The 144,179-nt window shown below is 44.1% G+C and overlaps 1 protein-coding gene and 1 long non-coding RNA gene across 4 annotated transcripts; both read right to left on the reverse strand.

Annotated features, from left to right (window-relative positions):
- Positions 1–5,816: 5,816 nt before the first annotated feature.
- On the reverse strand, positions 5,817–87,204 carry DTX2 (deltex E3 ubiquitin ligase 2). Of its 3 annotated transcripts, XM_073665421.1 has the most exons (11): positions 87,053–87,194; positions 85,369–85,534; positions 83,271–83,667; positions 49,805–50,408; positions 48,987–49,045; positions 36,337–36,471; positions 23,167–23,234; positions 16,747–16,905; positions 14,646–14,807; positions 8,513–8,602; positions 5,817–6,771 (listed from the first exon to the last, which is right to left on the reverse strand). In XM_073665421.1, the coding sequence occupies exons 3-11, from the start codon at positions 83,575–83,577 to the stop codon at positions 6,547–6,549; spliced, it is 1,809 nt and encodes a 602-aa protein (XP_073521522.1). In that variant the 5' UTR covers positions 83,578–83,667; positions 85,369–85,534; positions 87,053–87,194; the 3' UTR covers positions 5,817–6,546. The 3 variants fall into 3 exon arrangements, with proteins under 3 accessions (XP_073521522.1, XP_073521521.1, XP_073521523.1); XM_073665420.1 differs by lacking the exon at positions 85,369–85,534 and having other exon boundaries at positions 87,053–87,204; XM_073665422.1 differs by lacking the exons at positions 36,337–36,471; positions 85,369–85,534 and having other exon boundaries at positions 87,053–87,204.
- LOC141214248 (uncharacterized) lies at positions 42,213–48,094 on the reverse strand. The gene is made up of 2 exons (XR_012283521.1): positions 45,418–48,094; positions 42,213–43,343 (listed from the first exon to the last, which is right to left on the reverse strand). It is a non-coding gene; the product is annotated as an uncharacterized lncRNA (long non-coding RNA).
- Positions 87,205–144,179: the final 56,975 nt, after the last annotated feature.

Below are 144,179 nucleotides of genomic sequence, written 5' to 3' on the forward strand. Positions count from 1 at the left end.
ATATTGGATTTTGGCGCTAAAATGTAACAATATATTATACAATAATTTTATTAGCAGTGGGATAATAAAATGAGGTTGTTAGCTACCCAAAAGTGATCAGTACTATTTTTATGATGATGTGTCCCTATAATGCCTTGAAAAAGTATTCATACCACATGAGCTTTTCCATATTTACTAGCTAGACAGAACAGAAATTCATTGTTACATACAACTGAACAGAAAACCGAAATAGACTTATCAGTAACAAATTTCCCTTGGCCCAGCGTAAAACCTTCTTGTCAGGGACTTTACAGGAATCAAGTATCTTAGTCAGACATTCCACAATGTAAAATCAGAAAACACTCAAGCAGACTTCAGACATAGCAAAAATATACATTGTTTTTTTCTAAATTAATAATGATATCTAGATATTAAAAAAATAACCATAACAGTATATCACATAAAATCCCAGTAAAATACATTTGTTTGTGGGTGTAAAGTGAAAAAATGTGGAAAACTTCACCGAGTATGAATACTTTTTCAAGGCATTGTATACAGTAGAATGCTGTTTATATGACAACTGTGATACATATGTACACTAGTGGCCAAAATAGAGGCAACACCTGCAGTTTTTCACCATCACCAATATTTAATGAAAGTTTTCACTGACATACTTACTTGAACACACGCCCTCTTTTGCAATATGTATTCTATGTTTGTTTATAGTGACCTGGGTGTGATTTAAGACCAATATTGTGCCAGCAGTATTAGACCGGAGTGGTCACCTAAGAAGAGAGCCAGAGCTGTTACTTTAAGAGAAGAAGGGTACAGTTACCGGGAAATTGCAGCACAAATTGGAAAAGGGATCTCACCGGCCAGCGTTCTCAAAGTGTGTAAGCCGTTTCAAGAGACTGTATATAGACCCTTTTGAAGCATATTCTTCTCAAGTTGATTTTTAAGTTTTTTTATATGACGTTATCAGCAATTTTTAACTTTGACATTTGATTGTCTACAGTTGCTATGACAATGGAGGCATGAGGAGGAGGAGTAATCTTGCAATTTTTATACAGTGGTCTGAAAAAGTGTTTGCCCCTTCCCTGATTTCTTATTTTGCTTGTTTCAGATCTCAAAACATCTGAAAAAGCGATTGCCTGCCCCCCACCCCCTTTGAAACTTAAACCAAAGTTAATTTCACATCTTTGGAAAGCGGATTTCAATTTCCCAAGCCATACACCAGCCTGATTATTGCTACACCTGTTCTCAATCAATAAGTCACTTAAGTAGGATCTGCCTGACAAATTGAAGTAGACCAAAAAATCCTCAAAAGCTAGATATCATGCTGCGATCCAAAGAAATTCAGGAACAAATGAAAAACAAAGTAATTTAGATCTATCAGTTTGGAAAAGGTTATAAAGCCATTTCTAAAGCTTTGGGACTCCAGTGAACGACAGTGAGAGCCACTATTCACAAATGGCGGAAACATGGAACAGTGGTGAACCTTCCTAGGAGTAGCTGGCAGACCAAGATTACCCCAAGAGCAAAGCGACAACTCATCCAAGAGGTCACAAAAGACCCCACAACAACATCCAAAGAACTGCAGGCCTCACTTGTCTCAGATAAGGTCAGTGTTCATGACTCCACCATAAGAAAGAGACTGGGCAAAAATTACATGCATAACGAAAACCACTGCTGAGCAAAAAGAGCATAAAGGCTGGTCTCTGAAACCATCTTGATGATAGCCAAGACTTTTGGGAGAATACACTGTGGACTGATGAAACAAAAGTTGAACTTTTTGGAAGGTGTATGTCCCATTACATCTGAGGTAGAAGTAACACAGCATTTCAGAAAAGGAACATTATACAACAGTAAAATATGGTGGTGGAAATGTGATGGTCTGGGGCTGTTTTGCTGCATTAGGACTTGGAAGACTTGCTGTGGTAAGTGGAACCATGAATTCTGCTGTCTACCAAATAATCCTGAAGGAGGATGTCTGGCCATCTATTTGTGACCTCAAGAAGAAGCACATTTGGGTTATGCAGCAGGACAATGATCTAAAACACACCAGCAAGTCCACCTTTGAATGGCGTAAGATAAACAAAATTAAGACTTTGGAGTGGCCTAGTCAAAGTCCTGGCCTTAATCTGATTGAGATGCTGTGGCATGACCTTAAAAAGGCAGTTCATGATCGGAAACCCTCCAATATGGCAGAATTACAACAATTTTGCAAAGATGAGTGGGCCAAAATTCCTCCAGAGAGTTGTAAAAGACTCATTGCCAATTATTGCAAACGCTTGATTGCATAGTGCTCCGTACTGTATACACAGTCCCGCATGGTCCTACGTACTGTATACATGGCCCCGCATGGTGCTCCGTACTGTATACACGGCCCCGCATGGTGCTCCGTACTGTATACACGGCCCCGCATGGTCCTCTGTACTGTATACACGACACCACATGGTGCTCCATACTGTATACACGGCCCCGCATAGTTCTCCGTATACACGGCCTCGCATAGTGCTCCGTACTATATACATGGCCCCGCATAGTGCTCCTCACAGTATAATGGTCCCAGATTAAAAAAATAAAATACTCACCTCTGCTATTCCAACACTGATCCCTACCTACCTGTGGGCCCACAGGCCATCCCCTTTCACTAGCGCCGCGGCCACTTTCCTCTGCAAGCACCCTCCCATCAAGCTGCATGCAGACGAGACTGGCTGCAGCAGTATTGAGGCGATGGCTGATGGACAGGCGGCCCAAAACCTCTGCTGGAGGACCTGCCTGGGGGGGGGGGCATTTGCCCCTCTGCCCAGCCATGCTTGGAGGCGTGTTTGGGGTCGTTCTGTTGGAATACCGCCCTGCGGCCCAGTTTCCAATGGGAAGGGATCATGCTCTGCTTCAGCATGTCACAGTATATGTTGCCATCCATGGTTCCCTCAATGAACTGTAGCTCTCTACAGCTGGCGGCACTCATGCAGCCCCACAGCATGACACTCCCATCGCCATGCTTGACTGTAGGCAAGACACACTTGTCTTTGTACTCTTCACCTGGTTGTCGCCACACACGCTTGACACCATCTGAACCAAATAAGTTTATTTTGGTCTAATCAGACCACAGGACATGGTTCCAGTAAGTCAAGTTCTTCGTCTGCTTATATTCAGCAAATTGTTTGCAGGCCTCTCTCCAGCATCTGGATGACGTGCTCTATGATGCTCCGATGGGGCGTGACCTCGGCTTCCCAGGTTTCCTTGGTGATATCCAGGAGCCCTTGCGGATGTAGTCCATACAAGGGCGTGAACGGAGAGAAACCACTGGAGGCTTGAGGAACTTCCCTTACAGAGAAGAGCAGGCACGGAAGCAGATATTGAGAAGGATGGTCTAGACCGGGACTGACATTCTCGAGCATAACCTTTAAGGTCTTATTGAAGCGCTCCACTAGGCCGTATGTCTGCAGATGGTAGACGGAGGTTCGCAACTGGGCAATCTCAAGGACCCTACACAGCTCCTTCATCACCTTGCTCATGAAGGGTGTCCCTTGGTCCATCAATATCTCCTTTGGTTGGCCGGTCCAGAAAAAAAAAATGGACAAGATCTCTGGCTATACACTTGGCGGATGAATTCCTCAGTGGTTCCGCCTCTGGGTAACGGGTCGCATAGTCCATAATCACCAGAATGTTTTGATATCCCACTGCAGAATCAACAAGGGAACCTACTAGTTCCATGGCAATTCTCTCAAATGGGACCTCTATAACAGGTAACAGGACTAGTGGACTTCAGAATTGGGAAGAGGGAGGGGCTATCTGGCAGGTGGGGCAGGATCTACAATAATTTAAGATCTCCTGGTAGCATCCGGGCCAATAGAACCTCCGCATTACCTTCTCATGAGTTTTTTCTACACGCAAATGTCCCGCCAAAACATGTGTATGGGCCATGTCTAAAATTCTCCATCGATAGGGACCTGGAACCAACAGCTGCTGCACGATTTCCCCCCCATCAGTTTTGTCACCAAATACAACAACTCCTCATTAAGTGTGAAGTGTGGAAACCTGGTGTCCGACCACGAATCTTGAGCAACCCCGTTACAGATGGTAACATTATCAAACGCCCCCTTTAAGGTAAGGTCCCTAATTTGAGCAGTCCCAAAGTTCTCTCTGGACAGTCAACTCAGGGCGCTTTGTTCTCCTCGGTCACAGACTCGTCCTCCTCCCTGGCAAGGACACAAAGGGGGAACTCATCCACCTTTGATTTCGACATGGCTTCTTCCCGAGGAGTCCGACTTTTGTCCGAGACAATCGGTACGGTCCCCTTTTTCCATAAGTCCCCCCCAAAAAAAGAAAAATCTCGCCTGACTATGACGGGATGTATCAAGTCCTTGACTACCTCGACCTTATGGGACTTGGTACCACAGTCTGTTCCCATGATTACTCTGGCCACAGGGTAGTACTTGACGTCTCTGTGTACACTGTGAACACCCATAAATTTTTCAGGAATCAACTGGTGGGGAAGTGTAGCACTGATCAGGGTCATCAAACTTCCAAAGTACCATTAGCCCATTAACCAACATGGTACACACCTGTGGCCCCTCACCGGATTGGCAGTCCACACTACAGGCCAGATAGGCATAATAGGAAAAACGCCGCCCTATGTTGCAGTCCATCGGTTCAGGGGACATGTAACACTGGGCAGCTATATATCAAAGATTGTGACATCACCAACAGATTAAGTCCTTAACAGCAGCCTTTGGTGGACCCTCAACGGAATTTGGACGGCACCCATTTGTGGCTCTAGTCTCCCGCCTTGGTGAGCCCGCCCCCTTTTGGGTTATTCCAGTACAGGGAAGTGACGGTGTCCTGTTTCCCTAGAGATTTCTCAACAATCTGGTACCTCTCTACTAGGCCAACCAGGTCATCCGCATTCCGAGGGTCACCCAGGGCAACCCAAGTCTGTACTGGCCTGAGAAGGGAGTGGATGAATCGGTGTATAAACAACTCACTCGACCATCTGGCCTGGGGTGGAGGACTCCAGCTGCAACCACTTCTGTAACAGATGTAGTAGGTCGAACATTTGGGAGCGAGGGGGTTTTTCACAGCAATACACCCAGTGGTGAACCCTTTGAGCTGTAACATTTACTCGTGAGCGTGCCAATATCTCAGTCTTTAATTTGCCATACTCCTGTGCATCCTGTAAGGCCAGGTCATAAGAAGCCTTTTGGGGTTCACCAGTTAAATAGGGGACTAGTACCTCTGCCCCCTCCATCTACATGGGTAAGCAATGCTGGTCATATTTCTGAAGCTGCTCTACATTGGAACCATGTAGGTTTTCTTTGGGAATATTCTATGCATGCTGATGTTTTGAGTTTACCTTCTACTCATTCATTTCAAATTGCACTTGCCACTTTACATTATTTTTCTTTTGGAAGTGAGAGTATCATTTAGACATCATTTGCACATTTTCCAAATTCTGGTGTTAAAATCAACTTTTCTGCTGACATTTACTGGTTTCATAATCCTACTGCAGTTGTCACTATTTGTTTAGGATTTTGAACAGTACTGTATACATGTTGTATATCAAATGGGTTGAAACAATTTTACACCTTAGGATACTTGGGGTCCGATCGGTGAAAACACAGACTTTGAAAACTTGGCTATACAGAGCCTTGTCAGGATGAACCATCCACTCCATTCATTCTATATCAGACTGCTGGAGATAGCAGGCCGCTGTACTCTGACCAATAAGTTAACCCCTATTCTATAGAAAAGTATAAACACTTTAATAATGGCACAATATGTGAATTTAAAAAAAAGTTTGACCTGAAAAAGACACAATTGACAAGATATTAAAGAACTTGTTCATAAAGATTTTTTTCCCCTCCATAAAATTTTTATTAAGTAATTCATAAGTATATATTTTTTTATTATAAAAAGCTGTTGGTAAAGAAACAACTTGCTTCTTATGTGCTGCTGTTAAACTGATATATAGTTAACTTTAACAATAAACATACATTTTTTGTAGGTTTGTATACAGACTTTCAATATAAAATAACTAAATAATATTTTCAGTGAATCAAACAGAATTGCAAGCCAATGGCACACGAGCCAAACAAGTTTTAACTTTGGCTCGGGCTCAGAGGAGGTTAGAAAACCAGCTATCATTTACCCAGTTAAGACTGAATTTTATCATATTCGCCAAGTACCTTGTATAAACATCAACAGAAACCCATGCTAATATTGCATCTGAATTGCCTCTATCTTTGTAGAAAAAAAATCGGCATTCTTCCTTTCATATACACAATGACAATTGAATGATGTTACACATATGCAGGGAATCACATGGTGGAACTTTAATAATGGCTGGTCCCTGTCCAGCAGGGTTGGCACTATGACTTCACATGCCAGTCTCGTACAAAGAGAGCCATGATTTCCCCAGCATTTATTTGTAAACCTTTTTTGAATATGTATTGCTTTACAAAAAATATAATGCTAACTTAAACCAAATCTTTAAGGCATCATTTACAAGAACTGAATGAACACCTCCTGTGACTCATTAGAAGGCAGTCAGGGAGTTATTTATATATTTAAGCAATCTTCTGATACCCCTTGAGCAGCGAGCTCTGCAATAACATTGTCCAGGTAGTTTGGGTCAGGGTAACCATGTCCTGTTATGTTAGAGATCATTTCTGTCTTGTGATGGATTTCATTCCAAACTACAGTGTCCGATTCACCAGTCGTGCTGGAAACACCAATAGTGAAAATCAGCCGCCTGGTCCAAGCCAGTTTTAAGAGCTCCAGGACCTAATGGAAAATAAATACATTGCAAAATAAAGAGAGAAGTTCTTCATATTCTACACATACATTCTATTAATTACTGCTTGTTTAAAGGAAATTGGTCACCCCCTGGCACTTATCTGACCTATAATATGGGCATACAGATGATAGAAATCTAAATCTATACCTACCTGTATGCCTCTCATATTAGAGGTCTTGATGCTGTGAAATTTCTTTTTATTCATTGAAGTTTACGATGCTTGCAGGCCCTGGTCAGGGAAGAAATCCCCGTCTACTGTGGTAATTATAATGTTTACCCCCTCCCCTGAACATCACAGTGCCCTGTGACTTGCAGTCGCCGCGGCCAGATTCCACGCACTTCACTTTTTACAGAAGGCGCAATTGTACTGTGAATTATGCGGTCATAGTACTGCAGGGTTCATGTGCACAGGCGAGTCACTGGGACGTCCCATTCCCCTTCCCAGGGATTTCACATTAAGACAGCTGTCAGCAGAAAACTTGGCCAACAGCAATTTCTCCTGCTCCCATATACACTTTCCCTGATCAGGTGTTGTCAGAGACTTGAGAGAAAGTTAGGTTAAAACCACTTTAGATAGCTGGCTAATCCCGCCAAAATCAGCGGGTCAGGCCAATGTTAAAGGGAACCTTTCAACAGGTTTTTGTGTCATAAACCAAACAAATCTACGTTAGGCCGTTGTAATTCAGATTAAAGCTATACTTTCTATACAATCTTTCCCCGCCCGCCACCATCAGAGAAGATTATCGTGTCTCAGGGAACGTCAGTGTGACCTGTTTCCCCAGTCCGAAAACTTGCGCAGGCACAGCCACTCCCTACTCTGGTTGTCTTCTTAGAAGGGGCGGCGAACGAGCAGATATATAGTCCTAATCCAGTCTCTTACAAAGCGAGCCATGTTTTCTCCAGCATGATTTCAGGAGTTATCTGCATAAGCATCACTGCGATGATGAAGCCTGAGTGAGATTTCAGAATGGGGACGAAGGTCACTCAGATAGGAGTGACCTGACAGTCCGAGAGCTTCAAATGTTGGCAGGTGGGGAAAGATGGAAAGAGAACGGATAGCTATAAGTGCAGGTCCAACCTCCCTGCACTTGTGCCTCAATTGCATAACAACTGGATAAGGGATATCTTTGGAACGGAAGGATTACAATGGCGACCCATGATAACATAACAGGTGTGCCGATAGGCACATAGAATAACGCGGCCCCCATGCCTGCATGTTGTTAAAGTCGTGGTCAGAGTTTGACTTCGACACCCGCGGTTATTAGAGGCAGGTCCTGGCAGTGACACACACCCAATTACCTGCAGAGTATAGGGTGAGCTCACCCTGTGAGCCCACGCCATACACCTGCATCCAACTTCCGCCGTATATGTATGGCGCAGGCTGTGAAGGGTTAAAGGCAGACCTATATGTATATCTAAAAAATGAAACTGTGTAAATATAAATCTTTATTTAGGAATAGAAAAATAAGAAAATAATTCCTTCTATTTTTAGCCATGTTCCCTTGCCTGCATAAATGTATGCAATATTTACAACTGTCCTTTAGATGGCACAGTGATATTATTGTACTTATGAGGCGGTGTAAAACGTGTAGCCAATAACACGTCCGAAAGTCAAACGTATTTATTGTACTAATATTGTAATGAGTTTAGATCTTGTAGTAGTTTTGTGAATGACCAGAGTACTGGAATAAATCAATACAGGTAAACTATAAGTGGTTTAGAGCTTACCAATCTTCCTTTGGGATTGTCTGGGAGATAGCAGTGACGAGGGAATCCTCTTGCTGTATACGGTTTTCCTGGGTTAGGATGTTCAGGTCCCTGGAGGAAAACAAAAACAAACAAAACAAAAACACAACACAGACATTTGTTACTATAATATACACGCGAACAACTGAATAATGAAATTGCAACAAGAAGGAAAAGTGGAATCATGGAAATCACTAGATCGATAAATGTTAAAGAGAAAATATCATGAAAAATTACCGTATATACGCCGAGTTTTTCAGCACATTTTTTATGCTGAAAAATCCCCCCTCGGCTTATACTCGAGTATATACTTACATTTCAGCTGTGGAAGGTGGTGAAGGGGGTTGCAGCAGCGGAGGAGAGGTGCACAGGCAGTAGCTGGCTGCTGCAGCTACCAAGTGTGCCTGCTGCTAAAGAGAATGAATATTCACTGTTCTCCACGCCCAGCATCAGTGGTTTCCTGCAGCGGCTCAGCAATCCTATGTGCCCGCTTTTAGAGTATGCATATTCACTCTTCTCCACTCCCATGGGCGTGAAGAAGAGTGAATATTCATTCCCTTTAGCACACAGGATAATGACACTGCGCGCTATTAAAAGAAAATGAATGTTCACTCCTCTCCACGCCCATAGTCCCGGCGTGGAGAGGAGTGAATATCCCCGCAGCTCACCTCAGCATCTGAGGGCGCATGGCAGTGACGTCATGCGCTGCTCAGATGCTGAGATCAGCTGCTGCAGGCAGAACAGGACACAGCGCTGGAGCAGAGGGGAGGAAGGTGAGTAGAAGTGTTTATTTTTTAATGTGTGCAGGGATGAGGGGGGCCACGCATACCAGGATTGGGGATGAGGGGGGGCCACGCATACCAGGATTGGGGATGAGGGGGGGCCACGCATACCAGGATTGGGGATGATTGGGGCCACGCATACCAGGATTGGGAAATTTACCATTAACTGCTGCATTTCCCACCTTAGGCTTATACTCGAGTCAATGAATTTTCCCAGTTTTTTGTGGCAAAATTAGGTGCCTCGGCTTATATTTGGGTCGGCTTATACTAGAGTATATACAGTACCACTCTTTCATTTTAATTGTAATTAAAAATCATTAGGGAAAGGGATGTTAATACCATGAGAAATGATATAGCAATACGACAATCATTAAAAAAGAGCTGCCATTTCCTGTCATACTTAGAGGCGCTATGACACTCCACAGCACAGAAGTGACGTATCTTCCCTGAGCAGAGTGGTCTAACTATTCAGATACCATGTTCAGTGTTGTGCAGTCAGTGTGCACTGCCCCCGGGGACATACTGCTACTTTATTAAGACTTTTCCCATGCTGTTCTTCAGCTTCACCATCTACCATTGTCACACTGGTCTGTGCTCTGATCGGTGTGGAAACGCTTCAACCAGAAGACAGACCAGTGGCACAGACAAAAAGCTGAAGCCCGAGAGTGAAAACTAATCTACTCACCGCTGGTGGAAGGCAGTGAAGCCGCAGTGAGTGGTCTTCTAATGGAGTGCAGAAATGTGTCTGGTAGTCGAAAGTATAACATTTCCTGTTTTCTCTGAAATAGTGAGTTCTCACAAGTCATGGTGGGATCTCACCGAGGGACAACGCTCCACTTTATTAGAAGACCGCTCACTGCTGCAAGTATATTACAGTTTTCCCTGCAGCTTCAATGTTTAGCCCTATCACACTGGTCTTTGCTCTGATCAGAGCATTTTCACTCCGATCTGAGCACAGCTAAGCCATCCACAAGATTGCAGTGTGCTTCCATTGAAAAATAAGTACATAAAACAAAAGTTTTAAAAGGGGTAGTCCAAGGGGTAAGGTTTTTTTTTGTGGAGAGTGACATGTCAGGTCTGGCACGCCAGTATGAGGAGACTTAAACACCTTGCATGCTCCTCTGGGAAATTAAATATGCAAAGTTACTCTCTGAAGAGAGAGGACTTGAACTCTAGTGCCACCTATAGAAAGTAGCAAGCCTACAAGTCATTATCTAACCTAAAGGCGTGTCTCCTCATACTTGAGTGCCAGACCTGGCATGTCACTCTCCAAAAGGAAACACCTTACCCCTTAGATCGCAGCCTTAGCCTCTCACCCAGCCAAATCAGATCTCATACTTTGTACTGATGAGGGGCAATACCCCAAAACACAGTGTCTGCAAATTGAGATTCTGATTTGGCTTTTATCCTAAGTTATATTTAAAGGGGTGGTCTGAAACAAATACATTTTCATCCTAAATGCCTATTTACTGCCATAATCTAATCTATTTTCTAATATACTTTTTTTTTCCTACTACTTATTTGATGACTTTTTGTTTGAGAATCCCAGTGCATGCAGAGGCTGTGCTTACTGTAGCAACCTCTGCACCCTCCCTGCAACGAAGAGTCATCAGTGACCTCCATTTCAGGGGCTGGGCTAGTCCCTGTTGTGAGCATACGTCTTATTTCAATTCCGACGTATGCTCAGTAGATTCTGTCACTGTGCAATATGCAGTGACACTGCATATTATACCAGCATTCAGAGACGAGCGCCGCCCCCGCAAGTGATGTCAAGAGGATGCCTATTGCTGATTTCATATCAAGCAGAGCTATGCTTGATTTTCTGTACCCTTCAAGACCACACATAAATGTGGACAAAGAAGAACAGCATCACATATTTATATCCCAAATGGTGCATAGACTGAGAAACACATGGAAATACAGGAGATTGGCTGTTATGGGAGATCAGACTCTTCTGCTAAGTGCACATCAACTTGTTATCTGTGTGACCAGTTACATTGTTCTTCAGCCTGTGCATTAAAGATCCATTCAATTAACCCTCATATGGAAGTGTTACCTAACCTGCTATAAGCTCAGCTCAGCCTCTCCTGCTAAGCGTTAATATGAGAGTTCTCAGTGATAGCACAGTGCTTATGAATGCTCTATCATATGATTTAAGAAAGCAGTCAGCAAGATCTAGTACTGCTGACCTTACCGATTGCAGACTACGGCTGTGTGCCCACGATGCGTTTTTTAAGCGTTTCCGCAGCGGCAAAAAAGCTGCAGAAACGCTTAAAAAATGCATGGTAGAAGGCCTGCCATGTTCCTCATTGATAATCTGCATACGCTGTGCACATGCTGCGGAAATTTCCGCTGCGGATTATCATTGCGGGAAAAAAACGCAGCACTACCAATTATTTTGCGGAAGTGCGGAGTTTTCGCCGCCATTGACTTGCATTATAACGCGCCAATTCCGCAAGACTGCATCTGTACAGAATAAAAAAGAATAAAATAAAAAATAAAGGTTATATTCACCTTCCGACGGCCCTAGGACTCCTTCCCTGTGCTTGCCTACAGATCGCGGGCAGATCTGTAGGACCTGCGGTGACGTCACAGTCATGTGACAGCAGGTCCTTCAGTACAGTGTACCGCGATCTGCCGGCAGCCATCACAGGAGCGCAGCAAGACTGCAGGGGCCATCGGAAGTTAAGTATAGGTTTATTTTTTGACATTCTCTCGGGTGACACTATATAAATCCATGCTGTTTGCATGGATTTATATAGTGTGACCGAGTTGTCAAGCACTTTCCAAGTGATGCTAAAATTGCTTGGAAAGCGCTTGACACCAGCATGCGGAAATGCAAGTGAAGAACGCTTCATTTCCGCTTGTCCCTGGCAGGAAAACGCATGTACAATCCGCATGCGTTTTTTTCTGCCAGGGAGATGCAGAAACGCTCAGGAAAAAATCCTGAGCATTTCTACATCGTGGACACATAGCCTGTGACGTATATAAATGTTAGCAAGATGTCATCTTACTAAAAAATGTGTGTCTTATAGTTAGAAAAATATAGTACATAAAATTTTTATGATCGCTTATTCAGATTTTTCGAACACGCAGAGTTAACTCCTTCACGGCCTTTGACGTACTCATACGTCATTATCGGGTAGGGTTTCCTGATCCTTGATGTATGGGTATCGTCATGGCGACCATACGCGGCACAGGAGTTTTGCCCCAGATCTCCACCAGGAGTTCGACTTACGTCAGTCGAGACTCGGCTCTCACAGCAAGGAGCAGTGCCCGCACTGCCTACTGCTGTAAATGGCAAACATGTGGATGCTAGGGCAACACGTTGCCTTATCTCTGTGTTAACTGTTCCCGATTTTATTTTCATTGGGATGAAAGCCTTTTTTTTTTTATGGATGAAGCGAGTGTTAGTCTCTTCCTGTTTTGAGCTTTATTTTTCCGTGCACTAAGCAGGTGAGCTGAATTACTACTTTTTTTTTCTCTTTTCCAAAATGGCGTCACTTGTGGGTTTCCACTGTTTAGGCACATCAGGGGCTCTGCAAACACAACATGGCATCTATCTATTCCAACCAATTTTGCACTCCAAAAGTTGAATGGTGCTCCTTCCCTTCCAAACCCTGCCGTGCGCTTAAACAGTAGTTTCCCACCACATATGGGGTATCTGTGTACTCAGGAGAAACTGCACAACAAATTGCATGGTCCATTTTCTCCAGTTAGTCTTTAGAAAATTCAAAATTTGGGGCTAAAGCAATATTTTTGTAGGAAAAAGTAAAACTTTTCTTTTTCCTTCCACATGGCTTTAAATTCCGGTGAAGCCCCTAAAATGTTAATAAACTTCTTGAATGTGGTTTTGAGCACTTTAAAGGGTGTAGTTTTTAAAATGGTGTCACTTTTGGGTATTTTCTGTCATATAGGCCCCACTCAATGCAACTTCAAATTTGATGTGGTCCCAAAAAAATTAGTTTTGTTAATTATTAGAAAATTAACCATTTTGTATGATATAACACTCTGGTTTAAGGGCATAAAAATTGAAAGTTTGAAAATTGCAACATTTTCAAATTTTTTGTCAAGTTTTCAATTTTTTTCATAAATAACACGCAAATCATATATACCAAAATTTACCACTAACATGAAGTACAATGTGTCACGAAAAAAACAAAAAAATCTCAATCGTTGGGATCTGTTGAATCGTTCCAGAGTTAATTACCTCAAAATGACACTGGTCAGAATCGAAAAAATTGGTCTGGTCAGGAAGGTGAAAACAGGCTGGGGGGGGGGGGGAGGGGTTAACAAAACCCAATAATTCAGGGGTTTTTATTACTCAGTTCACTGTGCAGTGAAACTGATAAGGACAGCTTTGTTCTTCAGGTCAGTATGATTACAGTGATATAAGATTTAGATAACGTAGGTATATTTCAACATTTTTTTTACCTTTTTAACTTAGTCCCACTAAGGGACATGTATATTTTTCACTTTGATCACTGGTCTCCTACACTGCAATAATAGACCACTGTACTGCAAGGCAAATATTAGGCATTGGTTTGCCATCGCAACTAATGAAACCGACCACAGGGTTAAAGAGGGAGCTCTCTACCTATGTTAACCAATTAGATACCACTGTCGCAATCGACAGCCATATCAAAGAGGTCAAGCGACCACAGTATGGGCTAAAAAAGATCATGGCCAATGCAACAGGGTATCCGCTACAATATACAGCTGACCCCTGCTGCATTTACACCTGTCAAGGAAGCCATTACTCCTTAGTGCCGTAGAAAGTCGTATCGATGGTCGTTAAGGGGTTAAACTATGTATGGTTATTGCTGTGACCAGCTCCTGAGGTCCGCTTTTCCACATCACAAAGTAAAGACGTTTTGTCATTTCTGGAGAATTGAGCTTTAAATTCAATGAGTGTGCACTTTTATACAAGCTATAGTGTCCCATCTTTAAAACTTCTTCTCACGACTAAAGAAATGGCATTCTTTTCCTCATAACTAAAATTAGGAGCGATTCCCAACAAGCACACCAATTTTCAGCATTGTCCCCACCTAGTGCCACGCTTTAGGCTTAAATGACTTCTGTTCAGTGCCATTACTTCACTAAAATTCACACATGGCAGATTTTGTTGCAGAAATGTCAGCAACTGTACCTTTCATCTAAATGAAACTTGTAGAAATTCATGCATTTTTTACCAACACAACCCCATTCAGATGAAAGGAACAAGTATTCAATTTCAGAAAGTCTGAAGTCTGGAAAAAGTGGAATGCTGTTCAATGTATGCGTATGGAAAGTGCAAGTAGCCAGACACAGGTGCAAGCATTTCTCTAGAGTACCTGTATTCCAGCATTGATGGTATAAACAATGTGGATTGTAGCACAATCTTGATGACCAGGCAATGACTGAGGGATTGGGAAAATGTCCATTTTTCCACTTGGCTGCGTTCCAGTTTTTTCACCATATATCGTCTTGCAAGCTGGACACTGCAAACTTCCATCCTGTAAAATAAAAATTAGAGGCTAAAGCGTAGACTTAGAATAAAGTACAGTCTGCAATGCAAATTCTATATAATAAAGTATGCACATATTTCTCATTGCAAGCACGCAGTGATGAGTGGGCCTCCATTGGATGTCATCCGTCAAGTTGGATAAAGTGTGAAGATCTAAAATATATGGGAAAGAGTATTTGGACACACTTCTTAATCACTGAATTCTATACATGAGCGAATTGACTGACAGGACCGTGGTCTCCGGATGGGAGCCCTGCAAACCCCCTCCTAGATGTCAGAATTCTGGGAGCCTGTTCTGATTTGTAGGCCTAGCGCATCATCATGGACCAGAGAGAGTCCAGAAATCGACCTGCTCATCTCTATGAAATGGATTTTTTTTTATTCAATCCCTTTAATAATATATATATATATATATATATATATATATATATATATATATATATATATATATATATACACATATATATATATAAAATCCAGCTCCTAGTGGTACAGTCTGCCTTTACTAACATTTGTGAAAGAATGGTTCGTACTAAAGAGCTAAATCTACCATGGTCTTGTAATAGGATGCCACAAGTTATTTTGGAAAATTTCTTTCCCCCTAAATATTCCATGATCAAATGTGAATGCTATTATTGAAAATTGGAAGCGTTTAGATACAGCAGCACCTCAACCATGAAGTGGTAGACAACTTAAAGTTACAGAAGAAGGTTGATGAATAATGAAGCACATGGAGCATAAAGGCCACCAATGCTTTGCTGACACAATAACTGCAGAGCTCCACACCTCCTCTGACAATAAGATAAGCACAAGACTGAGAGCTTCAAGGCTTCTATGGCAAAGCAATGTAAAGGAATGCAAAAGGACGCCACCACTGGAGCAATGAAATCGTGCTTTATGGCGTGAAGAATCACACTCTAGTCTGATGGACTGGTCTGGGTTTGGCGATTTCCAGGAGAATGTCCCTGCCTGAATGCATTGTGAACAAATATAAAGTTTAGTGGAGAAGTGATAATACCACAAGGTTGTTTTTCAGGCCCCTCTTGGGTTGCAGCGCATCAATATTCCGTCAGAGAAGATGAAATAGTAAAGGCTGCAGCTGACAAGCGGCCACTTATTGGCTGCAGCATTCACATGACACAACTAGGTGCGTCACTCTACAGAAAGAGGCATCAACATTGCTGGAATGGCGCTGATGCCAGAGGGCAGTATACACTATTTTTATTTTATATGGAGCCCTGAATTGATTAAGTTAGTGGACAACACTTTTAACATTTTTTTTTAAAACATTCAAACTTCGTAGCATTTTTCCCCATACCTGCCTAAAACTTTTGCACGGTACTGTAGGTGAAAAGTGATTTCTAAAGACTACAAATAGACCTTCACATACTTCATGGCTTTTTTGTAGTCTAAGTTTTGGAACATTTACATTTGAGCCTAATTGGTGTCAGTGAGTAACGAAAATAAATTACTATCCTGCCATTATTCAGAAAACCTATCCATTGACAAGATGCAGCTGATAGTAGAGGATGCCAAACAGATGTATTCACACTGTATTTACCACACAGAGAAAACAATTTCTGCGCCTTGGTCATAATCCAAGTACATCAAAATGGCAGTGCCAACTGAGCACTCTACCATCATTATATATTGAACTAAAGGCCTAGATGTAGTTTGGGAAGGAAAAATAAAATGTTTTTGGCATCTATGAAACCAACTTGATTGAAACTTTACCACTTAATATTCTACAAACACACAAGGCTTAGATGTACAAGAATGGGGTGCTGACTAATGCTCAAGACCCTAATGTATGCACTCTATAAACCGGTTATTCAGGAAATTTAGTTTATACGAGCTCTTCAGAATCACAAAAAAGAAAACAAGGGCTAAGTGACACATAATGGACCAATTGAAACTGGATATTTTACCTTGTTCCCACTGTTATACATTTCAAACATGCAAAGCTGATGGAAAATGTGGCCGCACTTCTTCAGTTTCCCTACAGCTGTGTCCTTGATGTGTTTGCTTATTGAAGAATCACTGTACCCAGATGCAGAAGTCAGCGTCTCCATGCAGATAATGCAGTCCTAAAAATATTAAAAAAAACTTCTTACATTAACTTTGTTTTATATTACAGTAGTAAATGTTTTGTCTCAACAAAGACACATATAAAAGACCCACAGTTTAGGTGGTAAATGTCCCATTGCTAGGAGCCACATAATTGGAACTACCACTGCTAGATAGAACTTAAAGGGGACATCCAATACTTTGAAAAACAAAAAAATGTTCCTAAGCCCTTATCGGTCAGGTAGTTGCTACTTACCTGCCTGTTGTGCCTGGTGCCATCATTCGCCGGTACAGAGCGGTCACAGACCGATTCAGCTGCCTCTGCTGACATCACGTTCACAGAGCGGAGGCATCTTTTCCGCTCTGCTCTGTCAACGGGGTGCGACTTCTGATGTCTTTCTGATTGACAGTCGGCAGCAGGAATCCGCCTGTCAATCAGAATGACGTCGGAAGTCCCGCCCTGTAAACAGAGTGGAGCGGAAGAGAATCCGCCACTCTGCCGACGCGAGATCAGTAGAGGCAGCTGAATCGTTGGCAGGAGCGGGGAAGAACGGCACAACAGGCAGGTAAGTAGCATCTACATGCCTGTTAGTGCTTGGGCTAATGACCCTCATATGGCCACTGTGAGGAAGAGTTTAAATGGTTTAACCACTTCGCGCCAGAGCCTGTTTTTGCCTTCGTGACCGGGCCAATTTTTTCAATTCTGACCACTGTCACTTTATGAGGTAATTACTCTGGAACGCTTCAACGGATCCCCCTGATTCTGAGATTGTTTTTTTGTGACATATTGTACTTCATGATAGTGGTAAAATTTCTTTGATATCACTTGCGTTTGATTGTGAAAAAATCGGAAATTTGGCGAAAATTTTGAAAATTTTGCAATTTTCAAACTTTGAATTTTCATGCCCTTTAATCAGAGAGATATATCACACAAAATAGTTAATAAATAACATTGCCCACATGTCTACTTCACATCAGCACAATTTTGGAACCAAAATTTTTTTTTGTTAGGAAGCTATAAGGGTTAAAAGTTGACCAGCGATTTCTCATTTTTACAACAAAATTTACAAAAACATTTTTTTTAGGGACCACATCTTATTTGAAGTGACTTTGAGGAGCCTTTATGACAGAAAATACCCAAAAGTGATACCATTCTAAAAACTGCACCCCTCAAGGTGCTCAAAACCACATTCAAGAAGTTTATTAACCCTTCAGGTGCTTCACAGGAATTTTTGGAATGTGGAAGAAAACAATGAACATTTAACTTTTTTTCACAAAACTGCTACTTTAACCTCAAATTTTTAATTTTCACAAGGGCAGCCAGAAAAAATGGACCCCAAAATGTGTTGTGTAATTTCTCCTGAGCACGCTGATACCCCATATGTGGTGCAAAGCCACTGTTTGGGTGCACGGCATGGCTTGGAAGGTAAGGAGCGCCATTTGACTTTTGGAATGGAAATTTGACTGGAATGGATAGCGGACGCCATGTTGCATTTGGAGAGCCCCTGAGGTGCCTAAACAGAGGAAACCCCCAACAAGTGACCCCATTTTGGAAACTAGACCCCTCAAGGAACTTATCTAGATGTGTGGTGAGCACCTTGAACCCCCAGGGGCTTCACAGAATTTTATAATGTTGAAGTGTGAAAATAAAAAAAACACATTTTTAACACAAAACTGCTACTTTAGCCTCAAATTTTTAATTTTCACAAGGGCAGCCAGAAAAAATGGACCCCAAAATGTGTTGTGCAATTTCTCCTGAGCACGCTGATACCCCATATGTGGTGCAAAGCCACTGTTTGGGCGCACGGCATGGCTTGGAAGGTAAGGAGCGCCATTTGACTTTTGGAATGGAAATTTGACTGGAATGGATAGTGGACGCCATGTTGCATTTGGAGAGCCCCTGAGGTGCCTAAACAGAGGAAACCCACAACAAGTGACCGAATTTTACAATCTACTCCTCTGTATAAATTAATCTAGTGGTGGGAAAATAAGTAGATAGGTAAATGGTCACTAAACCCATAGATGAATTCCCACAGAGGTGTCATTTCTATAATGGGGTCACTTCAGGGGGGATTATGCTGTTCTGGCACTTTTCAGAGTACCAGAGCTAAAGAATCCCCCCTGAAGTGACCCCATTTTGGAAATGAAACCCCTCTGGGAATTCATCTATGGGTTTAGTGACCATTTTAACTCAATGGATGATTTCCAGAAACAAGCACGCAATGGAAGGTTTAGATTCTGGAGAACCCCCCCTGGAAATTAAGTGAGCTCTACTCGAATGTGTCATTCACTAAATGAACCAAATGTTTGAATGACAAATTGGGATACATTTTTACAGTTTAAAAACGTGGTTCTGTGTGGAAGATTTTAAAGCAGTCAGTGACGCATAAGGCTGGCAATGATGGGCATTGTGGGCAATAGTAGCAGGTATCACGCCTCATTCCTCTCTTAGTACATACACGACATCTTTTCTGGGGGTTCCTTCTGGTTTCCGTTGCTGGAATAAGTGCAATAAAATGTCGCTCAGTGAGTCTTTTCACATCCTCAGATTCTAATGGATGAGCGGGGCTAACACTTTGAAAGACAAGATTTTCAATTACCTTTTCTTGATAATCAAGAAAAGGATCTGAATTTCCTGCTTTTTTGTACAACACAAAAGAATTGTATGTGGCCACCTGAAACAAATAAATAACCAACTTTTTATACCAGGTATAGGACTTTCTTGATACCTGGTATGGCTGTAGAACCTGGTCTGCAAGGTCCACACCCCCCATGTGTTTGTTGTAGTCAATGACTGACACAGGTTTTTGCTTCGGAGTGGTGGATCCTAGTTCTACAGTGGCCCTTGTGGCATCTGTGTGGATCGAGCTGAGGACAAAAATATCCCTCTTATCCCTATATTTCAGGGCAAGCAGCTCTCCGTTGCGTACAGCCCCTGACTGCCCCTTTTGAAACTTTTGGTTGACCAATGGTTGTGGAAACCCCTGACGGTTTTTACAGATGGTCCCACAAGCCCCGATGTTGTGTTCAACCAGACTTTTAAATAGGGGTATGCTGGTGTAATAATTGTCCACATATAGATTGTAGCCTTTTTGAAAAAATGGACTTATCAGCTCCCAAACAATTTTTCCAGATGTCCCCAGATAAGTAGGGCATCCTGGTGGGTTTAGTTGGCTATCTTTCCCCTCATATATGCGAAAAGCGGATGTGTATCCGGTTGAACTTTCGCACATTTTATAGAGCTTTATTCCAAACCTTGCCCTTTTAGATGGGATAAATTGCTTGAGGTGCAGTCTTCCTTTGAATTTTACAAGGTACTCGTCTATAGAAATATTTTGTGCTGGGGTGTAGAGGCTTAAGAATTTTTCTGACAAATTTTCAATGATGGGTCTAATTTTATATAACCTGTCATGTTCTGGGGCATTTCTGGGCAGGCATTGACTATTGTCGTTAAAATGCCAAAACCGCATGAGCATTTCATAACGGGTCCTAGGCAGAATGACTGAAAACATAGGGGTGGCTTGAACAGGGTGGTTGGACCAGTAGGATCGAATGCTCGGTTTTTTAACAAGCCCCATGGCAAATGTAAGTCCTAAAAATTTTTTAATTTCCGGGACATTAGTTGGTGTCCATAAATTTGCCCTAGCATAGTAAGATCGGGGATTCTGGCTTATGAATTGGGACGCGTATAAATTTGTTTGCACGACAATATGCTCTAGCAAGCTGTCTGTAAAAAACAAATTAAAAAAATGAATTGGTCCAAAATCTTCCACCTCCACATTTATACCAGGAATGGCGTTGAAATCAGGGCTGAATGGAGCAGCCGAATCTGAAGCCTCCCATCTGGGAAATGCTAGATCATGTGGCAACGCCCCTTGTACACTGGCGTGCGCCAATTCACTAGTAGCAGGGACAGCGCTTGTACTGGGCAGTGTTCCCTGATTTGGAGACGTTTCTCCAGTAGCGCTATTTGCCCCTATTGCTGTACTGGTCCTTGGGCTTGAGGATGGAACAGAATCACTGCTCATTTCTGGGCTCTCAGTGTCGCCACTACTAAAGCCCTCAAAATCCATATCTCCATCTGAGATTGCGCTGTCATCAGTGTCAGAACACAGCAGGGCATACACCTCCTCTGCGGTATAAGTCTGACGGGCCATTTTATTTTTATATTTTTTGACCGGACTGAAAGGACGGGACCAGACTGGACTGACCGGACTGATCTGACAGGACTGACTGACCGGACTGACTGACCGGACTGATCTGACAGGACTGATCTGACCGGACTGATCTGACCGGACTGATCTGACCGGACTGACTGACTGACAGATCTGACAGGACTGACAGGACTGACAGGACTGACAGGACTGACAGGACTGACAGGACTGACAGGACTGACAGATCTGACAGATCTGACAGGACTGACTGACTGACAGATCTGACAGGACTGACAGGACTGACAGATCTGACAGGACTGACAGGACTGACAGATCTGACAGGACTGACAGATCTGACAGGACTGACAGATCTGACAGGACTGACAGATCTGACAGGACTGACTGACTGACTGACAGATCTGACAGGACTGACTGACAGATCTGACAGGACTGACTGACTGACAGATCTGACAGGACTGACTGACTGATCTGACAGGACTGACTGACTGACAGATCTGACAGGACTGACTGACTGATCTGACAGGACTGACTGACTGACAGGACTGACTGACAGATCTGACAGGACTGACTGACAGATCTGACAGGACTGACTGACAGATCTGACAGGACTGACTGACAGATCTGACAGGACTGACTGACAGATCTGACTGACAGATCTGACAGGACTGACTGACAGATCTGACAGGACTGACTGACAGATCTGACAGGACTGACTGACAGATCTGACAGGACTGACTGACAGATCTGACAGGACTGACTGACAGATCTGACAGGACTGACTGACAGATCTGACAGGACTGACTGACAGATCTGACAGGACTGACTGACTGATCTGACAGGACTGACTGATCTGACAGGACTGACTGATCTGACAGACTCACTAACCCTAACTCTTACTTTCTTTTTTATTTTTATTTTTTTTTACTTTCACAGTGGCAAGGCTGACCGCTCTTGTCACACTGTTTCTCCTCTGCTCTCTCACTGAGATCGGAGGAGAAACTGCATTTATCAGGCAGATCGCCCGGGAAAGTTTGTTGCTAAAACAAACTTCCCTGGTGATCTCTCTGATTGGCTGGTGTGACGCTGACATCATCGAGACCTGAGCCAATCAGGTCTCGATGATGTCAGAGGTCACAGCACCGGGATCCCCGCCGCTGACAGGTATGTGGGGGGTCCCGATCGCCGACCACCGGCTGTCCCTATCTTTTAAATGCCGCGATCGCTATGGATCGCGGCATCTAGAAGATAGGAACAGGTTAACATCATGGGGACCTGATCCAATCAGGTCCCCATGATGCCACATGTCAGAGCTATCGCTCTGAACCGGTACCGCAGCGCTAGCAGGACCCTGTGGGTCCTGAGCGCTGCGGGACCACCCACCGTTTTTAAACGTCGGCGCTGCACAGAGCCCAGGCAGCGCCGACGTTTATGTACAGTGGGCGGTCCTGAACCGGTTAAGCTTGGTCAGGGTCGGGTCTTAACAGTGAGGCTAAATAGGTAAGGAATGTTATACCTGTACAAAAAAAAGCCATGTACCGCACGTCCAAAACTCATACACTGATCTATTACGGCTTAGTAAAAATTTACCAAACTGAACATAAGGTTTTTAATTAACATTATGATCAGAATGTATGAAGCCCACTGCCATGTCACATCAAACCTCTTGGTGGGTCCCTAACTAACGGTGGTGCTGAAGGGGAAGCGACCCAGGTGCCACATAGTATTCATGATGTGAAGCAAAGCCCCTGTATCTATAGGTCACACCACCTCACAGGAACAGTACCACAGCAACAATGGCCACCACAGAGCACCAATACCAAGTTAAAGGATCAAAAGATTTTACATAGTCTTAGTCCAAGAGCTGACAGCAAAATAGGCAGAACTCCTATGAAGGCAGAATCTTTACTGTGACCAATGCTGATAGATCAAACGGTGCCATTGGCTGTCAGTGTCGCAACCTGCAGAAAGCAAAATATGCACAGCACTTGCGTAGCGATGTCATAACCAGTATTTGTTCAGACACTGGTGGCATATTCTAGCTTTATGCTACAAATGCATTTCATGAGATCACCCTTTTACTATAAGACAAGAATTGAGCTACTATACCTCTTCAGGTGGTTTCTGGAGGTTTTCTAGGTACTTTTTCACAACTTGCTCCGGATCTGATGAAATTCCTGTTATAAATGTATAAATACAATTAATTTAGAGTATAGATAGTCATTATATTCAACGTTTAGTTTTAAGGTCACATTCACACATTGGTATTTGGTCAGCATTTTACATCAGTATTTGGGTAAGTGCACACGATCAGTGTTCACTGCGGATTGGATGCAGCACATGGGAGCTGTGTGAAATCCGCAGCGGCCAGATGTTACAGCATAGTGGATGGGATTTATACAAATCCCATGTCCACTATGCGTCTGCTGTACACCCGCGGAAACTGACATGCGGCGTATCTTTCCAGACTGCAGCATGTCAATTTCTCCTGCGGGTCTGCATGCGGGCTAACCTCTATGGGGAAAGTCTGCATGTAAGGGAAAAAAAAAAAAGGAGGCCGGCGCTCATTTCCATAATAATTGGAAGCCGGAGACAGCTTCTCCGCAGCGTCTAGGCCGCAGCCGGCTCCGGATAGTCTGCACATACCCTCAGTAAGCCAAAGCCTGGAGTGGCACAATCAGAGAAGAGGTATAAGGCTACATCCCCACAACGAGTATTTGTGAGTGTTTGCTGTTGAAGAATTTCTGCATCTACTAGGTATTTTAGGTTACACAAATTTCTTTTTAGCTTTTTTTTTTTTTTTTTTTTTTTTTTACATGTGTCATTAATTGCTGTGGCTTGTCGCTTTTTGGTATGTCATGTTTTAAATAAAGCCACTTTGTTTTTGAAACTTCCTGGTACTTGGGCTCTGACAAAACTTTGTTGATGCAGTGATGTGTGGATAATATGAGATTTTAGTTTGTTTCAACAACGGATAGAGAGGACATGAGATTTCTACAATGAGCAGCACAGTAGCTCGTTGGTTAGACCTGCAGCCTTGCAGAGCTGAGATCCTGGGATCAAATCCCACCAAGGACATCATCTGTAAGGAGGTTGTATGTTCTCACCGTGTTTGCGTGGGTTTCCTCCCACACTCCAAAGACATACATCCCTATGGAATTTAGATTGTGAGCCCCAATAGGGATAGCGATGATAATGTATGTAAAGCGCTGCGGAATATGCTGGTGCTATATAAACAAAGATTATTATTATTACTATAAATCCCATCCACTTTGCTGGAACCATAAGACTCTGCGATTTTGGTGCAATGCAAATATGCAACGTCAAAAACTCACCAACAACTAATGGGAACACTTGTAGCCACTTCAGTATTTTTCATCCACTATTGGTTTTGACTTACAAATACTGATTTGAAATACTGACCAAAGTACTGCCATGTGAACATGTTCTTACTATAAAATCCAGCACCAGATTTCACCCCAAACATTTATGATGATAAGTTGAACAGCAACAAACAGAAAGTGGTCACAAAGGTACAGAGTACATAGCATAAAAAAGCTTAGGAAAGGAGTCTTGCATCTTCTATATTAGTAAGGATGATGTTACACGTACACCGCCTAAGTTCAGATAGGGGTGAGACCAGTTACATGAATTCGTAGGAATTCTGGGGGAACTGTTACTCAGAGCGACCATAGGCTGCAGCTTCTCTCAGGCACAGGATAGGTTCAATTGCTGACCAGACAAATTTGACAAGAGTCCTCAAACAGTAGAACAGTAACATTTAATGAGGCATGGCCAGTGCAATTTAAGTGTCTCTTTGAGCAACAGGCTCCAGTAACAACAGTACAATCTCCTTCGCAGCACAGTAGTACGCAGTCCATCCAGTAGCACAGTACAGCACAGTTTTAATGCATACACAGCCACATGCTTTTCCTTCACAAGTACTCAATAGTACACAACATTCTTTATCCTGCATGGAGAGATGGAGGGGGGGGGGTCTGATGAGGGAGATGATCCCTATGACAGGATTCCTTCCAGTTCTTATCTTTCTGCCAGATAATCCTCTGCACTGTTAGCTCAGGGAGTCTATCTGACCTGTGTTTAGCTTCCTTCCTGACCTGAATTCTGTTCCCTTGCCTTCTGTGAGATAAGGATCATAAAGCACCTTTCTCTTCGGCTCTAGCCAGACAGTAAACAACTTCCCCCACAATCCCCCTGGGGCTCAGCTACAACACTCACTGTCTCTTGTGACTGTGTTAACCCCTCTAGTTGCTGGATGCTTCTGGAGCAACAGCACTACTTCTGCATGTCACAATGATCATGTAACACAATTTCTTCATAAGAAAATAAATATAGTGGAGATGTTTAAACACAGTTTGAACTACCTGTGCATTGAATTCCGCTGCAAAACACAGAATCCATCCTATACACCCCAGTCACAAAAAATGCTTCACACAATATAAACACAGAGGCAAAAATATTACTCCCATACATTTAAACATAAGCTATAGTACACAGTCACAAAGAATGTGATAAAGAAAAATATTAAGCTTGTTTACAGGGGCTGAAAATCAACCCTTTTAAAAGCCTTGAGTTATAAAATATATGTATACACAATTAGGTCCAGAAATATTTGGACAGTGACATAGGTTTTGGCATTTTAGCTGTTTACCAAAACATATTAAAGATGAAGCTTCACATTGTGTTCAGGCTCCAGTTCAGCGGCCCCATTGGGCTTACATCCGAAACAGGATTCAGACATATGAGTTGACGGGCCATAGACTATATCGGTGCCGGCATAGCAAAAGTGTGCTCCGACATGTATAGTTTTCGGACGTATACGCCTATTGGTTGGCAGACACTCAGATACAGTCTACTAGAATTACGATAATTTTTTTTCTCCCCGGTGTACCCCTTTAATTTGAGGGTATTCACATCCTAATGAAGAGTTTAGGAATTACACCTCTTTAACCAAAAGTAAAAGCCCTTTAATGGGCTATTCCTTCGTTAATCATTAATTAGGCAGATAAAAGGTCTGGAGATAATTCCAGATGTGGCATTAGCATTTGGAAGCTGTTGCTGTGAACCCAGAACATGCAGTCAAAGGAGCTTTCAATGGAGGTAAAACAAACCCACATTAGGCAACCCCCCAAAAAAAAAAAAAAACCCAACTCCATCAGAAAGATAGCAGAAATGTTAGGGAGTGGCTAAATTAACAGTTTGGTACATTTTTTTTGCATAAAGAGCACACTTGAGCTTGGAACTCCAAAAGGCCTGAACGTCCACGTAAGACAACAGAGGTGGATGATTGCAGAATTCTTCTCATGGTGAAGAAAACCCCCTTCACAACATTCAGCAAAGTGAAGAACACTCTCCAGGAAGTAGGCGTTTCAGTATCTAAGACTATTATAAACAGAAGACTTCATGAGAGCTAATACAGGGGGCTCATCACGAAGGTGCAAACCATTAATCAGCCTTAGAAATAGAAAAACACCAGTTTAGACTTTGCCAGAAAAACATCTAAAGAAGCAGGTCCATTTCTGGAAAAGCATTCTTTGGACAGATGAAACTAAGATCGACCAGTACCAGAATGATGGGAAGAAGAAAATATGGAGAAGGTTTGGAACGGCTCATGATCCTAAGCACAGTACGTCCTCTGTAAAACATGGTGGAGGAAGTGTGATGGCATGGGCATGCATGGCTTCCAATGGCACTGGATCATTTTATTGATGAGACTGGTTACGAAAGCATCCGGATGAATTCTGAAGTCTACAGGGCTATACTTTCTGCTCAAATTCAACCAAGTGCAGCAAAGTTGATTGAAAGGCACCTCACAGTACAGATGGACAATGAGCCAAAACAGACTGAGAAAGCAACCCAGGAGTTTAAGGCAAAGAAGTGGTATATTCTGCAATGGTCGAGACAATCACCAGATCTCAACCCCATAGAGCAGAATTTCACATGGTTAGGACAAAACTCAAGGCAGAAAGACCCACAAACAAGCAACAACTGAAGTCAGCTGCAGTAAAGGCCAGGCAAACCATCACAAAGGAGGAAACCCGGCGTTTTGTGACATCCATGGTTTTCAGAACATCAGAAGTTAATTAGTCCAAATTACTTTTGAGACCCTGAAATGAGGAGGATTTGTAGAAAAATGGTTGCAATTCCTAAACTTTTCACAGGATATTTTTGTTCAACCCCTTTAATTAAACCTGAAAGTCTACACTTCAATTGCATCTCAGTTGTTTCATTTTAAATCCAAAATAATGGCATGCATTGTTCTGTAGCTTAATGATGGTGTCCAAAAAGTTAATTTCAGTACAGGAATAGTTGAGTGTTAGGTTGATGGTGGGATGAAATTGATTAAAGTGTTCATGGAATGTATTTAGCAGTTGCTCAGACTCCATCCAGAGGATTAAAATATTGTCAATGTAACGGTAGTAAGCCAGAGGCCTGATTGGACATGAGAACAAAAAGACTTTCAAACTTGGCCAAAAGATTTGCGTACTGTGGAGCCATTTTACTTCCCATCGCTGTACCAGTCTCCTGTAGATATATGTTGTTATCAAATTCAAAGTAATTGTGGGTGAGGATGAATTTTGTAAGTTTCAGCACAGAATCACCATCAATTCCTGTATTTTCCATGAAGACTTTGCAGGCATTTAAACCATCTTGGTGTGGGATATTAGAGTACAAAGATTCCACATCCATAGTGGCGAGGATGGTTCCTTTTGGCAGAGGACCTATTTAGTTTATTCAGTAGGTCCGTTGTGTCCTGCATGTAGCTGGGTGTATCCCTTTACCAAGGGTTTAAGAATACCTTCTACCCATCCAAAAACTCTCTCAGTAAGGGTGCCCACATATGAAATAATTGGTCTTCCTGGATTTCCAGATTTGTGGATTTTGGGAAGCATATAGAATGTCCCTATTCTTGGACTCTCTGGTATCAGGTCATCGGCTCTTATGGATTTGTCAGGCAGACAAGATACCAACTTGTTTAGTTCCTTGTAATAGTCCTGTGTAGAGTGAGACTCAAGTTTTTTAGTAGTAGAGCGTGTTATCCGTTTGCTTCCTTCTTGAAGTGTTCATCATGATTATTGCACTACCCTTGTCAGCAGGTTTAATGATGATTTCTTTGTTGGTTTTCAAAGATTCACAATGCATTCCTGGCGATGAGGAATGCAATTTTCCTCTCAACCTCTGGCTAGTCTGCAGTGGCTGCTCCCTTTCCTCCGTACACTAATTCAAAGCATTTATGATCACTCCAAGCCCCCGCCTTGTGTGTGCTTTCCTTAATAGCTACACTGTCCTACAGTATAGAACGTGTGAGCAGTACTACCTGAAGACTTCAATCTCATCAACCTCCTTTCACTACCTGCTACTTTCTCTAGGACCAGGTTCAGACAGGTGTATTTTACAGTCCGTATATGGACCACATGCTCGGAATGATCATGGGTCTTCTGATCCAAACTTACAGCCTCAGACAACTGAGAAGATAAGTTCTGGTTGGTGGACAGGCGACAATTCGGGCATTGCAGCCCATGAAATATGTCCGTCTGAACCTGGCCTCAGATGGCCATATTTCAGTTTATATAAAAGCCTCATGTGTATCTGAGGTGTTCACTTGGATCAGTCAAGGCATTGCTGTCTGTACATTGACCATGAAGTACAGCTCTTTGAGCACAACCTAACAATAAAAGAAGAGAAGGGGAGAACAAGCAAGAGTCCTGAATCTATGTCAAATTCAGCATATCAGCCAGCTTTAAGGCAATAAGTTACACAAACGCTACAACAAAATGGAGATGTGATAACCTCATGATCGATCGTGGAACCAACTGCTGGGATACCGTACCAAATCGGCAGAAGGGGGAATTTTTATTTTTTATCCCTGTTACAATTTGGAGTGGCAGACGCTCCATTCACTCTCACTGGGGTTCTTGGAACAAGCAGAGTACAGAAGCCAGCAGCTCCACAGGGAATCAATGGAGCAGCAGTCGATCATGTGCACTGCCGCACTATTCTAAAGGGTCTAAAGTGTTCTGTTCTGCCAGTGTGAAACCAAACAGTCGGACACCCAACGATCAACAAGCTATCACCTATCCAATGGATAAACTTCTGTGAGGAGCCTTAAAAATTTTGTTTTAAATCACAATTGCATTTTTAAAGTGTGGAACTGATGCATTTCTGCACCAAAGAAAAAAAAACTGCAACAAAAAAATGTAATAATCAGTATTGGAGTATTTTGGAGCAAACATCTGCAAGAAACATGTTGAAAAGCAGCAGCATTTATGCTACATAGGAACATGGCCTTATAGGTATTCAATCGTGCTGCACTTGGTTGAATCTGAGCAGAAAGTATCACCCTGTACACTTCATTATTCATCAAGCTGCTTTCGTCTCCAGTCTCATCATCAATAAAGGGAATCTGTCACCAGGTTTTTGCCACCTAATCTAAGAGTAGCAAAATGTTGAGACAAAGACCCTCCAGTGATAAACTTGTGATAAAACAGTGGATTTTATTGAAACTACAAGCAGACTAGGAAGTGACATCGCTGGAATCAGGGTCTCTGCCTTTACATCATAATGTTCTCAGATTAAATCACAAATCCACAATGGCAAATTCCCTTTAACTCGTGAGCTAAATAAGGAACACTATAGCACTTCAGTTGCACTCTTATAAGAATCCATTAAGTGTTATTACAGAAATAATTTTCATATCAAAAATCTTGAAAAGTTGTTAAAGCATGACTGTAATTTCAAGTATCTTAAGAATAAACTGTCCTTCTGCATATAAATGAGGGAAAATAAATCGCTTTAGCCATTATAGAACTTGTATCCTGCATTTTCAACAGTTCTACCATCGGTAAGCTATACCTTTTAATTTGCAATGTAGTCTGAGCTGGTGGGAGGAGACTGGCTGATATGATCTTTCACATACACAGAAAATGATGGGTGGGTTCCTGCTTTTCATTACGTAGGTAGCATGAAGGAAATGACAAAGCACAAGTGAGATGTGTAGATGTGACTCAAGCACTGGGGTGAGGAAAGCTCAGCACGATCTGCGTTTCGCGCTGCCTGTTCTCTTAGGCGGTGTGCACACATTGCAGATTTGGTGTGTTTTTGCCATGCAGATTTGCTAGCAAAACCTGAAGCAATCCCAATGGCAGCAAAGTGAATGAGAAACCTGAAGCGTCATGCACACATTGCTTATTTTTGACTTGCAGATTTGGTACAGAAAATAATCTGCAGCATGTCAATTCTCTGTGCATTTTTGCCTGCGTTTTTCACCATTGACTTTACTCAAATCAGTCAAAACCGCAGGGCGAAAATGCAAATTTTTTGCAGCTACGTTTTTCCTGCCAAGAGATGCAGAAATGGTGCAGACATTTTATTCAATCAGTGAACATAGCCTTACTCTCTTCACGCGTCCTCCTCAGAGAATAAAAGGCTCTTTAACCTAACACATCAGTGAGTTGGTAGCCCTGGAGATATTTTTCAATAGTGAATGATAAGTTCAGGCGGCAGAAGAAGTATTTTCTGATAAGAGGAGATGGAAGAGGATTTCCTTGATGAGATATATTACAAAAGTTTCTTATATTCGCATGTACTGTTGATTTGCAGTGGGGAAAAAAAGTATTTAGTCAGCCACCAATTGTGCAAGTTCTCCCACTTAAAAAGACGAGAGAGGCTGTAATTGACATCATAGGTAGACCTCAACTATGAGAGACACAATGAGTAAACAAATCCTGAAAATCACATTGTTGGATTTGGAAAGAAATGGTTTTCAAATTTTGGTGGAAAATAAGTATTTAGTCACCTACAAAAGTTCATCTCAATACTTGGTTATATATCCTTTGTTGACAATGACAGAAGTCAACCATTTTCTGTAAGTCTTCACAAGGTTGGCACACACTGTTCCTGGTATGTTGGCCCATTTCTTCATGCAGATCTCCTCTAGAGCAGTGATGTTTTGGGGCTGTCGCTGGTTCGTACGGACTTTCAACTCCCTCCAAAGGTTTTCTATGGGGTTACATCTGGAGACTGGCTAGGCCACTCCAGGACCTTGAAATGATTCTTAAAAAGCCACTCCTTCGTTGCCCTGGCGGTGTGCTTGGGATCATTGTCATGCTGAAAGACCCAGCCACGTTTTATCTTCAATGCCCTTGCTGATGGAAGGAGGTGTGCACTCAAAATCTGATGATACATGGCCCCATTCATTCTTTCATGTACACGGATTAGTCGTCCGGGTCCCTTGGCAGAGAAACAGCCTCAAAACATGATGTTGCCACCCCCATGCTTCACAGTAGGAATGATGTTCTTTGGATGCAACTCTGCATTCTTTCTCGTCTAAACACGACGAGTTGTGTTTCTACCAAACAGTTCTACTTTGGTTTCATCTGACCATATGACATTCTCCCAATACTCTTCTGGATCATCCAAATGCTCTCTAGCAAACTTCAGAAGGGCCCGGACACGTAATGGCTTAAGCAGGGGGGACACGTCTGGCACTGCAAGATCTGAGTCCCTGGCGGCGTAGTGTGTTACTGATGGTAGCCTGTGTAACGTTGGCCCTAGCTCTCTGCAGGTCATTCACTAGGTCCCCCCGTGTGGTTCTGGGGTTTTTGCTCACCGTTCTTGAGATCATTTTGACCCCACAGGGTGAGATCTTGTGTGGAGCCGCAGATCGAGGGAGATTATCAGTGGTCTTATATGTCTTCCATTTTCTAATTATCGCTCCCACAGTTGATTTGTTCACACCAAGCTGCTTGCCTATTGCAGATTCAGTCTCCCCAGCCTGGTACAGGGCTACAATTTTGTTTCTGGTGTCCTTCGATAGCTCTTTGGTCTTCACCATAGTGGAGTTTGGAGTGTGACTGTTTGAGGTTGCAGACAGGTGTCTTTTATACTGGTAACAAGTTCAAACAGGTGCCAGTACTACAGGTAATGAGTGGAGGACAGAGGAGCCTCGTAAAGAAGAAGTTACAGGTCTGTAAGAGACAGAAATCTTGCATGTTTGTAGGTGACCAAATACTTATTTTCCACCATTTTTGAAAAAAAATGCTTTCCAAATCAGACAAAGTGATTTTCAGGATTTGTTTTCTCATTTTGTCTCTCATAGTTGATGTCTACCTATGATGTCAATTACAGGCCTCTCTCATCTTTTTATGTGGGAGAACTTGCACAATTGGTGGCTGACTAAATAAATACTTTTTTCCCCCACTGCATGTTACAATTGTTGAATGTATAGTTTCCATGTAACACCAGTTTTAAATTTTACTTACTTTTTGCAATATTTTATGTATATTTTAATAATTCCAAGGTGCTGATAGTCTGTGCTATTTGGGGGAAGGAGGGGCTGGCGGCTCTGGATTTAGTCTCCTAGCAGCTGACAATATAGGTCACTTCTAACATCCCTAGCAAAAGCAGTCTTGTCACCTACACGGGCATGTTGCTGCAAAAGCGATACTACTGCCCTGACAAGCAGGGCACAAAACCCACCTTAAGATATAACTTAAAAGATAATAATAATTCAGGACAAAAATTCAGATAAAAGTATGGGGAAGGAAATGCAATGGGGCAGCACAAAATGGCATGCAGACTTACCCTATAGGCCCTAAGGGAGGAATGCCCTACCTAACAGCGGAGTAATCACCCTAATGTGTCGGTGTGGTGTCCCCGCTCCACGGAGGCTGTCCCTTGCATGGCCCTATACAGACATACAAACATGACAACGGAACAAAAAATAAACCGGTGTCCCAAAATTGGGAGACCTGACAGTCATATCAAAAGTTGATATGCTGTAAGAGTAAAGAACCATGCATCAGTTATGATAAAATGGGTAAGGAGTGTCAACAAGATAACTTATTCTATTGAAATAACCACAAACAATCAATGTCAATGCCCCAAGAAGGTTAGGGCTATAGTTGTAAAAAATAGAATTGACAGAGATCATGTATCCCTATCAATAAATATAGAATTAGAATAGCTTTTTGCGTCTCAGTTAACCCACAAAATGGCCGAAAAAAGGTATCTGCAGACCACTTTAGTAATCATATAATAACAGTGTTAGTCAAATATTCTCATTGAGATAATATAACAGTAGTCAAAAATAGAAAAGAAAAAGACTGCTAGATAACAGAGACATGTGATGCTGAAAAATTCATGGTAATGATGTGCGCTACACTCCCAGTACTTAGTGCAATGTGCTAAATAAATTCACATCACAACCATGCATCAGTTATGATAAGATGGGTAAGGAGTGTCAATAAGATAACTTATTTTTTGTGTCTCAGTTAACCCACATAATGGCCAAAAAAGGTATCTGCAGACCACTTTAATAATCATATAATAACAACAATGTTAGTCAAATGTTCTCATTGAGGTAATATAACAGCAGTCAAAAAAAAGAGACTGCTATATAACAGACATGTGATGCTCAATAATTCATGGTAATGATGTGCGTTACACTCCCAGTACAATCACAGGAGTACACCATAATAGGTAGGGCTGGATGGAGAAGTAAATATATCCCATCAATTGAATCTCCAAGCCAAAAACGTATAGAATTGGTGTTTCCTGCTCTTTCTAAGCGCTGGTGAGACACATCTGCGTTCTACCATGATCGCGCGGCGGAAGTGATGTCATGTGTCTGCCGCGGGCGTAAGTACTGGTGACACGCATATGCGTTCCATTGAGCTCGCGCAGCGGATGTGACTTACATTGCCACATGCGGAAGAAACAAATCGCCGTTGGCACGCACTCAACGTTCCAGCAGTGCCTCATGGTGGTGATTGCTCAACCGCGCTAGATACGGCTGCTAGGTGTTTCCTGTACAAGTATTGCAGGGGGTGTATTTAAGCCTGATAGGTCACTGACTCTTTTGGCTTGGTGATTCAATTGATGGGATATATTTACTTCTCCATCCAGCCCTACCTATTATGGTGTACTCCTGTGATTGTCCCCTGATGAGCCCTGACCTAGGAGGGGGCAAAACGGAACTGGGACTTAATCTTTATATAGTGATAATGAAGCAATCAGCATCAGATAAGTCTGCAATCTAGCAGTTTATTACGTGACGGCTGTGATGTGAATTTATTTAGCACATTGCACTAAGTACTGGGAGTGTAGCGCACATCATTACCATGAATTTTTGAGCATCACATGTCTCTGTTATCTAGCAGTCTTTTTCTTTTCTATTTTTGACTACTGTTATATTACCTCAATGAGAATATTTGACTAACACTGTTATTATATGATTACTAAAGTGGTCTGCAGATACCTTTTTTCGGCCATTTTGTGGGTTAACTGAGACGCAAAAAGCTATTCTAATTCTATATTTATTGATAGGGATACATGATCTCTGTCAATTCTATTTTTTACAACTATAGCCCTAACCTTCTTGGGGCATTGACATTGATTGTTTGTGGTTATTTCAATAGAATAAGTTATCTTGTTGACACTCCTTACCCATCTTACCATAACTGATGCATGGTTCTTTACTCTTACAGCATATCAACTTTTGATATGACTGTCAGGTCTCCCAATTTTGGGACACCGGTTTATTTTTTGTTCCTGTTTTATTGTTGTCATGTTTGTATGTCTGTATAGGGACGTGCAAGGGACAGCCTCCGTGGAGCGGGGATACCACGCCGACACATTAGGGTTATTACTCCGTTAGGTAGGGCATTCCTCCCTTAGGGCCTATAGGGTAAGTCTGCATGCCATTTTGTGCTGCCCCATTGCCTTTTCTTCCCCATACTTTTATCTGAATTTTTTTCCTGAATTATTGCTATCATCTTTTAAAATAACTATTAAAAGTTATATCTTAAGGTGTATACTTTATGTTCTCTGTGGATTTTGCATTTTTTGATACACCTATTTAACACTACTATGTGAGCCTTTGGTTCCTGGTTTTGTTTTTCAAAAACCCACCTCCATAGTCTGCTCTCTAGTGATCAGAGTATCAGTACACAGAGGTCTGGCTATGGGTGACTGACCATGGGGGTGCATCAGCATAAGGCTCATTAGGCAGATGTACACATTACTCTACATTGAACACCAGGTGGCGCCATACAATTAAGTAAATGTCAATTATTCACTAAACTTTTATTTATTTATTTTTAACACCATGCAAAATGGCAAAACATTGTACATTTTCTATGATCGATAATGAATATGATATGTTCAATGATGGGCCTATCCTCTTAGGTATTGTGATAGCACGGTCACAGCCCCCTCTCTGAAATGAAGCATCATCAGTAACACTCTTTTCAGGGGATGTGCTTGTCCCTGCGGTATACCCTCTCCCCCCGCGAGCTGTGAACTGTGCGATCTGCAAACTAAAAGCATCCGTTCTGTTGTCCGCCTAGATCAGTAATAATCAGCCGGCAATAGAGCGGTGTCAGAATACCCGGCATGCAGGAGACTAGCGCCACCCCCGCTAGTTAAGTCACTGGTCATCAACAGTACAGGCGAATATAACAAACCTTTGTAATATATCTCATCAAAGAAATCTGCTTCCTTCTCCACTTATCAGAAAATACTTCTTCTGCCGCCTGAACTTATTCACTACTGAAAAATATCTCCATGTCATCGATGTTAGCTCGTTGCTTTAGCTATAGGAGACATGGTTCAGAATTTCCACAATTCTCATCATGCGACTCCAGCATCCATATGGAGAAAATGTTAAACGGGGCACCGATGACAGAGGGAGCGCAGCATAATGAGGGGCATTAAGATTGGTGATGAGAAGTGTATAGTCAAATTTAATATCCAGAGATGAGGGCTGTGTCACAAAGTTATCCGAAATGTAGTTATTTAAGCCAGAATAGTTGAAAAAAAAAAAGTGGTGTTTTCTTTTGGTTTGATTTTTTATTGGCCAGGTATTAAATATCTTTCATAGTAGATAGAAAACACAAAAATGTAGGCTCCAACTTCAATTTTCCAAGTGCGCTAGCTAACTGGCTCCTGCGATTCACCAAGCCCTGACATACAATAAGGAAATTACACTGGATTTCAACAGGAAAAAAAAGCAATAGTTTGTTTTCAAAAGAAGTGATTACAAGCAAAGGAGTGCTAATAAATGCAAGGAAGGAAGGAACATTGAGAAAATGCTCTTCATTCATAATGGACAGTTTAAAGATCTAAAAATATGTATGTGCGAGGACAACACCGTGAGCAAGAAAAGGATAATATTTGAGGTGGTGCAATATAAACGTTAATACAACTTAAAAATCAAATAAAGATGAAAAAAGGGGTGTGAAAGGGTTGATAAACTACCTTTCTTGGGCATTTTCCTCAATTTCCTAACTGACTGTTTATCACGTTTACTGGCCACATGTGGGTTGGTGGGTGCAGATGCAGAGGTAAGACGCATGGGGAGCCCAGCTGCAGACATCAGAATAGCCGTCATGCCTAGGTTTACATGAAAATTCACATGCAAAAAGGAAACAATGGGGAGGATAAGAAACAAAAATAATAAAATACAAATAAATGCTAAATAAAATAGGCAGGAAATGTCAAATTGAACAAAATGTTAAAAACAAAAACACAAAAAAATGCTATTCATTCTAAATAAATGGGATGAAAAAACGGTGTGTGCTTGTTGATTCAGATTCAATAAATTAAAGGGAATCTGTCAACAGGATTTTGCTATGTAATCTGAGAGCACCAGAATGGAAAAGCAGAGACCCCGAATACAGTGATGTGTCACTACAAACTACAATCAATGCTTAATCAGCAGGAGATTATCACTACAGGACAACTGGACTCATGCCTCCTGGTCCAACCACAACCCCAGGACTGATTAGCAGCTCGCTGTCACTATAAATGTAGGCAGAAGCACGTGGTGTGGGCGGGATATACACAGCTCAACATCTGAGCTCTGCTAGATCTGCAGAAGAGAAAACAGACTATCATAACTGCTGCACCCAGTAAACTAAGTGATACATCGCTGGAATCAGGGTATCTCTCCCTACCTCGTGCTGCGTTGGATTACATAGCAAAGATCTGCTGACAGATTCCTTTAAACTTTAAATTTGACTTCAATGTCCAAGAATTATACTTACTACATGAAAGGTGGATTGCCAATAGGTTTGTTTACTCTTTCACCGCATGCTGTGTACAGCATAAAGTTTATTTTTCGCTAAGCAAATGTTTAAAAGGTTAGATTTTTAAATATACCCCCTTCTCCAGGACAAAAAGACCCTAAATAATTGTAGTAAATAATACTAATAACAATGCAGGTATTATATTCATGTCATTATTAAAAATACAATAGATTTCTTGAACTATTATGATTAAAAGGACACAACAAAATCCTAAACTTTATAGTAAACACAAAGCAAGAAGAAACAGGCAGATCAATACTCAGTTTGCTACTGTTAGCTATACAAGAAGGGTTAGTTACTCTAAAATGGTACAAAACACAGCATTAAAAGAAACAAGTAATATTTTAGTGGCATTCTGAAACTTAAACAAGGTGTTAATTTAAGCCAACCTGCATACTTGCAATAAAAATAAGAAAACTTTTCAATAACCACTATGTAATAAGAACCACGCAGGAGTTAGAGAGGTTATCCACTACTTTTACATTGATGGCCTTTCCTTAGGATAGGTCATCAATGTCTGATTGGGGGTGCCGGGTGTCGGACCCCGGCCAATGGTGAGCTGTAATCGGTGTCGGCGGCCGCCGGCAGGAAGTGATCACTTGCCGAGCTGCTCCGTCTACATGTAGTGGCCGAGGCTTGTAACTGCACATCTTTCTCCTATTGATTTGAATAGTAGGTGAATGTGCAGCCAAAATATGGAGCAGCTTGGCAAATGAGTACTTCCGGCCGGTGGCTGATCAGACATTAAGGACCTAACCCAAGGATAGGCCATCAATGTAAAAATCAGTGGATAACCTCTTTAAAATCAGAAGAGATTCCATTAAAAGGTTGCCTAAAATTAAAACGGGGTTCAGCTACAACACTAGAATCAGCCCATGAACAAAACACACTTTGTTATCACAGACAACACATGGCTATTTTTAATTTTTTACACTTTCATTTTTTTCTTCCTTTCTTTGAAGAGCCATAACATTTATATTTTTCAGTCAACAGCGCTTTTTTTTACGAGAGCTTGGTTTTGTTGGATGAATTGGAGTTTTAAATGATACCATTTATTTTACCATATAATGTACTGAAAAAATATAAAAAAAATTCCAAGCAGAGTGAAATTTCATAATTTTTATTTCAAGGTTTAAGGTAGACTTCAAGGTACAGATCGATAAGTCTGCAGTGACTCTGTGTGACTGGACACGCACTGTGTGCTGCGGGGATTCGCTGCTTTCTGTCCCGGGACTGGAGGGTATGTATGAGTTATACATACTCCCGGCCAGTCGCCGTGAGTGGGCCTCTCTCCACACACTTGTATTAAGCAAGGCTGTGCCCATACAAGTGTATTGAGAGCGAGGCCGCACCCACTGGCCCAGAGTATGTATTACGCATACATACCCTCCAGTCCCGGCGAAAACCAGCGAATCCCTACAGCGCATAGTGCCTGCGCTGTGGGGATTCATAAGTCTGCAGTCACACAGACTGCAGACTTATTGGTTTGGACCGGGTAACCCCTTCAAGTCCTTCGAGTTCAAATGGTGAAAAAAAACGAAAACCTTAATTTTGCCATTGTTCTTTTGGGTTTTATGTTTACTGCATTCAGAGTGCAGTAAAAATGACCTCACAATATGATTCTCCAGACCATTAGGATTATGGCCAATACTAACTTCAGATTTTTTTTTTTTTTTTTTTTTTTAACTTTTTAAAATAGAAAAACCCTTAACTATGTAAACAAAAAAAAAATTTGCATCGCCATGTAACTGTTATATTTTTCCGTTAATGGATCTGCATAAGGGCTTGTTACTTTCACACTAAGCTCTAGTTTTTATTTATACCATAATGGGGTACATATCACATTTTGGTTGCTTTTTTATGCCATTCATTTTTTTTGTGGGGTGATTGGGGGGAGGTGGGAGTATAACTATTTAGTAAAGGCAATTCTTGTGCTTCAAATTTAATTTTTTTGGCATTTCTTATACGGTTTAAATAATTTTATAGATCGGACTTTATGGACAGTACCAAATATGTTTATATTTACACATTTTCGATTTCTGCAGTTTTGATTGGAGGAAAAGGGTGGTGCTTTAAAATTTATATATATAAATTATATACATATACACATATGCATATACACGCAATATATATCTATATGTACATGCACGTATACATATCACACACACAGGTCTATAATACATATACACAGGACTGCCACCAGAAATTTCAGGGCCCATGTTGCCAAGATTTTTGGGCCCCCTTGAGACTCCGCCCAGGCTCCACCCCAGCTCCGCCTACACCCCTCGAACCTTCCACAGTCCCACCGTCCACTCTTGGTAAAACTCCACTTCTGCACCATGTCCTCAACCAATTACACATAACAGCTCCCATCGAACACAATATCCCATACATAGCCATCAGATTTTGTTTTGGCCAAAAGATTTTTTCCCAGCGTGCCACACAGTCTGCCAGGTCGTTTATACAGTTTCTCGCCTGTGCTGCCAAGACAGGAGCAGATAGACGGTTGACAAGTATAAAAGGACTGAAAACTTTAAAATGTAATCAAAGTGTTACACTTAAAAACTGCAAAAAAAAAAAAAAAACGTGAATGTGTGAACCATTAGGTTGAGTGCACAGCAATGATCTCTTTACATTGGGACTGTAAAGCGATTAGATTTATCACGCCAGAATTGAACAGTCCGCTCTTGAAGTTAATGTGTTGGTAAAAGGAAAAAACGCACATCTTTCAGGGTCTGTGTAAAGCGGTAACCTCCCAGGGGAACCGCCCCGACACTTGTTTCACGTTAGCTTTCTTACAGGACACCCCTGTGAGGAAGCTAAAGCAAAACGCAAGTCTGGGCGGTCCCCCTGATAGAAAAAGTGCTCTGTGCAAGTGCACAGTAAACTATGGGTAAGTTCTTCTGACCACTAACCTCATGTATTCATGGTCGTTTTGGGGATATTCTGCCTATGTCTAAGATAACATATCTTTGAAAGTTAAAGGACATGAGTCTTCTGAATTGCATATGCTCTTTATATACAACCTTTTGAAATTGCTGCTAATTCTCATGCCCTATAAAAAACATACTAATTTGCTGTATTCTTAGCCCAGAACTTCTCCCTTGGGGACTTTTTTCGTTCTTCTTTATATCACCTCTCTTTGAAAGTACTTATATATGAAATGTATTGTTGGTCAGCTTTATTTCTTGCTTCAATAAATTGTGTTTTTATTATCATATTTTTGAAGTCAGCACTCCATTGTTTCTGCTTTAATAGTATCGTAGGAGTTTCTTCCTATGTAGTCCAAACTAATTTTGATATTGACAAGATACTGTTATACTTACAGTGGAGAGCAAAAGTTTGGACACACCTCATTTAAAGATTTTTCTGTCTTTTCTTGACTTTGAAAATTGTACATTCGCACTAAAGGCATCAAAACTATGGATTAACACATGTGGAATTATATACTTAACAAAAAAAGTGTGAAACAACTGAAAATATGTCTTATATTCTAGGTTCTTCAAAGTAGCCACCTTTTGATTTGATGACTGCTTTGCACACTCTTGGCATTCTCTTGATGAGCTTCAAGAGGTAGTCACCGGAAATGGTTTGCACTTCACAGGTGTGCCCTGTCAGGTTTAATAAGTGGGATTTCTTGGCTTACAAATGGGGTTGGGACCATCAGTTGTGTTGTGCAGCAGTCAGGTGGATACACGATGATAGTCCTACTGAATAGACTGTTAGAATTTGTATTACAGCAAGAAAAAAGCAGCTAAGTAAAGAAAAATGAGAGGCCATCATTACTTTAAGAAATAAAGGTCAGTCAGTCCGAAAAATTGGGCAAACTTTGAAAGTGTCCCCAAGTGCAGTTGCAAAAACCATCAAGCGCTACAAAAACTGGCTCACACGAGGACCGCCCCAGAAAAGGAAGACCAAACGTCACCTGTGCTTCTGAGGATAAGTTTATCCGAGTCACCAGCCTCAGAAATCGCAGGTTAACAGCAGCTCAGATTAGAGACCTGCTAAGGACAGGCAACAAGCAGAAGAGACTTGTTTGGGCTAAAGAACACAAGGAATGGACATTAGACCAGTGGAAATCTGTGCTTTGGTCTGATGAGTCCAAATTTGAGATCTTTGGTTCCAACCACAGTGTCTTTCTGCGACGCAGAAAAGGTGAACGGATGGACTCTACATGCCTGGTTCCCACCGTGAAGCATGGAGGAGGAGGTGTGATGGTGTGGGGGTGCTTTGCTGGTGACACTGTTGGGGATTTATTTAAAATTGAAGGCATACTGAATCAGCATGGCTACCACAGCATCTTGCAGCGGCATGCTATTCCATCCGGTTTGCGTTTAGTTGGACCATCATTTATTTTTCAACAGGACAATGACCCCAAACACACCTCCAGGCTGTGTAAGGGCTATTTGACCAAGAAGGAGAGTGATGGGGTGCTACGCCAGATGACCTGGCCTCCACAGTCACCAGACCTGAACCCAATCGAGATGGTTTGGGGTGAGCTGGACCGCAGAGTGAAGGCAAAAGGGTCAACAAGTGCTAAGCATCTCTGGGAACTCCTTCAAGATTGTTGGAAGACCATTTCCGGTGACTACCTCTTGAAGCTCATCAAGAGAATGCCAAGAGTGTGCAAAGCAGTCATCAAAGCAAAAGGTGGCTACTTTGAAGAACCTAGAATATAAGACATATTTTCAGCTGTTTCACACTTTTTTGTTAAGTATATAATTCCACATGTGTTAATTCATAGTTTTGATGCCTTCAGTGTGAATGTACAATTTTCATAGTCATGAAAATACAGAAAAATCTTTAAATGAGAAGGTGTGTCCAAACTTTTAGTCTGTATTGTATAATGAAATTATTTTGCACTTGCCATATCATCTTTCCTGTGAAATTGATAATACTTTTAGACCACAAGCTGAACAGATCTGAAGTCAAGATTTTCGAGTTGACACTGTTTATATTGTTTTGTTTTTTTTAATTATGATCCTATTGAGAGCCCAACTTGAATTTTTGTATGGCTGTGGCTAGGAATATAGGAGGCACATGTGATTTTTTTTTTTTTTTTCAAATTTAATATCATATTGATTTCTCAGAATTGCGTTTTGTAATTTTGCGTTTGATTCCGCATGGGTAAAATATTAATAAAGATACTCTTGTGACATATCTGTTGAAAGCATGTACTGTTCTGAGTTGAACGGTGTTTTTCCCATTTCTCTATCTTGCTTCTTGCCAGAGTTATGAGGAGAAACGTAAAAGACATGCAACACAGAAATTCACATTTTTGGCACAACTTTAAAAATGGATTTAAAAACAAAAATCCTTTAAAAACACAGTATTACCAAAGATCAAATTCTCAAAAGAATTAAAAATATAGTGCTAATAATATTTATTCGTTCACTTGACATGGAATGACCGGGAACAGATATTCTATAGGTTGAGGATCCCATACTTTTTTGGGACCAGAGCCGCATCCCATGGACTAGCCCCATCTGAGGACACTAAGGGGAGGTGTATGTGGGCATGACTTGTCTAATAAAAGCAAATTCTGAATTATAATCATTGTTCAGTACTGGGAAATACAGCTCGCTGTAGGAATGTAATGTAATGCCTTCTATTTTTTTTTCTCCTTAAATAAGGTAGTTATGTTAACTATTCGAATTTGGCACAATTCCTCAAACCTTCTTCTCCAATCCACAGCAATTGCAACTTCCTGCACCAACAGGTGGCAGGACTGTATCCGTTTGCAAAATGGCTGACATCAATGTTCGTATTAGACAACGTTCTGTGATTGAATTCTTGCATGCAGAAGGTGAAACGCCCATTCGAATTCATGAGAGACTGAAAAATGTGTACGGTGATGCAACAGTGGATGTCAGTACTGTTAGACGATGGGTTCGTCACTGTAACACAGCTGAAGGGTCATCACCGTTGGCTGACAAAATGCGGAGTGGCAGGCCAGTAACCGCAGTGACTCCAAGCAACATTCAGCGAGTCGATGACATCATTCGTGGTGACCGCCGGGTGACTGCAGATGAATTGTGTGGCATTATCTGCCTCAGTAAAGGCAGTGTGATAAAAATTATTGGACAACTGGGATACAGAAAAGTCTGTGCACGGTGGGTCCCAAGAATGCTTTTTACCATGCTGGAATACATGCCCTTGTTAAACGGTGGTCCAAGACTGTGGAAATGGATGGAGAAAGAAAGAAATGTTTATTAAATGGAAAGAGGGAGGCATATCTAAAGAAGATTATAATGCAGTCTGCAGATCCTGTAGGGCACGTATCAGGTTAGCTAAAGCTGACAATGAATTAAGGCTTGCAAGAGATGTCAAAAGCAATAAAAAAGGATTTTGGGGGTATGTCAAAAGTAAAAGAAAAGTCAAAGATGCTATAGGATTTTTACAGGATGAAAATGGAGAAATGGTAAGAGAGGATGTTGAGAAGGCCGAACTTTTTAATTCCTATTTTGCATCTGTTTTCTCTCAGAAAGAAAATGTAACATCAACTGATCTTCACTGTCCTTTTAAAGGAATAGAGGAATCCAAGTTATCAGTAAACAGAGAGATTGTGAGGGAATATTTAGCTAACATAAATGAGTTCAAGTCTCCAGGTCCAGATGAATTACACCCCAGAGTACTGAAGGAGATTGTAGAAGAAATTTTAGAACCACTCTCCATAATCTTTGAAAATTCTTGGAGAACAGGAGAAGTCCCAGAAGACTGGAGAAGAGCAAATGTTGTTCCTATCTTCAAAAAGGGGAAGAAGGTGGACCCAGGGAACTATAGGCCGGTGAGTCTGACTTCTATACCAGGAAAGATCTTTGAACAAATTATTAAACAACATGTATGCAAGTACATGGATAAGAATGAAGTGATTAACCAGAGTCAGCATGGGTTTGTAACTAACAAGTCATGTCAGACTAACTTAATTTCCTTCTATGACAGAATCACTGACTGGGTGGATCAGGGAAATGCTGTAGATATAGTATATCTTGACTTCAGCAAAGCATTTGACAAAGTATCTCACATCATCCTTATTGAAAAAATGACCAAGTATGCAATGGACCAGGCAACTGTTAGGTGGATTCATAACTGGCTTAGTGATCGGACTCAAAGGGTGGTTGTAAATGGCTTCACATCCAGCTGGATGTATGTCTCAAGTGGGGTACCACAGGGCTCCGTCCTGGGACCTGTATTGTTCAACATCTTTATCAATGATTTAGATGAAGGAATTGAGGGTAAACTGATTAAATTTGCTGATGACACAAAGCTAGGAGGGATAGCTAATACTAGAGAAGAGAGAGAGAGGATTCAAAAAGACCTAAATAAACTGGAGCAGTGGGCAGCAACCAACAGAATGGTTTTTAACAGGGAAAAATGCAAAGTACTACATCTGGGCAATAAAAATGAAAAAAGCATATACAGAATGGGAGGAATAGAGCTAAGCAACAGTACATGTGAAAAAGACTTAGGTATACTAATAGATCATAGACTGAACATGAGTCAACAGTGTGATGCAGCAGCAAAAAAGGCAAATACAATTCTGGGATGTATTAACAGAAGCATACAGTCTAGATCACGTGAAGTCATTATCGGTCTTTACTCCTCTTTGGTCAGACCTCATCTGGAATACTGTGTACAGTTTTGGGCACCACATTTTAAAAAAGACATAGACAAACTGGAGCAAGTTCAGAGAAGAGCGACCAGAATGGTGACTGGTCTGCAAACCATGTCCTATGAGGAACGGTTGCAGGATTTGGGAATGTTTAGCTTGCAAAAAAGAAGACTGAGAGGAGACTTAATAGCTGTCTACAAATATGTCAAGGGCTGTCACATTGTAGAAGGATCATCTTTATTCTCATTTGCACAAGGAAAGACCAGAAGCAATGGGATGAAACTAAATGGGAGGAGACACAGATTAGATATTAGAAAAAACTTTTTGACAGTTAGGGTGATTAATGAGTGGAACAGGCTGCCACGAGAGGTGGTGAGTTCCCCTTCAATGGACATCTTCAAACAGAGGCTGGACAGACATCTGTCTGAGATGATCTAGTGAATCCTGCTTTGAGCAGGGGGTTGGACCAGATGACCCAGGAGGTCCCTTCCAACTCTACCATTCTATGATTCTATGATTCTATGAGATTATATTGAAAAGTGACAAATTAATCGTTAATGTTGTGGTTTTCAACCTATGTAATTGCATTTGAATTTCTTGCCAATTAAAAGGAGAAAAAAAATAGGAGGCATTACTTACGGACTGACCCTCGTATATATTTAATCCGAGAAGTTGGCAGTGTTTATAAAAATATACAAAATTGAATGGCTTTGTTCCTCTTGCTCTATAAATCGCATCCCTGAAGACTCATGAGGTCATGCGTTACCAGCTGTGGGTGTCCAATCAGGCCTGTATAAACGAGAGGCAGCTAGTTTTTCTTGGGTTACTGCGGGGGCTAATGGTGACTTTACCGAAGTGTGTCTGTGTGTAGGTATATATAAAATCTATCCTGTGCGTTAGAATAGGGTGTATATATAACATATGTCCAGTCAATGGGGAGCGGACAATAACCTACCTAGTAGCAAAAGCAGCCATGGCCTCATCTATCAATTGTTAGTCAATAGCATGATTGTTTTGGTGATTGCGGGCAGCCAAATGCTAGTTTGTGACAAAAAAGGAGACCGCGATGGGACCTCTGTGAGATCCCCCAGCTGGTCCCTGGCAAGTTGGCAGCAGCGGTGGAATATCTGCGAGATCCCCTGGCTGTCTCCTGACAGAAAAAAAAAACCAAAAAAAAAACAGTGGTGGGATATCTGCAAGATTCTTTTGCCGTCTGTTGACACCCAGTAACCTAATAAGATTATTATTTTTTTTTTTTACATCATGTAATTTTGGAATACACATGGATGTTATTCCTTCATGGCGATGGCATCACCCAATGGTGGTCTGTCAGCAGAAAAATAGTCCAGAAATAGTTTGAGACACATGGCAAAGAGTTCAAGGTGGTCACTTTGCCTCCAAATCTCAATCCAAATAAGAGGAAGCCCAGAGAAAAGGTGGGGGATAGTATTAGAAAGAGTCAAGGGTCCGGAACATAGATACACATTTATTTTTCCTTATTTTAGCACTGCCATGAGCCCATTTGTAAAACTGTAAAAAGTTTTTAGTTAGCAGATTTTTTAAATGGATTGGTATCTGACACCACAGGACTCTTCAGAAGTCTTTTGGAATACAGCTCTTGCAGATTCAAAGCTGTATGGTGAAATGAGGGAGAAGCATACAAAATTAGGCCAGTGGTTTTAAAATGATGGCTGATTGGTGTATATATACCGTTCAAGTATCTTTTATCTTAGCTGTGTGGCCATTATTATCCGTTCTGTCTAGAGAAGCTTATTTTTGCTGTCAATTCTTTCATACCAAGTCTTGTATCACTTTCTCAAACTGCTAAATGCACTAATTTTTTAGTATTCTATGTATGCAGTGCACATAATGGGGGACAAAAGAATAGGATTATAACCTTATTAAATTCTCAGACTATCATGTAAAAATCCTACTTTGATTCATTTTGTAGATAAATGTACTAAGCCTCTACTACCCACTTCAATGATGCATGTGTTCCCTCCCTGTCACAGCCTAGATGAAGAGCATGTGATTGAAGGATTAGAGGCCAAGGTATAGCTGAGCTTCAAATCCCGCTCACATGCCTGTGATCAAGGCTGTAGCAGGGAAAAGCTGTAAGAAATATGTGCAGTCTGCTGATGGCAGTCTGAAGGGCAGGCTGCACCCTGTCTGGAGGAGATCGAAACTATAAAATGTCATTGCAACACAGGAAGCCTTTACTGTGTAAAAGAATCTAAAACACTATTGATTTTACAGGAACAAATGTCTGAATATTCGCTCTATTCAGCATGCCCTTTAATGAAACCATAAAATAACAGTGCGCTCCCTGTGCAGGTACTGAATGGCATTGAAGAAACACAAAGAGCCTCTGAGGCTGCAGAAGGGCTCACAGGCTTTCTATTAAGTTCAGCTCTGGAGGAGAGCACCGTTTCTAACCCTTTGTTTTAAAGATGGCTGGGGGGTTCTCGGTACAAGACTCGTATGTCTCGCTCACATGCCAAATTGTACTGAAAGTGCACTTGCAAAATGAGTAAAATTGCTTGTAAAAAAATTAACTTTGTAATTAACTAATTAAAAATCCTCACTGTTCTCAAGAATGGAGAGATTTTTAATTTGGTTTACTACCCATTATCTAGGCTACCAGCCACTTCTGCAGTGTATCATTAGTGGCCAATTCCTTAAACAAGGAGCGCACAATACCAGCAAAGTCCAGAGCCCAAATACTCTTCTGATGCTGAAGTTATTGATGCTGCCACTTGAAGAATGGGAGAGCAGACAGTTTGGATCAGAGCACAACCATTCCACTGGTCCGAACTGTCAATCTTCAGGAGCAAGCTGGGGGCTGGGAAGTGGAGTACTCCTGAAAAACAAAGAAATATACAAAGCCATTCATAAAGTACTGGGTGCATAAGATGTGCCTCTGATGGTGTACTGTTCCAGTCAACTGAACGCTGCTATCAATCACAGGTCTCAGCTTTCAGATTCCCAAAGATGTGATGTCATCACTTTCTGTCCCAGTGGAAACCAGTAGTAGCCTTCACAATGGAGCCATGGGGCATAAAGTAGGGGGATATATACATTATTTTATTTATTTTTCTCTTTTTAAAAAGTCGGACAAACCCTTTAATACTCGACCTTGCAGTCTAATTTTAGAATGAATTTACATAATTTGTAACCTATCATGAACTTTGCCAGAGGTGCAGCATCAGAAATCAATGCTGCGTGAGTGACAGTACAACTTACAGCTGTTTGGGTTATTCTGGACCCAACAACACAAAGAGGATGATGCAGGTGCTACATCTTCATATTTGTCATGATCACCGTATGAGGGTATGTGCACATGATCAGGTGCAGCTGCGGTTTTTATGCTGCGTGTTATGCAGCGTCAAACCCGCAGAGACCAGATATTACAGTATAGTGGATGGAATTTCTAGAAATCCCATGTCCACTATGAGTCTGCAGCTCACCCGCGGAAACTGACATGCGGCGCGTCTTTCCAGACCGCAGCATGTCAATTTCTCCGGCAGGTCCGCATGCGGGCTTTCCTAATAGACCTAACCTCTATGGGGAAAGTCCGCATGTGAAAAAAAATAAAATAAAAAAATGGCACCGGTGGGTATTCCGCTGTGTCGGGGCTGCAGGCTGCTCCGGACAGTGTGTACATATCCTTTGCTTAGATAACGGTCAGTGCTTATGAAAAAAGCAAGTCATAACGTCAGTTTTAGCATACAGTTAAAAAGAAAAAGTTGAGAAATAAATGCAAAGTTCATGGTCCAAAATGATGCACTGGCATTCACAGATGGCTGTTCCAAAGCTCCCATAGCACAGAAAATGAACAGCTGAAAACTAGCCCCAACATATACTACTTTATAGAGTATAGACATAATACTGTAGCTTAGTAAATGCAAACATCAGGCAAGCAAAAGTGTCTTGAAGGATTAAGTAGAAGGAAGACATTTTAGAGAAAGTAAGATCTATACTAATACACAGCTTAGAAACATAATTGCTTTTTTTTTTTTTTTTTTTTAAACTGGGCATGATAGCACAACATGCAACACTATACAGCAGGTTAAATTGTTAATGAAACTGGACATCATGAAACCCATAGAAGTGTGAACAGGACTTTATTGATAAAAGTCACATCAATTATAATATACCAGACTTGCAAGTCCAGAAACTAAGTTTTCAATCAGCACATATTATCTTACCTGCAAAAGCTTGTTTCAAGGAACTACTGTTCTGAGTCTGTATAGGAAGTGATGGTAAGCTAGGAATCCAAATGAACACAAAAAAAGAATGCATTACTGATGACAAAAGTCTGCTTCAACATTAGCTCTTAGCCCATAGAGCCAACCCTCACACAAAAGCCAAAGAGCTGAGAAAAACTTTATATAATAAAAAAATATAAAGACTAGAAATTGCCAAAAAACATTCATACATTTACACAGTGCCCAATTATCATTTTAATTCACAAAACAAATATGATTTACGTGACTTGAATTGTTCATGCTTCGGACCTTAGGTGAATGAGGACTAGCTTCAAAGATAGGCATTATTGGAAAGTGCTTGTAAAAAACAGCAATTTTCAGGTTACTATTAAAAGTCAACAGCGTTCTCCTGATATCAGTATTTTTTTGTTTTATTATTTACAGGTTGTGGATGGCTAGGGCCCTCGCAGCAGACAGGTGCAGTGCCTACACACTCTCTTCATTCTTTGTAAGCACCGCACTGAAGCTGGACAGGATCACTGTTAGTGGACATCACGGCCACCTTCTGTGCCACTACACTTCTGATGTTGCAGAAACACAGATGCCTCATACAGTAACTACACTTTTTGGGCCAGTGGAGAGGCGATGTCGCTAGTCAGAACTGTCAATCAGAAGCATCCACCCTTCCCTACATTAAGGAAGACTGGTGTCTGGAAAGCAGTGGGTTTCTGAACGCAGAAGACAGGCTAGACCCATTAAACTAGAAGCAGCAGTAAAATAATAAACCTATTAGAAAAATTTAAAAATCAAGGGTTTACCTTAGCCCATTAGTAGAAGGAGGAGATCCAAGAGCTTGCATCCCATTGGCAGACGAAGGGCCAGGAATCTGCATTGATGTTGATGGCGCTAACCAAGTGCTGTTAAGCTTTGGTGCAGATTTTGCACTAGTCATTGTTGGTTTTGGATAAGGTAGATAACTAGCACTAGCATTAGATGTCCGACTGCTGTTTGGGTAATTTGAGGAAGTGGACAAGTTAATCATCGAGTGTCTATACCGAACAGGCATAGGCCCTGCACCACTATTTGCAAGACACTGGTGGCAAGCACAGGCAGATGATTTATGTGCAGGTCCCATCTTTTTAATTACTGGATAAGGGTTATCAAGACGTCTCTGTATCTGCCGTCGAAAACCAGTGCGTTGATTTATCTGGGAAAGTGTGTGAAAGTCAACAAGGTAGCAAAAACCAAATACTCCCAGATCTACAGATGGTTGGTGGTTGCTATAGTTTTCCTCCAGAAATATGCAAATTTGCGTTTCATAAGATGTCCAACAACCGTCATCATTTATCCATTCCCAACAAATTCCCTTGGCTGGTGCAGAGTCTAGTGGATAAAGGCTTTTTCGCACAGGCCTCAGAGTTCCTGAGGAAAAAAATTGTGAAAATTAAGACAGTGATATAGAAATGTATGTTTTGCATCACAGATATCCTGCAAACATCCAAAATTCACATCATGTACAATAGAACCGGACTTGTCAAAGGTCACTTAAAACAAAATACTTTCTATTATTGCCATCATAAGTGCCTGCGGAAAGGACAATGATGATAATTGGGTGGATTGAGAGTGATTTTGCACATGTCATAGGACTAATACACAACCACTTTATCTAGAATACAATTAATCTGGATTAATAAAATGGACTAGTGATGTCCTTTAAATTAGCATTTTTACTGAACAAGCAGGTAAACTATAAATACTCTAACTACTAAGAGGCTATGTTGTGATTCCCCAGGCACTATCCAAATGCACAAATTGCAAATTCCCCCGATTCTTGCACTTAATGCAGACCACCCAGGTTCCAATTTTCTGCTTTGTCCCTGGTTTGAAAGGGACAAAAGAGGCACATACAAAAAGATATTACCCACCTAAATGTGCCCCTGCACCGACTGCCTGGGCAACAAGTGCTGGCCACTGGGAATTTTCTAGACTCCTACTTCCTTTTGTTTCAAGAAATAACAAGTGTATATAACCACAATGGTCAGATCCTGACCCTATCTGTTGTATTGAAGTCTTTAATAAGCATGTGCAAAGGTCATTGTTTGTTTAGGGAGAGGTCTGGTGTGAATCCACCTCTATTCGGAATGGTGGATCTTTTGATATAAGTTGAGTAAACAAGTGTTACCCATCATTGTAACCCTGCCTCTATTGATTGGGCCTTTTTTTAGACTCCTCCTTCCTGCCCTGTGACCAGTGTGAAGAATGCAAGATTACTATTTTTTTTATTTATTTTTTTTTAATAAAGATGATATGAAAAAAAAATATTGGCAAAATGTTTTTATAGTACATATAAACAGAAAAACGTGATTTAAATGATAGGGTACGTGAAAGTATTTAAGGCAAATCTTACCTTAAACCCACTGAAAAAAAAAATGCTAAGAAGAATGAACATATGCTAACCAATATTAAAAAAAAAAAAAAAGCTGGGAGCAGAGACAACCCAAAAGACGTCATTGTGCACATACCCTTAATTGTAGGTTTAAAAGGCATTAAATGTAAAGTGCAGGGCTTATCATGAAGCCACATATTATGGCAGGTAGATTAGCACTAGTTTAGATCTGTGCACAACTGCATTTGTCCTTGGTGGATGAATGTATACCCAAACACTTATTAGCTTTCCATACTTTTAAGTAACCCCCAATGGACTGTAGCAGACTACGGCATGTCCTCCAGGTTTACAATGTTACTTGAAGTGCTTTTTGATGCGCTGTTATATGAGGAACACATTTCCTTTATGCCTGAAACTAATTAATAATCCCAAAAGTAAAAGTTAAACAAAGATGCACACAGCCAGCTTTTTTGGCCAGTACTCCAAGATTCTCATTACTTTAGAAGTGCAGATGTTATGCAGAATTTCCCATCCTTGTTGTTAGAGCAATGGTTCGCAGCAGTTAACATCCAAGCTAACTCAGCTTCTTCAGAGAAACAGCTGAGGCATGCTACTTACTATTCCCAGGGCTCATCCGTCACTAAACACCTGTTTATGTAATAGCCTGGCATGACAGTATATCTATGTAATTTTGGACTAGTTCATGACAAAATTGTTACATGACACATTGTAAAATTCACTTGGCAAAAAATAACATTGCGAAGACGACAGAAATAAAAGATGTATTCATTCTACACATACACCTCACAGGCTTGATGATAAAATGTCTATGATAGATGTCACTGTCATGATTGACAGTAGCATACACAGATTTAAGCAGCCTGATTGGTGCTTAAACCATTTGTGGTCGATGCAGCAGTGTGCCAGCTACACTATATAGCTGACATACATTGCATTCTCCTCCCAATTCACTGGAGCTAAGGGCAATGCTAAGGGGTTAATATAAAAACTGTATAATAGAAAAGGGAAAAATTTCAGCAATTCCAAATTGAAAAAAAATATATATTAAAACTACACATTTAATAGAAAATCTTTAAAAAAACATCCATCATGAAATAAAATATGGTGGAAAAGGGGGAAACATAAAATATGCATAGGTGATGCGTTTCAAACCACACTGGTTCTTAATCATAGCCAGTGTGGTTCGAAACGCGTTGCCTATGAATATTCTGTAATTCCACCATTTTTTTCCAATGATGATTTTTTTTTAAAGATTTTGTATCAAATGTGAAGTTTTAATAAACTTTTATTTGGGATCGTTGATTTTTTTGCGTTTTCTATTGCACTCCACCCAGTAACCAGCTAGGAATCTACTATCCATGAGCTACACTAGACCCAGGGAGAGCTGATAAGTATCCCATTCCTTTTTTTTTGTCTATAAAAACAGTGCACACTCAGAAACATTGCTACAAAAGGAGAAGAAAAGTAAACGCACTTCAACATCAAAAAAGTATAGCAAATTAAACTTCCTGTTTTTCAATTTTTATGTATTACATCCATGTTGACCATGCCTTAATATTTTAACTCTGGAGGAGAAAGAAAAATCTATATACAATCCTCTTTTCCATACTGCCATGTAGTAACATCTAAAGGCCCCGTCACACTTAGCGATGCTGCAACGATCCCGACAACGATACGACCTTTCAGGGATCGTTGCTGCGTCGCTATGTGGTCGCTGGTGAGCTGTCAAACAGGCAGGCTCACCAACGATCAGGGGAGCAGCGACATCGTGGAAAGAATCTTTCCACGATGTCCTGCTCCTGGTTACCAGCCTGCTGAAGCAGGAGCAGGCTGGTAACCATGGTAAACATCGAGTTACTAGGGGCACACGCGCACCTAGTAACCAGCTGTTTATCATGGTTACCCCTCTGCTACGGTGAGCGGGAGGTTACCGCTCACTTTAACAGGCTCGTAACCATGATAAACAGCGGGTTACTAAGTGCGCGTGTGCCCCTAGTAACCCGATGTTTATCATGGTTACCAGCCTGATCGCTGCTCCCGCTGGTCACACAGCGATGTGTGCTGACCAGCGCGAGGGCAAAGACCAAAAAAATGGTCCAGGACACTTCACAGCGATCAGCGACCTCACAGCAGGGGCCTGATTGCTGCAAAGTGTCACACACAGCGACCTCACTAGTGAGGTCGCTGTTGCGTCACCAAAACCGTGACACAGCAGCGATCTCGCTAGCGATCTCGCTATGTGAGACGGGGGCTTAAGACCTAAATTGTACAGGTGTTATCTTATCTCACAGACATACTGTCACTTATCCATTTTTTTTGTGACACGATCGCACCCACTTTTATAAATGGGTCTCCGTTTCAAACTAAAAGTGCACAGATGCCATCCGTGTTGCATCCGTGTGCAGTCCTTTTGAAGGACAGATACAACATTTTTCGCTATACATTGTTAGCAAAATAATCCAGCAGTAAATTTGCCTCCATTTCATCATTGTTGCTGATTCTAGTAGTTTTCTCAGTTTAATGCCATTGTCCCAAAAGTGCCATTACCAACATCCTCATTAAGGAATTACAGCTGTAATTAAGTGAATATAAAACTGCACTGCAATGTTAACTCATAAGAAGCAGTAAATCTGAGCTCTCCTATAATATAGCACAGCTTTATGTTACAGCAATATGACGCAAAACACATTTTTTACATCTGATCTTTGCGCAGACCGCGCAAATGACGGAGATAGCAGGCCCGGACCTGATGGTAGGATCCAGGGGTCTGACACCGACATGGTTCTGAGCCATGAAAACCACTGTCTTCTGGGCCAAAAGGGAGCGATGAGGATTACCCTCGCTCCTTCCTCCCTGATAACTACTGGAAGCAGGTTCATCGGTGGAAACGCATAAGCGAGATGAAAGTCCCAAGTAGTCTGGAGAGAGTCGACCATCTCCGGATAGTTTGCCATGTTCAGGGAGGCAAACCTCTTGACCTGTCTGTTGGCCCTGGTAGCAAACAGGTCTATCTCGGGAAGACCCCACAACTTCACTATTTTCCTGAAGATCAGGTGACAGAGGACCCACTCTCCTTGGTGGAGAGTATGGCGACTTAGGAAGTCCGCTCTGGTATTGTCTACACCTGTGATGTGAAGGGCTGAGAGAGAGAGAGAAGATGGGATTCCGCCAACCCGAGGATCTCCACCATAGTAGACAGAGTCCTTGATCGAGTTCCACCTTGTTGATTGATGGATGCAAAGGACGTGTCGATTTCGGACAGAATTCTGACGCGAGACACACGCAGCTGTGGAAGAAAGTGATGAAATATCTGTTTGGTGGCTTTTAATTCAAGTTTGAGGAGTCCTCGGCTTCTTCTAATTACCATCGACCTTGGGCTAGATTGGTCCCCAATGGTCCCTCCATCCTACAGGGCTAGCATCTGTCACTATTACTCTAGAGGGCTTAACTACACACGGAACCCCCCTGTAAAGATTATTCAGATCCAACCACCAGGACAGGGATCTGACCACTTCTAAGGATAGAGTCAGGCGGGCATTAAGCCGGCCCTGTTCTTCTGCACAGAGGACTTCCTGTTGTAAACAACTGGTATGAAATTGGGCCCACTGAACTGCTGGTATACAAGATGCTAGGGACTCTAGCAGGGACATAGCATCTCAAGGATATGTGAGGTTGTTCTATAGCTCCTCTAACTTTATTCATGATAAGCAATTTTTTCTCTTCTGGTAGGAGACACTGCTGACTTACGGAAATTAGATGCAGACCCAGAAATGACTTTAGAGACCGTGGGACCAGTCTGGATTCTTCCAGGTTGATTATCCAGCCCAGAGCATGCAAGGATAAAATTGTGTTAGCCAGGCTATCTCTGCATTGTGCGGCAGAGCGTCCTACCACCAGAAAGTCGTCCAGGTACGGCACAATGAGTGTGTCCTGATGACGTAAATAGGCCACCACCTCTGATATCATCTTGTTGAAGACACAGGGAGCCATGGAGAGGCCAAATGGTATTGCTACAAACTGAAAATGGCAGAGATGTCCATCCATGATGACCGCTACTCTGAAATACTGTTGGTATTCTGTATGTATGGCCAGATGGCAATAATCATCCTTTAGGTCTAGGACAGCCATGAAACATCTAGGAAATAAAAGCCTAATTGTAGATCTTATAGACACCTTCAAAATGGAATGGAAATGTAGAAAGGAGTTTAATCTCTTCAAATTTATGATAGTTCTATAGGAACCATTTGGCTTAGAGACCAGGAACAAAGGGGAGTAGAGCCCCCTTTCTTCCTGGTCCGCTGGAACTTCAATCAGGACATTTTTGGATAACAGGCTCTGGATCTCTAATTCGAGAACCTGTTGTTGTCTAGGAGAGGATGGAGAAGTTACTATAAAGGAGTCCTAAAGGATCTGACAAAATTCCAGCTTTAAGCCTGATGAAACTAGACTAAAGAGTCCAAGCATTAGAGGTAATTTTCCCCCATTGTTGGTCAAAGAACTTCAACCTGCCACCCACCGGGATATTCAGGTCTAACGGAATTTTTTGCCGTTCTTTGAAGAGGAGCCTTCAAACAGGGCTTTTTTTTGTCTCCTTGGTCTCCCACCGGTCCCTGTCCTTGTAGGACTTTTTTTTGACCAAACGGACACCTTTTGAAGGCTCTCCTGTAGGATGGATCAGATGGGTTAGGGATCCCCTTCTTTCTTTCTGCCGCTTTGGTTAGAATCTCATCCAGTACCTTGCCAAACAGGTACTCACCTTGAAATGGCAGGATTAACAATTTGGATTTTGATTGTGCGTCCCCCTTCCAACCCTTTAGCCAAAGGGCACGACGAGCAGAGTTTGTAAGGCCTGCTGATCTGGCCGTGAGCCGCAGAGAATCCGCCAAGGCATCTGCTAAGTAAGCAGAACCACCTCGCATGAACGGGATAACAACTTCTCCCTGGAAACCTCAATCTTGATCTGGTCTTCCAGCTGATCTACCCAGACCAAAATAGATCTTGCTGTACATGTGGCAGATATGGCTGGTTTAAAGGCTCCCGTGCAGGCTTCCCATGAGCGTTTGAGCAGCATCTCTGCTTTACGATCTAATGGATCCAACAGTAGCCCAGAGTCTTCCATGGGCAAGGTAGAACGTTTGGACGAAGAGGCGACACCCGCGTCTACCTTTGGAACTTTTGTTTCTACCATTCCCATTGTATTCCTTACCGATTTGACTAGGTTATCCATTCTCTCTATGGGAAAGCAGGATCTCCCCTCCTCATCAGATGATGATGACGACTTCGAGGGACTAGGAGATCTAGCCTGGTCGCTATCTGAGGAGGAGGTAGAAGGGGAAATGTTTTTTGATTTTGACTTACGCTTCCTAGGGTGAACTACATCCCTGAGGGAATGGAGTTCCTCCCTAATCATGGCACGTACAGTACAGACCAAAAGTTTGGACACATCTCATTTAAAGATTTTTCTGTATTTTCATGACTATGAAAATTGTACATTCACACTGAAAGCATCGAAACTATGAATTAACACATGTGGAATTATATACTTAACAAAAAAGTGTGAAACAGCTGAAAATAGGTCTTATATTCTAGGTTCTTCAAAGTAGCCACCTTTTGCTTTGATGACTGCTTTGCACACTCTTGGCTGTATTTAGCACTTCCGGGTTCAGAATGCTAAATGGCCAGTGTGCATGCGCTGGGGCCGAAACCCGGAAGTCCCGGCTGCTGGAGGCGCAGGGCGGCTGATGCCGATGTCCACACCCAAAGCCTCCTGGATGGGTGCAGCCTGTTCCTTTGCCGCACCGTGTTCCCACGAGTCAGGGCAGCCTACCCCGAAACCTGACCTCATGGCATCCATTCCTCAAACGAGGGGAGAGTGTCAGGCAGGGCTCTCCCGACGCTGCATCTGGTGCCCCAGACCCTGCCGTTCCCACAGAGACCGCACAGAGGCTGATAGGACCCAGGTAAGCCTTCTTAATGCAGGTTCTCATAATGACAGGAAACTAAACTGAGGAGGCGAGGGGGGGGGGGGGTCACCCCTTTTTATCTGTAGGCTTCCTGTCCTTGTGGGCGGATCCCCTCTCTCAAGTGGGTGCTGTCGTGGCGAGGTGGTAGCACAGGAGGAAAAGGAGCAGGAGGAACAGGGACTATTCACACCATTATCAGGCTATCACTCATACATGGCTCGGTGGGTGGGTTTCTGTACCAACAGCGGCCAGGTACACAACTGTCCAGCAAAAGGACAGTTTTGGAGGATGATGAGGAGGTACCATGTTCACAGCAGGGTGGCACTCGAATCAGCTCACGGGCATCACTGAACCGTGGCTGGGGGGAAAATCAAAGGACCCAAACGATACACCTCCCACCGAGAACAGCTGGTAGTTGCCTCTGGGCAGCCTGGCACACGAGCCAATACAGGCTGCTGTTCCTGCGCAATGACCGTCAAGTTGCATGGATTGTTACCACAGCTGATTACTGGGTGGCCCACCCTGCTGGATTCCCGTTACAAGGACAATGTATCATTATTACTTCCGTCACTGGAGCGGGATCGCAAAATGCGTGAATACAAACGCACGCTGGTAGAGGCACTACTGACTGTGTTCCCACCTGACAGCAGGGGCTCAGTGGAAAAACAAGGCTAAGAAGGAGGAAGTCATCAAACGCAGCTGGGGAACCACCACCACCACTTCGGAAGGCAGGGTTAGCATGGCCGAAGTGTGGAAATCTTACTCGGCACGCCACAACATCTGGCACCACCATCTGACATGGCCCGTATTAGCAGGAGGCAGCGTTACAACAACATGGAGGAAGAGTACCTGTCCACACATGGCCTAAACTTGCCCTTTATGTCTTGAAGGTGCTGGCCTGCCATTCGGCAGGTGTACTGTTGGAACTTGTGTTTAGCACAGCAGGGGATGTGATCACAGACAGGGGCATCCACCTGTCCACAGCCAACGTGGGGAAGGTAATATTCATTAAAATGAGCCAGGCGTTGATCCCACAGGACTTGTCCATACCTTTGGCTAACTAGACAACTATACCAGTTATACCCAGCCATTGTACTATTCTATTTGCCATACGTTCTATTTTGGGGCCACCCCACCAAAAAAAAAAAAAAAAAAGACAGTGTTGGCTTCCTCCTCCACATCTCGGTTCTAAATTGTCATCTTTTATTCTATGTTCTTTTAAGTAATTTCCCTATCCATATTTGTATTCAGGGCAATTGTCCTGCTATAAGGCTGTGTGCCCATGGTGCGTTTTTTAAGCGTTTCCGCAGTGGCAAAAACACTGCAGAAACGCTTAAAAAACGCATGGTAGAAGGCCTGCCATGTTCCCCAATGATAATCTGCATGTGCTGTGCACATGCTGCGGAAATTTCCGCTGCGGATTATCATTGGGGGAAAAAAAGCAGCACTACCAATTATTTTGCGGAAGCGCTGCGTTTTCACCGCCACTGACTTGCAATGGAACGCATGGATTCCGCATCACTGTATATGTAGATGCGCATTCCATGCGTTCCAATGTGCGGATTGTACCCGGGACTGGAGAAGAGGAGACTCTCCTCCAGACCTGGGTACCACAGAACCTGTGCAAAAAAAAGAATTAAATAAAAAATAAATGTTATATTTACCTTCTGACGGCCCCCGCTGCGCTCGTCCTCCAATGCCGGCAGATCGCGGTGGACTGAAGGACCTGAGCTGACGTCATAGTCCTGTGACGGACAGGCGATGCTGACGTCGGCAGGTCCTTCAGTGTACCGCGATCTGCCGGCAGCCAGGACGGAGCGAAGCAAGACTGCGGGGGCCATCGGAAGGCAAGTATAGATTTATTTTTTATTTTTAAACATTCTTTACGGTCACACTATATAAATCCATGCCGGCCGCATGGATTTATATAGTGTGACCAAGTTGACAAGCACTTTCCAAGTGATGCTAAAATCGCTTGGAAAGCGCTTATCAACCCGCATGCGGAAATGCATGTGAAGAACGCTTCACATCTGCATGTCCCTGGCAGGAAAAACGCATGTACAATCCACATGCGTATTTTCTGCCAGGGGAGATGCAGAAACGCTCAGGAAAAATCCGGAGCATTTCTGCATCGTGGGCACATAGCCTTACCCCCATTTTACTTCCTTTTGCAGCCCCATACCCCTTACTACCCCCATTTTACAGTACCAAACTTTAAGTCCCCATTGACTTATATGGAGTTGGGGTCTGGGGTCAAGTTCTGGTTCCCGAACCGAACTTTGGACTTAAGTATGGCCGAACCCAAACTTCCACGGGTCTGCTCATCCCTAATATGGACGGCTCTAGGTGACACTACAGTTATCAATGCAATATTAGCTGAAGTGAATCTAGGACGATAAGAAACCACACTTCCTGTCACTGTGTCAGTTCCCTGCGTGCATAAGCATCAAGAAATCATCTTGTATCTGTCTTTGCAATCTATTTGTACAAACAGGAAGTGAAGACCCAAAAATATCCATTTTCCTCTGAAAAAACGTTAAAGGGGTTGTCCCTTCTCAGAGAACTTTTGGGTGTTCTATACACACGTGGTCAAAATTGTTGGTACCCCTCGTTTAATGAAAGAAAAACTCACAATGGGCACAGAAATAATTTGAATCTGACAAAAGTAATAATAAATTTAAAATCTATGAAAATGAACAGACATTGCTTTTCAACCCTGCTTCCACAGAATTTAAAAAAAATTAAACTCATGAAATAGGCCTAAACAGAAATGATGGTACTCTTAACTTAATATTTTGTGGAACAACCTTTTGAGGCAATCACTGCAATCAAACGATTCTTGTAACTGTTAATGAGACTTCTGCACCTCTCAACAGGTATTTTGGTCCACTCCTCATGAGCAAACTGCTCCAGTTGTCTCATGTTTGAAGGTTGCCTTTTCCAGACGGAATGTTTCAGCTCTTTCCAAAGATGCTCAATAGGATTTAGGTCAGGGCTCATAGAAGGCCACTTCAGAATAGTCCAATGTTTTCCTCTTGGCCATTCTTGGGTGTTTTTAGCTGTGTTTTTTGGGTCATTATCCTGTTGCAAGACCCATGACCAGCGACTGAGACCAAGCTCTCTGACACTGGGCAGCACATTTCTCTCTAGAATCCCTTGACAGTCTTGAGATTAGTTGTACCCTGCACAGATTCAAGACACCCTGTGCCAGATGCAGCAAAGCAGCCCCAGAACATAACACAGCCTCCTCCATGTTTCATAGTAGGGACAGCGTTCTTTTCTTGATATGCTTCATTTTTCCGTCTGTGAACATAGAGCTGATGTGCCTTGCCAAAAACTTCCATTTTTGTCTCATTTGTCCATAGGACAGGAGGTTCCTGCACCAGCATAGAAGGGGATTCTTTACGGTCAGAGCCGTGAGACTCTGGAACTCTCTGGGAGAGGAAGTGGTGATGTCCAACTCACTTAATGAGTTCAAGAGAGGCCTGGATGCCTTTCTTGAGAACAATAAAATTACATCTTATGCTTAGATAATTAATCCAGGGATTTAATCTGACTGCCAGATTGGTGTCGGGAAGTGAATTTTTCCTCAATGATGTAAATTGGCCTATACCGCATGGTATAGGAATAGCGGAATAGCTGCAGTGCACAAGAAATAGGCTGAACTGGATGGACGCTTGTCTTTTTTCGGCCTTATAAACTATGTAACTATGTGACATTCTCCCAGAAGCTTTGTGGCTTGTCAACATGTAGTTTGGCAAATTCCAGTCTGGCTTTTTTATGATTTTTTTTCAACAATGGTGTTCTCTTTGGTCGTCTCCCATGAAGTTCACTTTGGATCAAACAAAAAGATCCTAATGAGAGGACTGTACTGTCCATAGTACTGAAGGGATCTTGTGCTCCTAATGAGAGGACATTGATGAGTCTCTGTGACCAATTCACACACAGACCAATGTCAGCCGAAGCCACAGGTACAGATGGGATCTTCTGACAGTGTAAGGTGTATGGGAGCCCCGCACAATTGTCGGGGGATATACTGATCTGGCATGTCCGATTTCGAACTACCGACCGCATTGTTTCTTGAAGATAAGCTATGATGGGAGAGCCAGCCGAATGACAGCCATCTAATGTGTGTGGCAGCCTTGCTAGCAACAGCTGTACACAGTTCATTTTTTTTACAATCCATTGGTAAGTCTGATTTATTTACCTTACGTACATGAAAAACACTGTATACAAGTACATAAAGTAGTTTACTCAGCCTAGTAAGTCATGTATATAATAACTTTAAAAAGAAAGACACTAGACGCTTCCCAGGAAGCCGCTGAGAATAACAGGATGTAATATTTTTTACAAGCAAAGCAGCTGTACAAAAGAAGCTTGACAGCTGGACAGGGGATGAAGTTCATGTATTTTCCTAACTACTTATACAGGGTGGACAAAATGTAGGTCAGGCGACAGATGAATTCAGGAACCAGACTGACTTTTCTATTCTTTCTTGAAATGAAGCTCATGTCTAATCTGATTGTCAGCAGCTTTAAAATCTACCAACTTTAGAAAAGATCCTAGTTACTTACCGGTAACGGGATTTTACAGAGCCCATGACAGCACCACCTGAGAGAAGGTATGCGCCCACCAAGGACAGGAACCTTCTGAATAAAAAGGCGGTACCTCTCTTCCGCATCAGTTTTTGTTTCAGAGCATGAGAGGGCCTCCGAAAAATAGGTTAGTACATAACTGCCACCTAAACATTTCTTAATAAAACACCCTAAGAAGTGCACACCATAAGTGATAAAGGGGAGGGAATTAATAGGGTGCTGTCATGGGCTCTGTAAAATCCCGTTACCGGTAAATAACTAGGATCTTTTCCTTTTCTCCCATGACAGCACCACCTGAGAGATTTAGAGAGATCAGACACCCGAGGGAGGGATCACAGATTGTAACACCTTCCTCCCAAAGGACAGGTCAGTAGAAGAGGAAAGGTCAAGACTGTAATGCTTGTAAAATGTAGCGGGGGATGACCAAGTTGCCGCCTTACATATGATGTCGATGGGCACATCCGATTTCTCCGCCCAGGAAGCAGCTACAGCTCTGGTGGAGTGGGCCTTCAGGTTCTCTGGAACTGGCAGATTTCTAGAAGAGTATGCTAAGCCAATGGTGTCCCTGACCCACCTAGCTATGGTCCCCCCTTGTAACCTTAAGCCCTTTCCTATCCCCCTGAAATGAAATGAATAAGGCGTCACCTTTTCTCCAGGCCTTCGTTACCTCCAAATACTGGACTAATACCCTCTTAACATCTAGAGTGTGAAGTTTTTGTTCCTCCGAATCCCTAGGGTCAGGATAGAAGGAAGGGAGAGTAATTACTTGTGTGTCCTATGGAATTTGGAGGCCACTTTTGGAAGATAGAGTAATCTTAAGACCAGACCCGGCCTATCCATACACACTTGTGTGAAAGGATGGTTAACTGACAGTGCGTGCAGATCACTAAACCTACGAGCTCAAGTTAGAGCTACCAGCATGGCTGGTTTTAAGGTGAGAATTTTCTCCGAAGCTTCCTCTAAGGGCTCAAAGGGGGACTTGGTTAGTGCTTCTAGAACCAGATTAAGGTCCCAAGGAGGCATCCTTGGAGTATGAATAGGTCTAGATCTACTGCAAGCTTTAATAAACCTGATGATCCACCTATTCGCTGCTAAGTCGTAATTATATAGTGCCCCCAGAGCTAATACTTGTACCTTAAGGGTACTGGTGGCTAACCCCATGCTTAAGCATTTCAGAAGGAATTCCAGGATGGCCCCAATAGGAACCCTCCCTTTGGCGGATTGACCCGAGGTAGACAGAAACTTAGCCCAGGTTCTCCCATAGATCCTAGTAGTCACTGGCTTCCTACTCGCCAGTAGAGTAGTAACTAGACCTGGAGAGAACCCCTCCTGCCTTAGTAGTGACCTTTCAAAATCCAGGCCGTCAAATGCAGGCCCGATCTTTGGGGATGGAAGACTGGGCCCTGCCTGAGGAGATCTGGGGTGTCCGGAAGAACCCATAGATCCGCCTGGGACATTCTCATCATCCAAGTGAACCATGGTCTCTTGGGCCAAAACGGGCCGATCAATATAACCCTCGCCTGTTCTTCTCGGATCTTCCTCAGGATAGTAGGGATCAGCATTAGAGGGGGAAAGGCATAGACCAGGGTAAAGTCCGAAGGAATTTGCAGCGCGTCTACCGCAAACTGCATCTCCTTTGGATTCAGGGAGCAAAAGATTTTGGTCTTCCGATTGTGTTTGTTCGCAAACAGATCTATCTGAGGTTGTCCCCATCTGCCGACAATCTGCTGGAATACCGCTGGATTCAATTCCCATTCTCCCTGTCTCAAGATGTGTCGACTTAGAAAATCGGCTTTTACATTCTCCTCTCCTCTTATATGCAGCGCCGAGAGTGTAACTAGATGGATCTGGTCCGCTACTAACATCAGAGGGAGGGATCTGGTACCCCCCTGACGATTGATGTAGGCGACTGTCGTTCGGTTGTCCGAAATTATCCGGATGGGATGACCCTGAAGAAGAGAACTGAACTCTACTAGCGCATTTCTGACTGCCAACAGCTCCCTCATGTTGGAGGAGAGACCAGTCTCGCTGTCCGACCAGAGGCCTTGTATTGAATGATCTCTCAGGTGAGCTCCCCAGCCTTCTGCGCTTGCATCTGTCGTAATCGTATTAGACACCTGGAAAGACCAAGGAACCCCCAGAGATAGATTTTCCGGATTCATCCACCACTCCAGCGAGTTGACTACTAAACTCAAAAGGGATATTCTTACATCCAGGAGACCTCTGAGCCGTCTGTCTGCTGTCAGGATCTCCTGCTGAAGACGTCTGGTATGGAACTGGGCCCACTGAACTGCTGGGATACAAGGTGTCATTGTACCCAATAGAGACGATGCATTCCTCAATGTCATGGATGGATTGTTGATTACGCGTGATATGAGGGAGCGGATCTTCAGTTTCTTGTCCTCTGGCAGAAAACAGGTTTGGTTTTCAGAGTCCAAAATGAGACTCAGGAATGACTGACTTTTAGACTGGCCATGACTTCTGCCAGAGCCAGTGCGCAGAGCTGTTTTGATCTGCCCACCACTAAAAAATCATCCAGGTAAGGGATGACTAGGATATCTTTCTCCTCTTAGATGCACTGTGACCTCCAGGATAATCTTTGTGAAAACCCTTGAAGCCATGGAGATGCCAAAAGGGAAGAGCTGCAAACTGAAAATGCCTTATGTGCTTGCCGAATCGTACAGCTACCCTCAGAAACTGTTGGTGTCCAGGAAAGATTGGGACGTGGTAGTAGGCGTCCTTCAAATCGAGGACGCACATATAGCATTCTGGAAACAACATTTTTATGGCCGATTTTATTGATTCCATTTTGAATGGCCTGTAAATCAAATAGTCGTTCAGCTTCTTCAAGTTGACAATGGTTCTGAAGGAGCCATCCGGTTTCTTTATTAGGAAGAGAGTTGAGTAAAACCCTCTCCCCTGCTCGGGTACAGGTGTTTCCACTAGAACCCCCTTCACAACCAGAGTGAGTACTTGATGTTGCAGGGCCAACTGCTCCCTTAGGCCTCTGGGGGCTGAAATCCTGACGGTGTTCCTGGGAACGTTTTTGAACTCCAATTTCAGCCCCCTCCTGATTATCCCTAAAATCCAAGCACTGGACTATATTTTTTCCCAGGCGGGAAGGAAGTGGGACAACCTTCCTCCCACCTGGGGAGGTCCGTCACTTAGGGGTTTTCTTACTCTCGGAGGATGGACCCCCCGAACATGAAGCCTCTGTTATTCGGCTTCCTGTCTCTCCAACCACTTTGGTCTCTAGGAAACTTGCTCCGATTGTATTTCCTCTTCCGAAAGGAGCTTATATCGGGGAGCAAACACAGAAGGAAACCATGTTTCTTGTCCGCTGCCTTATCCAGGATGTCATCCAAGGCCTTCCCGAAAAGAAAGTCCCCTTCGCAAGGGATTGAGCAGAGTTTAGATTTTGACTGCACATCCCCTGGCCAGCTCTTGAGCCATAATGCCCTGCGGGCTGCATTAGAAAGATTTGCTGACCTGGCAGCCAACCTAACTGAATCTGCCGATGCATCTGCAAGGAATGCAGCCGCCCCCTGCAAAAGAGGCAGACCCGACAGAATTTTCTCTCTAGAGACATTCCCTTTGATCTGGTCCTCTAACTGTTGAAGAAAGATCATCATAGACCTGGCGGTGCAGGTGGTTGCCACTGTCGGTTTCAGAGCCCCTGCTGAGGACTCCCAGGCCTGCTTTAAAAAAGACTCCGCCTTTTTATCAAGCGGATCTTTTAGGGCCCCCAAATCCTCAAAGGGTAGTGTGGATCTTTTTGAGGACTTCGCGATGGCCACATCAATTTTAGGAGTTTTGTCCCACGTAGCCGCATCCTCCTCTTCAAAGGGGTATCCCCGCTTAGAAGAAGAAGGCAGCTGGCCTTTCCTCTCTGTTTTTTTCCATTCCTTATCTATAAGAGTCTTGATCCCCTCGTTAACTGGGAATGTGCGTCTCCTCTTCTGATCCAAGCCCCCGAACATGATGTCCTGAACTGTTCTGGGAGTTTTGGCATCGGCAATACCCATAGTCACTCTGATAGCCTTGACCAATTTCTCAGTATTGTCCACCGAAAAACAAGGCCTACCCCCCTCCATCATCATCCGAAGATTTTGATGAAGACGATGAAGAGAGGTCAGAGGGGGAAGAATACTCCCTCGTGAAATGGGGCTCTACTGATTCCTCTGAGTCAGAGGAAACCCATTTCTGCTTCTTCCTCTTACAAGAGGTTAAGTTCTTTTAGGAATCCCTGACTTCTGTCTGGATGAAAGTTTTTAAGTCCATAGAAAAACTAGGGGACACCTCCTCTATAGTTTTCTGTATACAATCAGAGCAAAGGTTCTTAGCGTAGGAGCTGGGAAGGCTATCTTTATATAATGCACACTCCTTATTCTTATTTTTGGAACTACTCTTTTTTGGTTCCTAACAACCAGAAGGAAATGAAAGGAGAGAAAAGAGAAAGAACAGAGAAGAGCACATTACTAAGGTGAACTTTCACGAAGATCACTCACCACACTGCCGTTCAGACTAGGGTACCGGAGGCGGTGGTTGCCGTTCACATGAACGCTCCCATCTGGCGGTGGTGGATTCACAAGATTTCTTCTGACCGGTTCTGCCGGCACTCGTACGACCCCCACTGCTGTGGCTCTGATGATGAGAAGACTCCCGTTGTCTCACATTTTGCTTGACCTGTTTACGCTGTTTAGGCGCTTGTGGCAGCTGCTGTTCCTCCTGTGGCGGTGACAGCTGCTGCCCAGGTGACTGCGGCTCCTCACTCATGATGACGGGGATGCAGACACCGCCATCTTGACAGCTTCCCATTCCTTAAAAGCATAAGGGGCTCCACCTCCTTTGGGCTCCTCCCCTTCCAGCAGCAGTGTGCTCTCTCTTTTCCATTAACTCTAATTATTTTATTTTTTTTAATTTATAATAAAATACATACATACATACATATATATTTTTTTTTTTTTTTCCTGCCGGCTGGCGCGCTATGCCGCAGGATCCCTCCTGCGCGTGCGCAGCCCAGCGGCTCCCGGTGCGCTTGCACGGGGATGACCCGGAAATCGTACCCCACGCAAGCGCAGACCCGGGCTTCCGGCGCACTCGCGCTAGGGCGTGACACGACCCTCCGCGTGCGCAGCCCGGACTTCCGGCGCGCTACGTCACAGGGTGCGACACGACCCCGCACGTGCGCAGCCCGGAAGGCCTGCCGGCGCGCCCAGCCACGACCATCGTGCGTGCGCAGCCCGGCTGCAGGACCCCGCGCACGCGGGAGAGGACCCCGGAAGGCGCCCCCCCCCGCACGAAGACCCAGGCACAGCAAGATGGGGCTGGGAACAGAAGGCAATCTGCTGTCTCTTCACGGCCTCCAGGCCGCATCGATCCCGGGATCCACTCCAGACCCCACGACAGGTACGAGGTACCACCTTGGAGAGGCTCCCATCAAGGACAGGTACCAAAACTGATGCGGAAGAGAGGTACCGCCTTTTTATTCAGTAGGTTCCTGTCCTTGGTGGGCGGATACCCTCTCTCAGGTGGTGCTGTCATGGGAGAAGGGGAAAATATCTTTAACAAAATGCAATATTTTTAAAGATTTTATAGTACTCAGCAATGTTCTCTACTGTGTACTAGGCAGAAACAATGCCCAACTAGGCTATTTGCTATTGACCGTCCTTATCAAGGGTTTATTTTTATTCTAACTATAATTTACATAAAAGTATCTAGTGGAAAAAAAAGTAGGCCCCAAATTCATCAAGACCTGAGCTTTTCTCACTGGTCTTTAACATCTCCAGTTTTGACAACATTTGGAAACACTTACATAGATATTTGTGAATATCAGCAGAAGATTTACTTTCATAAATTGCACATTTTAGGATTATTAACCAATCCAATTGTCAATAAGATATTAAGGGCCATATTACATTTACAATCATATAGAACAATGCAAAGTTCTAATTTGGGAAAAAAAAAATAATGGATATGTCAACACTAGCTTTTTAAGAACAGTAATATTTGTACCTACCTTCAGAATAAAAAGATACATTTTTTTACATGTTAAACAATTTAAATGAGCCATGGTGTTGGACATTATTTAACAGAGTGTGATCTAATTTCACAGAGGTGTAATATTGCATATTGTGTAACCTGTCATTATCATAAAGATAGTCCACATAACCAAACCTAACTGAGAAGACGCACTTGATCAGAACACTTAGCTAAAATTGCTTGCAAAGTGGCACTTCACAGTCTAATCAGATTCACAGAGACTCGACTTAAGAAAGGATGTTTAAAAATGCATATTAAAAAAACAGGTGTCCACTAATGAAAAACTGAAGGGCCGCAGCTGAACAATGGCGGTTGAGAATAGCCTCGCAGACATTGCGCCGCTGTCGGAGACAGGAAACCATTGCTTTGTATTTTAGAACGGGCACTGGAGGTATTAAACAGGAGTAGTCCAGTGTTGGACAAACCTTTTAAAAGGGCTGTGATTTTAAGCCTTTTGAAAGCCAAGAAATGTAATATCGATGTGAAGTATGGATAGATACGTCAGTCATATTTGTGTGTTCTAGGATGGTAAAAATATTTTTGAAAACATAGTAGTCATATTAAAAGCAGAAAAGAATAACATGTTTTGCCATTGAAAGCGCAGGTTTTGGAAAAAACAAAACAAACGTACATATAAATGTTTTTTTAGCGTCTATTACGAACAGAGCTATAATGCTGTGCCATTTAACCCTTATAGTGACTACCGTAAAAAGAATAAAAACACAGGAAATGCTGTTTTTTATCATATTGCAAAAAAAAAAAAAGTATAAAAAGCGTTCAAAAAGTTGTAAGAAAAAAAAATTCTCAAATGCAATATTTTTCATTCTGCCTCCCAAAATACGGAGAATTCTCATTAATTTGCAATTATCCTGTACTCCATACAGAGCACTTACATTGGGGTTTTTGTCTAAGTCCGCAAAGAACGCTATTCAGACTGAAACCCTGGCAGAACTATTCACTATAATGATTCAGATCGAGTCACTGTGGACTCCAACTTGCCTCTTTTCCTTCAGCATATATTATTATATTATTTTAGGCATGTTCAATAGCGTGATCTCTTGGTTTTGGGAATACATAAAAACGAAAGGACACTGTCGGAACAGAGGCCAGAGTTCAAAGTTACTCCATCAGCCTCATTATAATGAATGGTTCCAGACCATGATCTGTCTAAATTCCACTTTTTGGGGTATTAAATGGAAATCCTGATATAACTGCTCAGCACAGAATAAAATGTGAACTATATGGAAACAACCACCTGCTTTTTACACTACTGATTCTTTCCATAGGAGAAAATGTAAGCAGCAGAAGTTATAGATTCAGCATTCGTTACCTCCTGTGACTAACTTATCAAAAAAGTTATTCTGGATTTTATTTTACTTTTATGAAGCAAGAATAATAATAATAATAATTAATAAAGTATAGCTATAAGGCAGGTAATTGTAAACGACTTGCTAGTTCTACCTTGCACCCGTCGTTCCTGGTTCAGAGCAGTCATGTGACCGCTCCTGGCGGCAATTCTCCCACTTCTTGCGACGTCATATTGCCAGAGCAGTTCCTTTTCTGCTGGTGGACGGAAGGGGAGCTGCAATGCAGACATGTTGATTGACAGCCAGCTCCCAACCTCAGCAGTAACATTTGCATGTTCGACAAGTAACTGCAAACACCAGTGATTAGCTATAGTGATCAAGTGAATGCTGGACTTTAAGTCAGCACTGCCGAATCAACCGATGAATGGGGTAATGAATAATAAATCACAGCGACTCGCCGGCGCCTGCGCACAAGATCCCTGCAGTACTATGACTGCATAGTACACAGTACAAGTGCGCCTTCTGTAAAAAGTGAAGTGTGCGGGATCTGGCCACGGCGACTGCATGTGACAGGGCACTGTGCAGTGCAGGGGAGGGGTGAAATATTTTATTTACCACAGTACGCGAGGATTTCTTCCTGGCCCCAGAAGCATCGAAAACTTCACTGAATAAAAAGCCATTTAACAGCAACCAGACCTCTAATATGAGGCATACAGATAGAAATGTGAATTTACACCCATCAATAGTATGCCCATATTAGAGGCCAAATAAGTCCCAGGGGGTGACAGATTCCCTTTAAAATGTACTCTGTAAAAAGTTCAATCTGTATGTGAAAACTATATGTAAAACAACTTCGACTACCCAACAGAATAAGAATGCGATATCTGAGTGCATACATATGTGATATTTCCTGCAAAGTGAAGAAGAATATAGTTAAAAGTCCCTCAGGAATGGAAATGAACTACGCCTTGCTAAGTGATCACATTCCAAGAAATGATTATGTCAGGAATAACAAAAACAGGTACTGCACACCCATCCGTCTGAGAGGAAGACACTTTGACATAAATTCCTCTATGCACTTTATATGTACTTGGCTGGCGGATGAAAAAAAAATGGGGGGAAAAAAAGTCTGCACTGACAACCTCCAAATACACACAGGATATGTCTGAATATTACTTACACACAGCCAGTGGTTCAGACAGTCTATCTGGGTCTGTCCAGGGCCCTAGGCCACCTGATCACCTACGAAAGCCCAGAGATTACGTTACTGTAGTTTACCCATTGACTTCTGAGCTGTTTTCAGTTACGTAATAACTTTTAGGACATATATAGACTCCTGCCATATCCATAAGCGGAATAGCCCTGTTCTAGTGCAAATCCAATAGATTTAATGAAGGAATAGGCTGCGTGCCCACGATGCGGATTTCATGCGTTTCCGCAGCGCCATTTCCACTGTGAAAACGCATTAAAAATGCTTGTTAAAGATGTCTGCCATGTTTCCCAATGAAAATCCGCATGTGCTATGCACATGCTGCGGAAATTTCCACTGCGGATTATCATTGCGGAAAAAAATCAGCAGCAAAAACATTAATTTTGAGGAATCGCCGCCACTGACTTGCATTGGACCGCATAACATCCGCATGACTACACGTACACATGCAGATATTATGCGATTCAATGTGCGGATGGTACCCGGGTCTGGAGAAGAGGAGACTCTTCTCCAGACCCGGGTACCATAGTACCTGTAGTTATAATAAAAAAAAAAAAAAAAAAACCTTCTGATGGCCCCCCTGTCTGATGGCTCTTCGGCTGCGGTGGTTTATAAGGACCTTCCATAAAAGGACGTCATTTAGTCATGTGACAGGTCACATGACTAAATGACGCCAGGAAAGGTCCTTTTTAGAGCACCACGAGCCACCGTAATGGAGACTGGGGGCTATCGGAAGGTGTATGTATAATATATATATATATATATATATATATATATATATATATATATATATATATATATATATATATATATATATATATATATATATATATATATATATATATATATATATATATACACACATATACACACACACATACATACAGTACAGACCAAAAGTTTGGACACACCTTCTCATTTAAAGATTTTCCTGTATTTTCATGACTTCCAACAATCTTGAACGAGTTCCCAGAGATGCTTAGCACTTGTTGGCCCTTTTGCCTTCACTCTGCGGTCCAGCTCACCCCAAACCATCTCGATTGGGTTCAGGTCTCGTCATCTGGAGTAGCACCCCATCACTCTCCTTCTTGGTCAAATAGCCCTTACACAGCCTGGAGGTGTGTTTGGGGTCATTGTCCGGTTGAAAAATAAATGATGGTCCAACTAAACGCAAACCGGATGGAATAGCATGCCGCTGCAAGATACTGTGGTAGCCATGCTGGTTCAGTATGCCTTCAATTTTGAATAAATCCCCAACAATGTCACCAGCAAAAGCACCCCCACACCATTACACCTCCTCCTCCATGCTTCACGGTGGGAACCAGGCATGTAGAGTCCATCCGTTCACCTTTTCTGCGGCGCACAAAGACACGGTGGTTGGAACCAAAGATCTCAAATTTGGACTCATCAGACCAAAGCACAGATTTCCACTGGTCTAATGTCCATTCCTTGTGTTCTTTAGCCCAAACTTGCCTCTTCTGCTTGTTGCTCGTCCTTAGAAGTGGTTTCCTAGCAGCTATTTTACCATGAAGACCTGGTGCACAAAGTCTCCTCTTAACAGTTGTTGTAGAGATGTGTCTGCTGCTAGAACTCTGTGTGGCATTGACCTGGTCTCTAATCTGAGCTGCTGTTAACCTGCGATTTCGGAGGCTGGTGACTCAGATAAAGCTATCCTCAGAAGCAGAGGTGACTCTTGGTCTTCCTTTCCTGGGGCGGTCCTCATGTTACCCCTTTTTCTTTGTAGTGCTTGATGGTTTTTTCAAGTGCACTTGGGGACACTTTCAAAGTTTTCCCAATTTTTCGGACTGACTGACCTTCATTTCTTAAAGTAATGATGGCCAATCGTTTTTCTTTACTTAGAATTTGTATTATGGCAAGAAAAAAGCAGCTAACAGTCTATTCAGTAGCACTATCAGCTGTGTATCCACCATACTTCTGCACAACACAACTGATGGTCCCAACCCCATTTATAAAGGCAAGAAATCCCACTTATTAAACCTGACAGGGCACACTTGTGAAGTGAAAACCATTTCCGGTGACTACCTCTTGAAGCTCATCAAGAGAATGCCAAGAGTGTGCAAAGCTGTCATCAAAGCAAAAGGTGGCTACTTTGAAGAACCAAGAATATACAACATATTTTCAGTTGTTTCACACTTTTTTGTTAAGTATATAATTCCACATGTGTTAATTCATAGTTTTGATGCCTTCAGTGTGAATGTACAATTTTCATAGTCATGAAAATACAGAAAAATCTATAAATGAGAAGGTGTGTCCAAACTTTTGGTCTGTACTAATATATATTATCATGCATGAAATGATCTCGATGGTCCAGATGGATGGAGTGGAGGATGGCTGGTTGATGGACACCCCATGCAAACACGGCTATGGCGCTAACAAGGAGGAGGTGGAGTAATGTTTTGGGCTGGAATCATGGGGAAAGAGATTGTCGGCCCTTTTAGGATCCCTGAAGGGGTAAAGATGAACTCCATAATGTATGTTGAGTTTCTCAAACAGCACTTCCTTCCATGGTTCAAGAAGAAGAACCGTGCATTCTGCAGCAAGATCATTTTCATGCATGATAATGCCCCGTATCATGCTGCACATAACACATCTGCATCTCTGGCTGCTATGGGCATAAAAGGGGACAAACTTATGGTGTGGCACCCATGCTCCCCTGACCTCAACCCCATTGAGAACCTCTGGAGCATCATCAAAAGGAGTGTATGATAGCGGGAAGCAGTTCACATCTAAGCAACAGCTCTGGGAGGGTATTCTGTCCTCATGCAAAACAATTGAAGCAGAAACCATCCAAAACCTGACAAATTCAATGGACGAGAGAGTTCAGAAGCTCCTTTCGAACAAGGGGTCCTATGTGCAAATGTAACATCACCTAGAATAAAGTTTTGAGTTGAAAACTGTTTGATTTCAGTTTGTAATAACCTGCTAATGCTTATAATTTCAAAAATGACCATTTTTTTGTTCTTTATTAAAATGAAGAGGTTGAAAACTGTGCATAATAATTTGGAACATGCATTTTGAGTGTTTTATTTTTTTAAAAATATACTGTTATCATAGGCAGTTTGTACAAAAACCTTTCAATTGTACTCTAATAGTTACCTGACTGGAAAAATACAATGACTGCAATTCATATAGGTAATTTGGGAAAATCTGAGAAAATATTATTTGCATAATAATTTGGAACACAGTGTAATATATATATATATATATTTTTTTTTTTTACACACACAGTGGTGGCCAAAGGTATTGGCACCCCTGCAATTCTGTCAGATAATACTCAGTTTCTTCCTGAAAATGATTGCAATCACAAATTCTTTTGTATTATTATCTTCATTTAATTTGCTTGCAAGGAAAAAACACAAAAGAGAATAAAGCAAAAATCAAATCATTGATCATTTCACATAAAACTCCAAAAATGGGCCAGACAAAAGTATTGGCACCCTCAGCCTAATACTTGGTTGCACAACCTTTAGCCAAAATAACTGCGAACAACTGCTTCCGGTAACCATCAATGAGTTTCTTACAATGCTCTGCTGGAATTGTAGACCATTCTTCTTTGGCAAACTGCTCCAGGTCCCTGATATTTGAAGGGTGCCTTCTCCAAACTGCCAATTTGAGATCTCTCCACAGGTGTTCTATGGGATTCAGGTCTGGACTCATTGCTGGCCACCTTAGAAGTCTCCAGTGCTTTCTCTCAAACCATTTTATAGTGCTTTGAGAAGTGTGTTTTGGGTCATTGTCCTGCTGGAAGACCCATGACCTCTGAGGGAGACCCAGCTTTCTTACACACCCTACATTATGCTGCAAAATTTGTTGGTAGTCTTCAGACTTCATAATGCCATGCACACGGTCAAGCAGTCCAGTGCCAGAGGCAGCAAAGCAACCCCAAAACATCAGGGAACCTCCGCCATGTTTGACTGTAGGGACCGTGTTCTTTTCTTTGCCTCTTTTTTTTTTCCTGTACACTCTATGTTGATGCCTTTTCCCAAAAAGCTCTACTTTTGTCTCATCTGACCAGAGAACATTCTTCCAAAACGTTTTAGGCTTTCTCAGGTAAGTTTTGGCAAACTCCAGCCTGGCTTTTTTATGTCTCGGGGTAAGAAGTGGGGTCTTCCTGGGTATCCTACCATACAGTCCCTTTTTATTCAGACGCCGACGGATAGTACGGGTTTACACTGTTGTACCCTCAGACTGCAGGGCAGCTTGAACTTGTTTGGATGTTAGTCGAGGTTCTTTATCCACCATCCGCACAATCTTGCGTTGAAATCTCTCGTCAATTTTTCTTTTCCGTCCACATCTAGGGAGGTTAGCCACAGTGCCATGGGCTTTAAACTTCTTGATGACACTGCGCACGGAAGACACAGGAACATTCAGGTCTTTGGAGATGGACTTGTAGCCTTGAGATTGCTCATGCTTCCTCACAATTTGGTTTCTCAAGTCCTCAGACAGTTCTTTGGTCTTCTTTCTTTTCTCCATGCTCAATGTGGAACACACAAGGACACAGGTTGAGTCAACTTTAATCCATGTTAACTGGCTGCAAGTGTGATTTAGTTATTGCCAACACCTGTTAGGTGCCACAGGTAAGTTACAGGTGCTGTTAATTAAACGAATTAGAGAAGCATCACATGATTTTTCAAACAGTGCCAATACTTTTGTCCACCCCCTTTTTTAGGTTTGGTGTGGAATTGTATCCAATTTGGCTTTAGGACAATTATTTTTGTGTTTTTTCATTGAAGACAAATTAAATGAAGATAATAATACCAAAGAATTTGTGATTGCAATCATTTTCAGGAAGAAACTGAGTATTATCTGACAGAATTGTAGGAGTGCCAATACTTTTGGGTATATATATATACACACACATACACACACACACACACACACACACACACACACACACATATACATACATACAATTGATGCTTGATCACACGACATAAATCCATGCCGTTTGCATGGATTTATATTGTGTAACCAAGTTGTCAAGCACTTTCCAAGTAATGCTAAAATCGCTTGGAAAAGCGCTTGACAACCCGCATGCGAAATCGCATGTTCAAAACGCTTCACAAACACTTCTACCTGGCAGAAAAAAATGCATGTAAAATCCAGGCGTTTTTTCTGCCATGGAGATGTAGAAACGCTCCGCAGCATTTCTGCATCGTGGGCACTTAGCCTTAGAGTATATTTCTCGTTGCCTACCTAAATCCAAATGCAGTCTGCAGCAGAAATTCTAACTTCAGGAGAGAAGTTTGTTTTTCTTGCTGACCTAAACATACTCCAATTTGTGCATGCATGCCTCTGGATAGATGTGGGCAGAGCCTTACTGCGACCGTTTTTTATTTGTTTGCCAACTGTCACATACTAAAAGATTTTTTTTTTTTGCATCGCCATATATTTTAAGAGAGTTATAATTTTTCTATATTTGTGAAGACACTCACATGAGGACTTGATTTTTGAGGAACGAGTTGGCTAGAATGAACAAAAACCAGCAATTGTTTTGTTTTTTTTATATCGTTCAATGTGTGGTAAAAGTAATAAGGCAGCTTTATTCTCCTGGTCAGTATGATTACAGCCATACCACATTTATATATTTTTTTTAATGTATTGCCGATTTACACAAAAAGTATTTTATTGAAAAAAAGAATTGTTTTTGCATCACTGCATTCTTAGAGCTATAGCTTTATTTAATGTTTGCACTGATGGAGGCTTGTTATTTGCGTGACAAGATGGCATTTTCAGTGATACCATTTTTATTTACATTCATCTTTTTGATAGTGTTTTATTTCAATTTTTTGTTCGGCGATATGAAAAGCAATTTTTTGCCACGATTACTTTTTTTTTACGGTATTCACTGAAGGAGTTAACTAATGTGACAGTCTTATAGGTTGGGTCGTTTCGGACACGGCGATACCAAATGTGTGTACTTTGCAGGGCTGTGGAGTAGGTAAGCCAAACCTCCGACTCCTCAATTTCCATGCTTCCGACTCCCTCATACATGGCTCATGTTTAAGTGATAAATTTACTGTAGCACAGATTCATCTCAGCTAAAAGTCCAGACCATTAGATCAGGAATAGAACATTTCATAACTTTCCCAAATTCTTATGACAAAATATTCCCCACAAGCAGCATTGAACTATTGTACCCAATTTATTATATATTTTAGGAGTCGGAGTTGGTCCATTTTATCCCGACTCCGACTCCACAGCCCTGGTACTTTGTTTAGTTTATTTTTGTTTTTACTTAAATATTCGTATGTATGAGTATAATATTTTTTCTTTTTTTGTGATTTTTTAAAAATATTTTTGCAATATTTTTCTTCACATTTTACTTAGTCCCTCAATGGGACTTTTACTTTTATCACTCTGATCGCAGTTATAATACATTGCAATATTTATACCTGTCAGTGTTACACTGACAGAAGCCTCTTAGACTATGCTCTCAGCATGGTCTAACAGGCTTGCTGGAACAGGAAGACCAGGAGGTAGTCATGCCGACAATTGGGCCCTCACGATGTCGACACAAGGGAACGATCAGACGGGAGTAGACCCCTCCCTCTCCTAGCCTCCTAAAGGTTGCGATCTGCATTGAGCATGTCGTTAAAGTGGTTAAATAGCTTGTGGCAGTGTGGGGACCACTCCTGGCTGCAAGAGCCAGTGCACAGCTATAACTCAAGCTCCTGTGCCGTGCACGATCGCCATTTCGTATCTATATGTTGTCAGTCGGGAACTCCTATCAGACCATTACGTATAGGTACGTTAAATGTTGTTAAGGGGTTAATAAACTTTCAAACAAGTGTCTTTGGGTGACTTATTACTTTTTCTATCACCATAAAATAGTTTTTTATAACTTAGCTTGTGATATGCTAATTAGTGAGTAACTAGTCATGGGGGTGTTGCATCGTCAGCACTCTTTGCAAATCTCTGCCTCACTGAAAGTGCACACTTTAGCTGAGTATACACACCTCAGCTTCATCGGCGCACTACAACAGCCAGCCACGAGATTTGTAGACCCAGGGGTAACCGCTGGTTGAGTCCATCACAGCTGCCTCCCCGGGCATAAGCAGTGTGCCAATGAAGCCGGGGAGTGTACACCCAGCTTACTGTGCATTGTCAGGGTCGTAGAGATTTGCAAAGAGACAGAAGGGACTTTGCCCTTACAAATCACGTCACTCACGTCCACAGGGGCGTCATATTATCATCAGTGAGACAATTAGTCCAAGAAAAGCAACACCCCTACAACTAGTCACCCATTTATTAGTGTATCACGTGACATTCTAAAAACCATTTCATGGGGATAGGCAAAGTAATGAACCATTAAAAGGGGCTTGTTAGAAAGTATTATGGGATGACTAAAGACATGGGGGCGGTTTGCAGGGCTTGGGTAACCAACTAGTTCCCTTTAAATATTGTGAAGGATTGTGTAATACATAATTACAATGTGAAACTGGTTTTCATCAGAGTTTCTCTTTCATGCTGAGGCTGCTGTAACACATGTAAATTGGCCTTGACATTCTGCCAACTTTCAAAAAGTAAAACACACACTAAACAGTTTCCACCCTTTTAAAACACGCCTGTTATCTTTTTAATAGAACAAAAAATAGGTTAATACAAAATGCAGTGGCTAAGCCTTTTTCTACAGAATGAAATCATCTACTTAGTTTCAGATTGCATCACAGGAAACCCCCCAGTAACTAATTCACAGTTCAGATCATTCAGTCATGTTAGGGGAATTTACAGCCATGGCTGGAATTATGTAGAAAAACTAAAGTAAACTGTCAAAACCAGGAGTGTCGAACTCATTTCCACGGAGGGCCACATCAGCATTATAACAGCCTTCAAATGGGAATATGTAATTGTAAGGCGGTATAAATGTAACTACTTAACATTGTTTAAACTCCACTCCAGCATGTTTTTTTCAGCACTGGAGTGGTGCTTCTAATGTAAGGTCCTTGTGCATGGTCTTATAATAACCCTCCGCTGTCTTCACCTTGTTTCGGAGCCATCTTGCGACCGCAACTTCTGACTGGACTGCAGTGACATCACAAGCTCTCGATACAAGTCAATGACAGCCAGAACGAGGCTCTTGAACTCGGAGTTGTGATCTCCGGCTCCCTCCATGAACACTAGTGTAATCCGGCAGGTCACAAACTGCTGGAGACCGATAGAAGCAGCAGTAAGAAAAGGTGAAGACACCGGCAGGTGGGTATAAGAGTAAGGGCAGGGACCTTAGATAGGACGCACCACTCCAGGGGTAAAATAAAAAAATGCTTGAGTGGTGCTTTAAAGGTAATCTGTCAACAGTTTTTTTATCTAAGCGACATGGCGTAGAGGCAGTGAGCCTGACTACAGCAATGTGTCACTTTTCTTCTAGTTGTAGCTTCAATAAATCAGTGTTTTATATGATGGAGAATATCACTCACGGACTAGTTATATCATGCCGTGTAGTCCTCCTACTCTTTGTAACCTAGCCTCAATAGTGATTGTCAGCTTTCTGCTTTCGCAAAGTGTACACTGAAAGCTGCGAGTAGTGTGGACGGGGTTATACAGAGCTCAGCATTCAGAGAACTGTTACACATGAAGTAGAGAAAACAATGATTTTATGTAGCCCAGAAAGTGACACACTGCTGGGCTGAAGGAGGTTATGGAGCTTGGCTCTGTGCACGATGATGGAGTTTCCCTGGATTGCATACAAAAACTGAGACGCGGGTGACAACTGGCAGGCGTAACACAAAATGTATTATGCACGAAATGGAAGTGTCCCAGCAGGCTACGGTGTATATTTTTTTTTTCTTTTAGGTTGCTGATAAAATAGTTAAAATTGTCCCATCAAAGATGTTATGGTTCACCACAGCCCCTTTCACCTGTTTAGCACCAAGCTCCCTATCTTGAATGGTGGCTTGGGTGCCTGGGAAGGGATCTCAGAGTTGTGCCAATACTTTTGATTTGCTGAACCATGTGGAGGGGAGAATCTGAGCTCATATCAAATATGACACACACTCCTTGTGCTTGCTCTGTACCATCTGCGTCCTACGCATAGCAGAGGGGGTAATACCAGCACAGGGAGCTGGTGCCATCTTGGATTCTGAGCTTCAGCGCACACCAGTCTGTTCAGTAACTCACAGGCAGTGAACAAAGAAGGCCTGCTAGTGGAGAGACGGTTCTTCTGCTTTCGAGTCTTGCGGGCCACATAACATGACATATCAGGCCGGATTCATCCCACGAGCCTTGAACTTGATTCATGTACTTTAAACCATAACACTTATTTTATATAACATAATAACACCATGTAGCTGTTTATCCACAGCTCTTGAGTCTCAAGCACCAAAAAATAGTGGGCATGCTGAGACATTGAGTACCACACAAAAGTGATTGGGTACAGCACAACTAAGGTTAACAACTCAAATGTACTACTGCCTCGACAGCGCCTCTGTTGCCCTTTGGTCTCGATGGTAACGGACAACAAACCCCATGTAGTCTCATTCTGCAATCACATTCTTTTCTGTGTATTTACTACTTCATACTAAAAATGCATCAGACTAAAGGATTTGTTTGTAAATCGTTGCCGTGGAGACAAAATGATGGATTTTCAAACAGAACAATTTGTTTCTCTTTACATTTTAGATACAAAGAAAATTTTAAAAAAAAGTGCAGAAGGTGGATCTCTCCGAAGAAACGTCAGATTTTTTTTTTTTTTTTTTTACAGGGGTTCGCAGCAAATACCTTTATGAATTTCACTGCTGACTCTTTGCAGAGGGCCAGCCCCATTTGGATTGGATTTGCCTCTTGCTTGGATATTGCCATAGTTCATAATCGGATGATTTTAGACAGTATATACTTCAGATGTAAAACAGTAATGTTAAACAGATAATCCAGTCTTTATAAAATGAATGGTTTATCTTTTGGAAAAAGCTATCAATAATAGATCGGCATGGGTATCTCCTCCATTCCTTTCTACTAAACAACGCAATATCTTGAATGGACGCTAAATATTTACAGCGAGATAAAAGTACAAACCAGCCTGAATCTACTATATAAATCGGATTATCCCGTCTGGTCTGTCCGTCCAGGAAATCCCGCGTCACTGATTGGTCCGGCCGCGGCCAATCAGCGACGCGGGATTTCATAACAAGATGCCGCACGGAGGTCAGCGGCGATGCAGCCGGGAGATGACCGGCGCCAGCTCGCAGCAGAAGTACCCCGACCGGCGGTGCCGCTCCCCAGTCCTCCCTTAACACTTGCCGTCGGGAGATCAGCGGCCCTAGCCGCTGATCTCCCGACGATTGCAGCATGGAGGTCAGTGGCGATGCAGCTGGGAGATGACCGGCGCTAGCGGAAGTACCCGCACAGGCAGCGCCGCTCCCCGGTCCTCACTAACAGGGTTCGCTGATTGGTCAATCAGCGATATTGGCACGAAATTTAAAACACCGCTGTCCTGATTTGGTGGCGGCCGCGGCCGCCACCAATCAGCAACGGGCGCAGCCCGGCCACGAATTGGCGCCGGATTTCAAATACGCAGGCCACCGTCAGGAGATCAGCGGCGATGCAGCCGGGAGATGACCGATGCTAGCCGGTCATCTCCCGGCTGCTCGCAGCAGAAGTACCCCGACCAGCGGCCTCGCTCCCCGGTCCTCCCTTCACACTTGCCGCGTGGTCAGCGATGTTGTCACAAGCAGCATTGACAACATGACGTAATTACAAAATTCATTAGGGGCCCCGGGGGGATACATTGGGGGGTTAATTTAAAGTAGTGCACAACCCATTTAAACACTGCTTCGCTGATTAGTCGCGCCCGGTCGGCCGCATACATATTCTAGAATACCCGAAGCGCTGAAAAACGCCCACCTTTGAACAAGAAACATAAGATAAAACGTCAAGAATGGGCCAAGAAATATCTTAAGACTGATTTTTCAAAGGTTTTATGGACTGATGAAATGAGAGTGACTCTTGATGGGCCAGAGGCTGGATCAGTAAAGGGCAGAGAGCTCCACTCCGACTCAGATGCCAGCAAGGTGGAGGTGGGGTACTGGTATGGGCTGGTATCATCAAAGATGAACTTGTGGGACCTTTTCGGGTTAAGGATGGAGTGAAGCTCAACTCCCAGACTTACTGCCAGTTTCTAGAAGACAAACTTCTTCAAGCAGTGGTACAGGAAAAAGTCGATATCGTTAAAAAAAAACATGATTTTCATGCAGGACAATGCTCCATCACATGCATCCAACTACTCCACCCACAGCATGGCTGGCCAGTAAAGGTCTAAAAGAAGAAAAAATAATGACACGGCCCCCTTGTTCACCTTATCTGAACCCCATAGAGAACCTGTGGTCCATCATAAAATATGAGTTCTACAGGGAGGGAAAACAGTACACCTCTCGGAACAGTGTCTGAGAGGCTGTGGTGGCTGCTGCACGCAATGTTGATCGAAAACAGATCAAGCAACTGACAGAATCTATGGATGGAAGGCTGTTGAGTGTCATCATAAAGAAAGGTGGCTATATTGATCAGTAATTTTTTGGGTTTTGCATGTCAGAAATGTTTATTTCTAAATTTTGTGCACTGATATTGGTTTACCTGGTGAAAATAAACAAGCGAGATGGGATTATATTTGGTTTTTATTAAGTTGCCTAATAATTTGGCACAGTAATAGTTACCAGCACAAACAGATATCCTCCTAAGATAGCCAAATCTAAAAAAAAAACCACTCCCAAAAATATTAAGCTTGGATAGATATGAGTCTTTTGGGTTGATTGAGAACATAGTTGTTCATCAATAATAAAAATAATCCTCTAAAATACAACTTGCTTAATAATTCAGCACACAGTGTATAATAAATAGGGTTTATGATATAAAGCTGCATTTGCTGGTCATCAGCCAGTATCTGTCTAAGTACAGTTACAAAATGCTATTCGGTGCATGGAGGATGTGGAAACAGATGAATAGGAGGGACCAGATTCTGAGGAAAATTTAGAAGGGAAAACAAGGAGTCAGATTAGTGAGGTGATAGGCTTGTCTTAAGAGATGTGTTTTTAAAGCACACTTAAAAATGTAGGGGGGTTAGATATTAATTGGATCTTAAGAAGTAGTGCATTCCAGAAAACTGGCGCAGCATGAGAGAAGTCTTGGAGAAAAAGTGGGAGGATCGAATTATGGCGGATGACAGTCTTAGTACCAGCTGGGAGCGAATGACATTGTTCCTTTTTTCTTTTTGTTTGCTCGAAGGAGAATAACAGAGTTCAGGGGTACAATCATTTTAGCTTGTTTAGGTTACATTGCAATATAGCAGATTTGCAGTGGGCCAATCACATCAAAGTAATCATTCAATATTTATGGCAAATTTCACCATAATGGGTGAAGTCCATTACAAATCTAGACAAGTCTGCAAGATGTCAGGTTTGACATTGGGGCACTTACAAGTTCTCAGAGAAAAAAATAGATAGTATGTGAATAGCACCACTGATCCACCAACAGAGCAGAAATAAGAGGACTGAAATAAAACTATTCAGCAATAAATCTGCAGTGTCGGATTTGTCCAGGCATGTACTCTATATGCATTCAGATATGATGGAACATACCTGTCTAATGTAAATGAGTTCTCTAATGAGACTGCACCCTTACACAATGTATCATGATCCAGATATAAGACAAAAAAAGGCTGTGCTACAAATAAAGATTATTTACATTAAAAAAACTGGCTCAATCAGATGCGCAAAGAATTTAATGAAAATCAGACAATGCGCACACTTACCTGTGTCTTGGCGAAACTGTGCAAGCATTGCGATATCAATGATATATGGAGCCAGTGTTGGATCAGCTTGTCCTAGTGCAATACTACTGTTGTTCCCAAGAGCACGGGTATTTTTCTGAAGCTGGTACGATTGTATACATTGCTCAATATAGTTGCTCACTTTACTGCTGTATGGCCTCCATTTAGTAAATTCATCTTGCCATTCCCAAACAGCCACGGCATAAGACCCTGAATGCCACTGAATTGTCACTGTGGGAGATCCAGAAGGGCCTGCAGCTCCCCCACTTTGAGGTGGGCCCGCTGCCATTCTATATTATAGATTTTTTTTCAGATGAAAATCACTCTAAATGATCCTTTCAGGAAGAGTAGTGGTTTCTTCATGTATCATGTTCTCAATCTAAAATATAAAATTAAGTAGGTGCTAGATTAACAGTGGCTCCTTCACCAGGCAGGTTTGTAAATGAATTACTGAGACAAGAGCACATTTAAGAGATGTTACAACAGGACATTTGTGCATGGGGTGGATGGGGTAATGCCTCCTAAAGATAAGCCAAGGTTATAAAATGAAAGTTTTTGTTAGAAATGGAGAGTTGGTGGGAGTGATGGCTTAGTGGTCTGGAGTCTGTCTAATGGAGGTGTGAAGTATGTCCATGTAGCGAATCATAAATCCAGGTGTAAAATTGAGTCCTATCGTCAAAGACCTGAATATCTTTAGTTTGAATTCCCAGATTTTTCTCTCTTCGCTGTCCTTAAAATTACCTTTTGGCATCAGACTTTTAAATCTGTCAAACTGTGTCCCAGTCCAGAGAAATGTTTCCGCACAGGCGTGTCCAGCTCATTTCTTATAGTGTGCCTGTGTAGATTCATCCTCGTTTGTAATCTGTTTACCCAATGTAAGTTTCTCCAGGACTGGAAAGCAATAGTACTGACCTTTAACCATGCCCAAGCATTATAGTGGTTTCTCTACATAACTGGATTTAAACACCATTTTTTTTTCAGCTGATGTTCTGTTCAGTATTAGAGCCATGCACTGGAATTTTACAATCTTTCACTCCTTTCCACCACTTCAATCCTGATGTACCTGGAGGCTACACTTTCTGGAACCAATAGTATTTTATTGCTTTCTAAATGTCAATAGAACATACAATAGTTTCTCATGCATTTGGTTACTAATCCTGCCTCATCAGTAATTTATTACCCCAATAAACAGTACTCACATTCCTCTAACTGACCCTGTAATCCTACGTTTTCATTCATCATTACTTGCTTACTGAGGTCACTTGTCAAACTGCTGTGTCAAGTGTGTAATTTGTAGATCTAATGAGGATGAAGAATTTTTCTCTACTAAAAAATATTAGGGAGATTTACTACGTAACCAGGCCCACACATATTACACTAAAGTTCATCAAAACAGATATTTTCAACTAAAACGATTGCTCGTCAGGGGAAATGTAACTTCTCCATGGTTGAAGAGATCTCCTCGAGGTTGCATTCACAAGCAGCGGTCATGATGGGGCTTTTAGCTGCCACAGCCTTGTGCAGCCGTGGTCTTTTTAACATTTCACCTAAAAAGCCATGCCACCATCATAATCGGCTTTATTATATTGCAAGTGAAACAGCCATATCTCCTGCAATAGTAAGTGATCGTGCAGGTAAACAGTGACATGAAAGCAGACTAAAGGGTGGAATTTAGAGATAGAAGAATTGATTTGCAGGACTCCGGCTCATCAACAGGTTAGTAATTTGTGGCCATTGGGCAGGGGTCCTGCAAATTTCCTTACTTCTCGGTTCTTCCTTTGATTAACTAGGCCCAGCTAATCAAAAGAAGAGCCAATAATGCTGTAAGATAAGGAGATTTGCAGGCCTCCCATTCAGCAGTCACAGATTACTGACTTGGCAGATGGACCCAAGTCCTTGCATATAGATTCTCCCAGTTCCACTGGAAATTGGCACATCTAAATATACCTTTATGTTTCATTCTTGCATTGTTTGTTTTTATACATAGGCTCCAGTTCATTAAAGGGAATCTGTCACCCCTGGCACTTATCACACCTCTACTATGGGCATACAGGTGATAGAAATGTAAATCTATACATACCTGCATGCCTCAGAGGTCTTGTTGCTGTGAAATGTCTTTTTATTCATACAAGTTTCTGATGCTTGCAAGGTTTATCTTCCATTTCACCACATTTTGTATCATTCAGTGTGCATGTATACTCTTGTGTATTAGACAGTTTATACCTTAAGTCCTGATCACACAGTTTCTATATAAAGACAATTTAATTAGGTTCGTTATACAAACATGTGTCAGTCATGTGCCATATACTGTTAAGTCATTGAGTGGAATGGTGGAGGGAGGATAGGAGCCCTTACATGGACTCTCTGGACAACTATGCCCTATTTATTGTGGGGTTTTAAATGTTTTTAATCACGCAGTTTTGTATTGTATCTATGAAATAATAAACTTTACTAATAGTCATTGAGTTCGGTGATCCTGAATTTACTTGTACACAATTCTTTTCCTTTCACTAGAGAGGTCTCTGGAGTAGTGCATGACACTGGTCAGATGCTCCAGATTCAAGAAGAGTTGTGCACCCCTTTATGAATCAAGAACTTCGACTCCACCATGACCCTTCATCAATACTGAGATTGAATTGCAGCTAAAACATTGAAGTACTAATGCAAATTCAGCAGAAAAAAAACAGAAGTAAACACTCAGTTTGCTACAAAGTAAATTTAACTTTATTGAATGTTGTCTAAAAAGACTGCCATATCAATACAACCCCCTCCTCAAATAACAGTCCTCATAAATCAGCTAATTGAATCCTTGCTTACGATGTCCATCAAAATGAAAGGATGTCCATGCTTCAAGGTCTGAGTTCAGCCTGCCATGTACATGGACTGGTTGCAGATCTGTCACAAATGAAAGCCTCATAGGCATATATGAGGCTGCTGACTTCAGATCAGGAGATCCGCAGCCGGTCTGGACATTGCAGTCCGTACTTAGACCATGAAACAGATGCGTGAACCGGCCTGATACTTGCCTGTGCGAGTCCCACAAAGAGGGATTAGCAAGTCCCACAAGAGCAGGGGTCTCAAGCAGTAGGGGGGCACATGAGCAGAAGGTTGTCATTTTAGTCTAGGTTAACACTAGTCTATAGGTACAGAAAAACAGAACATCTTGAAGAAACAGATCCATCCCATGACGGTCTCGAACAGCATCACACCGTTGCCAATTGCATACAAGCCCAGCATGCTCGGACAGCTGTATGCTGACAATTGTAGGTATACAGCAATCCTAGGTAACAGCCACACTCATAAGGGCAAGTACAAATATACTGTTTCTGAGAAGCCACATGATGATCCTGGGAAAGTCCCAATGGTCCCAGAACAAGCCTGTGATGACTGGGTGAGGAGATATGGCTCCTTGTATACTACCCCGGCCATTCCACATCACTGCGTCCTATATGGACATCACAAGAGAGCGGCAACACTGCGACTTTTAGCAGGTGAGCAACCTTGTGTCAGGCTACATCACTCCACCTCACAGCACTGGGAGGATGACGGCAGGCATGTCAGCACCTGCCAGCAGCCCGGGTACCTGAGGAGTGCTGGGGACTCTCACCCACCACCTACTAGCACAAGTGTACGGAGCACTTCCCTCAGCACTTCCGCGTACCTCAGGAACCGGGGACAGGCCGGACACTACGGAGCACTTGTATGGCGGCTCAGGGCACAGGCAGGCTACCTGCAGGGACAGTGACTGGAAGGAGAGCACTCACCTGAGCCGCGTCCCACGTCGCCAGAACTGTCTACTCGCTCCTCTCTCCGTGCTCGGCCGCGTCTAGAATGGAGCTGCACCTGGTAGCAGTGACGTAGGAGTCACGTGTTCTCTGGTGGTCATGTGACGCCGCTTTGCCTTTTCCTTCCTATTCACAGTGCACAGCCTGAAGGGGGACGGGACGGCTGGAATTTCACGCTATGGGGGCTGTCACTCCCTGGCCCCGATTCATCCTCACCAGTCATCTGGTGCCATGTACTCCTTGTTAGTGGCTTTTGTATTTTCTCTATATGTTTTGTGCCACTTTATTAGTTGCCCTTTTTTAAGTTCTTTTTCTCTTAGGCTAAGTGCCCACGATGCAGAAATGCTGCATATTTTTTACGCTTCTCCCTGGCAGGAAAAACGCATGCGGATTTTACATGTGTTTTTCTTGCCAGGCAGAAGCGTTTGTCAAGCGTTCTTCACATGCTTTTCCGCATGCGGATTGACAAGCGCTTTCCAAGCGATTTTAGCATCACTTGGAAAAGTGTTTGACAACTTGTTCACACTATATAAATCCATGCAAACGGCATGGATTTATAGTAGTGTGACCAAGCTAGTTAAAAAAAGAATAAGAATAGTGAAAAATAAAAAAAATAAAGTTTATACTCACCTTCCGATGTCTTCCCGGTGTTTTGTCTACTCCGTCCGGTGTCTTGCACTGCTTGCGGTAGTGTGAAGGACCTGCGGTGACGTCATTGAGCCATGTGACGTCACTACTTTCTTTTATTTTAAATATTTATATAATTACAAACGTTTTGTTTAAAAATAATTATATTTTATATAAAAAAACATAACATTTTCTCGTATTTATAAATAGGGGGAAGCATTTAAAACAAAAAATATCTCGAAAATAAAAACAAAAAAAATGGGTGGTAATTTTTTGCAGAATTATTTTACTAGTACAATTCAACAAGCGTATGCGGCATAAAACACTGCTGTCATTGCCACAAGTTCCTATCAGCCAATGTGGCATTCTGAGTTATATTTTTTTGTCGGAAGCAGGGGAGGAGATAATTGTATATAAAAGAAACAATAAAGTTTGAAAACATACACACTCTACTTTTTGGAAACCAGTTTTAATATTCCTATCTGGCAATCATACACCACACAGCTATACTGTGGTCTGTACCAGCATTTTTAGGTTGTTTTCCTACCTTCTGGCATTTGTTGTTATTTGGTCCTTTTTGGACAGGGGGAAATAATCTATTTTAACCGAAAATCTACAAACAAATTATGTTAATTGAGACATTTAGCTATGCGGGTCTATTCTATTTAAATTGTCAGATTGCAGATACATACACGCAACATTGATATTATGGGCAGGCTGGTATTGCATTAGCATTGTTGGCCATTATGTGTACTCTATCTAGCATTTATGGTAGAGTCTATATTTTCCAGGGTTGACCAAGTGTGTTAAAAAAATGTGTCAATTATTAAACTATTATAATAGTGTCCAAAATATATGTTAATCCAATATCTGACACTGGCAATGAACATGGTAATGTGAGAAAAAAAACTCATACCAAGGCAAAGAATGTGTTAGCCGCTAACAGCAGCACCCTTGGCACTGCTTGGCAGCAACCATTCTGGCAGTAGCAGTACAAGACGCAGGTCACACTTGGCCTCCATTGCCTCTCACAAGTGTATCAGTAGGGAGAAAGTGGAGGGCTTCAAGGAATATTTGTCACATCAGTTGTTCAGTCACAAGAGGATGATGTAGCCTCCACCAGTGGCGCCATCAGCTTGAGTAAGTGTTTTGCTCAGTATACATCGTTGCCGCTGTAACACCTAATGTACATAGCTGAGTTTTAATTCCATCAATGACAGCTGTTTCTGTTCTGCGGACAGTGGAAACCTCCCACAAGTGACCCTATTTTGGAAACTAGACTCCCAAGGAATTTAGATGTGTGGTGAGCACCTTGAACCTCAGGTGCTTCACAGAAGTTTATAACGACCCATGAAAATAAAAATATCAAATTTTTTTCCCACAAAAAAATGTTGTTTTATCCCCAATTTTTTTATTTTCACAAGGGTAACAGGAAAAAATGTACCCCAAAATTTGTTGTGCAATTTCTTATGAGTACACCGATGCTCTATATGTGGGGGAAAACTACTGTTTGGGCGCACGACAGGGCTCATAAAGGAAGGAGTGACGTTTTGGAACGCAGACTTTGATGGAATGGTCTGTGAGTGTCGTGTTGCGTTCGGAGAGCCCCTGATGTGCCTAAACAGTGGAAAATCCCCCACAAGTGACACCATTTTGGAAACTAGACCCCTCAAGGAATTTATCTAGACGTGTGCTGAGCACAGGTGCTTCACAGAATATTACAATGTTGAACTGTGAAAATGAAAAAAATATATATTTTTCCCACAAAAATGTTGCTTTAGCCCCACAGCAGGAGAAAATGGACCCCAAAATTTGTTGTGCAATTTCTCCTGAATACACTGATACCCCATATGTGGTTGAAAACTACTTTTGAGGCATAGTACAAAGCTCAGACAGGAAGAAGCGCAATATTGGAGTTCAGATTTGGCTGGAATGATTTGAGGGTGCTATGTCACATTGGCAGAGCCCCTGAGGTGCCAGAACAGCAGAAACCCCCCATGAATGACCTCATTTTACAAACTACATCCCCAATGAATTCATCTAGGGGTGCAGTGACCATGTTGACACCACATGTGCCTCACAGAATTTTATACCATTGGGCGGTGAAGAAAGAATAGTTACATTTTTATCACTAAAATGTTGTTTTAGCCCCAAGTTTGTCATTTTTCTAAGGGCTAATAGGAAAAAATGGACCTCAGTTTGTTATGAAATTTCTCCTGAGTGCACCAATACCTGACATGTAATCGGTAACTACTTTTGAGTCACAGTGCAAAGCTCAGAAGGGAAGAAGCGCTATATTATGGTGCAGAGTTTACTGTTATGGTTTGTGGGTGCCATAACCCACTGGGAGAGCACCTGAGATGCCAGAACAGCAGAATCCCCCCATAAATGACCCCAGTTTAAAGACTACACATCTCAATTAATTCATCTAGGGGTGCAGTGATCATATTGACACCACAGGTGTGTCACAGAATTTTATACCATTGAGCAGTGAAGAAAAAATAATTACATTTTTACCACAAAAATTTTGTTTTAGCCCCAGATTTTATATTTTCACACTGGGAAATGGGTAAAAATGTCATCAAAATTTATCCCACAATTTCTGTTGAACGTAAAAATACCCACATGTTGCTGTACAGTACTGCTTAGCCACACGGCGAGACTTGGGAGGGATGGAGCGCTATTTGCCTCCTGGAACACAGATTTTCCTAGAATAGTTTTCGGACTCCATATACAAAGCCCCTAAGTGCTAGAAGAGCACGCAAGTGACCCCATTTTGGAAATTATGCTCATTTGGGAATTTATCTACAGGTGTAGTGATGATTTTGACTCCATAGATGTTTTCCAGAAAATACAAGCAGTAGTGGATGTTGCTGAGTGAAAATTGCAAATGTGCTATTGTAGTGAACAGTTTGTTCTTCTGGAGACATGCAGCCGTAAATTAGGCAGGCTCTCATCGCTATGGAAATGGCAAACATGTGGTTTAGGCACACTGCGGGGATTTGGGAGTGCAGAATTCCCTTAAATTTCTTTTGGGGGGCGATGAGCCATAGTGCTTTTCCAGAGCCTTTGTGCTACGAGTAACGTGGATGCCCCCTATATTTCCATTAAGAGATGACTGACCTGAGTGGAGACTTGCTTTTTTTGTGTATTGAGTAGTGTTGAGCCACCCCCGTAGTGTTCGAGTTCGGTTCGGTTCGTCGAACACCTTCGAACACCGTTAAAACCAATGGCAGGCAAACAAAAACACATAGAAACACATAGAAAACACCTTCAAAGGTGTCCAAAAGCTGACAAACTGCTCAGAAGACACAACTAACACATGGAAAAGTGACAAGTACATATAATCATGCGAAAAGAAAAGAGGTGGAGGAGTAAAAGGAGGGGGAGACACAGATATAGGCATGTCATGCCCTTCTAAAATCCAAAAAGTGAGAAGCCGACACGTTCAGTCCGCTCCTGCCCGTGCCACCTCCGTGTCGCCGGGTTTGTGCCAGAGCCGCGGTGAACCCTGACGGCCAGCCCCCCTCTCCCAATACTGGTGCCTGTCCGCTGGTGGGTCGAGCGAGCCCCCCTGTGGTGGAGGCAGCTCTAAGCTTTTTAATTTAAATTGTCTCTCTAATTTGAATGAATACACTTTAAATCCATTTACAAGGATCTATTGGAGGGCAAGTCTCATGCCAGCAGCCGTGTAATTCCAGCTCCAGTAGCGTCCACTAAAGCTGCTGCAGTTAAAAAGCTTTTATAAGGATCGAGCTCGGCTGTCCACCGCAAGGCATCCTACTGCCAGTCCCAGCCCCTATGCCTTGGGGTGCCTCCTGATGCTCTTCACTGAGTATCCCGTGGTCCCGAAGCATTTCCTTTGAAAAAATTAAGTGTCCAAACTACAGGTGGTGTAGCTTGCTTAACAGCCGGGATAATCCGCTGACTAGCAGACACTGCTACTAGGCACAAAGTATTTCCTGGGCTAGATGCAGTTAAAAATTTGTAATTAGATACTCTCGTTGGATGCTGAGAAAGCATTCCATAGAGTCTCCTGGCACGCCATATATGATTCTCTTAAAAAGCTTGGGGTAGGGGTCTAGGGGACCCTTTTATAGCCAAAATCACGGCCCTGTATCACAATACGTCACCTAGGCTGAAGATAAAGGGAACTGTAGCACCCTGAGGGCTCGGTTGCTACAGAGGTATTGCACCTCACCCAGAGGTGTGATATCTCACTCTCAGGTAAGGATGGAGTGTGGATCAGGACCCGACACCTGCATGCATTACACCACATTGCCGTGGGGCAGGGCGACCAATATGCCTCTGAGATGGGCACGACAGTCCCTGTCCCTGGCTGGAGTGGGGGGAGGGAACACTGAGGAAGGGGAACCCTGTAGTGCAGGAGCAGGGAGGAAGCAGTTCCTGGGTGCATTGAGAAGGGAGTATAAAAGGTGGGCACCATCTTAGTTCAGTGCAGAGAAGTCTGAGCAGAAGTGGCAGGGAGCAGGGGCTCTGCATGAGCTCTGCTCCGGAGGCGGGCCTAGTAACAGAGGCCCAGGCCTGGAAGAGGGAGAAGGAAGGAAGAGGAGCGGAGAAGGCTCCAGGAACGAGGAATGAAGGGATCCCAGGGGTGCAGACGGGCGAGTCGCCACCGCACGCCCGAATCCACCTGCGTGGAGGGGTCAGGCCAAAGGGGGAGACCGGTCCCCGAAACTAGTGGAGGCAGGAAACGACCCTCAGCTAGAAACCGGAGGCTGTGACATTTTATGTGGCGCAGCCCCTCGCTACACCCGCTAGGAAGGCACCACATAGGGTCAGGGAAACTGGCGCCAAGTTTACCAAGAGGAGGCCCGAGGCAGCCGGACAGAAGGGTTGGTAAGAAACGCCAGACAAAGGACACACAAAGGGGGTCCTGTGAAGCGCTCCAAAGTTATCTGGGAGTTGTCTGAGCCCCTCACCTGGTGAGCACAGTACGACGTGGGCAGCCGTTACCTGCAGACGTGGTCTGGATAATAAGAACTGTGAGTAAAGGCCCTGGACTGCATCACTGACTCCGTGTCGTTACTGCTGCTGCCCTGCCCCATCACCCCCATCCTCCGCATACACTGCCCTGAGGCTATACTCCTCCCGTGGGGAGTTATGCTACGCTCTGCTGCACCCACAACACCAGCCTCAGCGGTCTGCCCTGCAGCGGCGGTTCACTCTGACCGCAATCCACGGGTGGCGTAGTCGGACATTTAAACATCAAAACCACATAAATAGTTCCACCACTGGTTTGACCACCCTGAGCCACGGAACCGGGTCGCCGCCACGAAGACTACAACCACCAGCATCCACCAAAAAGGGTCCGGCTCCGGGTGTCCCAAGGCCCAGGGGGTGCATCAGAACATTTTCATCACCTTTCACAATCACCAATGGGACAAGGCAGGGATGTCCTCTGTCCCCTCTCTTATACATCCTAGTGACGGAGCACCTGCTCTCATCAATTCGGCATAACCCCAATATTAGGTGGATTGAGGTGGGAGGCACCGAGTACAAGTGCTCTCTATTTGCTGATGATGTCCTAGTATATATCACTCAATCACATATATCCATCCATGCTGTTATGGCTGAAATAGATCACTTTGTTACATGGTCAAATTTTAAAATCAATGCAGCGAAGTCTGAGGCCCTCGATGTCTCCCTCCCCAAATCCATATAGGATTCCATCCAGTCCAACTTTCCCTTTGCCTGGCCCTCACAGGGTATCAAATACTTAGGAATTCCTATTCATAGAGACCTCTCCCATCTATGTTATCTTAATTTTGGGCCCTTTATTGAACAACTCCATACAGACCACGGTTGGCAAGTTAGAACTGTAAGATTCACTACATGAACCACTGGTGTTTTGTGGAAAAGCACATGTACACTGTGTTCCAAATTATTATGCAAAAAGTGTTTAGGAGTGATAAGGGAAGAATTTGTTTGTTTGTCAGTTAAACTCATTGATGGTGATGTGTGTCAGGGCTCTTTATATCACTGTAAGCAATTGCAGACACCTGTGCTAATTAGTTTGGCAGGTGTGTCCAATGAAAGGCAAGACTACTTAAGAAGGCTGTCTCACATTATTAAGCAGCCTACATTTTCTGCCAAAATGGGAAACAAAAAGGATGTGTCGGCTGCTGAGAAGCAACAAATTGTGGAGTGTTTAGGTCAAGGCATGACTACAATCAACATTGTGCGATGATCAGGATGAAGTGTCTTGGCAATCAAGAAGTATGTAGCTGATTCACAGTACACACGTGTGCGTGCTGATAAGGGCAAATTGAGGACTCTTTCCTACAGGCAATTACGTCAGGTTAAAAGAGTAGCGGCAAAAAAGCCTTGTCATAGCAGCAGACAAGTTTTTGAAGCTGCTGGTGCCTCCAACGTCCCCCGAACAACAAGATGCAGGGTCCTTCAGAGGTTTGCAGCTGTGCATACGCCATCCTGTCGACCTCCTCTATCCACTTCACACAAGCAGAAACGGCTCCAGTGGGCTAAACATTACATGAAGACTGATTTCAAAACTGTTTTGTTCACGGATGAGTGCCGTGCAGCGCTCGATGGTCCAGATGGATGGAGTGGAGTGGAGGATGGATGGAGTGGAGGATGGCTGGTTGATGGACACCCCACGCAAACACGGCTACAGCGCCAACAAGGAGGAGGTGGAGTAATGTTTTGAGCTGGAATCATGGGGAGAGAGATTGTCGGCCCCTTTAGGATCCCTGAAGGCGCTAAAGATGAACTCCATAATGTATGTGGATTTTCTCAAACAGCACTTCCTGCCATGGTTCAAGAAGAAGAACCGTGTATCTCACAGCAAGATCATTTTTTTGCATGGTAATGCACCATCTCATGCTGCACATAAAACATCTGCATCTCTGGCTGATATGGGCATAAAAGGGGACAAACTTATGGTGTGACCCCCATGCTCCCCTGACCTCTACCCCATTCAGAACCTCTGGAGCATCATCAAAAGGAGTGTCTATGATGGCGGGAGGCAGTTCACATCTAAGCAATAGCTCTGGGAGGGTGTAGCCTCTGCTAGGCAGGGACGCTGTTCCCCTCACCTCTCTGCTCCGAGCCCGGCGTCCTCCTCCCGCTCTGCTGGCAGCGCGCGCTCCTTCCCGGCCACTGTGCTTAGGGCGCGCGCTCCCTCCCTCTTAAAGGGGCCGCGCGCGCCGTCCTAAGGAGTCCCCGGCCAATGGCCGGAGGACTTCACCATATATAAGGCACCTCCTCCAAAATGGAGGTGCCCGAGCAATGTTGTTGCACTGTTCACTACTCTGCTTCAGCCCTCAGGTCTCGTTGCCAGTTACCTGCCTGATTCCTGCCAGAGTCCTGCCAGTTTGCTGTCTGTTTCCTGCCTGATATTCCTGCTACCTGCTTGCTAGCCTGAGGTCCGACGGTCTGCCTTCCTACTCCTGTCAGTCTGTCTATGGACCAGCTTGGCCGCTCACCTGGGAGCGCACATCTGCTACCTGCCTGCTAGCCTACCTGGAGGCTCCGCCGTCACGTGCTGTGACCACCTGCTATTCCAGAGACTCCTGCCCGCTCACCTGGGAGCGCTCCTCCGCTACCTGCCTGTTTGCCTACCTGGAGGCTCCGCCGTCACGTGCTGTGACCACCTGCTATTCCAGAGACTCTTGCCCGCTCACCTGGGAGCGCTCCTCCGCTACCTGCCTGCTTGCCTACCTGGAATATCCGCCGTCACATGCTGTGACCACCCGTTCATCCAGAGACTCTCGCTTGCTCACCTGGGAGCATACATCTTCCATCTGCCTGCTAGCCTACCTGGAGGTTCAGCCATCACAGGTCGTACCTACCCTTTACCCAGAGACTGCCCCGGTCACTTGCCGTGACCTCCAGCCCGTTCATCCAGAGACTGCCCCGGTCATTTGCCGTGACCTCCTGCCCGTTCACCCAGAGACTGTCCCGGTCACCTGCTGTGACTGCCTGCCCGTCTTCCCTGGTCGCCACCCGCTCCCTTACAAGGACCGCCCCCTTGTATAGTAGCTCTGAGGTTCCGCCTCCCAGACCCGTTACAGAGGGTATTCTGTCCTCATGCAAAACAATTGAAGCAGAAACCATCCAAAACCTGACAAATTCAATGGACGAGAGAGTTCAGAAGCTCCTTTCGAACAAGGGGTCCTATGTGAAAATGTAACATCACCTAGAATAAAGTTTTGAGTTGAAAACTGTTTGATTTCAGTTTCTAATAACCTGCTAATGCTTATAATTTCAAAAATGACAATTTCTTTGGTCTTTATTAAAATGAAAAGGTTGATCGAAAAGTTTGGGGGATCTAAGAGTGTGGCAACCCAGTAGTCATGATTACTTCGAATTCTGACAATATGAGGGTCATGTTGCAGGTAGTGCAGCAAGAAGGCACTTATGTGTCTTGCGCATCTCGGAGCCCCAAAATTATTTTCCGGGCTAGATGCAGCTAAAAATTATTATTAATTTTAAATCTGGTGGAGCTTAGTATAGATGGCCTAATAGGATCAGTGCTGCACACTGCTACAAAGCCCAAATTATTTTCCAGCCAAGATACAGATAAACATGATTAGTAATTTTAAATCTGGTGGAGCTTTTTATAGATGGCCTAATAGAATCAGTGCTGCACACTGCTACAAAGCCCAAATTATTTTCCAGCCAAGATATAGATAAACATGATTAGTAATTTGAAAGCTTAAAACGGTTGGTAGGGTGATTTTAACCAATCATCAAGGTTTTACTCTCCCCAGGATGACACAGGGGTAGAAAAGTCGTTTCGGATCCATGATTTGTTCATCTTTATGAACGTGAGTCTGTCTACATTATCAGTGGAGAGCCGCGTGCGCTTATCTGTCAGCACACCACCAGCAGCGCTGAACACACATTCAGACAGAACGCTGGCTGCGGGGCATGACAAGATCTCCAAGGCGTAAGTGGCTAGCTCCGGCCATTTATCCAGATTGGAAGCCCAAAAAGAGCAAGGGTCCAGTGACACAGTCATGGCTTCAATGTTTACTTGTAGATACTCCTGTACCATCGTCTCTAGGCGTTGACTATGTGTCAGACTTCTTGTCTCCTGTGGCCTTGCAAAGGATGGGCTAAAAAAGTGGTGAAATGATTCCGCAAAATTGATGTTACCAGCAGATACTGTGGTTCTGTTACGGTTTGAGTGCTGAACACTTGACGGTCCCACGGTTGCCAAGTTGGAACTGTGAGATTCACTACGTGCACCACTGGTGTTTTGTGGAAAAGCACATGTAAGATTCTGCAACAGTCCCTGCTGATACTCCTGCATGCGTGCATCCCTTTCTATGGCAGGAATAATTTCGGCAAATTTACTTTTGTACCGGGGATCTAACAGTGTGGCAACCCAGTAGTCAGGATTATTTCTAATTCTCACAATTCGAGGGTCATGTTGCAGGGAGTGCAGCAAGAAGGCACTCATGTGTGTTGCGCATCCAGGAGCACCAAGTCCCTGTTGTGTTGGTGGCGAGGTAACAATCATGCTTCCTTCCTCTGTCCTCCCCCCCCAACCTCGCACAACAGAAATGTGATCAAGGTCTCCCTCATCTGATGAGTCTTCCATCAGTTCGTCCTCCACTTCTTCCTGGGCTCCTGCACCTTCCTCACTAGTTTGGCTGCTACCATGCGCCCTGGTAAAATCATCTCCCCCACCCTCACATGCCTGCCGCCTTGGTGCTGCCGACCGTCTGGACCTTGCAGATGTTAGCCCTTCCGCATACAACTCCTCCTCCTCTACTTCCTCCACCTCCTCTTGTGCCACCACCTGACTCCGAATTCTGTTTAACATGTGCTCCAGCATGTAAATCACCGGAATAGTCATGCTGATAATGGCATCGTCAGCACTAAACATCTTCGTCGCCATTTCAAAACTGTGCAGAAGGGTGCATAGGTCCCTGATCTGAGACCACTCCTCCAGCGTGATTTGCCCCACCTCTGGATCTCGTTGGCCCAGGCTATACGTCAGAACGTATTGCACCAGGGCTTGTCGGTGCTGCCACAGTCGCTGCAACATGTGCAGAGTTGAATTCCACCAGGTAGGCACATCGCATTTTAGCCGGTGAAGTGGCAGGCCCAACGACTTCTGTAGAGATGTAAGTCGCTGAGCTGCGGGATGCGAACGGCGGAAGTGAGCACACAGCGACCGTGCCCTCTGCAGAAGGCCATCTAGTCTGGGATAGTGGGCTAAAAATTGCTGGACAACCAGGTTCAACACGTGAGCCATGTGTGACATTGCCCCGGCGAAGGGCCGCACCCAGGTTTGCAGCATTGTCGTGCACGGCCTTCCCTGGTTTCAGGTCCAGTGGAGACAACCATTCATGAAATTGGTTCTCCAGAGCTGACCACAACTCCTCAGCTGTGTGACTCACATTTCCCAGACATTTCAAAGTAAAAACCGCCTGATGACGTTGAGCCCTACTGCCAGCATAGTAAGGAGGTGTGCAGGATCCCTTCTGCGCAGTTAGAAAGCTTGTGGCATGACCAGACAGGCTTTGGGTGCAGGTGGAAGACCGAGAGGAGGTTGAGGAGGCAGAAGCAGTGGAGGAACTTTGACATAAAGAGGATTGACGCACAACTCGTGGGGACGGCCGCAGATGCACAAGATATGGCAGACGGTGGTTGGCCCGGCCGGCTAGGCCGCATTGTAGCACACTGAGCTTCCCACTGCAACTTATGCTTCATGTCCATGTGCCGATTCATGCATGAAGTACTCAAACTATGTATTTTTTGGCCTCTACTTAGCTTTTGCTGACAAATGTTACAGATAACACGAGTTGGGTCATCTTTATCGATCTGAAAAAATGCCCAGGCTATGCAAGGCTTAGCACCCATGCGACCTGAAGAGCCACCACGACTTGTGGTGAGAGGCAGAGTTGTGTTTGAGGATGCAGTTGTTGACGTGCTTCCAGTACTACGTCTCTGTCCAGGAAGGCGCAACCTGACCTCGTCGTCACTAGCATCTTCCTCCACCTCCTCTGCTGACCTCATCTCTTGGCTGACTGTGGGTTGACAGTAAGTGGGATCTCCAACCTCATCATCATCACCCTGTGCGTTATCACACCCGTCGTCCTCAGAGCCAACCTGTTCCTGCCCTGACAAAAAACTAAAGTTGTCGCTCAAATCAGGTATTTGAGTCTCATCATCGTCTTCCTCATTGTCTCCACCAACAGGAGTTACAGTTTGGGAATGAGGGTCTACATTATGGTCAGAACTTTCTGCGTCTGGTCCTGGATCCGACTCATAAAGATTCTGGGCATCAGTGCAGATCATTTCCTCGTCTGGATTCACAGAAGCGCTGGAGTCGACCTCTGATTCCCAAGCTATAGTATGAGTAAACAGCTCTGCAGACTCAACCATCTGTTCTACCTCATACTCAGACGGGCAGCTGGAGATTTGGGAGCTGTGAGGAAGCAAGTGCGATTGGGGTGACACCTTTGAGGACTGGAGTATTTGTGATGTTGAAGTTGATGTGGAGGAGAGCCCACTTAAAGGAGCACTTGATATCCGTTGAAGCACCTGCTGTTTTTGTGCCTCATCTGGAATTTGTAGCGATTGGCGTGGCCGTAAGAAAGGGATCTTATCACATTGTCCGCTAAAAGAAGTAGACATCTTAGTTTGGCTGGAAGATGGTCTTTCTTCTGCAGATGTTACTGTTGCTTTAACACCTACCCCACGGACACAACCTTTTTTCCCCTTCCCAACACGCCTATTCCCCTTTCCACCAGCAGCAGGCCTTTTTCCACTCATTTTGGTGGTTAACTAATTCACAACTCTGGAGTTGTTTGCACAAAAAAACAATGGATGGGAACCGAGCAGAGCTGAGTGGCCAAACTGTGGTATTAGGCCAAAACTATTGGCTGGGTTAGATGCAGAAAAAAATTATATTCAATTTGCAACCTGATGGAGGTCAGTATAGATGGACTAATAGAACAAGTCCCACACACAGCTAGAAGCCCAAATATTTTTTCAGAGGTAGATGCAGATAAAAATTATTTTTAATTTGCAACCTGATGGAGGTCAGTATAGATGGACTAATAGAATGATGCTATGCCCAAAAGATTTTACTTCACTAGTTGCAGTAAAAAAATTGGTATTCTATACACAGGTGGTATATCTTGCAACACAGATAGGCTACTCCACTGACTAACACACTCTGCAATAGGCCAAAAAGGATTAGCTTTGCTAGATTCAGCCAAATGCTGTGAAAAAAACTTGCACAGCACTGGCACAGACCTGCCTGGCAAAAACTGATAGGAACTGATGTAACCTAGTCCTGAAAAGGACTGCAATTACAATTAGTCTTTACTACCACAATCTATCTATTTAAGAGCACAGACCTGCCTGATAAAAGTCGTAGGAAATGCTGTAACCTAGTCCTTAAAAGGACTGCAATCACAACTATTCCCTACTCCCAAGCTATCTGTATATTTGTGCGAAAATTGGCTTGAAATTAACAAGGTATAGCGCACACAGCAACAGCGGTGCCGTCTAACACGCAGCTGCAGCAGTGAGAAAATGGTGGCGACGGGGAAAATGGCTTGGTCTTATAGGGCAAGGACATGTGACATACACTGCCAATGACACATGCCCTTGCTTGTGTGAAAAAAAGCACTTCGCTCCGTGTGTGCGCTGCTGATAGGCTGACAGATTGCACCTCCCCACTGTAAATGCGGGAAAGAGAAAAAAAAATGGAGATCTTCATTATTCCTGCAGAGATCCATCCCCTGCCCCTCCCCCCGCCCCGCTGTACACTCAAACTGCGTATTAACATTAATTTACATCATTACTGAGAAAAAATCCAGTTATGATTTTGGTGCACGAACAGTTATCGAACATAACCTCGAACAGCCGAATTTTTCTCAAATCGTTCGTGTTCGCCGAACGGCTCGAACACCGCCCAAAACAGCTCGAATTTGAGATTGGCGAACAATTCGAGTCGAACAACGCTCATCTCTAGTATTGAGTTGAAGCTTCTATTGGGAACATTTTACATAACATTTTGGATCACATTTATCCTGCACTTTACGCTGAGCATTTACATCGGGGCTTCCCTCTAAATCTCCTAATTACATAATTCAGATGACACGCCTGACCAGTCCATTCACTATAATGAGGCAGCAGAGTTACTCTGGAGTCCATCTGGCCTCTGTTCAGCAGTGTCCTTCTTTTCAGAAGTGCACAAAACTGTGGCGGACCGTTCTTTTATGCAACCCTAAAAAGACTGCACCGCCGGATTATGGGCCAGACAGCGTCCAAAGTGATTCCATCTGCCTGATTATAGGGAATAATAACCCGTTGGGGGTTTTGTCTGAATCAAGTATTTCAGAGATTTAACATGGAGAACCCAGTGTAAGCGCTCAACGCAGGGCGCAGGATAAAAATGTGAGCCGAACCTTACTGCGATCTTTGGGAAGCAGAATGAACAAATCAATAGTAGATCAATAATTGATTTTATTTATTTTTTACGCCGTTCCTCATGTTGTATAAGTGATTAGACGACTTTATTCTTCGGGTAGGTGCGATTACAGTGATACAAGATTTATATAGTTTTTTATGTTTGGCTTCTGTCACAAACTAAAAGCCTAAAACTAATTTTTGCATCACCATATTTTGAGAGCTATAATTTTTTCCATATTTCTGCCAAGAGTCATGAAGGGATTTGTTTTTTTGCGGGACGAGTTGACGTTTTTATTGGTACCACTTTCAGGCTCATAACATATTTTGATCTCTTTCTATTACGATTTTTGGTAGGTAGAATGAACAAAAAACAGCAATTCAAGAATTGTTTTTTGGGTTATTTTTTATGCCTTTCCGCATGTTGTATAATTGCTTTATTCTTCGGGTCAGTGCAACTACAGCGATATCACATTTACATCATTTTTTATGTTTTGGTTCTTTTCCACATTAAAAACTATTTTATAGAAAAAGTAATTATTTTTGCATTGCTGTATTCTGAGAGCTATAGCTTTTTTATTTTTCCACTGGTGGAGCTGTTTGGCGGTGGGACAAGATCACTTTTTCAGCTATACCATTTTGATTTACATTAGTTTTTTTTATCGCGTTTTATCTCACTTTTTGTTCGGCAGTGTGATGAAAAATTATCGTTTTTTAACTCGCTTTTTTTTATTTTTTTTATGGTGTTCACTGAAGGGGTTAACTAGTGGGACAGTTTCATAGGTCGGGTTGTTCCGGACGCGGCGATACCAAATATGAGTACTTTTTTTTTTCATAAAAATACTTATTTATGGGTGCAATATTTATTTTTTAATTATTATTATTTTGTGACTTTTCACATAGTCCCTTCATGGGACTTTCACCTGCAAGGCTCTGATCGCTGTTATAAACACAAGACTCTTAGATCATGTTCTGTTCTGAGCATGGTCTAACTGGCTTGCCATAGCCTGGTGACCCGGATGTCGTCATAACCACCTCGGGTCAGCATGGCAACGATCGAACCCACGCAATAACATCGCAGGGGAGCTGATTGGAGAGGAAAGGGACTTCCCTCCCTCTCCCTGCCTCCTAAATGCTGCAATCGATATCGATCACAGAATTTAGGGGGTTAAACAGCCGGGGGCTGTGTGGGAACCACTCCTGACTGTGAGAGCCGGTGGTCAGCTATCATGTTAGCTGAACACTCAGCAGCGATCGCGCACACACAGAGCCTGTGCCCGCAAAATTGCCAGGACGTATCCATATGTTCTAGGTTGGGATGTCCTTCTCAATCAGGAGGTATGGATACGTCTAAGATCATGAAGGGGTTCAATTCTGAGGTTTTAAGAGTAAAACATACCTAGCTGCAATCACACAGGAGGATCAGGCAGTAGAAGTCAGACAATGGCTATAAATATTTGCTGCCAGGTATGTTCTGCTCTGAAACACATCAGCGCTTCATAGAAAACATAGTTTGAAAAATAGGCCAAGGACTATAGGGAGAGACCTGACTAGTCTGGTGTAGTTTTCGCCATTTTCTCCCTGCCCTGCTCCAGTTAATTGATAGGTCTCTATGTATGTACACGCATAGGAGAGACCTGTTCATTGACTTGAGCGGGGCAGGGAGAAGATGTCCAGGGGCTGCAACGGACTAGTCAGGTCTCTCCACTGGCGGACACAGACAGAAGAGGGTCCCTGTGCAGGAACAATATATAGGTCCTTTGTAGTACAATAATTCATCAGAATGCACCTGCTTTGGAGGTGAAAATGGGCCCTCTTACCTCTTGGGCCCCAGTGCAGGTTACACCAATAGTATGTCCACCCCTTGGTCTCTCCTTACAGTCCCCAACCAGCTTTTCAAACTTTGTTTTCTCTGAAACGCAGTATTTTTTTGGTCAATATGGCTGTGTGAGGGCTTATTTTTTGCGGGACAAGTTGTACTTTTTATCGCCATCACTGGTTTTACCATATCATGTACTGGAAAACGGGAAAAAAATTCCAAGTGCGTTGAAATTGCACAAAAAGTGCAATTCCACAGTTGTTTTTTGGTTTGTCTTTTTTACCATGTTCACTGAATGCTAAAACTGACCTGACGTTATTATTCTCCAGGTCATTACGCGTTCGTAGACACCAAACATGTATAGGTTCTTTTTTATTTAAGTGGTGAAAAAAAATCCAAAGTTTGCTAAGAAAAAAAAAATGGTTCCATTTTCCAAGACCCGTAGCGTCTCCATTTTTCGGGATCTGGGGCTGGGTGAGGACTTGCACGCCGAGCAGACATTTTTAGTGATGCCGTTCTTGAGTAGATCCGAAAAACATAATTCTGGCGTTTAGAATTATTTTCTCATTACGCCGTTTACCGATTGGATTAATTATTTTTTTGTATTGATAGATCGGGCGATTCTGAACGCGGCGATACCAAATATGTGTATATGGCGTTTTTTTTATTGTTTTATTTTGAATGTGGCAAAAGGGGGGTGATTTAACCTTTTATATTTTTTTTTATTTTTTTTACTTTTTGCATGCTTCAATAGTTTCTATGGGAGACTAGAAGCTGCACTTTTCTGATCTTCTGTACTACACGCAGGCAATGAGCAGGTCGCCTCTATGTAGCAGATTTGCTCACTTGCTATGAGCGCTGACCGCTGGGCAGTGGTCATAGCAATTTGGCAGTGACAACCACAGGGGTCTCCTGCAGACCCCAGGTTGTCATGCCAACCCATCGGTGACTCGCGATCATGTGACGGGGTCGCCAATGAGTGGGGCCAATGACGCGCATCCGGTTTGCGTGAGTTAAATGCTGCTGTCCGAGATTGACTGCGGCATTTAGCTAGTTAACATCCGCGGGTGGATCGCGATTCCACCCGCGCCTGTTGCGGGCACATGTCAGCTGTATAGTTCAGCTGACATGTGCCCGGAAAGGTGTGGCTCAGCGCCAGAGCCCGCACCAAACAGGGGGATCTGACATGGGGCGTACTATTACGCTCCACGTCAGAAAGGAGTTAAAAAAACATTTTGTGTGTGTGCTAAAATTTTAAAATATCAATCTTTCTGTGATATACATAGCTAAAACATTTTATTTATTTATTTTTTTTCAATGAAAGTTAAATAATCGTGCTATTGATCCATATATTAAAACTTTATATTGTTGGATGTACACTTAAACATTTTATAGACTCTTATATATTATCCAGGAAGTAACTCACAGAAGTGAGAGGTGAAGGCCAAAACTGGTGCAAGCCCCGCAGCATTTGCCCCTTTTGCCCTCACTATACCATTGTTTTCTAGGTAACAAGAGCCGCTTTTCAGTTACTCTGTGCTTATTTGATTAGAGTGTGCTGCCATCTAGAGGCTGTTTACCTCATACAACAGTAATAACGCCAAAAAAAATCCTCAATCCATAATCAAAATAGCCAAAAAAGAAGCACAAACATACAACACCAAAAAAAAAAGGAACTTCTTAATAAGGGCTAAAAATATCTTTATTTATAAATCATAAAAACTATTCAATCAGTATAACAAAGAATATCACAAGATGGGAGGTACAGATGAAGAAAAGGTGGGTACACCTGGTAAAATAAATATTTGGCACAAAGAAAATACCCCTATATTCAAAATACAGACATAGTGTCAACATATCATAATTTAGCACATACAGATCACATAAAATAGATAACAGTCACTTATATAATGAAAAGTGACACCAGACCTGCATATAAGATCCCAAACCATAAAGGGATTAAATAAATAATGAAAATGGGAATAACGGTAACGATACCTGTAGTGCACCACACCTGGGATCCACTACAGTTCCTTTTTTTGGTGTTGTCATACAACAGTAAGCCAGAACATTAAAATTATTGAGAGGTGAAGTGAATAATTCATTGTGTCTTCGTAATGGCACGTGCCTCGATGTGGGATATATTTAACCGCAAGGGAAAAGTCAATTCTACAAGTTGATGTGTTGGAATCTGTAAAAATGGTCACGCAAAAGGATCTGAGCGAATTTGACCTTGACAAATTGTGTTGACTAGATGATTAGGAGTATGCATTTCCATCCACTACAGCAGGTATTGTGTGTATATGGTATACTGGGTATGCAGTGGTTAATATCTGCCAAAATTGGCCCATGGAAGGACAGCTTGGGAACTGGAGCCATGGTCATGAGCGCCCAAATCACATTGATGCACGTGAAGGCTAGCAAATCTAGTCTTATGCCACAGAAGAGCAGCTGTGGAAAACAAATGACTAAAAAAAGAGAACAAATTACTGAAAAAAAAATTCTCGGTATGAATCAAAGGTGTCAGAATACACAATATATCACATGTTCCTGCCTTTAGGGCTGCAGTACCACAATCCAGTCAGCAGGAGCAGACATATCACTGATGCAACTTGTTCAGCAGCACAGGGGTCTGTGGGTAAGGAGGCCCACATCCAGCTCCAAAGCAGCAGGATTTGTGCATTATGAGGCGCTATTGGACTGCAAAGGGTCCATATATTGTTCATGCACAGAGGCCCTCTTATGTCTATGCCCGCTAGAATCAGAGTACACACTCTGACTCCCATCCACCATGAAAAGAGCCGACAGTTGGCAATGGAAGAAGTGGTTACATAAAGCAATGAATAAGGCTATGTGCCCACGATGCAGAAATGCTCAGGATGTTTTCCTGAGCGTTTCTGCATCTCCCTGGCAGAAAAAAACGCATGCGGATTGTACATGCGGATTGTACATGCGGATTGTACAAGCGTTTTCCTGCCAGGGACATTCGGAAATGGAGCGTTATTCACGGACATTTCCACATGCGGATTGACAAGCGCTTTCCAAGCGATTAGCATCACTTGGAAAGTGCTTGTGACAACTAGGTCACACTATATAAATCCATGCAAACAGCATGGATTTATATAGTGTGACCCAAGAGAGTGGTTAAAAATAAAAAAATAAATGTATACTTACCCTCCGATGGCCCCCGGTGTCCTGCTTTACACTCCGTTCTCCGTTGCCGACAGCGGTGGATTGAAAGACCTGCCGATGTCAGCGTCGCGTGACCCGTCACATGATTCTGACGTCAGCGCAGGTCCTTCATTCCATCGCGAAGTGCCGGGAAGCAAGGAGGAGCGCAGCGCGGGCCGCCAGAAGGTAAATATACATTTTTTATTTTATTCTTTTTTAACAGCTTTTTTAATGGCACCTGGGTGTGGATAAGACTCTCCTCTCCTCTACACCCGGGTACCATCCGCACATTAGAACGCGCCAATTATGCAAGTACAGATGCAGTCTTGCGGAATTGGCGCGTTCAAATGCAAGTCAATGGCGGCGAAAACGCAGCACTTCCGCAAAATAATTGATAGTGCTGAGTTTTTTTCCGCAATGATAATCTGCAGCGGAAATTTCCGCAGCATGTGCATAGCACATGCGGATTATCATTGGGGAACATTGCTGCCCTTCTACCGTGCGTTTTTAATGCGTTTCCGCAGCTGCAAAAATGCTGCAGAAACGCATTAAAAAAGCATCGTGGGCACACAGCCTAAAGGTGGCATGGTCTGATACATTACATTTTCTTTTACATCATGTGGATAGATGGGTGTTGTTTATGACGCGCCCCCTGGGCCGTGGGGCACTCAGTGCCGGGCCGGTCATTGCTAGAGGAGATGTCACAGTGGTGGTGACCCAGTCCATGACCCAGTGCAGTCAATCAAAAAGGGGAATATTTACAGGGGATTTATAGTTCTTGTATAGAGTTTGTGACGCCACCTGTGCTTTGCGGCTATATGGAGCCACCGCTGCGGTGCAGAACCTCTGGAGCTGATGTTAGTGCAGCAGAGTTGGTTCAGCTCTCCACAGGCAGAGCTTAGCTCCAGGGTAGGGAATGGTGATGCTGGGCGTTGTAGTGCAGGGGTGATGGCGCAGCAGCAATAACGGACAGAGGCAGTGGGGTTTAGTCTTCAGGGACTTTTACTCACGGTTGTTGCAATCCAAGTTACAGGTACCGGTGTAACTTCCCTCGTCGTGCTGCGCTTACTCAGGTAGGGGTTCAGTCAACCCTCAGGTATATCCGGAGTATTTAGCGGGACCCCCTTCTGTGTGTTCTCCCTCTCTGGCCGTCTCCCTGCACCTCACACCTAGTGTCCCAATCCAGTAACCGTGGGCCTTGTCGGGCGACGTCGTTTCCATCCCCTGGGTCCTCTATGGCTACCTTCTTGGTGAGACTGATATGGACTGTTGGCTGCAGGACTTGAAATACTGCAGCCTCCGGTTTCTAGTTGAGACATAAAGTATGCTGCTAGATGAGGGACCCGTCCGCTTTGTGCGGCCTGACCCCTCCACCTCTTGGTAGATTCGGGTGTGCGGGTGGCCTCCAGCACTGCCCGTACCCCTGGGGTCCCTTCCTTGTGCCTGGAGCCTTTCTTCTGCTCCTCTCATTCTCAGTCTTGGGCCTCTCTGCTAGGCCCTCCTCCTGAGCAGAGCTCCTTCAGAGCTCCTGCTCCTCTCACTGTCCTCCTCTGACTGACTCGACTCCCTCTATCAATATGGCTCCCCTTTTTATACACTTACTGAAGTGCTCCCCTAAACTACTTCCTCCACCCACACCCACTACATGGTTCCACCCTAGCTTCAGCTAGGGACCAGGGACTGTGCTCTCCCTTAGGAGCAATCTCGCCGGCCCCCACTGAAGTGGAATGTGTTGGATGCAGGTGTTAGGGTCCCGGGCTGTACTCCTTCCTTTCCTGAGAGTGAGATACCACACCTCTGGGTGAGATGCAGTACCTCTGTGGCGACCGAACACTCGGGGGCGCCACATACCCCCCTGGTAAAACACAGCACATCCGCGGGCTGGAACAGAGCAAAACATATTTTAAACGTGCAAAAATTTTTAATGCATTCGCATATAAGATATTAAATGAACTTTTCTTCCCTTTATGGGAGGTACATTTCTTGAACGTTACATTTGTTTTATCAAACATTATAAAAGCACTTTTAATAACATTTTCCTTTTCACATAAAACATTTGCAGCAGGCTACAGTACAATCTGCAACCGAGTGTCCATTCTCTTTAACAAGGTGCTACTTGCTGAACATGAGGAACCCGCCCGAAAACCCTCAACGTAGGCCCTGGGCGTGGCTGCAGGGCATGGATGATCCAGGTGCTGGACCACGTCTTCGGCCACACCAAACGGGTTTTTGTTCTGAGGTCAGCTTTGTATGTATAAAACCAATAAGGGGCACTTTAAGAAGTGCAACTATGTACAACGGAAAGTTTTTTGGTTATTCACTGTCCATAACCTGACAGTCCTTTTACCTTTACCGAGTATTTATGCAAACACAAACTTTTCAACTTTTTAACTTGCAGTGTCACTGCTGTACCCTTTCCAGGTAACTGTAAAACAGACAGTTTAACAGTGAGGATCCCTCCGGGGAAACTCCTGGTTTCTACAAGCTGACCCAGCCGGGTCTTCAGCCTCGTATTGCTGGGGCATGTCCCTCCTCCCCTTCGCCACTCGGTATATCAGGAGGGCATACCACCCGCGCTCGCCCTTGTGGCAGGTAAAGGTGACATAGTCACTGGGGTAAAGGTCTCGGCCGGGATGCCCCTGTTGGAGGTGGGGCTCTACATCCCGCCGGTTAACGAGCACGTCCCGATCAGTTTGCGGCTCTCTCACAAAGCCCCACCCAGCGTCCAGATCAAATTTTACAACTATCCCCTCCAGACAGGGACTTGACGTGGTGGGCCTGGCTTTGCAGGCCCGGGTTTTGGCCGCCATGTTCCGGGCCTCCATTTGTTCCCACCGCACCTGTCGGTCATGACTCTCCTTCTCCAACTGCAGGAGCTCCCGTCTACAGTACTCCTCCCTCCAGGGGGCCTGGGTCTACGTCTCCCACGGGAACCCCATGAGGTCTCCCTCCCGGTTGTCCCACTGGAACTCCTCTCCTTCCTGGCAGGTAACCGGGGGTGCAGGTGCAGGTGTCAAAGGGGGTCCTTGCTGGTCTTCATATTTGGCAGACCAGTCGTAGGCAGGGCTTCCATATACCCACTCGGGTGCGGAGGCAGGTGACTCCGGTAGGGGGCCAAGGAGCAGGTCAGCGTAGCAGGCGCCCGGGACGGGAGATTCCGCCAGGAGACCGGGGAGCAGATCGGCAGAGCAGGCGCCCGGGATCGGAGGTTCCGCCAGGAGGCCCAGGAGTAGGTCAGTGGAGCAGACACCCGGGATCGGAGGCTCTGCCAGGGAGCCCAGGAGCAGGTCAGCACTCTCAGCGCCCGTGACAGGGAGTCTCTTCTTACCTGCTCCCGCGGCCGCGTTTTTCTGTCCTCTGCCTCCTGGCTCTGTTCAGGCTCCTCCGGGGCTGGGACGCTGCTGGTGGAGTGCAGCGCTGGCTGCTGCCGGATCACAAGCTTCACCAGCAGCTCCTTCTTCCAGCCGGCGATGGCATCCTGCTGGGCCCTCTCCATCCTCCAGCCTAGCTCCTGGATTTCAGCTTGGAGGAACTCGGTATCCTCCAGGGATAACTCTGCCATTGCCTCCTCCAGGGTGAGAGGCGTTGTTGATCGCTGCAGGCCATGGATGGGAGCTTGCTCAGGACTCTCCTCCATGTTGCCTGCCGGGTGCGGTCTGTCTAGACTGCTGGAGACTCCGCCCTGCCTCCCAGGTTTCTTCTCTCCTCTCCCCTTTCAGCGGCGGTTCCATGGCAACTTGCTGTCAGCCACACCTTGGGGCGGCCCCCCCAGCTTGATAGACACATCCACATACATGGTCACTGTTGCTCGGGGCGGACCTCGCTTTTGGCGCTATTCTTGAACTCGGCTCACGATGGGAGGCGGTTTCTTGTTGTCTTTTGGCTCGCACATAATGGCGCCCGTTCTTCTGTGGCGGGCGGCGCATTCAGTATACAAATACAGTCTCTAGGCACACAATACCCGGTGATAATGGGTGGGTTCATATCCTGTTTGTGATGCCAAATATGACGTGCCCCCTGGGCCGTGGGGTACTCGGTGCCGGGCTGGGCGTTGCTAGGGGAGATGTCACAGTGGCGGTGACCCGGTCCGTGACCCAGGGCGGTCAATCAAAAAGGGGAATTTTTACAGAGGATTTATAGTTCTTGTATAGAGTTTGTGACGCCACCTGTGGTATGCGGCTATATGGAGCCGCCGCTGCGGTGCAGAACCTCTGGAGCTGATGTTAGTGCAGCAGAGTTGGTTCAGCTCTTCACAGGCAGAGCTTAGCTCCAGGGCAGGGAATGGTGATGCTGGGCGTTGTAGTGCAGGGGTAATGGCGCAGTAGCAATAACGGACAGAGGCAGTGGGGTGCAGTCTTCAGGGTTTTTTACTCATGGTTGTTGCAATCCAAGTTACAGGTACCGGTGTAACTTCCCTCGTCGTGCTGCACTTACTCAGGGAGGGGTTCAGTCAACCCTCAGGTATATCCGGAGTATTTAGCGGGACCCCCTTCTGTGTGTTCTCCCTCTCTGGCCATCTCCCTGCACCTCACACCTAGTGTCCCAATCCAGTAACCGCGGGCCTTGTCGGGCGACGTCGGTTCCGTCCCCTGGGTCCTCTATGGCTACCTTCTTGGTGAGACTGATATGGACTGTTGGCTGCAGGAATTGAAATACTGCGGCCTCCAGTTTCTAGTTGAGACATAAAGTACGCTGCTAGTTGAGGGAACGGTCCGCTTTGTGCGGCCTGACCCCTCCACCTCCTGGTAGATTCGGGCGTACGGGTGGCCTCCAGCACTGCCCGTACCCCTCGGGTCCCTTCCTCTTTCCTAGAGCCTTTCTTCTGCTCCTCTCCTTCTCAGTCTTGGGCCTCTCTGCTAGGCCCTCCTCCTGAGCTGAGCTCCTTCAGAGCTCCTGGTCCTCTCACTGTCCTCCTCTGACTGACTCGACTCCCTCTATAAAGATGGCTCCCCTTTTTATACACTTACTGAAGTGCTCCCCTAAATTACTTCCTCCACCCACACCCACTACATGGTTCCACCCTAGCTTCAGCTAGGGACCAGGGACTGTGCTCTCCTTAGGAGCAATATCGCCCTGCCCCCACTGAAGTGGAATGTGTTGGATGCAGGTGTTAGGGTCCCGGGCTGTACTCCTTCCTTACCTGCGAGTGAGATACCACACCTCTGGGTGAGATGCAGTACCTCTGTGGCGACCGAACCCTCGGGGCGCCACATTTACCTGGGAATGAATTGGCATGAGGATGCATTATGGAAAGAAAGAAAGCGAGCCCAGTTGTGTGATTCTATAGGAAACCTTATCTCCTGGAATTAACATGAATGCATACCTCTGAACTTTTTCAAACGTTTCGCTGCGGGAATTTTTGTCCACGCCCCTAGCCACACTAATTTAGCATTTCTTTCTACCAGGAGGAGAAGATGTCAGAGGGGCGCTGGCAGTGACGGACATTCAGCAGATGCCACTCAACTGAGTTTACCTGGTCCGTAGGCAGAGATACCTGTTTCCAATCGACAGTCCTTGGCACTTGGCTCGGTTCACCAAGTGTCTCATACGTCAGCATCACAGGCCTCCTCACTTCTCGAGTCGACATCATCCTGGTAGGTTGTTCCACAGATACCACGGGTTCCTCGGTTGCAGGAGTTTCTTCTGCCGCACTCATTTCTCGTACTTCCTCAGATGATCTTGAAACTGCCTCTGTAAGTTCCTGTACTTCTCTTGAATCGTCCATTTCCACCTGGTCTGGTAATTCTGCTACTCCTAAGTCTCGATCGGTCTCTTCAGTGACCGGTGTTCGATCATCAGATCTGAATTGGACTTCATCTGTACTCCTTGGTATAAACTTTGGAGCCTCAGGACTTAGTTCACTCTCCTGAGGATGGTACATCCCTCTCCTTGCTGGTCCGAGAAATACAACGGTGTGTTCTTCTTCATCTGAACTTTCAAGGTTACTCTCCACCTTCGGAGCTTCAGTCTGTGGTGGTCCCTTAGTTGATCTTGGTCGATGTCGGTCTACTACTGGGAAGTCTTGTTGTGGTGAGAGATAATCACAGGGTAGTAGTAAATTCCGATGGGCTATTCTGGTTTTCTTATTTCCCGTCTCCAATCAGACTTCATACACTGGGCTGTCATCGGCTTTCCTCCTTACGACCACATACACCTTGTCTTCCCAGTACGAACGAAGTTTTTCTGGACCACCTTTCTCACGTACGTTCTTGACTAGCACCCAGCTTCCCGGTGCCAATTCTGCTCCATAACATTTTCGATCATAGTACTCCTTGCTCTGTCCTTGCGTAACCACTTTGGATGCTATGTTGTATACCTCTGCCATTCGTTCCTTCCATTTCCGAACGTACTCCAGATCCGTTCTATAAGTCTCTGACACCGGAGTTACGAACATGATGTCGATTGGCAGTCTTGGTGATCGTCCATGCAATAGAAAGAAGGGTGAGTAACCTGTTGCATCGCTCATTGAACAGTTATAGGCATGTACCACTTTTGACAGAGAACTCTTCCAGTCTTTCTTCTCGTCAACTGTTAAAGTGCGCAACATCAACAATAATGTCCAGTTAAAATGTTCCACTTGTTCATTAACCTCTGGGTGATAGGGCGTTGTGTGGGATCTCTGAATCCTACAGTACTTTCCTAGCTTGGCAAAGAGCTGGTTCTCAAATTCTCTTCCTTGGTCGTGTTGTAAACTCGTAGGGAACCCAAACCTCAAAGCAAAATCATTGAAGATCTTCTCTTCTGCTGTTAGACCCGCTTTATTTGGTGGTGGCATATGCTTGAGCAAATCGAGTAAAATGGCCAATCACCACCAAGATGTATTGGCAACCACTAGTGTTGAGCATTCCGATACTGTAATATTGGGTATCGGCCGATATTCGCGGTATCGGAGTTCCGATATTTTTACAATATCGGATACCGGAATCGGAAGTTCCCATAATGCCTGCGCTCTGCAGTGTCTCTGAAGGATGACAAGCTGGATGGCAGCACTCAGCTGCGATCCAGCCTGTCATCAGAATGCCATCCCAGCGTGGGAGAATTCTCCTGATTGTTTAAAAGCCGCCGACTTTTAAACAATCACTCAGCCCCATACTGCTTCCCCGCAGCCTCCCACCCCGATCCTCCGCTCCCCTCGCCACCTCCCATCCCGATCGTAAGTTAGGACTGGGCGGGGAGCACAGCACCAAGGAGCGGGGAGCAAAGGACCCGGGCGGGGAAGCCGGCAATGAAAAGACTTCACCGCCGGCTTTCCCGTTCTGTGCTGCGCTCTCCCGCCGGTTATTTCAAATGAACAGCTGAGGTATCAGGTGATGCTGATCAGCTGTTCATTTGAAGTCGCCGCGGTGCCCTCAGAGGGTTCATGTGAGTTCATGCTTGACTGCATTGCATGAACCCACATGAACTTTCCCACGGCCGCACAGGTCAGCCTCACCTCGCAGACGATCAGCCCGCCATGATTAGTGTGTGCGGGTGTCTGTGCGATGTCTGCGAGTGTGTGCGTGCAGGCAGACAAAGGCCGATATGACACTACTACTCCCATCAGCCTATGTCTGTCCCCCGTCCACTCGTGCCAGCAGGATCAGCTCGATGGGAGCAGTAGTTCCCATCAGCCTGATCCTGCTATTTAAATTGCCCTACTGTGTCCCCAATAAATTTTAAATACATTTCATTGGTGGCCAGTGGTTACCTAAAATAAATTAGTTTATACATTACCTGTCCCCGCCGATCGCCACCTAAAATAAAGTAAAAAATAAAAAAATACACCTATACTCACCTAGACACCTAATTCCCCGAAGCCATCGATCTCCTGTAATAAAATATAAAATAATAAACCACAACCTTATCCTTACCCCTCCGTAGTAGTCCACGAGTGTCCCACGATGATCTCAAGTTTAGAGCAGCCACATAGAATGTGACTGCTCTGAACCTCTGCCGCCGCTAGAATGACGGGGCCGTAAAGCAGCCCCGTCATTGCATAAGCGAGTTCGCCGGAGTTCAGGCAGCGCTGCTCCGGTCAGCTCCTTTACAGCCCTGCTGTACCGTGAGAAATTCCCACGGTACAGCAGTGCCGTAAAGGAGGTCTCCGGAGCTGCGCTGATTGAATGCACTCCGGTGACCTCAGTCAGTGGCTCCCGCTGCCGGGAGCGGACGTGTTCCCCGCAGTGTGAGCTTACAGCAGCCATGCACAGCTGTCACCATCTCCAGATGTGACAGCTGTGCGTGGGAGATCAGCGCAGGAACGTGGACAGGTAACTATTTTTTTTTAGTAAGCTAAGAATTAAATAAAATGGTGTGTTTTATTTCAAATAAATTATTTTTTTCTGGGTGTAGTGTGTGTTTTTTCTTTTTAACACTTTGTAGGTTAGTAATGGGGGTGTCTTATAGACGCCCATCATTACTAACCTGGGCTTCTTGGCAGTTGGCGCTGACATGAACCCCAACCCTATTACCTCCTGCCACCACACCAGGGCAGCGTGGAAGAGCGAGGCTAAGTGCCAGAATTGGCGCATCCTACGGATGCGCCATTTCTGGGGCGGCTGACAGCTGGTGTTTCTAGCCTGGGAGGGGGCCAATATTCATGGCACCCTTCCTGAGCTATTAATATCAGCCCCCAGCTGTCTGCCTAGCCTTTGCTAGCTATTAAAATAGGGGGGACCCCACGTCATTTTTTTGGGGGGGGTCTCCCATTTTAATAGCTATAAAAGGCTAGGTATTCAGCTGGGGGCTGATATTAGTAGCCTGTCCTGGGAGCCATCGAAAGGTAAGGATGATGTTGGTTTATTATTTTATTTTTATTGCAGGAGATCGTTGGCTTCAGCTGGAATGGGTGTGATTGTAAGTATGGTTTAATTTAGAACAATAAAGAATTGTGTCTTTATTTCAATTAAAGGACTTTATTCTGGGTGTTTGTGTTTTTTTTTTAACTTTGACTATGGGGTTAGTAATGGGGGTGTCTTATAGACGCCTCTCCATTACTAACCTGGGCTTGATGTCAGCTGGCATTATAAGCTTACATCAACCCCAACCCTATTACCCCACTGCCACCGCTACAGGGCAGTGGGAAGAGCGAGGCTAAGTGCCAGAATTGGCGCATCTTATGGATGCGTCATTTCTGGGGTGGCTGACAGCTGGTGTTTTTAGACTGGGAGGGGGCCAATATTCATGGCACCCTTCCTGGGCTATTAATATCAGCCCCCAGCTGTCCGCCTAGCCTTTGCTAGCTATTAAAATAGGGAGGACCCCACGTCATTTTTTTGGGGGGTCCCCCATTTTAATAGTTAGTAAAGGCTAGGTATTCAGCTGGGGGCTGATATTAGTAGCCTGGGAAGCTCCGTAGGTATTACCCCCTTCCCAGGCTTCAAACATCTGCCCCAGCTGTCTGCTTAACCTCTGCTAGAGACTAGAGATGAGCGTTGTTCTACTCGAACTGTTCGCCAATCTCAAATTCGAGCTGTTTTGGGCGGTGTTCGAGCCGGTCGGCGAACACGAACAATTTGAGAAAAATTCGGCTGTTCGAGGTTATGTTCGATAACTGTTCGTGCACCAAAATCATAACTGGATTTTTTCTCAGTAATGATGAAAATTAATGTTAATACGCAGTTTGAGTGTACAGCGGGGCGGGGGGAGGGGCAGGGGATGGATCTCTGCAGGAACAATGAAGATCTCCATTTTTTTTTCTCTTTCCCGCATTTGCAGTGGGGAGGTGCAATCTGTCAGCCTATCAGCAGCGCACACACGGAGCGAAGTGCTTTTTTTCACACAAGCAAGGGCATGTGTGATTGGCAGTGTATGTCACATGTCCTTGCCCTATAAGACCAAGCCATTTTCCCCGTCGCCACCATTTTCTCACTGCTGCAGCTGCGTGTTAGACGGCACCGCTGTTGCTGTGTGCGCTATACCTTGTTAATTTCAAGCCAATTTTCGCACAAATATACAGATAGCTTGGGAGTAGGGAATAGTTGTGATTGCAGTCCTTTTAAGGACTAGGTTACAGCATTTCCTACGACTTTTATCAAGCAGGTCTGTGCTCTTAAATAGATAGATTGTGGGAGTAAAGACTAATTGTAATTGGAGTCCTTTTCAGGACTAGGTTACATCAGTTCCTATCAGTTTTTGCCAGGCAGGTCTGTGCCAGTGCTGTGCAAGTTTTTTTCACAGCATTTGGCTGAATCTAGCAAAGCTAATCCTTTTTGGCCTATTGCAGAGTGTGTTAGTCAGTGGAGTAGCCTATCTGTGTTGCAAGATATACCACCTGTGTATAGAATACCAATTTTTTTACTGCACCTAGTGAAGTAAAATCTTTTGGGCATAGCATCATTCTATTAGTCCATCTATACTGACCTCCATCAGGTTGCAAATTAAAAATAATTTTTTTCTGCATCTAGCTCTGAAAAAATATTTGGGCTTCTAGCAGTGTGTGGGACTTGGTCTATTAGTCCATCTATACTGACCTCCATCAGGCTGCAAATTAAAAATAATTTTTTTCTTCATTTATCTCTGAAAAAATATTTGGGCTTCTAGCAGCGTGTGGGACTTGTTCTATTAGTCCATCTATACTGACCTCCATCAGGTTGCAAATTAAAAATAATTTTTTTCTGCATCTAGCTCTGAAAAAATATTTGAGCTTCTAGCAGTGTGTGGGACTTGGTCTATTAGTCCATCTATACTGACCTCCATCAGGTTGCAAATTAAAAATAATTTTTTTCTTCATTTATCTCTGAAAAAATATTTGGGCTTCTAGCAGCGTGTGGGACTTGTTCTATTAGTCCATCTATACTGACCTCCATCAGGTTGCAAATTAAAAATAATTTTTTTCTGCATCTAGCTCTGAAAAAAATATTTGGGCTTCTAGCAGTGTGTGGGACTTGGTCTATTAGTCCATCTATACTGACCTCCATCAGGTTGCAAATTAAAAATAATTTTTTTCTTCATTTAGCTCTGAAAAAATATTTGGGCTTCTAGCAGTGTGTGGGACTTGTTCTATTAGTCCTTCTATACTGACCTCCAGCAGGTTGCAAATTGAATATAATTTTTTTCTGCATCTAGCTCTGAAAAAATATTTGGGCTTCTAGCAGTGTGTGGGACTTGGTCTATTAGTCCATCTATACTGACCTCCATCAGGTTGCAAATTAAAAATAATTTTTTTCTGCATCTAACCCAGCCAATAGTTTTGGCCTAATACCACAGTTTGGCCACTCAGCTCTGCTCGGTTACCATCCATTGTTTTTTTGTGCAAACAACTCCAGAGTTGTGAATTAGTTAACCACCAAAATGAGTGGAAAAAGGCCTGCTGCTGGTGGAAAGGGGAATAGGCGTGTTGGGAAGGGGAAAAAAGGTTGTGTCCGTGGGGTAGGTGCAGAAGAAAGACCATCTTCCAGCCAAACTAAAATGTCTACTTCTTTTAGCGGACAATGTGATAAGATCCCTTTCTTACGGCCACGCCAATCGCTACAAATTCCAGATGAGGCACAAAAACAGCAGGTGCTTCAACGGATATCAAGTGCTCCTTTAAGTGGGCTCTCCTCCACATCAACTTCAACATCACAAATACTCCAGTCCTCAAAGGTGTCACCCAAATCGCACTTGCTTCCTCACAGCTCCCAAATCTCCAGCTGCCCGTCTGAGTATGAGGTAGAACAGATGGTTGAGTCTGCAGAGCTGTTTACTCATACTATAGCCTGGGAATCAGAGGTCGACTCCAGCGCTTCTGTGAATCCAGATGAGGAAATGATCTGCACTGATGCCCAGAATCTTTATGAGTCGGATCCAGGACCAGACGCAGAAGGTTCTGACCATAATGTAGACCCTCATTCCCAAACTGTAACTCCTGTTGGTGGAGACAATGAGGAAGACGATGATAAGACTCAAATACCTGATTGGAGCGACAACTTTAGTTTTTTGTCAGGGCAGGAACAGGTTGGCTCTGAGGACGACGGGTGTGATAACGCACAGGGTGATGATGATGAGGTCGGAGATCCCACTTACTGTCAACCCACAGTCAGCCAAGAGATGAGGTCAGCAGAGGAGGTGGAGGAAGATGCTAGTGACGACGAGGTCAGGTTGCGCCTTCCTGGACAGAGACGTAGTACTGGAAGCACGTCAACAACTGCATCCTCAAACACAACTCTGCCTCTCACCACAAGTCGTGGTGGCTCTTCAGGTCGCATAGGTGCTAAGCCTTGCATAGCCTGGGCATTTTTTCAGATCGATAAAGATGACCCAACTCGTGTTATCTGTAACATTTGTCAGCAAAAGCTAAGTAGAGGCCAAAAAATACATAGTTTGAGTACTTCATGCATGAACCGGCACATGGACATGAAGCATAAGTTGCAGTGGGAAGCTCAGTGTGCTACAATGCGGCCTAGCCGGCCGGGCCAACCACCGTCTGCCATATCTTGTGCATCCGCGGCCTCTTCATCCTCTGTGACTGGGGGGACAGCAGTCACACCTGTTTTGGGGCGCAGACCTGCCACCTCTTTACCCGCAACAGCCAGCGTGATTGGCAGGTCATCATTTTCTTTGGAGGTGGTAACACCAGCTGGTCTTGAGCGCTGTCCGACATCGATAGCACCACCTTTGGATCAAGGCAACCTAACATGTCCGCCTGCATCTTCCTCACAGACCAGCAGTTTGCCGGGGACACCCTTATCAACCCCGTCTAAGCACAATAGCCAGCCCTCGGTCCCTCAGATGTGGACAAGTAAAAGACCATTTCCTCCTAGCCATGAGAAAGCTAAGAGGTTGAATTTCACCATCTGCAAGCTCTTGGCTACAGAAATGCTGCCTTTCCGCCTGGTGGACACAGAGGATTTTCGAGACCTTATGTCCGTCGCAGTGCCCCAGTACCAGATGCCCAGTCGGCACTACTTCTCAAAGAAAGGTGTGCCTGCGCTCCACCAGCATGTCGCACACAACATCACCGCTTCTTTGAGAAACTCTGTGTGTGACAGGGTGCATTTCACCACAGACACTTGGACGAGTAGGCATGGACAGGGGCGTTACATGTCGCTGACTGGGCACTGGGTAACTATGGTGACAGCAGGACAAGGGGCTGCTGTCCAAGTCTTGCCGTCCCCACGAGTTGTGCGTCAATCCTCTTTATGTCAAAGTTCCTCCACTGCTTCTGCCTCCTCAACCTCCTCTCGGTCTTCCACCTGCACCCAAAGCCTGTCTGGTCATGACACAAGTTTTCTAACTGCGCAGAAGGGATCCTGCACACCTCCTTACTATGCTGGCAGTAGGGCTCAACGTCATCAGGCGGTTTTTACATTGAAATGTCTGGGAAATGTGAGTCACACAGCTGAGGAGTTGTGGTCAGCTCTGGAGAACCAATTTCATGAATGGTTGTCTCCACTGGACCTGAAACCAGGGAAGGCCGTGTGCGACAATGCTGCAAACCTGGGTGCGGCCCTTCGCCGGGGCAATGTCACACACGTGCCTTGTATGGCTCACGTGTTGAACCTGGTTGTCCAGCAATTTTTAGCCCACTATCCCAGACTAGATGGCCTTCTGCAGAGGGCACGGTCGCTGTGTGCTCACTTCCGCCGTTCGCATCCCGCAGCTCAGCGACTTACATCTCTACAGAAGTCGTTGGGCCTGCCACTTCACCGGCTAAAATGCGATGTGCCTACCCGGTGGAATTCAACTCTGCACATGTTGCAGCGACTGTGGCAGCACCGACAAGCCCTGGTGCAATACGTTCTGACGTATAGCCTGGGCCAACGAGATTCAGAGGTGGGGCAAATCACGCTGGAGGAGTGGTCTCAGATCAGGGACCTATGCACCCTTCTGCACAGTTTTGAAATGGCGACGAAGATGTTTAGTGCTGACGATGCCATTATCAGCATGACTATTCCGGTGATTTACATGCTGGAGCACATGTTAAACAGAATTCGGAGTCAGGTGGTGGCACAAGAGGAGGTGGAGGAAGTAGAGGAGGAGGAGTTGTATGCGGAAGGGCTAACATCTGCAAGGTCCAGACGGTCGGCAGCACCAAGGCGGCAGGCATGTGAGGGTGGGGGAGATGATTTTACCAGGGCGCATGGTAGCAGCCAAACTAGTGAGGAAGGTGCAGGAGCCCAGGAAGAAGTGGAGGACGAACTGATGGAAGACCCATCAGATGAGGGAGACCTTGATCACATTTCTGTTGTGCGAGGTTGGGGGGAGAGGACAGAGGAAGGAAGCATGATTGTTACCTCGCCACCAACACAACAGGGACTTGGTGCTCCTGGATGCGCAACACACATGAGTGCCTTCTTGCTGCACTACCTGCAACATGACCCTCGAATTGTGAGAATTAGAAATAATCCTGACTACTGGGTTGCCACACTGTTAGATCCCCGGTACAAAAGTAAATTTGCAGAAATTATTCCTGCCATAGAAAGGGATGCACGCATGCAGGAGTATCAGCAGAGACTGTTGCAGAATCTTACATGTGCTTTTCCACAAAATACCAGTGGTGCACGTAGTGAATCTCACAGTTCCAACTTGCCAACCGTGGGACCGTCAAGTGTTCAGCACTCAAACCGTAACAGAACCACAGTATCTGCTGGTAACATCAATTTTGCGGAATCATTTCACCACTTTTTTAGCCCATCCTTTGCAAGGCCACAGGAGACAAGAAGTCTGACACATAGTCAACGCCTAGAGACGATGGTACAGGAGTATCTCCAAGTAAACATTGAAGCCACGACTGTGTCACTGGACCCTTGCTCTTTTTGGGCTTCCAATCTGGATAAATGGCCGGAGCTAGCCACTTACGCCTTGGAGATCTTGTCATGCCCCGCAGCCAGCGTTCTGTCTGAACGTGTGTTCAGCGCTGCTGGTGGTGTGCTGACAGATAAGCGCACGCGGCTCTCCACTGATAATGTAGACAGACTCACGTTCATAAAGATGAACAAATCATGGATCCGAAACGACTTTTCTACCCCTGTGTCATCCTGGGGAGAGTAAAAGCTTGATGATTGGTTAAAATCACCCTACCAACCGTTTTAAGCTTTCAAATTACTAATCATGTTTATCTGTATCTTGACTGGAAAATAATTTGGGCTTTGTAGCAGTGTGCAGCACTGATCCTATTAGGCCATCTATAATAAGCTTCACCAGATTTAAAATTAAAAATAATTTTTAGCTGCATCTAGCCCGGAAAATAATTTTGGGGCTCCGAGATGCGCAAGACACATAAGTGCCTTCTTGCTGCACTACCTGCAGCATGACCCTCATATTGTCAGAATTTGAAGTAATCATGACTACTGGGTTGCCACACTCTTAGATCCCCCAAACTTTTCGATCAACCTTTTCATTTTAATAAAGACCAAAAAAATGGTCATTTTTGAAATTATAAGCATTAGCAGGTTGTTAGAAACTGAAATCAAACAGTTTTCAACTCAAAACTTTATTCTAGGTGATGTTACATTTTCACATAGGACCCCTTGTTCGAAAGGAGCTTCTGAACTCTCTCCTCCATTGAATTTGTCAGGTTTTGGATGGTTTCTGCTTCAATTGTTTTGCATGAGGACAGAATCCCCTCCCAGAGCTGTTGCTTAGATGTGAACTGCCTCCCGCCATCATAGACACTCCTTTTAATGATGCTCCAAAGGTTCTGAATGGGGTAGAGGTCAGGGGAGCATGGGGGTCACACCATAAGTTTGTCCCCTTTTATGCCCATATCAGCCAGAGATGCAGATGTTTTATGTGCAGCATAAGATGGTGCATTATCATGCAGAAAAATGATCTTGCTGTGAAATACACGGTTCTTCTTCTTGAACCATGGCAGGAAGTGCTGTTTGAGAAAATCCACATACATTATGGAGTTCATCTTTAGCGCCTTCAGGGATCCTAAAGGGGCCGACAATCTCTCTCCCCATGATTCCAGCCCAAAACATTACTCCACCTCCTCCTTGTTGGCGCTGTAGCCGTGTTTGCGTGGGGTGTCCATCAACCAGCCATCCTCCACTCCATTCATCTGGACCATCGAGCGCTGCACGGCACTCATCCGTGAACAAAACAGTTTTGAAATCAGTCTTCATGTAATGTTTGGCCCACTGGAGCCGTTTCTGCTTGTGTGAAGTGGATAGAGGAGGTCGACAGGATGGCGTATGCACAGCTGCAAACCTCTGAAGGACCCTGCATCTTGTTGTTCGGGGGACGTTGGAGGCACAAGCAGCTTCAAAAACTTGTCTGCTGCTATGACAAGGCTTTTTTGCCGCTGCTCTTTCAACCTGACGTAATTGCCTGTAGGAAAGAGTCCTCAATTTGCCCTTATCAGCACGCACACGTGTGTACTGTGAATCAGCTACATACTTCTTGATTGCCAAGACACTTCATCCTGATCATCGCACAATGTTGATTGTAGTCATGCCTTGACCTAAACACTCCACAATTTGTTGCTTCTCAGCAGCCGACACATCCTTTTTCTTTCCCATTTTGGCAGAAAATGTAGGCTGCTTAATAATGTGAGAGAGCTTTCTTAAGTAGTCTTGCCTTTCATTGGACACACCTGCCAAACTAATTAGCACAGGTGTCTGCAATTGCTTACAGTGATATAAAGAGCCCTGACACACATCACCATCAATGAGTTTAACTGACAAACAAACAAATTCTTCCCTTATCACTCCTAAACACTTTTTGCATAATAATTTGGAACGCGGTGTACATGTGCTTTTCCACAAAACACCAGTGGTTCACGTAGTGAATCTTACAGTTCTAACTTGCCAACCGTGGTCTGTATGGAATTGTTCAATAAAGGGCCCAAAATTAAGATAACATAGATGGGAGAGGTCTCTATGAATAGGAATTCCTAAGTATTTGATACCCTGTGAGGGCCAGGCAAAGGGAAAGTTGGACTGGATGGAATCCTATATAGATTTAGGGAGGGAGACATCGAGGGCCTCAGACTTCGCTGCATTGATTTTAAAATTTTACCATGTAACAAAGTGATCTATTTCAGCCATAACAGCAGGGATGGATATATGTGATTGAGTGATATATACTAGGACATCATCAGCAAATAGAGAGCACTTGTACTCGGTGCCTCCCACCTCAATCCACCTAATATTGGGGTTATGGCGAATTGATGAGAGCAGGTGCTCCGTCACTAGGATGTATAAGAGAGGGGACAGAGGACATCCCTGCCTTGTCCCATTGGTGATTGTGAAAGGTGATGAAAATGTTCTGACGCACCCCCTGGGCCTTGGGACACCCGGAGCCGGACCCTTTTTGGTGGATGCTGGTGGTTGTAGTCTTCGTGGCGGCGATCCGGTTCCGTGGCTCAGGGCGGTCAAACCAGTGGCGGAACTATTTATGTGGTTTTGATGTTTAAATGTCCGACTACGCCACCCGTGGATTGCGGTCAGAGTGAACCGCCGCTACAGGGCAGACCGCTAAGGCTGGTGTTGTGGGTGCAGCAGAGCGTAGCATAACTCCCCACGGGAGGAGTATAGCCTCAGGGCAGTGTATGCGGAGGATGGGGGTGATGGTGCAGGGCAGCAGCAGTAACGACACGGAGTCAGTGATGCAGTTCAGGGCCTTTACTCACAGTTCTTATTATCCAGACCACGTCTGCAGGTAACGGCTGCCCACGTCGTACTGTGCTCACCAGGTGAGGGGCTCAGACAACTCCCAGATAACTTTGGAGCGCTTCACAGGACCCCCTTTGTGTGTCCTTTGTCTGGCCTTTCTTACCAACACTTCTGTCCGGCTGCCTCGGGCCTCCTCTTGGTAAACTTGGCGCCAGTTTCCCTGACCCTATGTGGTGCCTTCCTAGCGGGTGGAGCAAGGGGCTGCGCCACATAAAATGTCAGAGCCTCCGGTTTCTAGCTGAGGGTCGTTTCCTGCCTCCACTAGTTCGGGGACCGGTCTCCCCCTTTGGCCTGACCCCTCCACGCAGGTGGATTCGGGCGTGCGGTGGCGACTCGCCCGTCCGCACCCCTGGGATCCCTTCATTCCTCGTTCCTGGAGCCTTCTCCGCTCCTCTTCCTTCCTTCTCCCTCTTGCAGGCCTAGGCCTCTGTTACTAGGCCCGCCTCCGGAGCAGAGCTCATGCAGAGCCCCTGCTCCCTGCCACTTCTGCTCAGACTTCTCTGCACTGAACTAAGATGGTGCCCACCTTTTATACTCCCTTCTCAATGCACCCAGGAACTGCTTCCTCCCTGCTCCTGCACTGCAGGGTTCCCCTTCCTCAGTGTTCCCTCCCCCCACTCCAGCCAGGGACAGGGACTGTCGTGCCCATCTCAGGGGCATATTGGTCGCCCTGCCCCACGGCAATGTGGTGTAATGCATGCAGGTGTCGGGTCCTGATCCACACTCCATCCTTATCTGAGAGTGAGATATCACACCTCTGGGTGAGGTGCAATACGTCTGTAGCAACCGAGCCCTCGGTGCTACAGTTCCATTTATCTTCAGCCTAGGTGACGTATTGTGATACAGGGCCGTGATTTTGGCTATAAAAGGGTCCCCTAGACCCCTACCCCAAGCTTTTTAAGAGAATCATATATGGCGTGCCAGGAGACTCTATGGAATGCTTTCTCAGCATCCAACGAGAGTATCTACTTACAAATTTTTAACTGCATCTAGCCCAGGAAATACTTTGTGCCTAGTAGCAGTGTCTGCTAGTCAGCGGATTATCCCGGCTGTTAAGCAAGCTACACCACCTGTAGTTTGGACACTTAATTTTTTCAAAGGAAATGCTTCGGGACCACGGGATACTCAGTGAAGAGCATCAGGAAGCACCCCAAGGCATAGGGGCTGGGACTGGCACTAGGATGCCTTGCGGTGGACAGCCGAGCTCGATCCTTATAAAAGCTTTTTAACTGCAGCAGCTTTAGTGGACGCTACTGGAGCTGGAATTACGCGGCTGCTGGCATGAGACTTGCCCTCCAATAGATCCTTGTAAATGGATTTAAAGTGTATTCATTCAAATTAGAGGGACAATTTAAATGAAAAAGCTTAGAGCTGCCTCCACCACAGGGGGGCTCTCTCGACCCACCAGCGGACAGGCACCAGTATTGGCAGAGGGGGGCTGGCCGTCAGGGTTCACCGCGGCTCTGGCACAAACCCGGCGACACGGAGGTGGCACGGGCAGGAGCGGACTGGCCGTCTCGGCTTCTCACTTTTTGGATTTTAGAAGGGCATGACATGCCTATATCTGTGTCTCCCCCTCCTTTTACTCCTCCACCTCTTTTCTTTTCGCATGACTATATGTACTTGTCACTTTTCCATGTGTTAGTTGTGTCTTCTGAGCAGTTTGTCAGCTTTTGGACACCTTTGAAGGTGTTTTCTATGTGTTTCTATGTGTTTTTGTTTGCCTGCCATTGGTTTTAACGGTGTTCGAAGGTGTTCGACGAACAGTTCGACGAACAGTTCGGCGAACACACGGGTGTTCGACGAACCGAACTCGAACACTACGGGGGTGGCTCAACACTACTAGAGACTAAAATTACGGGGAACCCCACGCCAATTTTTTTTTTTAATAAATCCTTTATTTTAACACTAAATGACAAGTACAGTAACCAACACTATCACTGTACTTATTATATATGTGACTGACATGTTTCTATCTATCTAATCTATGTGTGATGCTATATTATTTCTGTTGTAAATTGTCGGGTACCGCTGCTGAATTGCCGGCCGGCTTTTTTAAAGAGACAGTGCATGAAAACACTAATATTTTTTTAAATAAATCCTTTACACTAAATGACAAGTACAGTAAGCAACACTGTCACTGTACTTCTTATATATGTGACTGACATGTTTCTATATATCTAATCTATGTGTGATGCTCTTTCTGTTATAAATTGTCGGGTACCGCTGCTGAATTGCCGGCCGGCTTTTTTAAAGACACGGTGCATGAAAACACTAATATTTTTTTAAATAAATCCTTTACACTAAATGACAAGTACAGTAAGCAACACTGTCACTGTACTTCATATATATGTGACTGACATGTTTCTATCTATCTAATCTATGTGTGAAGCTCTATTCTTTCTGTTCTAAATTGTCGGGTACCGGTGTATGCCGCTGCTGAATTGCCGGCTTTTCATGTTTCACTGTGAACACTGTTCCCATCGATTTGGGCAACCACCTCCCCCAATACATTCTACATTATTGTTAGTTGTTTTCCTTCATGTAGAATTAACCTACAAGGAAAGAAAGGGTTTATTTTCATTCCGATATTTGTGTCCCATTGACTTGCATTGGTTTCCGGTATCGGAATCGGCGATATCCGATACTTTTTGGGTATCGGCCCGATCCAATCCGATCCGATATTTCCTGATATCAGAAGGTATCGCTCAACACTAGTAACCACCCTTGCACGTCTCAAAATGTAGAAAGTCTATTGAGACCATCTCAAACGTATACATAGTTTGGATTTTGCCCATACGTGCCCGGGTTGATGTGTTGGGGCATTTATCTTTCAGACAGCCACACTCTCTGGTCATGTACATCTCAATATCTCTCTGCATGTAAGGCCAGAATAAACGTTCACAGATCAAGTTTGTTGTCCTTTCCACTCCCAGGTGTCCCATGTTTTCATGGAGTTCTTTGAAGACCAACATACAGAATACTCTGGGTAGTACCAACTGCCAGTTTTGACCTCCTTTACGATACAGGATACTGCCTTCACTGAGGTAGAGCTTTGTCTATTCTTTAACTAAAACAGATACTGCTGGTGAATCATTATCTCTCCCATTTACTTGGAAACTGATTTTGGTCCACATAAAGTAGCATTCTACCAATTATCTAATCTTCCCGTTGTGCTCTATTGATTTTTCCTTTTGGTAGTTGTTGAATAGACAGGGGGTGATCTTGTTCTCTCGCTTTTATGGTGGTTTCCTGGTGTGTCTTCCTCTTGATAAGCTTGTACTGCTTGGGAGTGCTCTCAATTGCTTCCAGACTGACTTCCTCTGAGCATTCTTGCATGAACTCCTCAGGCTCTAGTGGCATTCTTGACAATCCGTCAGCATCCACATTGCATTTTCCTGACCTGTACTTGATGCTGACATTGAAGTCAGCTAGTTCAGCGACTCATCTCTGACCCATTGCATTCAGTTTGGCTGTAGTGAGGACATAGGTCAAAGGTCTGTTGTCAGTGTATAACGCAAACTCTTTGCTGTAGTAGAGATAATCTCTAAATCATTCACAGATAGCCCATTTCAATGCCAGGAACTCCAATTTTCCAGAATGTAGATGGTAATGTAGATGGTAATTCTTCTCGGCGTCTGTCAACGTTCAAGAACTGTAACCGATGACTCTCAATTTTCCATCTTGATGCTGATACAGGGCAGCTCCCAGTCCAACTTGAGAAGCCTCACAATGACGACCAAATGGTAAGTTGAAATCAGGATATCCCAAGATGGGTGGTTTTAACAGTTAGCCTACTAGTTCTTCCAATACCTCCTGGTGGTCTGATGTCCAGAGAATGGGCTGTTGGGACGAAACAGCATTGTTTCTTTTAAGCCCAGTCCTACCCGCGTTCTTCTTTTTCTCCATGGATGTTGTTGACTCTGTCGCCCCCCCCCCCCCCCAAGAGGAGGTATAGTCGAGTGGCAATCCTGGAAAAGTTCCGAACGTAAGTACAATGTTACGGATCCGGGTGGTGGAACCTTTGTGCTGTGATGCAAGGAGTGATCAGAGGGGCATAACTAAGTGCCTACCCGGACCGACCCTGGAGACACAGCGGCTTAGTCGACTCCGCGAACCAGGGAGGGACCGGGAAGGTGAACCAGGTGCCACTCTTGGACCGACCTTGTGTGAGAACAGGCGACTCCCACGGGTCAGACGGCTGAAGGTGACAGGTACAGCAGATGAGCACGGCCGGTAGACAGACAGGTGATGCGGGTAGGCAAGCAGGCGGGCACGGCAGATAGACTGACAGGTGATGCGGGTAGGCGAGCAGGCGGGCACGGCAGGTAGACCGACTGGTGGGCACGGCTGATAGACAGGCAGGCGGGCACGGCTGATAGACAGGCTGGCGGGCATGGCAGGTAGACAGGCTGGCGGGCACGCCTGATAGACGCACGGCTGATAGACAGGCTGGCGGGCACTGGAACCTGAGGGCTGAGGAGAGTGTTAGCAAAAAAACAACAACCTTGCACATGCACCTCCATTTTGCAGGAGGTGCTTTAAATAGGAGTAGTCCTCCGGCCATTGGCTGGGGGCTCTTTAGGACGGCGCACGCGGACCCTTTAAGAGGGAGCGCGTGCGCCCTAAGTACAGTGCCAGGGAAACTGCGCGAGGTGCGTGCACCCCAAGCAGCAGCAGAGGAGCTGAAGGACGCCGGACCGGGACCAAAGCGGTGAAGGGATCGGCATCTCTGCCCGGCAGGAGGCAGAGACGCCGACGCTACAGTACCCCCCCCTTTACGCCCCCTCTTCTTTAGGCCTTCAAGAATTTTTTCTAGAAGACAAGGCACATGAATGTTCTCCCTGGACTCCCAAGACCTCTTCTCAGGACCGAACCCCTTCCAATCCACAAGAAAGAAAGTCTTTCCTCTTACCTTCTTGATGGCCAAAATGTTTTCTACCTCAAAGACGTCCTCAGCGGAGACTGGATCAGGAGTGGTACCTCGATCGTCAGAGAAAGAATTAAGGACAACCGGCTTGAGGAGAGACACGTGAAAGGAATCGGGAATCCGTAAGGAGGCCAGGAGTTTCAGCTTGTAAGCCACTGGATTTATTTGGTTCAGAATCTCGAACGGACCGATGAACCTCGGACGGGAAACTGAATCCGGCGGTGTCGACCGTAAACCACAAAAAACGGAGACTTAGCAGAGGACTCACTCACATGGTTGTTATAGGAAAACTCGGCCCGAGGCAGGAGCTCTACCCAATCGCTATGGTGAGCGTTGACAAAGTGCCGAAGAAAACTGGTAAGGATCTGATTGATATGTTCCACTTGACCATTGGACTGAGGATGATAGGCCAAAGAAAAATCCAAAGAGACATTCAGCAGCTTGCACGTGGCAATCCAGAAGCGAGAAGTGAACTGAACGCCCCGGTCCGAGACAATGTGGAGGGGTGAGCCGTGGAGACGAAAGATGTGACGGATGAAGTCCTTAGCCAGCACAGGTGCAGGCGGAAGACTAGGCAGAGGGATGAAGTGAGCCAACTTGGAGAAGCGGTCGGCGACCACCCAAATGACAGTACAACCGGCCGATACAGGAAGATCCATGATGAAATCCATTGCAATATGTTGCCACGGAGTGGAAAGCACGGGAAGAGGAAGAAGACGACCGGCTGGAGGGTGCCTAGGTATCTTGTTATGGGCACAAGAGGAACAAGTCGCGACAAAATCCGTAACATTCTTGTGTAGGGTAGGCCACTAATAATGTCGGGCAATGAGCAGAAGTGTCTTCCTCTGGCCGCCATGACCAGCCAGTTTGGACGAATGACCCCAGAGTAAGACGCTCTTCCGATCCTGAGCCGCTACAAAGGTCTTACCAGGAGGTAGATGAGACAGGTCGAATGGAGCAACAGTCATTATTCTGGAGGGGTCAATGATGTGTAGAGGCTCCTCCTCTTGGTTGGTAGACAGAAATGAGCCTTATAGAGCGTTGGCTTTAATATTCTTGTCTGCTGGGCGGTAATGAAGAGTAGAGATGAGCGTTGTTCGACTCGAATTGTTCGCCAATCTCAAATTCGAGTTGTTTTGGGCGGTGTTCGAGCCGTTCGGTGAACACGAACGATTTGAGAAAAATTCGGCTGTTCGAGGTTATGTTCGATAACTGTTCGTGCACCAAAATCATAACTGGATTTTTTCTCAGTAATGATGAAAATTAATGTTAATACGCAGTTTGAGTGTACAGCGGGGCGGGGGGAGGGGCAGGGGATGGATCTCTGCAGGAATAATGAAGATCTCCATTTTTTTTTCTCTTTCCCGCATTTACAGTGGGGAGGTGCAATCTGTCAGCCTATCAGCAGCGCACACACGGAGCGAAGTGCTTTTTTTCACACAAGCAAGGGCATGTGTGATTGGCAGTGTATGTCACATGTCCTTGCCCTATAAGACCAAGCCATTTTCCCCGTCGCCACCATTTTCTCACTGCTGCAGCTGCGTGTTAGACGGCACCGCTGTTGCTGTGTGCGCTATACCATGTTAATTTTCGCACAAATCTACAGATAGCTTGGGAGTAGGGAATAGTTGTGATTGCAGTCCTTTTAAGGACTAGGTTACAGCATTTCCTACGACTTTTATCAGGCAGGTCTGTGCTCTTAAATAGATAGATTGTGGGAGTAAAGACTAATTGTAATTGCAGTCCTTTTCAGGACTAGGTTCAGGGGCGGAACTACCGCCCGTGCAGCCGGTTCATTGAACGGGGGCCCCGAGGGAGAGGGGGCCCCTCCAGCCTCCAGCAGGGCCGCCATCAGGGCATGACTGCCCTGACTCCAGTATGGGGCCCAGCCGGTAGGGGCCCCCTTGGAGCCCCGCTGGGGCCCCCCCTCTTGTGAGTCTCTCTCCTCATGGGGCCCCCGGCCCCATGCTAAGCGCCGGGTCCGGGACATCTCAGCGCTGCGTTGCTCTGCTGCGGCAGCACCTTCATGATTCCCCTGATTTCCGGTCATGTGACGGCGCCGTCACATGGCCGGAAATCAGGAGAACCTGGTGTCAGCGATTTGGACGAGCGCCAGGATTCTGCAGGGATCGCATGGGGGTAAGTATAACAAGTTTTATTTTTTTCAAAATACAATTTACTAGGAGTGGGGGGAATGGGAGATGCAGGTGGGGGGAGGGGAGAGAGGTGCACATGGGGTGGGGGGATGAGAGAGGTGCACATGTGGGGGGAGGGGGGTGAGAGGTGCACATGTGGGGGGGATAAGAGATGCACATGGGGGGGAGATAAGAGATGCACATGGGGGGGAGATAAGAGATGCACATGGGGGAGGGGGATAAGAGATGCACATGGGGGGGATGAAAGAGGTGCACATGTGGGGGAGGGGGATGAGAGATGTGCACATGTGGGGGGATGAGAGAGGGGCACATGTGGGGGAGGGGGATGAGAGATGTGCACATGTGGGGGGGTGGTGAGAGCTGCACATGGGGGGGGTGGTGAGAGCTGCACATGGGGGGGATGAGAGAGGGGCACATGTGTGGGAGGGGGATGAGAGAGGGGCACATGTGTGGGAGGGGGATGAGAGGTGCACATGTGGGGGAGGGGGATGAGAGATGTGCACATGTGGGGGGGTGAGAGAGCTGCACATGGGGGGGATGAGAGAGGGGCACATGTGTGGGAGGGGGATGAGAGAGGGGCACATGTGGGGGAAGGGGATGAGAGATGTGCACATGGGGGGGTGGTGAGAGCTGCTCATGGGGGGGTGAGAGCTGCACATGGGAGAATTGGGAGAAAATGAGCTGCACATGGGGGAATTAGGAGTAGGGGGATAATGAGCTGCACATAATGAATGTGGGGTGGGGGAGAGTAAATGATAAATGACGATGGGGTGGGGAGAGCACGGACATGATATAATGAATTGGGGCAGGGGGTGCATGTAAATAATGAATGCGGGGAGCAGGAAGTATAGAGTAGAGGTTCTAATTAAATTATATATTAAGTGCCTATTTACAGTTAATGGGGGCACCGTGGTGGATTACAATTTATATTTGGAATGGTAGGTTGCATAATAACTAACCATATATTGATGGTGGATGCACGTCTGTATTCAGCTGCGTAATGTAGAAGTTGGGGAATGTGCTCTAGATAACTGTGTTATTTTATGCAGAGACGAGTCCTGGCTGGAAGACGTGATGGCGGTCTGTGCTGGATGAAGGAGAAAAGCGTAGCTGAAGGACTTCACCTAGAGACGTCACCAGTGAGTCAGTGCATTACATGTACACTTACACTATATACTATGTACCGGGCTCCTGTGTATAATGTCACTGGTGATCACTGTATTACCTGTACACTGACACTATATACAGAGCTCCTGTGTATAATGTCACTGGTGATCACTGTATTACCTGTACACTGACAATATATACAGAGCTCCTGTGTATAATGTCACTGGTGATCCCTGTATTACCTGTACACTATATACAGAGCTCCTGTGTATAATGTCACTGGTGATCACTGTATTACCTGTACACTGACACTATATACAGAGCTCCTGTGTATAATGTCAGTGGTGATCACTAGATTACCTGGACACTTACATTATACATACCATGCATAGAGCTCCCGTGTATAATGACACTTATGGTAATATTAGTAATGTGGTGGTAATATTAGTAATGTGGTGGTAATATGTGGTCTGGTCATGGTGTGGCAGTTTTTCTCCCTTCTGTGTGGTATTATTCGGTCACTATGTTGTGGTAATATGTGGTCTGGTGATGGCGTGGCGGTATTCCCTGTATGTGGTATTATTGGTCATTTTAAAAAAAAATGTATATGACACATTCCCTTAAAGAAAACTAAATAAAAATATATCTAAAAAGAGTATTGGATATTTTAAGAAAATTTTAATAGGTTAGAGTAGGGCCCGGCCAGAAGAGTCTACCTTATCGTGGTGGCGGCTTTAAAAATCTTTTGGCCAAAACAAAAGCTGCTGGCTATGTATGTGGCACCGTCACATGGCCGAACGTCAGGAGAGCCTGGTGGCAGCAACGTGGACGAGCGCCAGGATTCTGCAGGGATCGCATGGGGGTAAGTATAACAAGTTTTATTTTTCTTAAATACAATTAATTAACTAGGAGTGGGGGGGTGAGAGATGCACATGGGGGGGTGAGAGATGCACATGGGGGGGTGAGAGATGCACATGGGGGGGTGAGAGATGCACGGGGGGGATGAGAGATGCACGGGGGGGGAATGAGAGATGCACGGGGGGGAATGAGAGATGCACGGGGGGGGAATGAGAGATGCACGGGGGGGGAATGAGAGATGCACGGGGGGGGAATGAGAGATGCACGGGGGGGGAATGAGAGATGCACGGGGGGGGGAATGAGAGATGCACGGGGGGGGGAATGAGAGATGCACGGGGGGGGGAATGAGAGATGCACGGGGGGGGAATGAGAGATGCACGGGGGGGGAATGAGAGATGCACGGGGGGGGGAATGAGAGATGCACGGGGGGGGGAATGAGAGATGCACGGGGGGGGAATGAGAGATGCACGGGGGGGGGAATGAGAGATGCACGGGGGGGGGAATGAGAGATGCACGGGGGGGGGAATGAGAGATGCACGGGGGGGGGAATGAGAGATGCACGGGGGGGGGAATGAGAGATACATCGGGGGGTGAGCTGCACATGGGGGGGGTTATGTTTACATAACTTTGTTGCCTTATGAAGCGCAGGGGGGGGGCCCCCAAAAATTTCTTGCACAGGGGCCCACTACAGTCTGTGTCCGCCCCTGACTAGGTTACATCAGTTCCTACCAGTTTTTGCCAGGCAGGTCTGTGCCAGTGCTGTGCAAGTTTTTTTCACAGCATTTGGCTGAATCTAGCAAAGCTAATCCTTTTTGGCCTATTGCAGAGTGTGTTTGTCAGTGGAGTAGCCTATCTGTGTTGCAAGATATACCACCTGTGTATAGAATACCAATTTTTTTACTGCACCTAGTGAAGTAAAATCTTTTGGGCATAGCATCATTCTATTAGTCCATCTATACTGACCTCCATCAGGTTGCAAATTAAAAATAATTTTTTTCTGCATCTAGCTCTGAAAAAATATTTGGGCTTCTAGCTGTGTGTGGGACTTGTTCTATTAGTCCATCTATACTGACCTCCATCAGGTTGCAAACTGAATATAATTTTTTTCTGCATCTACCTCTGAAAAAATATTTGGGCTTCTAGCTGTGTGTGGGACTTGTTCTATTAATCCATCTATACTGACCTCCATCAGGTTGCAAACTGAATATATTTTTTTTCTGCATCTACCTCTGAAAAAATATTGGGCTTCTAGCTGTGTGTGGGACTTGTTCTATTAGTCCATCTATACTGACCTCCATCAGGCTGCAAACTGAATATAATTTTTTTCTGCATCTACCTCTGAAAAAATATTTGGGCTTCTAGCTGTGTGTGGGACTTGTTCTATTAGTCCATCTATACTGACTTCCATCAGGTTGCAAACTGAATATAATTTTTTTCTGCATCTACCTCTGAAAAAATATTTGGGCTTCTAGCTGTGTGTGGGACTTGTTCTATTAATCCATCCGTACTGACCTCCATCAGGTTGCAAACTGAATATATTTTTTTTCTGCATCTACCTCTGAAAAAATATTGGGCTTCTAGCTGTGTGTGGGACTTGTTCTGTTAATCCATCTATACAGACCTCCATCAGATAGCAAACTGAATATATTTTTTTCTGCATCTAGCTCTGAAAAAATATTTGGGCTTCTAGCAGTGTGTGGGACTTGTTCTATTAGTCCATCTATACTGACCTCCATCAGGTTGCAAACTGAATATAATTTTTTTCTGCATCTAGCTCTGAAAAAATATTTGGCCTTCTAGCAGTGTGTGGGACTTTCTCTATTAGTCCATCTATACTGACCTCCATCAGGTTGCAAATTCAAAATAATTTTTTGTCTGCATCTAGCTCTGAAAAAATATTTGGCCTTCTAGCAGTGTGTGGGACTTTCTCTATTAGTCCATCTATACTGACCTCCATCAGGTTGCAAACTGAATATAATTTTTTTCTGCATCTAGCTCTGAAAAAATATTTGGCCTTCTAGCAGTGTGTGGGACTTTCTCTATTAGTCCATCTATACTGACCTCCATCAGGTTGCAAATTAAAAATAATTTTTTGTCTGCATCTAGCTCTGAAAAACTATTTGGCCTTCTAGCAGTGTGTGGGACTTTCTCTATTAGTCCATCTATACTTACCTCCATCAGGTTGCAAACTGAATATAATTTTTTTCTGCATCTAGCTCTGAAAAAATATTGGGCTTGTAGCTGTGTGTGGGACTTGTTCTATTAATCCATCTATACAGACCTCCATCAGGTTGCAAACTGAATATAATTTTTTTCTGCATCTAGCTCTGAAAAAATATTTGGCCTTCTAGCAGTGTGTGGGACTTTCTCTATTAGTCCATCTATACAGACCTCCATCAGGTTGCAAACTGAATATAATTTTTTTCTGCATCTACCTCTGAAAAAATATTTGGCCTTCCAGCAGTGTATGTGACTTTCTCTATTAGTCCATCTATACTGACCTCCATCAGGTTGCAAATTAAAAATAATTTTTATCTGCATCTAGCTCTGAAAAAATATTTGGCCTTCTAGCAGTGTGTGGGACTTTCTCTATTAGTCCATCTATACTGACCTCCATCAGGTTGCAAATTAAAAATAATTTTTTGTCTGCATCTAGCTCTGAAAAACTATTTGGCCTTCTAGCAGTGTGTGGGACTTTCTCTATTAGTCCATCTATACTGACCTCCATCAGGTTGCAAACTGAATATAATTTTTTTCTACATCTAGCTCTGAAAAAATATTTGGCCTTCTAGCAGTGTGTGGGACTTTCTCTATTAGTACATCTATACTGACCTCCATCAGGTTGCAAATTAAAAATAATTTTTTGTCTGCATCTAGCTCTGAAAAACTATTTGGCCTTCTAGCAGTGTGTGGGACTTTCTCTATTAGTCCATCTATACTGACCTCCATCAGGTTGCAAACTGAATATATTTTTTTTCTGCATCTACCTCTGAAAAAATATTGGGCTTGTAGCTGTGTGTGGGACTTGTTCTATTAATCCATCTATACAGACCTCCATCAGGTTGCAAACTGAATATAATTTTTTTCTGCATCTAGCTCTGAAAAAATATTTGGCCTTCTAGCAGTGTGTGGGACTTTCTCTATTAGTCCATCTATACTGACCTCCATCAGGTTGCAAATTAAAAATATTTTTTTGTCTGCATCTAGCTCTGAAAAACTATTTGGCCTTCTAGCAGTGTGTGGGACTTTCTCTATTAGTCCATCTATACTGACCTCCATCAGGTTGCAAACTGAATATATATTTTTTCTGCATCTACCTCTGAAAAAATATTGGGCTTGTAGCTGTGTGTGGGACTTGTTCTATTAATCCATCTATACAGACCTCCATCAGGTTGCAAACTGAATATAATTTTTTTCTGCATTTACCTCTGAAAAAATATTTGGGCTTCTAGCAGTGTGTGGGACTTTCTCTATTAGTCCATCTATTCAGACCTCCATCAGGTTGCAAACTGAATATAATTTTTTTCTGCATCTACCTCTGAAAAAATATTTGGCCTTCTAGCAGTGTGTGGGACTTTCTCTATTAGTCCATCTATACTAACCTCCATCAGGTTGCAAATTAAAAATAATTTTTATCTGCATCTAGCTCTGAAAAAATATTTGGCCTTCTAGCAGTGTGTGGGACTTTCTCTATTAGTCCATCTATACTGACCTCCATCAGGTTGCAAATTAAAAATAATTTTTATCTGCATCTAGCTCTGAAAAAATATTTGGACTTCTAGCAGTGTGTGGGACTTTCTCTATTAGTCCATCTATACTGACCTCCATCAGGTTGCAAACTGAATATAATTTTTTTCTGCATCTACCTCTGAAAAAATATTTGGGCTTCTAGCTGTGTGTAGGACTTGTTCTATTAATCCATCTATACTGACCTCCATCAGGTTGCAAACTGAATATATTTTTTTTCTGCATCTACCTCTGAAAAAATATTGGGCATCTAGCTGTGTGTGGGACTTGTTCTATTAGTCCATCTATACTGACCTCCATCAGGTTGCAAACTGAATATAATTTTTTTCTGCATCTACCTCTGAAAAAATATTTGGGCTTCTAGCTGTGTGTGGGACTTGTTCTATTAGTCCATCTATACTGACTTCCATCAGGTTGCAAACTGAATATAATTTTTTTCTGCATCTACCTCTGAAAAAATATTTGGGCTTCTAGCTGTGTGTGGGACTTGTTCTATTAGTCCATCTATACAGACCTCCATCAGGTTGCAAACTGAATATAATTTTTTTCTGCATTTACCTCTGAAAAAATATTTGGGCTTCTAGCAGTGTGTGGGACTTTCTCTATTAGTCCATCTATTCAGACCTCCATCAGGTTGCAAACTGAATATAATTTTTTTCTGCATCTACCTCTGAAAAAATATTTGGCCTTCTAGCAGTGTGTGGGACTTTCTCTATTAGTCCATCTATACTGACCTCCATCAGGTTGCAAACTGAATATAATTTTTTTCTGCATCTAGCTCTGAAAAAATATTTGGCCTTCTAGCAGTGTGTGGGACTTTCTCTATTAGTCCATCTATACTGACCTCCATCAGGTTGCAAATTAAAAATATTTTTTTGTCTGCATCTAGCTCTGAAAAACTATTTGGCCTTCTAGCAGTGTGTGGGACTTTCTCTATTAGTCCATCTATACTGACCTCCATCAGGTTGCAAACTGAATATAATTTTTTTCTGCATCTAGCTCTGAAAAAATATTGGGCTTGTAGCTGTGTGTGGGACTTGTTCTATTAATCCATCTATACAGACCTCCATCAGGTTGCAAACTGAATATAATTTTTTTCTGCATCTAGCTCTGAAAAAATATTTGGCCTTCTAGCAGTGTGTGGGACTTTCTCTATTAGTCCATCTATACTTACCTCCATCAGGTTGCAAATTAAAAATAATTTTTTGTCTGCATCTAGCCCTGAAAAACTATTTGGCCTTCTAGCAGTGTGTGGGACTTTCTCTATTAGTCCATCTATACTGACCTCCATCAGGTTGCAAACTGAATATATATTTTTTCTGCATCTACCTCTGAAAAAATATTGGGCTTGTAGCTGTGTGTGGGACTTGTTCTATTAATCCATCTATACAGACCTCCATCAGGTTGCAAACTGAATATAATTTTTTTCTGCATTTACCTCTGAAAAAATATTTGGGCTTCTAGCAGTGTGTGGGACTTTCTCTATTAGTCCATCTATTCAGACCTCCATCAGGTTGCAAACTGAATATAATTTTTTTCTGCATCTACCTCTGAAAAAATATTTGGCCTTCTAGCAGTGTGTGGGACTTTCTCTATTAGTCCATCTATACTAACCTCCATCAGGTTGCAAATTAAAAATAATTTTTATCTGCATCTAGCTCTGAAAAAATATTTGGCCTTCTAGCAGTGTGTGGGACTTTCTCTATTAGTCCATCTATACTGACCTCCATCAGGTTGCAAATTAAAAATAATTTTTATCTGCATCTAGCTCTGAAAAAATATTTGGACTTCTAGCAGTGTGTGGGACTTTCTCTATTAGTCCATCTATACTGACCTCCATCAGGTTGCAAACTGAATATAATTTTTTTCTGCATCTACCTCTGAAAAAATATTTGGGCTTCTAGCTGTGTGTAGGACTTGTTCTATTAATCCATCTATACTGACCTCCATCAGGTTGCAAACTGAATATATTTTTTTTCTGCATCTACCTCTGAAAAAATATTGGGCATCTAGCAGTGTGTGGGACTTGTTCTATTAGTCCATCTATACTGACCTCCATCAGGTTGCAAACTGAATATAATTTTTTTCTGCATCTACCTCTGAAAAAATATTTGGGCTTCTAGCTGTGTGTGGGACTTGTTCTATTAGTCCATCTATACTGACTTCCATCAGGTTGCAAACTGAATATAATTTTTTTCTGCATCTACCTCTGAAAAAATATTTGGGCTTCTAGCTGTGTGTGGGACTTGTTCTATTAGTCCATCTATACAGACCTCCATCAGGTTGCAAACTGAATATAATTTTTTTCTGCATTTACCTCTGAAAAAATATTTGGGCTTCTAGCAGTGTGTGGGACTTTCTCTATTAGTCCATCTATTCAGACCTCCATCAGGTTGCAAACTGAATATAATTTTTTTCTGCATCTACCTCTGAAAAAATATTTGGCCTTCTAGCAGTGTGTGGGACTTTCTCTATTAGTCCATCTATACTGACCTCCATCAGGTTGCAAACTGAATATAATTTTTTTCTGCATCTAGCTCTGAAAAAATATTTGGCCTTCTAGCAGTGTGTGGGACTTTCTCTATTAGTCCATCTATACTGACCTCCATCAGGTTGCAAATTAAAAATATTTTTTTGTCTGCATCTAGCTCTGAAAAACTATTTGGCCTTCTAGCAGTGTGTGGGACTTTCTCTATTAGTCCATCTATACTGACCTCCATCAGGTTGCAAACTGAATATAATTTTTTTCTGCATCTAGCTCTGAAAAAATATTGGGCTTGTAGCTGTGTGTGGGACTTGTTCTATTAATCCATCTATACAGACCTCCATCAGGTTGCAAACTGAATATAATTTTTTTCTGCATCTAGCTCTGAAAAAATATTTGGCCTTCTAGCAGTGTGTGGGACTTTCTCTATTAGTCCATCTATACTGACCTCCATCAGGTTGCAAATTAAAAATAATTTTTTGTCTGCATCTAGCCCTGAAAAACTATTTGGCCTTCTAGCAGTGTGTGGGACTTTCTCTATTAGTCCATCTATACTGACCTCCATCAGGTTGCAAACTGAATATATATTTTTTCTGCATCTACCTCTGAAAAAATATTGGGCTTGTAGCTGTGTGTGGGACTTGTTCTATTAATCCATCTATACAGACCTCCATCAGGTTGCAAACTGAATATAATTTTTTTCTGCATTTACCTCTGAAAAAATATTTGGGCTTCTAGCAGTGTGTGGGACTTTCTCTATTAGTCCATCTATTCAGACCTCCATCAGGTTGCAAACTGAATATAATTTTTTTCTGCATCTACCTCTGAAAAAATATTTGGCCTTCTAGCAGTGCGTGGGACTTTCTCTATTAGTCCATCTATATTAACCTCCATCAGGTTGCAAATTAAAAATAATTTTTATCTGCATCTAGCTCTGAAAAAATATTTGGCCTTCTAGCAGTGTGTGGGACTTTCTCTATTAGTCCATCTATACTGACCTCCATCAGGTTGCAAATTAAAAATAATTTTTATCTGCATATAGCTCTGAAAAAATATTTGGCCTTCTAGCAGTGTGTGGGACTTTCTCTATTAGTCCATCTATACTGACCTCCATCAGGTTGCAAACTGAATATATTTTTTTTCTGCATCTACCTCTGAAAAAATATTTGGGCTTCTAGCTGTGTGTGGGACTTGTTCTATTAGTCCATCTATACTGACCTCCATCAGGTTGCAAATTGAATATAATTTTTTTCTGCATCTAACCCAGCCAATAGTTTTGGCCTAATACCACAGTTTGGCCACTCAGCTCTGCTGGGTTCCCATCCATTGTTTTTTTGTGCAAACAACTCCAGAGTTGTGAATTAGTTAACCACCAAAATGAGTGGAAAAAGGCTTGCTGCTGGTGGAAAGGGGAATAGGCGTGTTGGGAAGGGGAAAAAAGGTTGTGTCCGTGGGGTAGGTGTTAAAGCAACAGTAACATCTGCAGAAGAAAGACCATCTTCCAGCCAAACTAAAATGTCTACTTCTTTTAGCGGACAATGTGATAAGATCCCTTTCTTACGGCCACGCCAATCGCTACAAATTCCAGATGAGGCACAAAAACAGCAGGTGCTTCAACGGATATCAAGTGCTCCTTTAAGTGGGCTCTCCTCCACATCAACTTCAACATCACAAATACTCCAGTCCTCAAAGGTGTCACCCCAATCGCACTTGCTTCCTCACAGCTCCCAAATCTCCAGCTGCCCGTCTGAGTATGAGGTAGAACAGATGGTTGAGTCTGCAGAGCTGTTTACTCATACTATAGCCTGGGAATCAGAGGTCGACTCCAGCGCTTCTGTGAATCCAGACGAGGAAATGATCTGCACTGATGCCCAGAATCTTTATGAGTCGGATCCAGGACCAGACGCAGAAGGTTCTGACCATAATGTAGACCCTCATTCCCAAACTGTAACTCCTGTTGGTGGAGACAATGAGGAAGACGATTATGAGACTCAAATACCTGATTGGAGCGACAACTTTAGTTTTTTGTCAGGGCAGGAACAGGTTGGCTCTGAGGACGACGGGTGTGATAACGCACAGGGTGATGATGATGAGGTTGGAGATCCCACTTACTGTCAACCCACAGTCAGCCAAGAGATGAGGTCAGCAGAGGAGGTGGAGGAAGATGCTAGTGACGACGAGGTCAGGTTGCGCCTTCCTGGACAGAGACGTAGTACTGGAAGCACGTCAACAACTGCATCCTCAAACACAACTCTGCCTCTCACCACAAGTCATTGTGGCTCTTCAGGTCGCATGGGTGCTAAGCCTTGCATAGCCTGGGCATTTTTTCAGATCGATAAAGATGACCCAACTCGTGTTATCTGTAACATTTGTCAGCATAAGCTAAGTAGAGGCCAAAAAATACATAGTTTGAGTACTTCATGCATGAACCGGCACATGGACATGAAGAATAAGTTGCAGTGGGAAGCTCAGTGTGCTACAATGCGGCCTAGCCGGCCGGGCCAACCACCGTCTGCCATATCTTGTGCATCCGCGGCCTCTTCATCCTCTGTGACTGGGGGGACAGCAGTCACACCTGTTTTGAGGCGCAGACCTGCCACCTCTTTACCCGCAACAGCCAGCGTGATTGGCAGGTCATCATTTTCTTTGGAGGTGGTAACACCAGCTGATGTTGAGCGCTGTCCGACATCGATAGCACCACCTTTGGATCAAGGCAACCTAACATGTCCGCCTGCATCTTCCTCACAGACCGGCAGTTTTCCGGGGACACCCTTATCAACCCCGTCTAAGCACAATAGTCAGCCCTCGGTCCCTCAGATGTGGACAAGTAAAAGACCATTTCCTCCTAGCCATGAGAAAGCTAAGAGGTTGAATTTCACCATCTGCAAGCTCTTGGCTACAGAAATGCTGCCTTTCCGCCTGGTGGACACAGAGGATTTTCGAGACCTTATGTCCGTCGCAGTGCCCCAGTACCAGATGCCCAGTCGGCACTACTTCTCAAAGAAAGGTGTGCCTGCGCTCCACCAGCATGTCGCACACAACATCACCGCTTCTTTGAGAAACTCTGTGTGTGACAGGGTGCATTTCACCACAGACACTTGGACGAGTAGGCATGGACAGGGGCGTTACATGTCGCTGACTGGGCACTGGGTAACTATGGTGACAGCAGGACAAGGGGCTGCTGTCCAAGTCTTGCCGTCCCCACGAGTTGTGCGTCAATCCTCTTTATGTCAAAGTTCCTCCACTGCTTCTGCCTCCTCAACCTCCTCTCGGTCTTCCACCTGCACCCAAAGCCTGTCTGGTCATGCCACAAGCTTTCTAACTGCGCAGAAGGGATCCTGCACACCTCCTTACTATGCTGGCAGTAGGGCTCAACGTCATCAGGCGGTTTTTACTTTGAAATGTCTGGGAAATGTGAGTCACACAGCTGAGGAGCTGTGGTCAGCTCTGAAGAACCAATTTCATGAATGGTTGTCTCCACTGGACCTGAAACCAGGGAAGGCCGTGTGCGACAATGCTGCAAACCTGGGTGCGGCCCTTCGCCGGGGCAATGTCACACACGTGCCTTGTATGGCTCACGTGTTGAACCTGGTTGTCCAGCAATTTTTAGCCCACTATCCCAGACTAGATGGCCTTCTGCAGAGGGCACGGTCGCTGTGTGCTCACTTCCGCCGTTCGCATCCCGCAGCTCAGCGACTTACATCTCTACAGAAGTCGTTGGGCCTGCCACTTCACCGGCTAAAATGCGATGTGCCTACCCGGTGGAATTCAACTCTGCACATGTTGCAGCGACTGTGGCAGCACCGACAAGCCCTGGTGCAATACGTTCTGACGTATAGCCTGGGCCAACGAGATCCAGAGGTGGGGCAAATCACGCTGGAGGAGTGGTCTCAGATCAGGGACCTATGCACCCTTCTGCACAGTTTTGAAATGGCGACGAAGATGTTTAGTGCTGACGATGCCATTATCAGCATGACTATTCCGGTGATTTACATGCTGGAGCACATGTTAAACAGAATTCGGAGTCAGGTGGTGGCACAAGAGGAGGTGGAGGAAGTAGAGGAGGAGGAGTTGTATGCGGAAGGGCTAACATCTGCAAGGTCCAGACGGTCGGCAGCACCAAGGCGGCAGGCATGTGAGGGTGGGGGAGATGGTTTTACCAGGGCGCATGGTAGCAGCCAAACTAGTGAGGAAGGTGCAGGAGCCCAGGAAGAAGTGGAGGACGAACTGATGGAAGACTCATCAGATGAGGGAGACCTTGATCACATTTCTGTTGTGCGAGGTTAGGGGGAGAGGACAGAGGAAGGAAGCATGATTGTTACCTCGCCACCAACACAACAGGGACTTGGTGCTCCTGGATGCGCAACACACATGAGTGCCTTCTTGCTGCACTACCTGCAACATGACCCTCGAATTGTGAGAATTAGAAATAATCCTGACTACTGGGTTGCCACACTGTTAGATCCCCGGTACAAAAGTAAATTTGCCGAAATTATTCCTGCCATAGAAAGGGATGCACGCATGCAGGAGTATCAGCAGAGACTGTTGCAGAATCTTACATGTGCTTTTCCACAAAACACCAGTGGTGCACGTAGTGAATCTCACAGTTCCAACTTGCCAACCGTGGGACCGTCAAGTGTTCAGCACTCAAACCGTAACAGAACCACAGTATCTGCTGGTAACATCAATTTTGCGGAATCATTTCACCACTTTTTTAGCCCATCCTTTGCAAGGCCACAGGAGACAAGAAGTCTGACACATAGTCAACGCCTAGAGACGATGGTACAGGAGTATCTCCAAGTAAACATTGAAGCCATGACTGTGTCACTGGACCCTTGCTCTTTTTGGGCTTCCAATCTGGATAAATGGCCGGAGCTAGCCACTTACGCCTTGGAGATCTTGTCATGCCCCGCAGCCAGCGTTCTGTCTGAACGTGTGTTCAGCGCTGCTGGTGGTGTGCTGACAGATAAGCGCACACGGCTCTCCACTGATAATGTAGACAGACTCACGTTCATAAAGATGAACAAATCATGGATCCGAAACGACTTTTCTACCCCTGTGTCATCCTGGTGAGAGTAAAAGCTTGATGATTGGTTAAAATCACCCTACCAACCGTTTTAAGCTTTCAAATTACTAATCATGTTTATTTGTATCTTGGCTGGAAAATAATTTGGGCTTTGTAGCAGTGTGCAGCACTGATTCTATTAG

The sequence above is a fragment of the Phyllobates terribilis genome, unplaced genomic scaffold (genome assembly GCF_046119375.1).
Source record: "Phyllobates terribilis strain yellow unplaced genomic scaffold, ASM4611937v1 Scaffold_2__4_contigs__length_985480577, whole genome shotgun sequence".
Taxonomy (NCBI): domain Eukaryota; kingdom Metazoa; phylum Chordata; class Amphibia; order Anura; family Dendrobatidae; genus Phyllobates; species Phyllobates terribilis.

What these genes read in the sequence shown, in the direction of transcription:
- DTX2 (XM_073665420.1), bottom strand. Translation starts at nt 83,577, where the DNA reads ATGGCAGCGGGCCCACCTCAAAGTGGGGGAGCTGCAGGCCCTTCTGGA. An exon ending in ACAGTTTCGCCAAGACACAG is followed by an intron (nt 50,409 to 83,270) that starts GTAAGTGTGCGC and finishes TTTTTTCCTCAG; the next exon opens with GAACTCTGAGGCCTGTGCGA. An exon ending in TCCAGAAACCACCTGAAGAG is followed by an intron (nt 16,906 to 23,166) that starts GTATAGTAGCTC and finishes TAATATTTTTAG; the next exon opens with GACTGCATTATCTGCATGGA.